This window comes from Lepidochelys kempii, chromosome 10 (genome assembly GCF_965140265.1).
Source record: "Lepidochelys kempii isolate rLepKem1 chromosome 10, rLepKem1.hap2, whole genome shotgun sequence".
NCBI lineage: Eukaryota > Metazoa > Chordata > Testudines > Cheloniidae > Lepidochelys > Lepidochelys kempii.
The window spans coordinates 83,317,949-83,434,684 of record NC_133265.1 but is presented as its reverse complement, the minus strand read 5'-3'; the positions used below and the strand labels follow the sequence as shown (position 1 = coordinate 83,434,684).

Below are 116,736 nucleotides of genomic sequence, written 5' to 3'. Positions count from 1 at the left end.
TAAGCCAAAGTACACATTTCATTTTATACATGTATCTGTGTCATGATTTCAGATCACTGAGGAAAATTAGAATGTGAGATATTGCAATCTGGTTTCTAGGAAATGTAGGGATAATTGGTGATTTGGTGCTACCTAGATGCACAACAAAAATAATCTGTATAGACTGCTCCATAATACATATTAAATACTTGAATGTTAACATGCTGCTAATCTGATTTTTATAATTATAATCCTGCTTTGCTGAGAGAATGTCTTTTTTAAAAAAAATTAAGCTTATAAAAATGTCAAACACTTCTGATCTACATTATCTTTCCATCTTGTGTTCTTAGATGTAATCAGATTTTTTCCCCTGTTTTTCATTTTATTGGATTCTATGATGGGGTGGAATGACAAGAATTAAATACTACTCTGATCTTAGAATATCATACACAGCTAATTACAACCCATAATTATTGCTGATAACTGGGTGGGTTTTGGGTGTACAAGGTATTCAGGCTTTGGCCCTTTTTGAGTTACCTCACTAGTATGCAATTAATCTTGTAACTGTATCACTTACTCTGATTTTCTTGTTTTTAGAGAATTTATCAGAAGCATAGCATAACATCCTCTTTCTACAGTAAATTCTTGGTGATTTTATTTGCCGTCTTTCACTACAGCCTGCTGTTTGTATAGTACTTTTACGTGTTCTGCACATGTTCCAGTCTAGCTTTGATCATTTTTACTTGACTTTAGCAAAGCTTTTGACACGGTCTTCCACAGTATTCTTGTCAGCAAGTTAAAGAAGTATGGGCTGGATGATTGCACTATAAGGTGGGTAGAAAGTTGTCTAGATTGTTGGGCTCAACGGGTAGTGATCAATGGCTCCATGTCTAGTTGGCAGCCGGTGTCAAGTGGAGTGCCCCAGGGGTCGGTCCTGGGGCCGGTTTTGTTCAATATCTTCATAAATGATCTGGAGGATGGTGTGGATTGCACTCTCAGCAAATTTGCGGATGATACTAAACTAGGAGGAGTGGTAGATACGCTGGAGGGCAGGGATAGGATACAGAGGGACCTAGACAAATTGGAGGATTGGGCCAAAAGAAATCTGATGAGGTTCAATAAGGATAAGTGCAGGGTCCTGCACTTAGGACGGAAGAACCCAATGCACAGCTACAGACTAGGGACCGAATGGCTAGGCAGCAGTTCTGCGAAAAAGGACCTAGGGGTGACAGTGGACGAGAAGCTGGATATGAGTCAGCAGTGTGCCCTTGTTGCCAAGAAGGCCAATGGCATTTTGGGATGTATAAGTAGGGGCATAGCGAGCAGATCGAGGGACGTGATCGTTCCCCTCTATTCGACATTGGTGAGGCCTCATTTGGAGTACTGTGTCCAGTTTTGGGCCCCAGACGACAAGAAGGATGTGGATAAATTGGAGAGAGTCCAGCAAAGGGCAATAAAAATGATTAGGGGTCTGGAACACATGACTTATGAGGAGAGGCTGAGGGAACTGGGATTGTTTAGTCTGCAGAAGAGAAGAATGAGGGGGAATTTGATAGCTGCTTTCAACTACCTGAGAGGTGGTTCCAGAGAGGATGGTTTTAGGCTATTCTCAGTGGTAGAAGAGGACAGGACAAGGAGTAATGGTCTCAAGTTGCAGTGGGGGAGGTTTAGGTTGGATATTAGGAAAAACTTTTTCACTAAGAGGGTGGTGAAACACTGGAATGTGTTACCTAGGGAGGTGGTAGAATCTCCTTCCTTAGAAGTTTTTAAGGTCAGGCTTGACAAAGCCATGGCTGGGATGATTTAATTGGGGATTGGTCCTGCTTTGAGCAGGGGGTTGGACTAGATGACCTCCTGAGGTCCCTTCCAACACTGATAGTCTATGATTCTGTGATACTTCTGACAGCAGAACTATGCTCGGGTGAAAGATTATTACAGTGTCTTAGGATTTTGCAACATGCAATATATGTGGAAGCTTTTTTTTTTAAATTTAACTGTTTATGTAGAAGGGTAACTGTCTCGATTTTATTGTTTTGTTTGTTCACATTCAATTATTTCACCTTCCATTTACATAGTAAAATATCTTTCATTATTACTCAGAAACTTTTAAAAGTCTGAATTTTTTGAGGCCTGATCAAATATTGATCAAAGGCATCCTTCTGTTGGCAGTTCTTTGTCAACCAAGTGTAAACTAAGGACACTGTGTCAACTTCCCTAAGACCCCGATTCAAGCATTTAAACACTTGATAAAAGTTAATTATGTGTTTAAGTGCTTTATTGAATCACGCTTTCATTCACAGAGCTTGTTTTGGATATTTGACAAACATTGTACAAGAAAGTAAACAGTCATGTGTGCATCCATTTTCCTTTGCTTTCTCTTCTGGCCCTAGCTTCCTTGGAGTGTTCGAATTGCTCATCACATTCCTTTATTATTCTTTGTCTAAACATCTAGCTCCATTCTGTTATCATATTACAATTGATTCTAAGTATTACAGGTCATTTGGCAATTTAACTTCAAATTCCTAAGTCATCATCTGATGCTACTTGATCAGAATTGACAAGAATATGTTTTCTTTATTTCTGACATTGAAACCGACAGATAAGAATTCATTTCACTTTCCCATCACCTTGTGGGTTCTGGAGGGCAAATGGGAGTAGTATAAACTTATTGTTGTCACTAAAGTCAGCAGCTATGAGCCAGAATTAATGAGCCATTGTCATTTTAGCATAATTTTTCTAATTCCTTTAAGTTTTTAAGAGCTAAAGTGGCCCCAATTTGGGGCAGCACACAATCTATTTTGCACCACTCCATTGGTGCAAAGCACTCCTAAATCCAGTGGATCCAATCAATAGAGAGTCTTCCCTTCACAGGATTCTTGGGTTGCAGAGCCATAGTGAGTCTCTGTGGTCAAGTTATGGGGTGTGGCTATAACCTCCATCTGCCCTGGTGATCTGTGACTAAGGTACTATCCTTCCCCTATGATTGGGGACGACTAGCACAGAATGGAATTGGGGGAATGGAATAGGTGACTTTGCACGCTCCTTCCATCCCACAGCACCGCCAAGTACTCCTTGATGGCAGCTGTGTGGCTCAACTGGTAAACCCTATTATAGAAGCCTTTGTTAAACTAATAAACTTCAAAATTATTGAAATATAAAATTCTAGATTTAGATAAAAGATGCTTAACAGGATAACACTACCCATAGCATGTATGTAGATATTAAACCTGCTACCAATTAAAAAACAAAAAGTGACCAAGTCTGACTACTTGTCTTCCTGTACAAATTCAGACTGACAAGTTGCGTTTCTACATTCGCAGCAGGTGCAGAGAGAAACCAATCTCAATGCTTTTTTTTTTATTCCATTGATAGTGAGACTTCAAAAGCTGCAGCATTTTTCTAGTGTGGAAATTATGTATATATACGTGGCAGGGGAAAGCATGCCATCCAACTAGTCAATAATCGTTCCGGTTATATAAAAGCAAATAACCCCTTCAAGATTTTTTAAAACTACTTAAAGACTGACACAGAGGTAGATTAATGCAAGAGCTTTGGATCTAGGCCCTGGTCAAAAAGGACCCAGATGGAGCAATGAGGTAGGGCAGTGGTTCTCAACCAGGGGTACCACATATCCCTGCGGGTACACCGAGGTCTTCCAAGGGATACATCAACTCATCTAGATCTTTGCCTCATTTTACAGCAGGTTACATAAAAGCCACTAGTGAAGTCAGTACAGACTAAAATTTCATACAATGATTTGTTTCTACTGCTCGATATACTATACACTGAAATGTAAGTACTGTATTTATATTCCAATTGATCTATTTTATAATTCTATGGTAAAAATGAGAAAGTCTGCACTTTTTCAGTTAGAGAGTGCTGTGATGCTTTTGTATTTTTATGTCTGATTTTGGAAGCAAATAGTTTTTAAGTGAGGTGAAACTTGGGGGTACGCAGGACAAATCAGCCTCCTGAAAGGGGTACAGTAGTCTGGAAAGGTCGAGAGCCACAGAGGTAGGGTACTAGACAGCCATGCACAGCTGATTGATGTTGGCCAGCTGCCTTGTGAGGTAGACTAAACTTCCTCTTTTGGGAGAAAGACAACTATTTGTCTGGGGGAGGGAGAGGTGCCTCAAAGTTGTTTTTTCCCCCTTTTTTTTAGGAGGGGTGGGGAAGTGATTTTAATGGATTAGCATCCCTTTACCATTAATCTATCCCTGACGATACAAGTGTGTATAGGATTGTAAGTGTTAATGGTGTTTTCCAGGCTAGAAGAAAGATGAGGGCTTACAATCTACGTAAATATGTAAGGAAAAGTATTTCTTCTGAAGTCATTCACCTGAGGTTAGGTTTCAATAGTACAGCCTTTCTAGGAGAAACTAAAGGGATGCACTCAAGGATTGCTTAGTCTAACCATGTGTCACTCTAGATTTACACCATTGTTCCTGATACTGAATATTTAAAAAAACCAAAAACTTTAAATGAACCAGTGTGTATCTGATAGGAAGTAGCATACCTGTACCATTTTGTGTACTATAAATTAAATATCTCATTATGCTGTTGATATTTTTCAGCACAGGCTGCAATCTTTTTCTCTCTTCTTGTGTGGGGAGCAGGCAAGGACAGATGGATGAAGGTGAAGATTTATTCACTTGGTCCACTGTTGAGGCACATAAAATTTTAGCTTGGTAACCCTGGATGGTAACATGAAACAATTTGTTTTGTTCTGATTGATCCTTGTGTCAATTCAGGTACTGAATAGTGCTGAATGCCGAGTAGGTATTTTTATAGAGAACGGATCTACCAATTTGTGCTGCTTCTGACAAAACTGCTAATACTAAGAATCACAAGATTTGTATTAAATATTTGTTTTAGCTACTGTATTGGGATTTTTAGCCTATGTTAATTCTTTCATCTGGCATTTATCAGCAAATGCCCTTCTTGCCTACACTCCCTGCAGAAACAGTTTTCTTCAGAATATGAATTTTATGTAACTTTTAGGCTCTAAAATTGGAGGAAAAATAAACTTGTTCTTTTTTTAAAGTCAGTAATGGAGATCAAACAAGAAAAAAAAACAAATACATGTACTTTATCTGATAAAATTGTTATAGCTGGTTCATTTTGATTAGTCTTGATTTGATTCTGATGTTATATATTGTACACGGTCCAATGCATATCTTTTGTATAACTATCATAGGGCTTTAGGTGAGCAATTCTGACCTATATTATCTTCTAAGCAGGAACCTTTAGATATGGAAAGCATTTATATTAAATGAGAGTGTGTGGCCTAGGAGATAGGAGGGAATTGAAGTCCGAGACTCATAATTCTGCCACTGATGCAGCAGGTGATGTTTGGCAGATTATTTTGTTTATCTGTACTGTAGCTTGCCCTTCTGTAAAATGGGAATAATACTTGGATGTTTTAAAGCAATATAAGGTCCTGGGTGAAATGTGCTATAGAAGTGCATAGTATTTTTATAATTAACAATGCCCTCTTCTCCCCCACCCCATATTTCATGGTGGTCTCATAAAGATGACTCCTACCGTGGAGCTTATGAAAATGTGTTTGAACTTGATGGTTTTAACATTTAGTTGTGTCTGTGCTTCTATTACTTCTGCTCCTATGCCAGGTAAATGGGCAACGGAAGAGGAAACCATATATTTTGAAGTCTTTTTTTCTCCAACTGATTAAAATAGATCTTCAGAGCATCTTCCAGTTGTTAAAAGCCAGACTGATATTTTGTCTTCAGAGGAAGAAGAAATTTCCCATTATCTAATTTTCCAATCTCTCACTTCAAGCGAAGCCACAGAGAAAGAGCTAGTGAAAGAGCACGTTCATCGTCTTTCCAGGAAGTCAAAAAGCCAGTATCCTTTTAAAAAGCATAGCAAGGAAAATTAATTCAAACATGATGTTTTCCAAAAGCTCACACATCTATATTCAAAGAGATTCAACCACTTTGTATAACTACAGAAAATATTTAAATGCTAATAATGTATTCAGTGCTATACAAGATGTAGTTTCACAGTCGAGGAGCGTACACTTTACAAGACAGATACAGATAAAAAGATACATTCATGTAGGAAAATGAAAGGTTATACTACTAGGAACAAACAATGTTAGTCACACTCATAGGTTGTAGGACTGTGTCCTGTAAATGTGACTTACATTCTTTGTTCTTAGATATATAACTTGTGATTCCTGAAAAAGGATGTGGGGTGACAGTGAATAAACAGAGGTTTTTTACCTTGTGCAGTAACTGAAGTTCTGCGAGATGTGTTCCCCTATAGGTGCTCCACTCTTGATTGGAGATTTTCATTAGCAGTGTCCGTTTGGCCCACGCAAGTGCTGTTGGTATCCTCATGCCCTGCACCGAGGCTATGTCAGACTGCACAGGCAAACCACCCCCTCAGTTCCTTCTCCACCACTGAGTCTCAGAAGAAACTACGAAGCAGAGGGGAAGGAGGGTGGGTAGTTGAGCACTCATAGGGGGATACATCTTGAAGAACTACAGTTACTGCACAGGGTGAGTAACTTCTCTTTCATCTTTGAGTAGGGTCCCTATGGGTGCTCCATTCTTGGTGACTCCCAAGGAGTATTCCCAGAAGGAGGGGAAGGGGCCTTCAGAATGGAGTCCATCACAGAGGCGAGAACTGCATTGCCAAATGTAGTGTCAGATCTGGAGGCATCAACCAGGATATTGTGTCTAGAGAGAAGGCATGCACCGAAAACCATGTGGAGGCTCTGCAGATCTCTGAAATAGAAAATTTTTTAAGGAGAGCCATAGAGGTAGATTGTGATCTGTCAAGTGCGCCGGTAGAGGTGGAATGTCGATACTATAGTAGCATACTACAATACACTTGGAAATCCATTTAGAGAGTCTCTGGGTAGAAATGGCAGACCTGTCTGCAACCAAAACAAAGAGTCTAGTGGATTTACGAAATGGTTTAGTTCTATCCAGACAGAAGGATAAACGCCCTCGTGACATCTAGAATTGGAAGTATATGATTTTGGAAGGTTGGAAGTATGTGGTTTGGGAAAGAAAACTGGTAGGTATATGATCTGATTCAGATGAAATTCAGAAGTTAGTTTAGGTAGAAACCTGATTCTTGTAGAATATTGTGACGTGCGGGAGGAGGTCTGCCATTAAGGCCCCAATCTCTCTGACTCTGCAGTCTGAGGTAACAGTCACTAGGAAGGCTGTTTTACTAGACAAATCCAATAAGGAGCAGGTGAACGTCAGTTCAACAGGGTTTTTGGAGGCTTTTGAGAAACAAGTTCAGGTCCTAGGCAGGGATAGGAACCTTTATCTATAGGAAGACATTCCCCAGGCCTTTTATAAATCCTGCAGTTGTGAGGTTAGCAAACAGAGAGAACCCCTCAATAGTAGTATGAAAGGCTGTTAGGGCCACCAGGTGAACCTGGAGGGAATTATGAGACATGCTGATTTCTTAAGATGTAGCAGGTGCTTGAGGATGAGCGAAGTGGGGCAGATTCAGGAGCAGCATCGTGGAGTTCACATCAGTGGCCAAATCATGTCTCCTTTTGAAGGTAAGACGTTCTGGTGGAAACTTTTCTACTATTTAATAGTATGTGTTATATCTCACAGAGCAGGATGACTCTAGCCCTGTGAACCTGTAAAGGAAAGACGCCTTCAGGCAAAGAATGCCCAAGTTGGGATGCATCAGAGGACCAGAGTCCTGGGAGAGGAAATTAGCAGCTGGGAGATTTATCGGATAGAGAGCAAGATGAAACAGGTAAGGGAACCATGCTTGCTTTTACCATATCAGGGCTATCAGAATGAGTCAGGCCTTGTCCTGTTTGATCTTATTGCCTTGAGGATGAGAGGCACTGGAGGGAAGGTATAAACAGCCCCTTCATCCATGGCAGGAGGGAAGGCCTCCTCCAGCGAATTGTGATCTAACCCACTCCACTGGACAAAATAGGTGGCATTTTTTGTTTGTAGTTGTGGCAAAAAGGTCTACTTGTGGAAACTCCCAAGCCCAAAAGAGTCCAACCAGAACCTGGGATCTAACTCACATTTGTAGTCTTGGAAGAAGCACCTGCTGAGCATGTCAGCTGTGACATTCTGTATGCTGGGCAGCTGTGTTGCTAAGATTCTTATGTGATACTTCATGGACCAATTCCACTCATTTTATTGCCTTTGCCCAGAAGGAAGGTGATCTTGCCTTTTCTTGCCGCTTGATATAAAACATGCAAGCCATGTTGTCTGTCATGACTTTGATGGATCTGTGTCTGATGAGAGGAAGGGAATGAAGACAGGAATTTCTGACTGACAATTGCAGACCAATTTCTAAAAGCAACACTTTACACTTCTATAACACTCAAAGATCTCCACGTACTTCACAAATATTAGTCTCTCAACAGCACTGCAAGGTAGATATTATTCCCATTTTTCAGATGCGGAAACTGAAGGATAGAGAAATGAAATTACTTGCTCAAGGTAGCATATCATTTTTGGCTAGCCAGAAACAGAAAGAATTGTCTCTGTACTACTTCTGTGTTTTAACCACACATGTAGAGCATGCATTCTCTACAGGAATATAACAACTTCTGATTCTATGTCAGATAAAAGAAAAGGAAAAACACACTAGGAACTGGAAAGATGCCAAAACATGGTAAATTGAGATACTCTTCCCTAACCTATGTAAGAATTTAAGTTCCCTTTCCTCTCTCCTCATAAAATCTGATTTCTTCAAGAAGAGGATTTTCTACAATCAAAATAGTGATCCCTTGGCAGCAAATCCAATGAGGCCCAGTTTGGTTAATGTTTGTTTTTAATCCCCTTCTCTCTCCTGTCTCCTACAAAGACAGATATGTAAGTGAGAAATACATAATAGTTTATCTCCCTTGATGTTTGACTGTTCTATATATGACCCAGCAGATAGGTAAGATCTGTGCTTAAACTTGTGTAAAAATTGCAGCAGCGTGTGCAGTGGGAGGAGGAGATAGGATGTGAGCCAGTTTGGCTGAAGCTAAGGACTGCATGCACATAGCCTGATATTCCCCTCAGGACTGCAAGAACACAGCCAAGCCTAAATCTGGCATGGACCAGACAAGAACAGTAGCAGCACCATGGGGGATGCAGAAGACCATATGAGGCTACGCTTCCCTCCCAATCCCCCTGGAACCAGAACATGTCCCATTGGGGCACCAGGACCCATATGGCCTCACCAGTGTCCCAGCCATGGGAACTCGGTGAAATAAAAAAAAATGACAAGGGTGAAGCCAGCTTGAAGGCAGAGACTCAACTGGCAGGAGAAGAGACCTTCCAACACTGATTGTCATCTTGTTAACTTCCTACAGTTTTTATTCTGACCATTCCTTCCATCAGTTGGCTGCTGGAGCAAAGCTTTCCCTTGCATGCCCATATCTCACATTCTCTCAGAAATTCTACTGCCCTCCATCCTCCTCTCCTCCCTTCTCTCAACATCCTTGCTCCTTTCCTTTGTCTTTTCTTGTAGCTAATCCTCTCCTAACACAACCCCACACAATAGTTTTAAAAGAAAAACCTAAACAACACAAGCAGTAACAAAAATAGTGGAACTAACTTGGTGTTTGCAAATCATCACATTGTTCATTTTGTTTGAATGTTGTTTCCCCTCCTCCCCACACTTTGTCTTGTCTGTTAAGCATGTAAAATCTTTGGGGTATGGACTGTCACCAACTCTGTTTGTACAGGGTCCAGCACAGTGGGGATCCCAGTCTCAGTTGGGATCTCCAGGCATTACCTAATACAAACAATAACTGAATGCTAGTAAAGGAACTCCTACCCACACGTATTTTTATAGGACAGAACCTTACATGAGGATAGCATGCATGTGGATGGTGAATAAAACAAACAGTAAATCGTTCAAACCCTGCAGATTGTTTCTCTGTCTTTGACCAAGATGTTATCTTGACCCCATTCTAGACCCATACAAATCTGTTTAAATGAATGCTTTACAGTGTAAACTCTTCTATTCTATACCTATCACAGTGTTTCTAATCAGTGTCTTCCTCTAGCCCCTTTCTCGTCATCGAGTGTATGCCTGTGATAAATGAAAGGGGGTGTGTGTGTGTGAGTGTGTGGTGGTGGTGGTGGGGTAGCTCCCTTTTATGGACAACCAGCCAGTTAGCTATAAAATCCCTCTTAGTAGTTGTTTTTTACTTGCTTTACCTGTAAAGGGTTAAAAAAATGTCCCTGCATAGGTAAAAGGAAGGCAATGGACACCTGACCAAACGAGCTAGAAGTTTTTAAAATTGGGAAAAAACTTCCCCTTTGTCTGTCTGTTGTTCTCAGGGAGAAGCAGAGACAGGGCTGGAACTATGCTGTAAGAAGCTTGGGGCCAGGTATGAAAAATCATCTGACTCATACCTAGAAACTACTCACTTGAAACCCCCAGATACGTAAGGAGATCAGGAAATGTCCAGGAAGACGCAATTAGGTTTATCTCTGTTTGTTTCTTTATGGTTTGTGGACTCCTCTGTGCTAACCGAAAATGCTTTTGTTTTGCTTGTAACCTTTAAGCTGGACCTCAAGAGGGTTATTCTTGATGCTTAATTCTTGTAAGTGGGTTTTTAAATCTAGCAATAGCCTGAATTTTCAAATGTATTTTCTTTCTTTTTGTTTTTAATAAAATTTACCTTTTTTAAGAACAGGATTGGATTTTGTGTCCTAAGAGGTTTGTGTACATGTTGTTTAATTAGCTGGTGGCAACAGCTGAGTTCCTTTGCTTTCTTTCTCAGCCCTTCCCTGGAGTGGGGGGAAAAGGGTTTAAGGTTACCCCATCATAGGAAGGAATTCCCAAGTGCACCTTCCTGGGTTCCAAAAAGGGGGGTTTTGCACTTGGGTGGTGGCAGCATCTACCCATCCAAGGTCAGAGAAAAGCTGTAATCTTGGAAGTTTAATACAAGCCTGGAGTGGCCAGTATTAATTTTTAGAATCCTTGTGGGCCACCACCTTCTGCATTCAAACTGCCAGAGTAGGGAATCAGCCTTGACAATGCCTAAACTACAGTTGCCAGTGGGACAAAGTCAGGCCGGATGGCTGCAAGAGGGTCCTGGAAGGCCAATATCTTAGCCGCAGAATGTTAAGGGCCCTGTTTCTGACAAGCTGAGAAGGGGTTACCTCAGGTCACTTAGGGACACCTGAATCCAATTAAGGGCTGCCTGAGGCCTTTAAAAACCCCTCTGAGGGAGAGCAAGGGGAAGAGAGAGACAAGCTACTGCCAGGCTAGTGGCATCAGGGAAACCAGCTCTTCCAGGTTGAGAGGCCGTGTTCTTTCCCATAGGGGAATGGCCAAACTCAAGGGCCTGCGAGGGGAAGCACTGACACCCCAAGGCAAGCACCAGGATGACACCCTGCCTCAGTGAGAAAGCAGGGAAAGGAATCCCCTTTTTGGTTCTGGGTTTACAAGACGCTCTTTCCTTTTTCCTTTGGGTAAGGATCACCCCTTAGGCTGACCCTGGGGCCTACCCTGAAAACACAGCCAAAAGAGCACAGAAGAGGGAAGGCACACTGCCCAGAGTGGGGCTAATTTACCCCAGGCCCACCATTGCCAGAGAGGGAAGTGCTAACTCTGGCGAGACAACGGAGGTGCCTTGCCACACCAGAAAGCAAGGAAAGGTGTACTTCCTTTCTTCCCTCCAACACAGTAGCTTCAAGCAGCATTGTCCCTTGGCACTTCATGGAGCTGTCTGCAATGGAAAGCCTTTGGCATTCTGCAGTTACCACCGCAGAGGTAGTCAGTAGGGATGGCTAGTTTTTATTGAGTTGAACCTTAAATTATATGCTATGTTTATAAAAGTTGGATTTGTTTTTAAAGAATGGCATAAATTGTTCTTTCTGGGCTAGCTTTGGCCTCTTTTTACTCTGCACATGAAAAGTACATACACCGGACCCTCGCTAGAACACAGGATTTGGGATCCATGCGCGGTACCGTGTTAATGTGGGGACCGCGTTAAAATGAATTGCAATTAAAGTGATTAAATTTGGGATCCATGGCCGCAACTGCGTTATATGCGAATTCGCACTATATAGATGCATGTTCTAGCGAGGGTCTGGTGTATATGGTGATCACAGTGCCTCAGCCAAAAGTACTCTGCTAAAGACTCTCAAATGACAAATCAAGCAGTATAAACTACCAACTGCAATTACACACTCCTGTATAAGCTGATTTCCAGATGCCTCTGGTAGGGTGACCAGATGTCCTGATTTTATAGGGACAGTCCCAATATTTGAGGCTTTTTCTTATACAGAAGCCTATTACCTCCCCACCCCCTGTCCTGATTTTTCACAAGTGCTGTCTGGTCATCCTACTCCGGACACTACTTCTAGGAGGACTTGAGGGGAAAAAATGGTTAATTTCTTGCTAGTTTCAAAGGATGATCCTCATGCTGGGTGGTTTACTTCAAATTTATATCTAGTTTAAAAATTTGTTCAATTTAGTATCAAAAGCATGTCTCACAGCACACTTGAAATTAGAGCTCAACCAGTCAGAGCTTACAAACAGCACTTCAGTGCTTCTAAGAAGACATATATGAGCCACTCACCTTTAGAAAGTAAAAGATGTCACTGTCAAGACAAAAATTGCATTAAAAATTCATTACCTGTCAATAATACTTTAGATTATTAAATCATATTTTAGATTTAAAGATCCCCTTGCATCCTGAAGGATCTCAGTGTGCTTTAAAAATAATCAAATGCAACATATTACATAAAATACAACCAATTCTAGACTGAAATGTAACAATTGTTTAACTACATGCATCAATGCTGCAAACAGTCTAAGGCAGGAAGTGAAGAATATGAAATCCAATTTAAACTCATAGAATTTCAGAAGAAAGATGTAAATGCTCAGTTTGCAAGACAAGGGGGTTAACCCTCATGTCTTGGCTGAATTCAAAGTGCCATGAGATCTTTAGAGAGACAAGGTGGGTGAGGGAGTAGCTTTTATTGGACCAACTTCTGTTGGTGAAAGAGACAAGCTTTCGGCATGCATCCGATGAAGTGAGCTGTAGCTCATGAAAGCTCATGCTCAAATAAATTTGTTAGTTTCTAAGGTGCCACAAGTCCTCCTTTTCTTTTTGCAGATACAGACTAACAGGGCTGCTACTCTGAAACCTGACATCTGTGCGAGCTGCTCAAAAGCTTCTCTCCTTCACCAACAGAAGTTGGTGCAATAAAAGATATTACCTCACCCATCCTGTCTTTCTAATATCCTGGGACCAACCCAGCTGCAACACTGCAAACGAGATCTTCAAGCACTAGTCAAGACCTTCCTGCAAATGACAGTACCCACAGAAGCACAGTAGGTGGCATTCTTCCCACTGAGTCAGTACTGAATTCGTGCTCTCAGAAGGTTCCCTTTACTAAAGCACCAACTCCACTCACCACAGCACCTGTGGGTTTCTTGCGTCTCTCCCATCCTAGTACTCACTCAGACACTGCTCAGCCCTGATGAGTTGTTTTAGAATTGACTGCATCACAGCACAGGATGGTAAGTCTAAAAGAACTGTAGCAGTCTTAATTTATTTTCATCATTCATGTTGTTTATTGTTTGCATTTTCCTCTGCTTGAGTAGTGTATAAATATGTTTAATAAAGGAAAGCATTTTCAAAACACTGTGGATTGCATTTAAATGTTTCTTTTTTAGAAAAAGAGAGAGAAATCTGGTGTAAGTGGGTGCAACTCCTAGACAAGTTGATAGACGTTGCAGCTGTTTCCAATAGGGATAAAAGAAAAGGAGGACTTGTGGCACCTTAGAGACTAACCAATTTATTTGAGCATGAGCTTTCATGAGCTACAGCTCACTTGGCTGTAGCTCACGAAAGCTTATGCTCAAATAAATTGGTTAGTCTCTAAGGTGCCACAAGTCCTCCTTTTCTTTTCGCGGATACAGACTAACACAGCTGCTACTCTGAAACCAATAGGGATGAATTTCTCCAGTATGTATTTTAATATGTTAACTTATCTACTCTTTTAATGGCTTTAAGATTTTTTTCATAATTTGCTCAAGCTTTTAGACCCCTGAGATGGGGTCTAAATTAGCTGTTACCACTCAAGAAAGAGATCTTAGAGTCAGTGTGGATCATTCTCTGAAAACATCCACTCTATGTGCAGCGGCAGGCAAAAAAGCAAACAGAATGTTGGGAATCATTAAGAAAGGGATCGATAATAAGACAGAAAATATCATATTGCTTCTATATAAATCCATGGTACGCCCACAGCTTGAATACTGCGTGCAGATGTGGTCGGCCCATCTCAAAAAAGATATATTGGAATTGGAAAAGGTTCAGAAAAAGGCAACAAAAATAATTAGGGGTGCAGAACAGCTTCCCTAGGAGGAGAGTTTAATAAAACACGGACTTTTCACCTTGGAAAAGAGACGACAAAGGGGGGATATGATTGAGGTCTATAAAATCCAGACCGGGGTGGAGAAAGTAAATAAGGACGTATTATTTACTCCTCCTCCTAGCACAAGAACTAAGGGGGGGGGTCACCACATGAAATTAAGGGGCAGCAGGTTTAAAACAAACCCAAGGAAGTATTTCTTCACACAGCGCACAGTCAACCTGTGGAACTCCTTGCCAGTGGATGTTGTGACAGCCAAGACTATGACAGGGTTCAAAAAAGAACGAGATCCGTTCAGGGAGGACAGGTCCGTCAGGGGCGGGTAGCCAGGATGGGCAGGGAGGGGGTCCCCCAGCCTCTGTTTGCCAGCAGCTGGGAATGGGCGACGGGGGAGGGACCACGGGGTGACCCCCGGGTCTCACTGCCTCTGGGGCACCTGGCCGTGGTCCCGGGGCTCGCTGGACCCTTGGCCCGGCCCCCCGTCAACGCCCGGCCGCTCTGAGGGGACCCCCCTCAACGCCCGGCCGCGCGAGCCCCGGCCAGAGGCGGCGGGGCCGCGCCTCGCTCTCCCGCGCGCCCTCGCGATCCGGCCCCAGGCGGGCCTTGCCGGCCCCGTGTCCAACCGCCGCCCCCCTGCCGGGATTTCAAGGCGGCCGCTGCGCCACGTCAGCGCGTCCCCGCCCCGCCCCCTCGCCAGTCCCCGCCCCCTCCCCCTGTGCGTCCGCCGCTATCCCGGCGTGCCCCGCGCTCGGAGCTGGCCGGGACGCTCTTGGCGCGGCTGGGGCTGACTCACGCCGCCGCGCTCTGGCTGTGCCTGCGGGAGGCGCCTGTTCCGCGGGGGCAAGATGGCGGCGGAGGCGGATTCGTGGGGTAGGTGCTGGCCGCGGCCTCGGTTCCCCGCCCGGCTCCCCTCCCCTCCCCCGCCCGCCCGCCTGCCTAACCCGCTCTCGTCTCCCCCACAGATGCCGACAGCTTCGAGGTGGCGGAGCCGGTCGCGAAGCGCCTGGTGCCCACGCCGGGGGCCGGCGGGGACCGCTGGGCCGGGGAGGATGAAGAGGACGAAGTGAAGGTGGGGGCCCGGGCGGGGGCGGCGAGGGGGCGGGGGCGGAGGAGCGAGCTCCGGGCGGGGGCGCCCCGCGCGCGGAGAGCGGGGGCTGGGGAGCGCGAGGGGGGCGGCCCGGCCCCGCCCCCCCCCCGGGTGTCTGTCCGGAGCCGGCCCCGGCCATGCAGGCTGCCATGTGTCCGCGCCCGGCTGCCGGGGGTGGGGCGCATCGCTCCCCGCCAGATGGTGCGGCGGGGCTCCGGCGCCCTTATCGCCCTGCTTACGCTCCCGCTCCGGGCGAGCCCGCCAACCCGTCGCTTAAAAGCGGCTGGGGCGGAGGGTGCTTGGCGGGTGGTGGCCCGGGGCAGCCGGGGCGGAGAGCGAGGGGCTGTCGAAACGTGGGCCCCCTTGGCTCAATGGCGTGCCAGCGTCTCGCTGACACCGTCAGCAAAATCTTTTCGGAAAGGGGAGGAGAGACTTAAAAACGGCCTAATTAAGACGGAGACTCAAGGAGTCTCCTAGCAGATGAGTAAAACTTGTCAGGTGAGCTTGTGGGGACGGATTAGATTCGCCCTTCTTTGTGCGCTGAGAGGTGGCAGAATAATGCTGGCAAAGTTATGCTAACACTAGGCGCCTGAGTGATAGGTGTAATGGTGGACAGTGATGTGGCAGGTTTTTGGTCGCTTGAAGTCTTTAAGATAGTATGTTCTTTTAAAAAATATGCTCTAGTTCCATCAGCAATTGAGCTCGATGTAGGCGTTATTAGGTGAAGTTCTGTAGTCAGTATTATGCAGTTTCATATGCATTGAAACCTGCCTGAATTGGTGCAATGGGTGGTCAAAAGTTGGAAGGTCAAATAACAGGACTAGAAAACCTCTGGAATGTATTTCTGTAAATGGGCCGCTTAACCCCCAACTGAGACCTGTACCTGTTCTTAGGTTTCTGAGTTGAATAAACATGGTTTCCCTTCTGTAACTTCCTTCCCAGCAACCAGTCCTCTTTCCCAGCTCCACAGCAAAACCCCTGTCAGTTGAGTCTCAAAAGGTGTCTGTTGTCCCATTGAATGGAGGGTCATGGTTTGTTTTTTTTCCCCCACCTGCTGTCTCTAAGCTGCTGGCAGGTCTCTCAGTACAGAACTGCTCTGGTATCTGCCAGATGGTATTCAACTATTGGCCTCTCCTCTGGAGAGGCTCTTTATTCCATGCCCCCTTGCAGGCTCTTAGCCTGAGGGAGCATCTGGGGAAGAGGTGGGTACAGAGGGATGACAGGCTGAGGGAGGCTTGAATATCTGAACTTCTTCCAAATAGTCCCATCTTGGCACTATCTCCTACAGGCCAGAAACTTTCCTCCATCCTAGTGTTGTCTCTTCTGACTTCCTCTCAATCTTGTGAAACTAGGCATTCCTTCATGGTTTCTTTAGGATTTAGGTAGTGTTCAGATGGTTAAAATGGGGTTTATCTACTAGAGAATCATGGAGCTGGTTTCACTGTATTTCAGTGTTAGTCTTTTGCATTAGAGTTTGAACTAAATGTCAAACTGTAAATCTGCTCTATTAAATCAGAAACATTTAAAATGTCTAAATCCCATGCAGTGTAGTTCCCATATGTTCCTTAACCAGAAAGATCAGTTGAGTGATAGATACCTCAACAATTCCAGATCTTTTTATTACAGCTTGGACAGATCATGAGTGCAGATATCAGCAACTGGAGCTACATACTACATCTGGAATATAGGACTCTTCAAAAGGGTATCTGGTTCTGTGGAAGTATTTACCAAAAAAATTGGTAAATTTAGTGTCCAAAGTTAAACATTGAATCATGCTTTTGTTTCAAATCAAGACACTGAGAGATTGCTATAGACAATCTTAGTACTGATCACTAGATAACTGAAAAAGGTTAATATTTTATCATTTGTTCAGACATGGGCAGGAAGAGGAAAGCAGTTCAGATTAGAGTAATTGATTCTTGCTAATTGAAGACTCTGGCACTGATTGTTCATGTTGCACCAAGGTAGTGCTATCTGTAATAACTGACCGTTTGTGCATGCACTGTATTTCTGAGCATCAGTGGTGACGGGGGCTTGGGCTCTTCTATGTAGTATAAATCTAAATAGATAAAATGTATTACTTGTGTTGTGAAGACTTCTTTTGAGAACCTGAGAACAGCCTTACTGAGTCAGACAAATGATTCATCTAGCCCAGTATCCTGTCTTCCGACAGTGGCCAATGCCAGGTTCTTCAGAACAATGAACAGAACAGGTAATCATCGAATGATCCATCCCGTCGCCCATTCCAAGCTTCTGGCAAACAGAGGCTAGGGACGCTTCAGAGCATGGTTTTGAATCCCTATCCATCCTGGTTAATAGCCCCTGATGGACCTATTCTCCATGAACTTATCTTGTTCTTTTATAAACCCTGTTATAGTCTTGGCCTTTACATCATCCTCTGACAAAGAGTTCCACAGGTTGACTGTGTTGTGTGTGAAGAAATACTTCCTTTTGTTTGTTTCAAATCTGCTGCCTATTAATTACATTTGTTAACCCTTAGCTCTTTTGTTAGGAGTAAATAACACTTCCTTATTTACGTCACACAGTCATGATTTTATAGACCTCTATCATATACACCCCCCCCTCCCCTTAGTCACCTCTTTTCCAAGCTGAAAAGTCCCAGTCTTACTAATCTCTCCTCATATGGAAGCTGTTTCATACCCCTAATAATTTTTGTTGCCCTTCTCTGTACCTTTTCCAGTTCCAATATATCTTTTTTTTTTTTGAGATGGGGCGACCAGATCTGCCCGCAGTATTCAAGATGTGGGTGTACCATGGAATTATATAGAGGCAATATGATATTTTCTGTCGTCTTAGCTAGCCTTTTCTTAATGATTCCCAACACTGTTAGCTTTTTTGACTGTTGCTGCATTTTGAGTGGATGTTTTCAGAGAACTATGCACAATGACTACAAGATCTCTTCCTTGAGTAGTAACAGCTAATTTAGACCCCATAATTTTGTATGTGTAGTTGGGATTGTTTTTTCCAATGTGTATTACTTGCATTTATCAACACTGAATTTCGTCTGCCATTTTCTTGCTCAGTCACCCAGTTTTCTAAGATCCTTTTGTAACTCTTCTCAGTCAACTTTAGACTTAACAGTCTTGAGTAATTTTGTATCATCTACAAACCTTGCCACCTCACTGTTTACCCCTTTTTCCAGATCATTTATGAATATGTTGTAGAGCGCTAGTCCCAGTACAGATACTTGGAGGACCCTCTCTCCAACTGTGAAAACTGACTTACTTATTCCTACCCTTTGTTTCCTATCTTTCAACCAGCTACTGATGCATGAGAGGACCTTCCCTCTAATCCGATGACTGCTTACTTTTCTTAAGAGCCTTTGGTGAGGGACGTTGTCAAAGGCTTTCTGAAAGTTTAAGGTTGGATGGTGTTCATGCTAGCGTAATGTCGCCTATTCTGCAAGGTGAAGCTTAATAAATGTGATAGAACAAATTGACACTGGACGCTCTATAGCTTTTAAATATGCTCTTTCTTCCACACACATGACCCTGCTGGGCAAAATTGTTAAAGATATCTCAGGGCACAGTATTTACACCAATCTTTAAAAAGAGTATTGACAACCTGGATTGGAGCTTCACAGCCCCAAAAACTTTTGGCAAAAGAGGCTTTACTTTTCACATTTTCCCTGAAACTCAAGCGTTTACTATCTGTAATTGAACATCTTTCTAATAACAGCTACTTAAGTGTGCTTTCCAGCTGTCTACTTCTTGAAGGACAGTAAACAATAACTGGACAAAATCGTAGTCCTTCCAAAAATATGAAGACTCCTGCTTTACGTGGCTATTTTAGCATAAGACATTTTATTTCCTCTACTAGTACTCCTCTGAATGCCTATGGCTTTAAAATTAAAAAGTTTAGGGTGTATTTGGAGGGAGTGGGGAAAAGGAATACTACAATTAATGATCTTGTTTGTTGTACTCTGATCTGTGTTCATGTAGTAGATGCAGAAGTTGGGAAGAATCTACAGCAAGCTAGGTGTTTGCCTGGGCTCTAGATATTTTTTCCTTCCAAAATTGGCGAGTAAAAAGGAAAACTACAGCACAGTAAGCAAAAGCAAAGTGACCTAAATATAGGCCCTTAGTGTTTTCCAACTAGTGGTTTCTCTTTAGGGTGTTTCATTATTCTTTAGAGTTTCTTATTGCCAATTTAGGAGTTGGGATCTTGTTTTTTTCCCTGAAAATACTTGGATTACAAGATTTATTGTAACTAGTGAGTTGGAGAAACTTTAGATGCTGCAGAAGTTACAACTAAGATATCCTTTTAAAGTAAAAGGAAATTATTCTAAAATGTTACCTGGAATACAGAAATTACCAGGAAAACAGACCTGCTGCCAAGAAATTTCTGTGTATTTGCTCTTCGGCAGTCCTGTCGCTAAAGGAGCCAGAACTAGGAAACACATTCAGGGAAACAGTCTAGAGATTTCCTTGATCAATATTTCTGATAGTTCTGTTTAAAATAGAAGTCATCAGGGACTCAGACACTGCAGTATCCTGTCACTTTCCAAGAACGCTTTGTTTTTAGAACTTGAATTGTCATGCATTAAAGCTACAAATGATACCACATATAAATGTATAGCACTCAGCTGATTACTTCTGTTTGGTATGGGGTTCATTTATGTGGAAAGGGGGACATTTTCACTAACCATATGTTATAGCTGGATTATTACTCATTTAGTCATTTGAAACTCTTTCAAACTTAATCAAATATGTTTATAATGATTTAAACTACATTGTAATAGTGTCACATTGGAATGAAGAAAACTAAGGATGTGTTGTCACTGGACTTCTCAGTTCGCATAACAATGAACAGACGGTGAAACTTGTTTTCTCCGAATGAAATGTATTTAGATTTCTAGAATGTAATTGTAGGTGCACATCCTGAGCCCTGGACACCTATCCCATAAATAAAAAATCACAAAGGACTGCCCATAAATATATATACCTCAATTGAGTGCTCCCCAGCAGTTTAGAGAAGTGCAGGAGGCAGGGGAAGGGGATAGGATAGGTTTGGCAGACCAAGGTGGGGCAGTGAGTCCTGAAACAGGATCTCTCACAGAAAATGCCCTGCTAGCAGATCTGCCTCATTCATCTAGAAAGAAGTGCAGCTGGAGTGCCTCTACTAATCTCAACTGTGGCAGCATGTCACTGGGGGAGAGATGCTCAGTCATACAGTCAGGTCTATTTTAAAACCATTTTAAAATCAACACGTTGAATTCCCACCAGATGTTCACTGGAACCCAATACAGATGATGAAGCATTGGTCTAATATGCTCCCAGTGTTCAACTAAACTTAATAAGTGAGTTGCAGTATTCTATGCTAGCTTCACCTTCCAAATGAGGTCAAGGGGAAGCTCCATGTAGCGTGCATCACAGCAATATAATCTTGAGATGACAAGACATGGATAATTGTGGCATGGTCTGCACTGGAGAGGAAAGGTCACACTCTTCTTGGGAGGCACAGGTGGGAAGAAAGCACTCTTGGCTGCAGCGCTTCATGGACCAGGAGCAGCCCAGGGTCTAACACCCCCAAGTTGTTTACCTGTCTTACAACTGATTGTGATCCTTCTGTAAGGGGTGCGGATACAAATTCTGCAAATCCTTCCAGCTGCTTTTCCCAGCCTGTGAAGATTCTTAGTCTTGTCTGGATTAAATCTCAGCTTGCTCTCATCTAGGCACCATGTGGTTTGTCCTAGCTGGGTCAGATGTGATAGAGATGTAGTGCTGGGGGTCATCAGCCTGCTAAATGCACTGCAGCCCATGTGTCCTCACTAAACCTCTCAGCAGCAGCATATGCACACTGAGTGGGAGGTGACCATGTAGGCTCCTGTGGCATACCATGAGAGAGTCCTTGGGGCAGAGGAACAATTGCCCACAACTCCCCTTAGAGAGGGTTCCTCAGGAAGATACCAAGCAGCTTGAACCAGACCCATTATTGTCTGCAAATGAGTTTGCAAAATCTCATGATCACAGCACCCCACTTCTACATGAGGATTTCACTCCAACCACACACTCTTAGAAAGGGTGTATCTGTGAAGGATGGGATCAGATGAGGAAGCAATCTGTAAACTGTACTTTGCAACAGTTGTGAAAGTAGCTGTTTATGAAATAAGTGTAGTTGACAGATGCAGGGTTGTAGTCATGTTGGTCCCAGGATATTAGAGAGGTGAGTGAGGTAATACCTTGTATTGGATCAACTTCTCTTGGTGAGAGAGACAAGCTTTCGAGCTTACACAGAACTCTTCTTCAGGTTTGTGTACGCTTGAAAGCTTCTCTCTCACCAACAGAAGTTGGTCCAATAAAAGATATTTTTTTCACACAGTGCACAGTTAATCTGTGGAACTCTTTGCCAGAGGATGTTGTGAAGGCCAAGACTATAACACAGTTCAAAAAAGAATTAAATAAATTCATGTAGGATAGGTCCATCAATGGCTATTAGCCAGGATGGGCAAGGATGGTGCCTCTAGCCTCTTTTTGCCAGAAGCTGGGAATGGGTGAGAAGGGATGGATCACTTGATGATTGCCTGTTCTGTTCATTCCCTCTGGGGCACCTGGCCTTGGCCACGGTCAGAAGACAGGATACTGGGCTAGAGGGACCATTGGTCTGACCCAGTCTGGCCACTCTTACGTAGTCAGACTTGCATTAGCTCAGCACAAGCTAGCACGCTGACAATAGCAGTATGGACGTTGCAGCTCCGGCTGAGACTTGGGTAACCTCTCCGACTCGGGGAGTTGGGTGGGCTGGCGAGCCCAAGCTGCCAGCGAGTCACAACATCCACTCTGCTATACTCGAGATGAGCTAGCGCAAGTCTGTCTACTCAGGCCGGGAGGCTCCCTCGAAGCTGCAACGTAGACGTTACCTTACTGGCTGCATCCTGCATCAGCCTTTTCATAATTTTGCCTGGGGTCAACGTCAAGCTAACTGATCTATAGTTACCCATTAAGGTAAGCTTAGCGATTGCAAAATTCAAGGTTTACATTCTTATTGCTGTGCTACAGTGTTTATCTGATGCCCTGACAATAATGGAACTAAGCATCAATACCTCACTTTAACCACTAGTATGAGACAGCAGACCTCAGTTTTTAACTGTGATTTGATGAGCCAAGTACCAGGACATCCAAGTTCATCTACATATTAATTTAAGACTATTTGGCATTTGTAAGACTGATTCTAGCTTCCCCTCCAGTACACTTCAACTAGTTGACATGAATTTCCAGTAACAGTAGTCATATTTTTGGGGTCATAGTGGACCACAAGCTAAATATGAGTCAACAGTGTAACACCGTTTCAAAAAAACGAACATTATTCTGGGATGTATTAGCAGGAGTGTTGTAAGCAAGACTGGAAGTAATTCTTCTGCTCTACTCCGCTCTGATTAGGCCTCATCTGGAATATTGTGTCCAGTTCTGGGCACCACATTTCAGGAAAGATGTGGATAAATTGGAGAACATCCAGAGAAGAGCAGCAAAAATGATTAAAGGTCTAGAAAACATGACCTATGAGGGAAGATTGCGGGGGAAAAATGGGTGTGTTTAGTCTGGAAAAGAGAAGACTGAGAGGGGACACAACAGTTTTCAAGTCCATAAAAGGTTGATACAAGGAGCAGGGAGAAAAATTGTTCTCCTTAACCTCTGAGGATAGGACAAGAAGCAATGGGCTTAAATTGCAGCAAGGGCAGTTTAGATTGGACATTAGGAAAAACTTCCTGTCAGAGTGGTTAAGCACTGGGATAAATTGCCTTAGGAGGTTGTGGAATCTCCATGTTGGAGGTTTTTAAGAGCAGGTTGGACAAACCCCTGTCAGGGATGGTCAAGATCAGAGGTGGGCAAACTACCGCCTGCGGGACATATCCGTCCTGTGGGACCGTCCTGCCCTGCCTTTGAGCTCCCAGCCAGGGAGGCTAGGCCCTGACCCCTCTCCCCCGTAGTTATGGCGCCGCACGGACAGTGCGGCTTGCACCCACCCACCGCCCAGGCTTTCCAATAAGCCAGTCCTGCCACTCTAAGTGGCATGGTAAGGGGGCGGGCAGCGGGGTTGGATAAGGGGCAGGGAGTCCCAGGGGGCTGTCAGGGAGTGTTGGATGGGGCAGTGGTTTGTGAGGTGGTGGTCAGGGAATGGGGGGGTTGGATAGATGTGGGAGTCCCAGGATGTGTGGATAGGGGTCAGGGGACATGGAGTGGGGGGGTTGGATAGAGGGGAGGGGGTGGTCAGGGGCCAAGGAGCAGAGGGTAGGGGAGATTGGATGGGTCAGGAGTTCTGATAGGGGCAGGAAGTGGAAGGGGGCGGAGAGGGGGCAGGGGCCAGGCTGTTTGGGAAGGCACAGCCTTCCCTACCCGGCCCTCCATACAGTTTTGCAACCCCAGTGTGGCCTTCGGGCCAAAAAGTTTGCCGACCCCTGGTCTAGATAATACTTAGCCCTGCCACGAGTGCAGGGGAGTGGACTAGATGACCTCTCAAGGTCCCGTCCAGTCCTATGATTACCTTGGCTTATAGTAATCTCTCAATTCCAAGGACAAGGTAGGTGAGGTAATACTTCATTTTGTTTGTTTTACACCTGGTAATCTGGTATGGTAACACACTGACTATTAACATGATTTGAAGGAAAACAGGTCTTGTGAAACTTGATATTATTTGTTGAGGTTAAGTGTAGGTGAGAATATAATTGTGTTAACATACTTAGATTTTTGTAAGGAGGCTGACTTAGTACTCCCTAACATTCTGACTACATTACCCTTTACAAAATCAAAGCAGCACAGATTAAATGCATTTAAACTGATCTGAAAATAATTTTAAATGGGAATCCACATCCAGTGGGGATGTTCTGAGCAGAGTCCTGCAGGGATCTATTCCTGGCCTAATCTATTCAATATCTTATGATCTGGAAGGAACCACTGCTGGCAAAGTTTGTAGCGGATGCAAATTGGTGAAGTATTGAATAATTGAAGAGTTAGTTCTATAGAGCAATGTGTCTCTCTTGGTAAGCAGGGTTTACTTGAACAACGTGCATTTTAATGCATGAGTCATACACCTAGGAATAGAATTTTGATCACAGTTATAGAATGGGGAACCATGTTTTGGAAAGCAGTGACTCTGAAAGAAATGTTGGGGTCAACTGAACGTGAGCTGATGTAGTGCACTGGCTAAGAATTAACATGATCTTTTGATGTATAAGCAGGTGAATGCTGACTAGAGATAGGTAGGTGTTTGTACCACTCTGTATAGCTTTAGTGAGACCATTAAGAGACATTTTAAACTGATGGAAAAAATTGGAAAGAGTTCAGAAAAAGTACATGAATTATTTGAGATTGGGAAAATACGCTTTTTGATGAGAGTTAATATCAATCTATTCAGTTTATCCAAGAGACCGCTAAGCGGTGACTTAATTATAGAAAAGAGATATGACAGTAAACAGCTCGTTAATCACATGGAGAAAAGTGTAACAAAATCCAGTGGCTGGAAGTTGAAGCTGAAAAAATTCAGACTAGGCAAAGTGCAAATTTTAAAGTGAGAATAATCTACCATTGGAACAACATTTACCTAGGGACATGGTGGATTCTCCATCATTTGGAGTCCTTAAATCAGGATTGAGTGATGTTCTAAAGGATAAGCTGTAACAGCTCAACCAGTAGCTATGGGTTCAATGCTGGAATTACTGGACAAAATTCTGTCTTTGTGGTACGCAGGAAGTCAGTGTGACATGTCAGAACTGGAAGTGTAAGGAATTCAAAGGACTATTGAATGTACTAGATAGGCAGGGACTTTAAGGACAATAAGTGTTGTTAACTAGCAAATACTCACCAACAACCACATACCACACAACAGAACCACTAACCCAGGAACTTATCCTTGCAACAAAGCCCGTTGCCAATTGTGCCCACATATCTATTCAGGGGACACCATCACAGGGCCTAATAACATCAGCCACACTATCAGAGGCTCGTTCACCTGCACATCCACCAATGTGATCTATGCCATCATGTGCCAGCAATGCCCCTCTGCCATGTACATTGGTCAAACTGGACAGTCTCTACGTAAAAGAATAAATGGACACAAATCAGATGTCAAGAATTATAACATTCATAAACCAGTCGGAGAACACTTCAATCTCTCTGGTCACGCAATCACAGACATGAAGGTCGCTATCTTAAAACAAAAAAACTTCAAATCCAGACTCCAGCGAGAAACTGCTGAATTGGAATTCATTTGCAAATTGGATACTATTAATTTAGGCTTAAATAGAGACTGGGAGTGGCTAAGTCATTATGCAAGGTAGCCTGTGTCCTCTTGTTTTTTCCTACCCCCCCCCCCCCAGATGTTCTGGTTTAACTTGGATTTAAACCTGGAGAATGGTCAGTTTAGATGAGCTATTACCAGCAGGAGAGTGAGTTTGTGTGTGTATGGGGGTGGGGGGGATGTGAGAAAACCTTGATCTATGCAGGAAATAGCCCGACTTGATTATGTAAAGAGTTGTCACTTTGGATGGGCTAGCACCAGCAGGAGAGTGAATTTGTGGGGGGGGGTGGAGGGTGAGAAAACCTGGATTTGTGCTGGAAATGGCCCACCTGTTGATCACTTTAGATAAGCTATTACCAGCAGGACAGTGGGGTGGGAGGAGGTATTGTTTCATGATTTCTGTGTGTATATAAAGTCTGCTGCAGTTTCCACGGTAAACATCTGATGAAGTGAGCTGTAGCTCACGAAAGCTCATGCTCAAATAAATTGGTTAGTCTCTAAGGTGCCACAAGTACTCCTTTTCTTTTTGCGAATACAGACTAACACGGCTGTTCCTCTGAAACCTGTTAACTAGGGAGTGGTTAATGCAAATTATGCAACTCAGGTTATGTAAACCCCCCTCCTTTGAAGCTACTCCTGAGGAGAAGGCCATTGACTAGTAAAATTCCCTGAGACTGGAGATCAAAGGCCCGAGCTGTGTAAAGAAATAGTTGAACTATCCAGTTGGGGTCTGGTTCCTGATCCCAAAAATTATGTGAACATGTAACCAAGGGTGCAAACCCAGTTGTGGAGTTTGAGAGACAGGCACAGCAGAGCCCCATGATGGGGCTGGAAGTGACCTCTGGTAGGCTTTTAGCATGCATGTAGATTTTTTTTTTCTGTCATGCTTTTGCCCCAAGAATAAATGTCGTTTGCTTTGTGAAGGCTGGTTGGTACCTGGTGTACAATGTTATAGCCCCTGGAGAAAGAGTTAACCACAGGTGCTGGATCCTGGGCAGACTTGCTGGAAAATCGCAGTGAGGTGCAGAGGGAACCTAAACCTCTAGTCTGAAAGAAGAGAGACGCAGGTCTCCGCTGTGAGAGCGGTGATGGCTGGGAAGCCTAAAATCTTAAGTGGGTGCCCTCGAGGAAGACCAGGAAGGGGATCAAAGGTGTAGTTAACCCTGAAACTGACAGATTAGTTGATCATAATTGTTCCTTCTGCCTTAACTCTATGAATCTAACAGTGCTCCTGTCACAGATACTGATAGTTTGTCATCCCCCTGGTGCATTAAGTGGTATGCCTGTCATGGCAGCTTTTGACATTTTTAAACCCTGATGGGAACTAAGTGGCTTATGTTCAGATTTAATCACCAAATAACACTGCTGCTGCTACCAGGGCTCTCCGCCCTGATTCTGTAATGCTTAATTTATGGCACAAAATCAGTCCCCTCTATATGCTGTTAAGCCTGTTTTGTTTCTGGTGACGGATGTGCTATAGAGAAGAATCAAGTCATTCTATCAGATATCTACTCATAATTAATTTTTTTTCTTATAATAATTTTTGCCCAGCAAATGGACTGTGGCATTTTTTTGTCTTGCTTCTGTAACTGTGGTGAACATGAGTTTGCCTGTTACTGCGATATACGTTAAGGCCATGTCTACGCTGTGCATCTTATAATGGTGCGGCTTTGCCTCTGCAGCCACACCATTGCAAGGTGCGCAGTGTAGCCACTCTTTGTCACCGGAAGAGAGCTCTCCCAGAGACAAAATAAAACTACTCCGAATGAGGAGCGGTAGTTTCATTGATGGGAGAGCGGCTCCTGCTGAGAAAGCGCTGTCCACACCAGCACTTTTTGCTGTTAAAATTTGTCTTTCAGGGTTGTTGGTTTTTTTCACACCCCTGAGCGACAAAAGTTTTAATGATGAAAGTGCAGTGTAGACAGTTCTTTTTGCACAGATACCTTTAGTGGTTCAGAAGTAAGATATAAATACTGATAACTCATACTCCTTCCTGTTTGGTAGGATAACTGGGATGATGAAGAGGAGGAGGAAGAAGAAAAAGAGACAGAGATAAAAGCAGGTGAGGACTGTGGGAGGAGCACACTTCATTGTATACAGAACAAAGAAGAACATTGGCTTCTGTGTTCCAAGTTTATGAACTGTATTTATGGGACATAATAGACCAAGGGTTGTGCATGTGTGGATGACAGTGCATGCTTTTCACATTAGTCACCTCTGGTTTCTGAATTGGATCGTAGCTCTAGGTGCTTTTTTCCCCACATTGTGACAATGTTCTTTATGCACTAGATTTCTTTAAAAGGGCTTTGTTCACTGTTTTACAGAATCAAAAGTTTCAGAAAAGAAGAAAATAGCAGAAAAAATAAAAGAGAGAGAAAAGCAGCTGAAGAAAAAGCAAGAGGAGATTAAAAAAAGAGTAAGATGTCACTGTCAGGATTTTAGCTTTTTATGGGAAGAGGGAGATCTGCTTATTGTTCAGTCTAGAAAAACAAATGTAGTCTGAGAATTAAAGGACTGATACTTACAACGTGGCCCTACAGTGAGTTATCTAGGAAAGAATAGTCCTGATGTAGTCTGTATAAGAACTTGAACATCTAAGAGTTTGAAATAGTACTTATCCTATTTCCATCCTTCTTCTAAGTGTGTACATTAAGTTTATAATACTCACCATTGTGTGAAATTACTTTTGTTGAGGGTTTTGGTATTTTTATGCCTGTAGCATGCTTGTGGTTTATCAGCATTTCAGCTTGGAATGTTTAAACACAGGTTAGGCTTGCTGTTAAGAACAGAACGCCTGCACTTCAGGAATAATTACTTCAAGCAGAAGCATGTTGTTCAGTTAGCTTGTTGAAATGACCACACCTGCAACTGCTCCATTCCTGGGCAAGAAATGTAATTCACTTGCCACCAATGTAAGCTGACATTATTTGAAGACTTTTAGTTAAGTAGATTGCTTAGGCTTGGTTAGCAATAATGACCAAAATGGAAGACTTGCCATGGGTCAATCATGCTACTTTTTATACTTTTTTTTAGTTAGAGGCACCAGAGGAAGCTAAAGAACTTACACCAGAAGAACAGTTAGCAGACAAACTACGGCTAAAGAAATTACAAGAGGAGTCAGATCTTGAGTTAGCGAAAGAAACGTTTGGTAAGTGTGGATACACCTAATCCAAGCAAGTAGTTGGTGGTGGTACAGTATGGGAGAAGTAATTTAGAAAGTTAACTGCAATCAATTCTAAATCTAGTTTTCAAGTAAAGCAGTATATTGATCAAAAAAAGTAGGACTGCTGTGATATTACTCTTACTGGTATAAAAATATCAGGCTGAAACTTGGCATCCAGCTAAAGCTATTTCATAACTGTCTAGACAGTCGTAGGTAAGAATCAGTGCCTTTTGGTGTTGAGAACTTTTAAGACACAGTATGTTTGGGGAAACATCTGTGATGTGTGTTGTATAACTAGCACAATTACTTTCGATAGTTTGGAGTCCGACATTACAAACGTCACAGTGGATGTGAGTTACGCTGATATCAGCCAGAAGTTTGTGTTCAAATGACATGTCTATTTATATCTGGAAGTATAGATCATAATGACTCTCTCATTTCAAGCACCACACAATGTCTTTAGAAACTAAAAGAACAGGAGGACTTGTGGCACCTTAGAGACTAACCAATTTATTTGAGCATGAGCTTTCGTGAGCTACAGCTCACTTCATCAGATCCGATGAAGTGGGCTGTAGCTCACGAAAGCTTATGCTCAAATAAATTGGTTAGTCTCTAAGGTGCCACAAGTCCTCCTTTTCCTTTTTGCGAATACAGACTAACACGGCTGCTACTCTGAAACCTGACAAAAGAAATAGTATTTTTCAATTCACCTCATACAAGTACTATAGTGCAATATCTTTATCATTAAAGTACAACTTACAAATGTAGGGTTTTTTGTTACATAACAGCACTCAAAAACAAAACAATGTAAAACTTTAGAGCCTACAAGTCCACTAAGTTTTACTTCTTGTTCAGACAATTGCTAACAGAAACAAGTTTGTTTTATGTGATACAGCATGGCCAGAGGGCAGCAGGAGAGTGTTAAAAGGGAGCCTTATTCCCTGTAGAGGAGAGAAAGTTTGCTATAGATTAATTAAAGCACCTGAAGCCAGTCACCTGATAAAACCCCCCTGCTTCAATCAGACAAGGGAAGTAGTTGAAGCAGAGTGGATTGGTGTTGGAGCAGAGAGCAGTTTGGAGGGAAGCAGAGGAGAGTTTGGAGAAGTGCTGCGGTGGGCTAAGAAGTCTAAGACCCTAGGTAAAAAGACACCTGGTTTGTGCAGAGGGAGGGCAGGAAGCCCCACAAGCTGAAGGGCAGGAGAGGGAAGTAGCCCAGGGGAAGGAACCGCTAGTTCAAGTGGTTTACCGCTATCCATAGGGCTCCTGGGCTGGGACCCGGAGTAGAGGGTGGGCCTGGGTCCCTCCCTCTCCACTCCCCTCCTCTAGGACACTAGTGAGGCAGTTAATACCCCAGTTCAGGGGCGAGAAATGGTGCCCTGAACCCTCCCCAAGAAGAGAGAGCGCGAGACCCATCAAAGTAGTGCCAGCAATTTGCCACATTACATTTATGGGAGATAATGCTCCCCGCTTCTTAATTAGTGTCACCTGAAAGTGAGAACAGGCATTTACATGGCACTGTTGTAGCTGGTGTCGCAAGATATTTACGTGCCAGATGCGCTAAAGATCTATACGCCCCTTGATGCTTTGGCCATCGTGCCAGAGGACACGAATCCACGCTGATGATGCTTGTTAAAAAATAAGGGGTAAATTACATGTGACTGACCCCTGGGGGAGAACTGTGCGTCTCCTGCTCTGATTTACCCGCGTTCTGCCGTAGATCTCATGTTCGAGCAGTCTGGGATGGTGACTCAGCACATGCTGTTCATTTTAAGAACACTTTCACTGCAGATTTAACAAAACACAAAGAAGGTACCAATATGAAATTTCTAAAGATAGCTACAGCACTGGAACCAAGGTTTAAGAATCTGAAGTGCCTTCCAAAATCTGAGCGGGACAAGGTGTGGAGCATGCTTTCAGAAGTCTTAAAAGAGCAACGCTCCGATGCGGACACTACAGAACCCGAACCACCAAAAAAGAAAATCAATCCTCTGCTGGTGGCAGCTGACTCAGATGATGAAAATGAACATGCGTTGGTCTGCATTGCTTTGGATCGTTATCAAGCAGAACCTGTCATCAGCATGGATGCATGTCCTCTGGAATGGTGGTTGAAGCATCAAGCGACGTATGAATCTTTAGCACATCTGGCATGTAAATATCTTGCGATGCTGGCTACAACAGTGACATGCGACTGCCTGTTCTCACTTTCAGGTGACACTAAGAAGTGGGCAACATTATCTCTTGTAAATGTAAACAAACTTATTTGTCTGAGCAATTGGCTGAACAAGTCAGACTCAGTGGACTTGTAGGTTCTGAAGTTTTTACGTTGTTTTGTTTTTGAATGCAGGGTTTTTTGTACATAATTCTGTTTAGTTTGTAAGTTCAACTTTTATGATAGAGATTGCACAACAGTACCCGTATTAAGTGAACTGAAAAGTACTATTTTTATTTTTTACAGTGCAAATATTTGTAATAAATATAAAGTGAGCACTGTACACTTTGTATTGTGTTGCAATTGAAATCAATAATGGAAAATGTATAAAACATCCACAAATATTTAAATAAATGGTATTCTATTAACAGTGTGATTAATTGCGATTCATTTTTTTTAATCGCTTGACAGCCTGAGAAAAGTCACAATCCTAATAGTCAATTTAAAAAATCCCAACTAAACCTAGTACTGCAGGCTTGAGGCCTAGAATTTATGTAAGGAGAAAATACTGTCTCCAGTACTATTCCAGAGTAGGTGGTTCAGTACAACTCATGGGATATGTAGCCTTTCACTTAAATCACTAGTTCAAATCCAGCATGAATTGTTAGTAACTGAAGTTGTTTGGGCTCTTGCTGCCTTGTTGGTCATTTCAGCTGAGGTAAGGAACTGAAGGGGAGTAGAGATAAATTACCTGCTCTGTGGCTAGAGGGCTTACGTTGTGTGGTCAGTCTCACCTCCCACACAAACTACAGTTAAATGCACCAATATTTTCTCTGATACTATGTTTTTCACTGCAGGTGTAAATAATACTTGTGGAATAGATGCCATGAATCCATCTTCAAAAGATGACTTTACGGAGTTTGGCAAATTATTAAAAGAAAAAATTACACAGTATGAAAAATCTCTACATTATGCCAGTTTTTTGGAAGCATTAGTTCGAGACGTATGTATTTCATGTAAGTCTTTATTTCAAGTGTGAGATTTCCTAGCACATTCCGTGGAGGGCTAAAGTAGTAAACATATTAATCAAGTAAAACTGAATTGGGATTTATGCAGTCCTACATTAAATGATGCACTGATACCCCTCCCAGAGACTATTTTTGACTACTACCTGACTGAGAATCAGTACTTGCATGCTGTTAATCTTTTAATGAAGGTGGTGTTTCCTCTGTGATTGATCTTCTCTGAATGGTGCTGTCAGGTCAGGATAGCCCACTTAAACATATAGGCAAATTTTGTACTGATCTAAGTCTTACACAGCCTTGCAGAACCTCTATTCAAGAAGAGGAAAAGGCTCCCCGATCCATTTAATTCTAAATAGCTCAGTAGGGGAATGAGATCCTATAACACTGGAAATTTAGAGCAGTTTAATTCCAAAACGTAACTGTCTGTTGAAATAAAACTACAGGTGACTTGTTTTGACTGCTTTGGATGGCTGAGATATTTGGTGCGTAATTCTGTTTTGAGACTTCCCTTTTTCCTGTGCTTGTACATCCTGTCCTTCAGTGTAGTGGCAATTTGATATTGTGGCGTGTGTCATATAAATACATTGTGGGTGGTTGGCCTACTGCAACAGATGCTGAACTGTTAGATTGGGGTCCAAATCCTCTAACATGAAGGAGTGTCAAACTGAGCATTAAGTGCATGTAACATCCCTCTCCACCTGGATGCTTCTCTCTCTCTCTGAGCCTTCAAACTTATTTTAGGCAAAACATTTACCTTCAGGCACAAACAGTTGACCATATTACAAATCTAGCAGCATAATGTGCTGCTCATAGAGTTTAAGGCCAGAATGGACCACCACATAACCTCGTCTTACCTCCTGTATATCATGGGCCTCCAACGTCCCCCAGCACCTGCAAGCTATACTGAACAATCCAATTGAGACCAGGTATTACAGCCTACAGGAGACTAGATTTATGTGCCACAGATAGAGAATAGGAGGGACTGAAGTGCACCAGGGCTTGAGGCCCCCATAATGGCAGGAAAATGAAACATACCCAGATAATCCTGGCAAGAGACCAGTACCCCCACACAGGAGAGGAAGCTGAAAACCCCCGAAGGTCACTGCCAGTCTGACATGGAGGAAAATTCCTTCCTGACCCCACATATGGTGATCAGTTAGACCCTGAGCATGTGAGCAAGAACCAGCCAGCCATGCACCTGAGAGAGAATTCTCAGTGGCATCTCAGAGGCCTAACCCCCCTTGCCCAATGTCCCATCCCCAGCCATTGCCATTCCTGATCCAGAAGAAGAAGATTTAAAAACTAACATGGATTTGGGGGAGGGGGAATCACTTGCTGACCCCTACCAATGGCAGACTGAAACCTTGAAGCATAAGCTTTAGAAACATAAGATGTAACTGTGTTCAAATGTTGGCCTCCTAAATGTATTGATTATTATGTTGGCCATCTTATGCTGCCCATTACACAAGTTATCAAGGGGATGTGAGATCCTCGACTGTGATGCCAAGAATCAACATTGCCCTAGTGTTAACAATGAGATTTTGACTCCAGTTAAAGGGGTAAACTACCAGATATAAATCTCCACTTAATGGATTTTAGAGGATTCAATGATTATTTGAAGGCTTTCTGAAAACTACATTGGTAGAAGTCTAATTTTCTTCCTCTTTGTAGTGGAAGTTGATGATTTGAAAAAGATCACAAATGCTTTGACAGTGCTATGCAGTGAAAAACAAAAACAAGAGAAGGTAAGACTTCTGCATCTTTCTATACTGTCTTTCCATAACTTGCATAATCCCAGTATGCACTAAGATGTGCACCTTCTATAAATCTAAGGGGTTCTAGGTTTTGAATTCAAATGTGCTTTTGACTTAACACTGTTAATGAGAAGACGGTTGAAATTGAAATTCTGATTTGGGATATCGTCCTAGAGCTAAACTTGAGAATGTCTCAAACGTAAGTACACTCATGTAAAGTAAGCACCGTTCTGCCAGTAATCTTTAACTTTACCTCCTTGCATATTTGCACTGATTCTGTTCAATTTTTTGGCCTCTGTGCTGGAGTGGAAGTGTCCAGTTGTCCTGGAAAGGTGGGAGAAGCGTATATTTTAGTTAAAACCAGAAAACTAGAATCAGTTAAACGTGTTTATGGAAGTAATTTGAATCTTTATCCTCAACCTTTAATAAAACTAAGATCAATGTGATCAGAGTGACTTAACAGCAGATAACAGAACTAGCTAGCATGTCAGTATGCCTCTCTGGTGTGCCATACAACTTAAGTGGAAAAAGCATTAAGTGAGTGATAACACTGTATCAGATTATAGGATAATTGGTGCTTTGTGATTATACAGATTGTGTAAAATGTTTCTTGTGCAAAAGTTATAACATTAAAGTTGTGAGGGAATTGCATAGCTAAAGGTCAATGAGACCAGAATTTTAAAAAATAGTTAACTGAACATTAACTGGCAAATCCAAGCCATGCTGCCTAGCAGATAACTGAAATGAGACTGGTTTCAAAACTTATACTAGAGAGTTCTTTGAAGGAAGCAACCTGCTTCTGGGCCTTCAATGTGAATAATAAATGCTCCATAAATGCACAACTCTGCTACTTTCTACCCAAAATTGGTGGGTGATTGGAAACATTTTCTAGGCATGTGCTCCAAACTGCTCTCGTGGCAATGTACAATAAATGGTTTAGTTCAAAAGAAGAGTAACAGTGTAAACTTGGCTATAAAAATCATCTGTAGAGTGATATTGAACTAATTCTGCATTTCTAATAGAACTAGACTTTTAGTGAGATGAACTTCCCTGTCTATTTACAAAGCTAAGAGAAGGGCAGGTGCAGTTGTGGCTGAACGTAGTTATGCTGTTTGTGCTTCACTGCTGATTTTGGTAGCTGAGTTTCATCAGGATGCTAAACTTGGTGCTTTTTTTTTTAAATCAAATCTCAGATTTGGAGGTCAGGTATTTATTTCTTTGGTCTAGCTAACTTTTCTATTAATCCTTCTGTGCCTGGCACCTTTGCCCCATCCATTTACGAAGAATTTACCAAAGTGGTTAATGTTAGCATACAGGAAATAGCTTGCCCCTCAACTCAGTAACTCACAATATTGTAGCTCTTTGGAGTATTAATGTACAATATTGGAAGAAGCTCACAACGTACCACTTGTAAGTGATCTTGGCTGAATCATGTTTCGTTTTTTTTTAAATCAGCCAACCAAAAAGACCAGACCTGAGCAAAGTTTTTACCTTAAAACAGAAGAACCAGACACTCCATCAATTCACTCGGGATTTTGCTCCTGACTTTACGTGCTCTGATACTATGGTGATGGGAAGCCATATAAAACTCTACAATAAAGATTCCCACCAACTAAATCAGTAACCGTATAAACCTGAACATCTGTAATTTTGCATTTGGGAAGTGTCTCCCCTCCTTCAGGAAAATAAGCTTATGCTGCAGATAGTGTAATAAGTTCGGTGAAGGGTGTTCCAGTGTACCATAGAGTACATGCTGCTATTCTGATTATGGTGAGGCGAGTCTGCTAGACATAGTGTGTTTGCCATGAATAAGAGTTGAACTTAAATTCAGTTGCCTCTGGGGTAAAATTCAACAGCAGTAGTGCACACGCCTTACGTGGTAGGAAGTGAACACTTTTGCCAGCTAACAGATCAGAAGTACAGGGGAATTGAAGTGTGCTGTATTTAGTTCCCAGATAGGAAACTGTCAGGATGCTCGGGTTAATATTCTTCATATTTTTTACCAGCACTTCAGGGAAATTAGCATGTTACATTTAATACTGACTCTAAAATAAACCAAAGCTTTTTTGGTCTTTCCTCAGCAAAGTAAAGCCAAAAAGAAGAAAAAAGGGGTTGTGCCTGGAGGTGGTTTAAAGGCCACTATGAAAGATGATCTGGCAGATTATGGAGGATATGACGGAGGATATGTACAAGATTTTGAAGACTTCATGTGACATCTTTCCTTGTGTTGTCTTTCTTTTGCCCTTAAACATGTAGCACAACTTCTTTTCCTTTAAATTCTGCCAAATGCTACAATTGGAAGTGCAGTATCTTTGTGCTGGTTATTTAACTCTTTGACAGGGTGGTGCTAAAGCATTGGGATACCTGTGTCGTCAAGGGGTTGAAATGATGAAACTCCATTCCTATATAAATCACAGAAAAAACAAAATTCTAATAATGTTTTTAATTGTTGCTATCTGGTTTCATAGTAACAAAACCACTAAGTTGGACATGAATTTCAACACAGCAAAAGTTGTATTATTACCAGCACAGTTTAGTAATGCAGCCTTAACTGTACCTCCTTGAATGATTTACCTTGTGAACAAAAGCAGTTTGCAGCAAAGGCATGGTGTGCACTTAGTATTAAAATTGCTTTGTCTAAGTTAGAGCTTGGGTTTTTTAAAAATAGATTGTGAAGGGGACTGCTAACTTCAAAGTAAGGATACTGCACCTGAAAATTAATCACTTGATACGCACCCATTCTTTCAAAGCATGACATTTTAAAATAAAACTTATTTTGGTCAAAACAAGAAAATAGTTCCTTGTTGCATTTGAAAAATGATTTGTGGTATCTTGAGTATAAGCAGTTTACATTTATCTGAATATTTCTACTAATGCAGCTGTATGGGTTGGTTATTCTAACAGTTAACTGCCTGGTTTAAGTGTCTATCTGAGAACCAAATTTCCTTTGTTCTCATGGGCTGCGATAGAACTCTCACAGGACTTTACCATTTTCTTTCATTTACAAAAACCTGCTTAGCAAACTGCAACAGTTACTACAGTTGGGCAAATTGTTATGTTAACAATTATGACATCTGCAATGTTTTATAAAGCAACTAATTTAATAAAATCACTATTGTGAGGACTTCAGAGCCTGTGTATTGGGAGTACTTATTTTAGTGTTAACTAAGCTCTAGAACAGTGTTTCTGGGCCACATAGCTAAGCTGACAAGAGGAAAGAGGAGTCTCTTCAATATGAAGTGGCTGCTTGCTTCAGTGAGTGACCACCAGACAGCTTGTCCCTATAGTCTAGTATGCATGTCCCGTTTCTTGGTGTGGCTTACTTCACTGTTCCAAATGAATGAACCTTGAAATTGGCAGTATAATGAAACAGAACTGGGGCATGGGATTGCAGTGTATTCAGCACTGCGATCCTTTATTTGAAATCTGTTTCCACACCTTAGTTGAATCTAAAGCAGCAATTTAAAACAAGACATACTATTACACCCCACCTTACTAAAAACAATGGCAAGGAAAGGTTACAAAACCACTTGGGACATCATCCTTAACACTGAATTCAGATACATGTGCACAAAATTTTGTTTAGTTTTTAACCTTCATGTCAGGAATGTTAAGCCTGGGCTTAGTGGACCTTTGGAGATTTCCATATGGTGGGAGTTCATATCACTTGCCCCTTAACTAAAGGGCGAAAGAATGTTAGATGTGACATCTCTGCTCAGTCTGTAGTCTCAGGTCTTTCTATTTCTGCATTACACAGAGCTCCAGCTTAAACAAAACTGGAATTTTGTTAAGGGCCAGAATTGTAGTTTAAAACTATTTATTTAATGGAATGTCTGAAGGGCATGGGCCTGAATACTGTATGTAACCTGGGGATAGTTTATGGCTATATTAGAATATTTAATAGCAGGGATGTATGCAAAACCCCAGAGGGAGAGGATACAATGTCTCCCAATAAGCCATCTCTTGGGAAACATGGTGGGGGGTCATTGCTGGATAATGCCCAAGCTATGAGTTGGGGGGGTGATAATTCCAGGCTCCAGCCAAAGTTACAAGACTTGTTTTGCCAACCAAAGCTGGAAGCCTGAAGATCAAAGGACACTAAACAGTCATTACTGAGAGAGGGAGATGCAGCTGGCAGAGCTGTTCCTGGCAAACATGCTCTCTTGCATCTCTGCTGGAGGATCAGAAGCAAAGCCTGCCTTGTGCACTGCCGCAGGGCTAGAGCTTAGTCAGATGTGGATGCATCTAGAGACAAGTGGTGGTCAGAGGTGCAGCTAGCTCTACAGCCTTCATCCTTTTTATCTCAAGTGTATTTCTACATGCTCTGAAAGGCATTAGCATCATTCTAGCTTTGTGATCAGTCTTTATTTTCTTGACTTTTTCCCCAGTATTACAACTCATGGGGACTAACTGTAGATGCTCCACTACCTCCAAGCACAGTTGACAGGTATGTATCTACCTCTTGGGTGTCACTAGAATTTACTTTTGTGTCTCAAATTATACCAATTAAGATGGGTCATAATGCTACCTTTTTCTTGCTTAACCTTAAGGGTCTTGCTCTTGTTTTTTGGGCAGCCAATTTCTAATGTATGGGGGGGTGGTTTTGTTTACCTCATGTGACTTTAGTGTCACTTTAAAGATGTAGCCTGGATCTGACAGGACCTTCTTTAAAACATGGTTTGGCTAATAGGCATGAAAAATCCTCACTGTGTTGCTTTTTCTATGAAAAAATATTTTACCTGGCAGAGGCTGGCTGGCTGCTTCCTCATTCTACCTGTGGTACTCCCAAGTAACAATACTGCTTTCAGTTGCTCAGAAAAAATCTTTCAGAGATGTATGTGTGAACTGAAATTCAGCTGCCTCTGGGGTAGAATTGAAGAATGGTGCTTTAGGAATCAATGTTCAAGTTATTTTGTAGCCTTTATCATTAAAATAAACTTGAAAATGTGAACCAAGTGCAGACTAATAGCCCAAAATGAAAAGCAGTCACTCACCCCACTTAACTAAATTTCATCTTTAAGAAACATCCCACTTAGATGTCAACTGTTAAGATCGCTTTAGCAGAAATAGCCAGGTGTGCTTTTTCCAAACACAACTGCACCATGTCAAACAAGCCTCAATGCTGCAAACAGTTGTAGATGTACATACTTAATGTTAAGTATGTGATTAGTCCTCCTGACTTCAATAGAGTTAGCACATTGGGTTCTAGAGTAAATTCAGTTTTTATAGCCTACACAGTGCAGCTGTAGCATGTATTCTTTATATGTATTAAACCTCCATTTTTTAAATTTAAGAATGGAATGGAAGCAGCTGCACAACACACAGGACCTTCAAGATAATCTTATTATCCAATTAAATGCAAGAGCTACTAATCAATGGACTCACTGGATAAAGAATCTTCAGCTGGCTATTAATTACCAAGAAATATGGAACTCCAATAGTCAGTGTATCTGGTAGGACAGTCAAGGAGCAAATTACCAGAATCTTAATCATACAAAAATGCATTATCCTAGCAACTAAGACAAAATTGTCTGAAGCCTGCAGTGTGTAGGTGAATGGGAACACTGCTGAATAGGATTAGGCTACTGGATACTCTTGGCAGCTTGAGGAAAAGCTGTTTGCTACAGTTGGACAATTCTTCCTGTTTATGAAATGTGTGTACTCTGGGTTATGGAACAGAAAACTTCCAACCAAGACACCCAGCTCCAGAAATAGGTCTTTGCTTTTAAAATACACTGGTACAGCCAAAGGTAAATAGCATTTGAGTCTTACTGAACATTTAACTTAACCATATCTGAAGCCCTTCCTGTGCTCAAAGTACTTCTGGGAGTTAAAAAGCTACTCAAACGAAGACATTCTTAGCCCAGGGCGAGGAAGCAAATCCTGAGACTCTAGCCCTTCATTTCCCCTGAGGAGCTGCTCTGTCACAATGGAACTAGTGCAACTCAATGTGGGGGTGAATACTGAGACAAAACAGCCTACGGCAATAGAAATACTTGGTCCCTTCCACTAGAGCAGACTCAGCTCCCCTACAAACCAGTGTCATCAGGATCAGCGATGAGGCTTTTCCTGATGGAAGGATCATTCTTAAACAGCCTGTTGAAAGACATCCAAGCCCAGTTGTTATGTTTGATATTCCTACTACAGTGATAGGCCACCACCTGGGAATGCTGCAGACAGAACGTGTCAGAACACTCCAGGGAAAAGTTTATGAACAATAATGTCTAGATATTTTGGAACTATTCAGAAAACTGGAAACAGATTTCCCCCCTTTTTCCAAACACTTCTGGATAAGTTTGCCTTGAACAGTTAACTAGTGCACATGACTCCACCCCAAAGCACTCAGTGGTGATTTACTTTTGCATGTAAGACACAAAGACTAGGAACTAGTATTTAAGCAAGAGTTTCCAAAATGCATACAGCTGTAAAGAGGTTTATTCCTAGCCAGTCAATACCAATGCTAGAGGCTTTAAAGAATACAAATATAGCAGCAAACAAAACAACTGTATATGGTGAATTTGTGATAATGTGTGCACACACAACACCCGTAGCAAATTCTCCTTTGTTTCACTGGTAAAAGAAGAGTGTACTCTAAAAGCACATAACATCTTAACTCTCTGTGAACACAGAGGTAGTCCATTCTTGTCACTGACTATTATGGTATTCCTATAAATCTTACAGTGGGCAGGTAAAAATAATCTCATTTGCATAAAGCACTAGAGAGGAGTATCCTAGGCAAATTGCTTCCTCTGAAGATTTTGGAAAAATAGGCAAGAGACTTTTTAATATGAATGTTTCAAGTATTGTACTTGCACTAATGAACTTGTAAGGTCAGCAGAACATCTATTAGCCCATTTTAAACAGATAAATATTTGATCTGATGTTCCGTTTAAGTTACTGTAAGTACCACACATTAATTTTGCAGCAGTAAGATCCTCAGCATTCGGCAGTTTTTTGTTTTTAAGAAGGCTTGCATGCAATTCCTGCTAAAGCCAGTAATCCATGCCTCTAAATTAGCCAAAGTCATTTTAGAATAAAGTCTGGCTGAAATCCCAGCTGGCCAGAGCACCATCTTCTAGGCCCACCAAGCAGGCTTTTACAAAACATTTTGTTCAAGTCTGATTTAAATATTAAGAATTGTTTATTGTCCAAAACAACTTTAGGTTAATAGTGTCTGTGTTTCAGGGACGTTCAAAACAGTGCTAGGATTTTATAGTAAATTTCACATACTGAAGCAAATTTTTTTTAAGGCACCTAGCAGCAAGTGACCAGGAGCTGGACAGTGCAAGCCATGGTACTCCTGCTTGTCTGGGCTAGAATCTTCATGTCACTTAGGCTGGAATCTAATTTGCCAGCATATCCTTTAGACAGCAGCCAGTCTGCGCATCCTTCAAAAGCATATTTACCACATCATAGAACTTGTTATCATACGCCAATTTGTAGTACAGGTAGATGTCTTCACAGTAGGTCAGTAACGTCTTCAGATTTTTCTGAGCAGTCTCAGTTGGCTGGTGCTGTTTGACCCTGAGACAGAATTTTGTGTTATATTAAAAGGGAAGAAAGGGCAAGCTTACAAATAAGATTGACAAAGCTGAAGAACATCACATGAGATGGGAAGAAGTTCTGATATCTAAAGAAAAATGCAGGCTGGGGGTGGGGAGGGGGGGCAGAGGAACTTGTAGAGATGGTTCTTGGAAAGGATTTGTGTTTTGCTTCTCCATACTCTTCTGCAAAGATTATTTTAAAGCTAGACATTTGTTAAAGACAAAAAGCTGACTAGGTTATAAAGAGTTCTGAGCCCTGCAGGAAGTTCTCTCCACCACACTAAATGGCTGATAGTATCTGACAGCACCTAAGTGTGCGAAGTGCCTCACAATATAGTAAATAGCACATGGACTCTGCCACCAGGAGCAGTGAATCTCATTCTGTATATGATGCAACAAAGGGCCAACAGAACAAGGTTTAGGGAACCCAACAGAGGTGGCAACAATAACATAGGGTAGTTACTCAGCCAACGTGCTTTCACAGCATTATCTATGGCAGAGATGGCAATAGAATCCAAATGTCCTGACTCCCTGTGCTAGCCACACAATCCTCCTTCCCCTTCACAGCAATCAGAGTGATTGACATGCACAAAATGCCACACAAAGCAATTCTCACACCACCTCTGGATAGTTATTTTACAGATTGGGCTGGAGTCTGCCAACCTGCACGTGAGGTCAATGAGAAGGTACAAAAATGAAGATCTGAACTGGGTATGTGAGAGATGATTGAAACATATTTAATTTCATGGCATATCAGTAACTTCTCCTTATGACTATGCAATGGAAGAATTAGCTGCTAATTTCTTACACGTTGTTTGTGAGATCAATTAAAGAAAGAACACCACTGTTACTAGTTTCATTCAGGAAATAACTTTTTAGCTCAACAAAAACTAGTTTTGTACGTATAAAAACAAGTGATCTATGTTATGAACTGTCTTTAAGCACTGATGAATTAATAAATTAAACCTGTTTTCACACTAGCCTACAAGAGCACAATTATTGAAACAGTGTATCTACTGCCTTGAGAGAAGGTCATGAGAGAGAACAACAAAACTCAACTACAACTAGCATTCAGGGGATCTCCATGCCACTCACTTCGGGATCACCATTTTACCCCTCAGTGTTCCTAGATCTGAGGAGTTACCTCAGAGGCCAAGCTAGCACAGCTGCTCTTAGAAAGGAGGGGCAGGCTACTTTACAGTGCTGCTCCCTCCGGAGGGCCAACTGCATGGTTGCCGCAACACAACATGCTTAAGATTGGGAATAAGGGGCAAGAATCCCTCCTGAACTTTGCTCTCCCCAAGCAGTGTACTGGGCTGACACCACGCCAGATGACTTGTATTCTATAAGCGAATACAAATAAAACCACTCTCTTTGAAGTCAATTGCCAGAAAGACAAAAGGCATAGCCATGCAGGGTTGCAGAAATACTTACTTCTTCGCAATCTCCTCAAATACATTGGATTTGAGTAACCTTTGTTGCTTAAATTCTTCCAGGTAATTGAAGTCGCCCTTTATAATCACTTGTTGATACAGAACTTCAGCCCAGTCTGGAACAAAGTCATAAGCCTCAGACACAATAGCAACCTAAAAGGAGAACATGCCAGAATTACTGACTAGGATGGGCCACAAGCTGGTTTAACTGATGAAGCTTTCCAGCCATGTGGTTTTGCCTGCTTTTGTTTGCACTTTGGCAGTACTCAAGCATTTCAGGTGCAGACTGCCATGGCCTCTCTGGCTCAGTTCTTTACACTGTTGTCTCAAGGCCATTCTTTTAAGGAGGAACGCAAGGGTCACTGTGGAACTATAGATAAACAGAGGGATGTGGAGTGGGGAGTAGGTATGATGGAGAGGGAAGAAGAAACTTGAAAATAGGATGGAAATTCAAGGCTAGAAGATACGGTTCTTACTGAAGTTAAAGGGAATTTGAAGCAGTTTGGGGCCTTAAGAGTTGGGAGAAGAGAGAAAGGAGAAGATAGGATTTTGTAATAGACCCAGAAGATTAACATATAAACACATTCAAACATTAATATAAGAATGGCCATACTGGGTCAGACCAACGGTCCATCAAGCCAATTATCCTGTCTTCTGATAGTGGCCAATGCCAGGTGCCCCAGAAGGAACAAACAGAACAGGTAATCGCCAAGTGATCCATCCCGTCTCCCATTCCCAGCTTCTGGCAAACAGAGGCTAAGGGACACCATCTCTGCCGCTCCGGCTAATAGCCATTGATGGACCTATCCTCCATGAACTTACCTAGTTCTTTTTTGAACCCTGTTATAGTCTTGGCCTTCACAACATCCTCTGACAAGGAGTTCCACAGGTTGGCTGTGTGTTGTGTGAAAAAATACTTCCTTTTGTTTGCTTTAAACCTGCTGCCTATTAATTTCATTTGGCGACCCCTAGTTCTTGTGTTATGAGAAGGAGTAAATAACACTTCCTTTCTCTACACAAGTCATGATTTTATAGACCTCTATCAGATCCCCCCCAGTTGTCTCTTTTCCAGACTGAAAAGTCCCAGTTTTATTAATCTCTCCTCATACTTCAGCCGTTCCATACACCTAATCATTTTTGTTGGCCTTTTCTGAACCTTCTCCAATTCCAATATATCTTTTCTGAGATGGAGCGACCACATTTGCACACAGCATTCAAGATGTGGACGTACCATGAATTTATACAGAGGCAATATGATATTTTCTGCCTTATCTATCCCTTTCTTAATGATTCCCAACATTCTGTTCACTTTTTTGACTGCCACTGCACACTGAGTGGATGATTTCAGAGAACTATCCCAATGACTCCAAGATCTTTCTTGAGTGGTAACAGCCAATTTAGATCCCATCATTTAATATGTATAGCTGGGATTATGTTTTCCAATGTGCATTACCTTGCATTTATCAACACTAAATTTCATCTGCCATTTTGTTGCCCAGTCACCCAGTTCTGAGAGATCCTTTTGTAGCTAACATATAAACACAGAGTAGCAGGTCCCCTTGACATTTCTTTAAGAACATGGCAAGAGGGGGAAAGAAAGGACAAGACATGGCAAAATAGGGGTCACTGAACAGCCAGTGAAAAGGTCCAAAGGCCACACAACTGGGAAACATATTTTGTCTGGAGAATTCATCTCCTTTAACTTTGAAAACCAAAGAGGCCAGAATATTCTCACTTCGACGTGCTGTTGGAGGGAGGGTCCATCTCTGGTGTTGAAGTGCTATTGGTTCTCTTTAAAAAGTCTTTGTTTCTGTCTGAGGTCCTTCTTGCCTTAAGTGAATTCCAGAAGCTGAGAAGGAAAATGCCTTTTCCCATTGGCTTCCCACACTGCTGGGGCTACAGGTGCTGTCACCTGCCTGTAACATGGCCACTGCCACCAGCTGTCTTTATTCTCAAACATATTTTCTATTATAAACCTGGGGAGCAGCATTTCACCTTGTGAGCCTTTATAGTGCTGTGGTGAGTGAAATGGATGCAGCATCCCTTACTCAGTCACTTTACCTGGTAGAATCTGGGCAGGGACATGATGCAATCCATCAGGTTCTGTCTGTTCAGGTTAATCAACATCGTGCTCTGATTCGTGTTCAGAAAATGAAGCTGGAGGGTTATCAGCTTTGTCAACCGGTTGCAGCGCAAGGACTGGCGGATACAGGAATCCTAATTCAAGAGTCAAAACAGAAAAGCAAAACCAAGCTCCTGGCGTAACGTTTCTATCGGAAAGCTGGGGTGCATGTTCCCAAGCACAGCTCCGGGGGCTTCAGACCTATCTTAGTATTTTGTCTTGTAAATCACTGCAGTTGCTTTGATTAATCACTTTTAATGCACCTATATATGAAGCCCCACTCAGCAACTCAATTTTATTGTAATACGTGGAGGCCAGTCTTTAATCACACCTTTAATACTGTTCTATTTTCCCTCACCCCAGATTAAAACGGTTAGCTCAGCACCAAAGCCAACTGATTCTCTCCTTCCCATGAGATGAAAGCTTCTAAATTTAATCCCAGATACTAAATGCTGAGCAGGGAGCAACAAGTTACTCTTTGATTCAGTGGTCATGTGGATAAGCAGGCTCAGGTATTAGGCTCTGTCAGAGGGATCTCTTTTGCCCCTGCCCTGCAATGTGGCACATCATGGGTGGCTGCTTCAAAAGCTCCTTTTCCTCTCCAACCAGGATGGGTCTCTGAGCATCACTCCCAGGGAAGCTCTGCCTACTATTCAGCCTTAATCCATCTCTCAGCCTTCCTTGGCCAATGCTGATAATTAATACTTTACAAAGTTCCAATTCCATCTCAATTTACCTTAGAATAACTTTCGGCTGCATCAATAAAGAGTGTCAGAGCTTTCATCAACAGTTTCTTTAAGTTAGGCACATCTCTGAGAGACTCTTCTGAAACAGAAAAAGAACTTTAAAACAAGCACCCAAGGCTTTTACAGCTGCAGCAGCAGACAATATGCAACAAACACTTTTGTAACTCACATTTGAAAATTTCTGTCTAACGACATTTCAGAAGGCAGCAACATGCCAAAATACCTTAGAAAGCATCTCATGCGCTAACTCTGCACAAAGCATAAGAAATGCTGCTCTGCTGTGTACAGAATAAAATTCCAAGCAATTACAATAATCCAATCAGGAGTTTTAAAGGCAATTTGAAAACAAATACAAAATATCCATTTGCTTTTGTCATGTGTGTCGACTGCCCTCAACAAACCAGGTTAAGGAAAGCATTCAACAGAACTCAAGTGTTTTAGATCCCTTTACACCCCCACTGGGTCTTGTTCCACAGTGACACTCCTGCATGCTCCATTCATTATGACATCAGACATGCATGACATGCATGCAACCACTGGAAGTTTAGGCTGATTAAAGTATCTATTATACCTACAAAGGTAGAAAATACTTTGAAAATGGAATAATGTCCTAACACACTAGGACGCACCTGGTTAGTGGTGCTAATGGGGTTTTCCACCAGCACAAAACCCAGGACCACCACAACTTTCTGGAAAGGAAGAGCAACAAAATAATACCTCTGAGCCTGGCTAGTTGGGCCACTCAGTGCATCCTGCTGATGGAAATGGATTTTTCCATTTTTACGTGCAGGTCAGCAGGAAAGGCAACTGGAACTGTGTTTACTAGCCATATCTCACTTAAACAACAATGCATCTGACAGAAAAAATGCCCTTAATTTACAAAGTATTTTAAATTAAGCCAATTTTTTATTATGTACAGCGATGCAATATGCTTATACGAGAAGCTATATTCAAACACACTTAGTCTTGGTTCCGTAATTCCTACTCACCCCATGGTTGAGATTCAATGAGCTTAAGCTGTATACAAGCAGCTGCCTCATGATTCTCTCCAATTTCTCGACACATGCTAAAGCACAGGGCTATCATATTGTGCTTTTCACTGTCCCCTGGCCGACAGCGCTTTATGTAATCCAGCAGAGCTGTCTTCAGCGTTCCACTCTGGTTAGGAGAAAGGGCATCAGAACAGGCATTCAAAAGAGTTGTGGTTTTGGTTTTTATTAAAAAACTTGCAAGGAAAATCAAATCCAGAACAATTTTCAAAAAAAGTGGTCAGCACGCCACCTTAAGTTTCCCCTCAAACATTTCAACACATAATGGGAATATGATTAAAGTATCACTGAGAATAGCAGACTCCTAATTATACTTAACAGAATTGCTAAAATCTGGCAGCCTCCAAATTTCTGTATGTTTAATTGTAAGTCAGCACTCTGTAACAGAGTATCTATCATGTAAAACACAAAGAGGGTCCAACCTAGCACAAAATATATAGGGTCCTCCAAATTTCTATTACTGAAGTTGAGAGAAATAGCTGTTTTCCTTCCCTCCTGCACTGATTTTTACTGTGTCTAGGACATCATGAGACAATCTAAGCTGTTAAAGTAACCACGTGAGTCTCTTTATAACTATATGCAAGAAAGAAGAAAATATGGTAAAGTATTTCATTTAAAATTGTGATTTGTATTCATCAACCATCTAAAGACATTCGCTTTGTAGAGTGAGATTTTAATCCCAATACTCAAATTATTAAACTCCCCAGATAATGTACTGGCAGTGAAGGTATCCATTTTTTCACTCACTCTCACTCACACACGTTACTGGGTTTTTTGGTTTTGTTTTTTGCACCTACCGGGTCCAACTTTTTTCTCATAAGCACTTCAAAGTAATGTTTCTCATGCAGCAGATCGAATATGTACGTCATTTCATTATATCTTCCAATACCAGTAAGGAGTCGGACCTTTAGAGAGAACGGCATAAAGATCAGTGGATGATGGAAAATCTTATCTCACAAAGGAGCAGCCGTGTATATTAGGGTTAGTTTGTTCCCTTTTAAAAATTTTTTAAATTTTTTTGTTTGTTTTAAAAGGCAAAATGATCAACAGCCCAAATAACCACCCCCCAAAAAGTAAAGCTTTCCATCACGTGCAATCCATGCAGTGAGCTTTCCAGTCCCCTCCAGTAATTCCAACTTGGAATGATATCTCATGTCACTAAGCTGGTATGTTTCAAGTCAGGTGCGGCCTTTATTAAGCAGCAATAGAGGATGCAGGTTAGCTTGGTAATGTGGATCATTGCATTTCACAAAACAATGTCTGACAAACCTTGAAACTCCAAAACCAAGACATTGCATGCTCCCCACCCCTCCATTCTGCCACAGCCTCATCCATTTTTCTAACAAACTATTATGGTGGTCCCTTTGTGATGTGGAAACCTGGCCAGTAGTAGCTGTGATCATCAGGCCACAAAACACACATCACAAAGGTAACAACCTTTGGGCTCTATAGATGTAGGCTGGACAAAGACCAGTGACCTAGAGATGAAAGCTTTGTATTCCAATTCCATGAGCCATCTAGTCCACATGCTCACGTGGTTTGCTACCATTTGCATGGAGAGCTGTGTACAGAGTGTGGTTAGCACAGTATGGTGATGGATACATACCACAAGGCCGAACTCCTCATTGGGGGCCAAGTGTGCCTCAGTGAGAAGTCGAGCAGTTTGCAGGACTCTAATAATTCCTTCCATGTGACATGTCAGACTAAAGCAATTATGGGCCAAAATCAGCAGCTCTGTAGCTAGAGAATGAGAAAATGTGGGTGGTTCAGTTAACAAGCTGAGGAAGTTAGTCATTGCATCTCTGTTGAAATCGCTGCTAACTCGGCAGATGATTTACCATTTTTCAAGTTACAAGCACTAGAAGTGAATCAGAGGCATCTACTAGCCCTTTACAGCTTCTGTAACTGGACACATTCAGTCTGATTCAGTTGCTGCTAGAATCTGACCCTTTGGATTATTCTCTGCAATGTGAATATAATCCTTACAAGGAAAGGAGACTGCTTGACAAATGCACAGCGTATAGACCAGCCACCATCATACCAGGTCAGTTCTCAATTTAAAAAGGTAAGTGTGATGGGATCTACCCCACACAGGCGATGAGAGGGCTAATGTGGGCCTGAGAGGCCAATTAACACCACATGGTTACACCTGGAGGGTGGCCAAGGCCCAATTAAAGATGAGTTCCAGCTGGGGGAAGCCGAATAGTTTCTATAAAGACAGGATACTCAGAGTAGGAGGTGGCTACAGTGAGAGAAGGAAATAACTGCAGTCCTTCTCGGAGCAGTACAGAATGGACCTGAAGAGAAACAGAAACCACCAGGGTGAAGCAGGTTTGAGTGATAAGCTCTGACAAAAGGGCAGGACCTGGGCCTACAGAGAAAAAACCCAGGGAGGCATTCAACTGAAGAGGAGCTTCAGGAGGGTGTTTACACCCTTGGACAGGCCCTGATGGGAGAGGGCATCAGGGTGAAGGAGACTCCTGGAGTTGGCCTGAGAAGAGGCCACCTGACAGGCAGACAGCCTTGGGATAGACAGGAACGAAGGATCCAGAGTAGAGACAAGACTCCCACGAGGTAACTCTTGAGAGTCAGCATTCTGCAGAAGAATAGAGAGTTGCGGGAGGGACACAGGATGGATTAAAAATGTAAGCACAAGGGAGGGGGAAGAAGTTGCTTCCACTGTAGTTTGTGTTTTGCTTTTGAGTTTGGTAAGAAGTCTCCAGAGGAGCCGTGGGGCCACTACTCTGCGTGGAACAGAAGAGGAGCCCTAGGGGAACGAAAGACATTATATCAATGTCTGTCAAGTGGGACACTGCCCATGTGGGACACTGACACTGCAGAAGACGAGAGACTGTGAAGTGACCTGGCCAGAGGTCCAAGTCATGAGAAGAGAGACCACAGAAGGACCGGAGTGGCAGGGGGTGGTAAATAAAGACCTGCTACATCATGTCCAGCCATGAGACGGCGCTGAAGCAATAAGTCCATTTTTCCACACTAAGATCCAAAGTTTTGCATCTTGGTTTGAAAAGACCATTCATATATTTGATATACCAGGTGGGATTTGAGATGGAACAAGTTCACTCATCCACAATTTAAAATGGATTAAATGTATCCATTTGCAGATAAACCATTTTACTAGAACACAGATGAAAGATTCACATTTGGCTGATTAATGGGGCAGGGTCTGGAAGCAGGAAACTTGGTGTTTTACTTTATGAAACATTGTGGGGTGGAGGAGGGGAGGAGATACGATTTTATGTATGTATCCAGGCTTGTGTGACAGTGTCCTTCACTGTCGCACCTGAAACTAGCCAGCAGGGAAAAGGGTTAACCATGGACTCAGAGCAGGGATATAAACAGGTGGCAGGGGAAGAGGATGCTCTCCCCAGGGAAGAGAAGAGCTAAGAAGGCTCCCAGGCACAGACAGAAAAGGAAATGGGAAGCTATTTTACTTATCCATAATCATTACACTGGAATTACTCTGGTGACCCAAACTTAACACCCCCAAGGTGTGCAAAAATGTGTTCAAAAAGTTAATAAATGACTAGCCTATTATGAAATTCTTTTTCCTATAGAGAATCGGTTTTACTATACCATAACAGCATCATAACAATGGGATCCTGCTCCATGACAGCTCCTAGGCACCACCACGATACAAACACACACACGCTACTTTGTCACTCATTATAAATGTTAGCTATTACACCACATAAATGACAAATACATGCAAGGTGCATCATAATTTAAAACCTTCACCAGCATGTAATCAACACATTTCAGAACAAACTAATCGCTCATTCCCATTCCATTCATAAAAATGTTGTTCTACTCCAATACCTAGACATTACACTTGGAAAAGCTATAGAACTCTGGCATAATTGAATGTTCCCTGGGACTTCTTTTAAAGTCTGTACCCCACATTTAACAGTCAGTATATGAAAACAGCATTTGTCCTACATCGTATCTCCAAAATAAGGGGGCAAAGTTAAGGTTGGGTGACAGTGCAAGCCCCCTGGGATAAAAGCGACTGATGAAAGATAATATCGAAGTGGAAAACTGTCTGGATCTTTTAATTGTTCATTCTTTTAAAAAAATCTAAAAAAAAGTGTTGGGGGGGAGGAGGTGTAATTAGCTGGATTCTATTGTAACACACTTTCAACCTTAACTTTAACCAAGATTTTGTTTCTGAATAAAGCTCTTTTCAGGCTGTAGATTACCCCAACGTACTAGAGAGGCTATGAATGGAGATCTTCCAGTTGCACCTGTGTTAATTTTAGTAATCTTTGGGACAGAGAACTTTCACTAAAATCCTTTTTCTCAGAGGTACATTTTCAGTATTATAAAGGATCTTACTTAGCCACTGCTGGCTGGCTGCTAAAAGTATCTTGGCTACATTTTGTAAGCGTAATTACACCATGCCCATGAATGGACAGCTATACAACGGGAGTGAAGTTTTAGCCAAAGACAACCTATAAATATTTAGCAAAGAAATATGTAAAATACCAGGCTGCTAAATCACTTTCCTAAGAATTTGGCCAGAAGACTTTTCTAAATCCATCCACAAAACTTTAAATAACTTATTGACTTGAAATTTCCAAGCTATTAGTTCAAGAACTCCTCTTCAGTCTTAGAGAGGATAGTGAATTCATGTATGGATGCCCTAGGCACTTATGCTTTGATCTATTTCTTATGAATACATTTTGAAATCTCTCTTTAATAATTTTTAGCAAAAAATCAGCAATGAATATTCCCCTCACCAGTGCTCCAAATACTTCATGATGTAATACAGAGCCCAAAATAGCCAATGTTATTATAATGCTAGTTACATATAGTATTATTTGCTATTTACTTACTGCAAGATAGTTCCCCACAGGGTACAGATGAAATTTTATCCAATAACTTCATGCCAACCAGTGTATGATCCTTGCACAATTTGGCCAACTCTAGGAATGCTTGAGTCTCATCTGCTGGGTTCACAATCTGCTTTTGCCCTGTGCATATGTGAAAGACACAGACAGACAGTTATGTTACAAACACTAATTGTTCTTGGAGGAAAGGTGAGCTACTTTTATGGAAAACAGCGTATCCTCTTCCTGCCTGATGCAGGGGCTGGAACTAAATAATCCAACAGGGCCCTTTTAGTCCAGTCATTTATGTCTAAAAGTCACACATCTTTTCTTTGCCAGATCAACCCAATACAAACCCACTGCATGTCTATATTGTTTGTTACAACTAAGACTGGTTGTTTCTTATTCAAAAATACATTGACTTTGTCACAGCTAAAAAAAGCCTCCCCATTTATAGAAAATAATTCAAACAGATTCACATCATTTTGAGCAAAATATCATTTATTTTGCCAGGAAAAAAAAAATCTTTAAAATACCAGGCCACTCTCCCATTCTTGCCTTTGTAAGAAATTAATGGAGGAGTCTTGTCCACCAGTTGGATGGCTGGAGTTACAAAGGCCATGACTTGTTATTTAAAAAAATTCAGATAGCACATTTTTTGCTATTAAAAGTCTTGTTTGTAAGAGCCTTAATTAAAGCAACAAAGCACTGGATACAACAAGGTAAACAGTGAACAACACTTAATACATTAATAGAGCTTTACAATTTCAAAGTATTGCCTAAATGCTGAATACTATAGTTACCACATATACACAGTCAGCAAGTGTTTTTCAAACACACACACACACACACAAAATTTACAAACTAAAAGTTTTTCTAAAAGGACTTTAGGTGCATGCAGAGGTGAAACACACAACAAACCACCATCATCACCTTTTCTTTCAGAAGATACCAGTAACTCCTGCATGATTTCTTCAGCCACAAGTTCTGCCACAGTTTCAGACTGGAGACCCTGTGTTTTGATGAACATCTGGGCTTTCTTGCATCTGTCAGGCTGCTGCGATGAAAGGATCGCTCGAAGCACCTTTTCAGAATCATGGGCTGATATTTCACCGTAGGAGCAATTCAGTTCCTAAGAAGAATACAGCACATTTAAAAAATGCTACATAGAATATCAGGGTTGGAAGGTACCTCAGGAGGTCATCTAGTGCAACCCCCTGCTCAAAGCAGGACCAATCCCCAATTTTTGCCCCAGATCCCAAAGTGGCCCCCTCAAGGATTGAACTCAGAACCGTGAGTTTAGCAGGACAATGCTCAAACCACTGAGCCCTAGAGGAAAATGCGCATGATGGAGTAGGTATTCACCAACAAAGCTCTATCATATTGAAAACTCAATGCAAGGTTATTCAAAATCGTGTGTGAAAAAGCAGATGTAGGTCTAACTCATCTTTGCACCAATCAATATTGCATTGATTTGTGTATGTTAACTACTAAGGGTTTGATACAAGAAAGCATTTTAACGTTTAACTTTTTGCTTGAAGTAAATGTGTGCTGAACAGCTGTCCTGTTTCTTAATTGTGGACTGTATCAAAACAGATAAAACATGCTTTCATGAGCTAGAATTTTCTTGTTTTACTAAAGATCATTCCACAGTGTTCACTGATGAGATTTACCTTCTCACCGCCAAATAATCCCAAAGCCTCAATACAAAAGATGCAAATTCCAGCTTAAAAAGAATACTACATGTAAAGATAGATAGCCCCTCAGAAAGAAGAAGTAGACACTGATGTGTCCAGGATTCTAGACTAGATACACTGCTGGTTTGATCCAGCAGCGCAAATGCTATGTTCCAAAACTAAGGGGCAAATCTTGGGGAAGGGACAAAGAACGTGTTTAGTGGTTTTGCTCCATGAGAAAACGTCTGGAGCAGGATCCTCTGCCCCAACCTGTACAGCTGGGCTACAGCCACACATGAAGGCCACAAAGAAGAGGAGCAGCAGCAGATGTAGCCCACTACTTTTGCCACCCCTGGGGTTAGCCCGGTGGATCTGCATAATCTTACGGGCCTACCTGCAAACGTCCCTGTAGTAGAGAGCTGCCATAGAACAGAGGGTTTTAAATCCACTCAGGTTTTAAATTGATGTTAGGCCTTCTGAAGGCAACATAATTTTTAGACTTAAAGTACCAAAATGACTAATAAATAATTTATTTTTAGCACATGATAAAATAGGTCAATTAAAGAGACATAGATAGAAATTTGGCTTAATGAAGTAAGATGACAGATCGGAAGGGTTTTGTTCATTTCAATACTTGATCATATCTAGGATTTGTCTGAGTAGTGGGCCATGTTACCATTTGATAAATATCCCCCTTATTTTTCGTTTCAGCACTCAAAAGTGTTCAGGAATGAATACCTCGTACATTATTGTGTGACCTCACAATAGCTTTAGTCTCCATAACTCTGTGGGTTGGCTTGAGACAAGCAACATTATAGTTTTGGTAAATGTTGCCAGACACATACCTTCGAAAGCTCATACAAACAGACGACTTGTCTGCAGTAGTTTCTCCCATGAACACACTCATCTATTAGAGTCGTCAGACTGGTCATTACCAGATCATCTGGAGATGGAGCCAGGACATGTGACCAATTTTCTATGCTTGAGGCTGGAAGCAAAGTGAATACTGAAAATGCACATCTCAAAGGAAAAAGCACACGGGTAGGGCTTGTCAAAACAAAGGCTCACACCCAGAATAAAACTTTAGGAATCAGGGCAAATATTATGTGCTAAACTTTTTCAATCTTTAAAAACGGAACTCACAGTATCTGTGAAGAATGGGAGAGGTACCCTAATGAGGTTTTAGGAGATAAGCATCATTAAATAAACACCACACAACACAGTATTATCAAATACAACATTCTTAAAGCCATCTGAATACAAGTGTATAAAGCAGCCCAGACAATGTTCAGCTATCTTTCTGCAGCCTCAAAATGGGAATAATACATTTTGTTCTAGCAAGAAACATTCTAGTTCTAGCTAACAGATTACAGATTTACTAAGATTGTGTGCCCATACACTCACATACAGATGACATATAAGATGTTATCACTATTTTTTCCACTATTAATAGAAAACAACGTTCCCTTATAACATGCAAATATTGGGAAAAAATGTACTAATAAAAAAATCTTCCCCACACTGCAGCACTAGAAACTACAATCAAGCTTATCTAAAATTTGTATTCCAAAAGCAGGAATGTAGATTAGCATTGTGCTGTCCTGTAGCACTTTGGCTGAAGAGAACTGCAAATCTATTAAGAATGGATATTCAAAGGATGACATGAGATTGTTTATAGAATAATCTTGCCTGAAGTATATAAATTCAGTGTGGGATGATGTTAGAAATTCCCCAGAGATTTCTGGGGAAATTAATTTTGTTACACAAAGGAGGAACCTATAGAAATCTGACAACTTGTCACATGTCTGCAGCTGACTGCTAGGATTACTTACTGCTTTGTAATCTTCTGGGCTGCGTGTCTCTCTCATCTGCTGTATCTCCCACCAGAAGAATAGCTCGAATATCTGGGTGTAAGCTGTTTAGATCAGCCTCCCCTGAGGCCAGTGCTCTGCAGTGCAATACCAAAGAAACATCTCTGCTATAAAAGTGAAAATACCGGCAAACACGGCTGGCTTCGTGTATGCTTCCTTCATCTAGAAGACGTCCAATCAGAAAGCGAAGTGATTCTACCTCAGCTTTATCCAGAATGTTTTCAGACATATCTTGGAATGCAAGGCCATCAAGTTGTAAATATTTTGATGTATTCAGAGCAGTTAGCTTTGAAAAGGAAAACTCCTTAGCTAAGCTATCAAAGGAAAGTTCACCACTCGCTGAAACCTGGTGAGAAAATCTTGACTTGACCAACACATCGTCTCTATTTAAGGTTTGTTGTGCAATGCAACAAAGCCAGATCTGTTTCTCTATTTCTTCCAATTTGTCCAGGGTCACAGAGTCACTCTGTGCTAGCCAGTGGCCAGCCAAGGTAAGCAGCAGGTGTTTCTCCATAATGCTGTTTACCTTCTCATCAGCTGAAGGTTCAGACACTGCGTTTGCCTCCGCTAAGAAAAAGGCAGATGCTGCTTTGCTGGAGACGGAATTTCTCATAAAACGGTCATGACATTTTTTCCAGAAGTTAATTCTAGTTTGTTTTTGATGCCACGGTCCAATGTGCTCTAAGAGATGTAAATCTTGAAGTACCTGCACAATTCATAAACGCCTTAAAGGACTTATCCTACAGAAACAATTCTCACTTCTTGAATAAACATGTACCAATATTAGAACACCACAATACTGAATTACCATCCCAGGCTGTAAAGTACTCGGCACACCTGTTTTTCTGGAGAAATAAAAGTAACAGAATGCAGCAAGTAACAAAATGCCACCATTTTACTCAGCACAGGATTCTAAAAGTTTAGATGACTAGCAGATAAACTGAATAATATTTCAAATTAGTTTCAGAGTAGCAGCCGTGTTAGTCTGTATTTGCAAAAAGAAAAGGAGGACTAGTGGCACCTTAGAGAGTAACCAATTTATTTGAGCATAAGCTTTCGTGAGCCACAGCTCACTTCATCGGATGCATTCGATGAAGTGAGCTGTCGCTCACGAAAGCTTATGCTCAAATAAATTGGTTACTCTCTAAGGTGCCACTAGTCCTCCTTTTCTTATTTCAAATTAGGCAATTTATGCATGCCATTTCTAGGTCCTTCTGGATGGCATCCTCATGTTGGTGAAAAGTTAACACTTTTGATACCATCAGACATATGGGAGCTTAACAACCAGAAAAGAAACTTGACTGTGCAAACATTTTACTTTAAGTAAAAAACAGCATTAGATAACTATACTATACCTCTTGGATAACCACACTGTCCACAGGCAGTTCAGCTAATTCTGCAACCTTCCTCGCCAGTGAGAACAATCCTCTCTCTTGCAGCTGCTCTAGAACTGATCTGCATTCATTCTGAAAATATTCTGTGTCATAACTGGTCAGGATAGAGCGATTAATAGATATAGATGAATCCTTCAAAATCTGACTGAGTGCACACAGTTTCTTCACATCTGGGCCTGTTTCAAAAGAGACAGTACAAATATTAAGGCAACTATTCTTTAACTGAAGAAGTCACTGATATACATTTTCAACAACATGTAAGCCTGTGGGGAACGGAGTATATGTATAATATGTTTAACATACTAAAGTTTCATATCATCACAATGAATTTTCAGTTTAAAACTGGAACATTTCTGTTCATTTTCCATACATTTTTCACTAGTTTCACACCGGCTCCAAAAGAAGCCTATATTTTCTTCCACATCTTTCTGTAAAAAAATAAATCTGGCTTCAGAAATTCCTTCACATTATACTACAATACTACCTGCAGATTTACAATAAAAGTTTATCACGTTTTCCTTTTTCCATAAAAATAGTAACATACTCCAAGCTACAGTATAAAATTAGTGAAGAACATGTAATTTTTAAAGTATACTTCTCATAGGGTTAGATTTTTTAAATCATTCTTATACACTTCAAAGTTGAGAAAGCAACCAGACCATGTAATAGAAAAAATTGTCCTTACCATCAGGTAGAAGTTTATCTATATCTGCAAAGAGCTGTAACAGTTTTCCTAATTCATACTGTGTTCTACATTGCTGCATCATCAATTCAAGAAGAAAGAATGCCTGTGACTCCAGCCATGGTACTGATATTATTGATGGTGTTGGTTTATCTGCAATTTTAAGCTGTTTAAATAAAAAGGATTAATACATTTCTTACAACATATTCTGCAGTGAATATAAATACAACTTGTTTCTAGTTAGATCAGGTCACACTGAAAACCGAATAATACCAATTCTAATATACAATATGTGGCTCCAAAAAGTTTTGATGCTCCATCACCAATATCTTGATTTTAATCTGGAAATAGTTCACTTTCTGTGCGTATAGACAAGATTTCTGGCAATTTCCCCTGAAAATCTGTATTAACTGCATAGATAGAATGTCAAAAAGATCATGGATCGGTAGGAAAAAAAAACTTCATTAGAAACTAGCAGCCCTGACATATCTCATCTGCTTTATACACATACCCACTACATGGGGTCAGAGCATGATGCGCTGAGTAGGAAAACCAACCTGCCCAACCTTGATTTGAGTCACAAGAAGGAAAACAACCAACACTAAGGACATGAAATGTTAGTTACTAGGAAACCAAGAAAACTGGAAGAACGAAGAGATATAGAGGGGAGAACAGGAGTAATTGTTGTATGTCTAGCTCTGACAATGTAAAGAAAAAGAGTAAAGACATGATTCCAAATATTCCCTCTATGAACTTGAGTCTCAGCAACTTGTGGGCCAAATTCTGTCCCCGGGTAGTTTCTGATCTAGCAAAGCACTTGAGCATGTGCTCAACATTACACATGTGCTTCAGTCCCACTGACACCAATTGCTGAATCAGGGCCTTAATGGGTTGCTTAGGTGTAACTCGGGCCAACTGTTTTCAAAGAATAAGTCAACGTGGTCTTTGAGACTGCTGGCACCAAGGTGATCTTGATGCTTTTTTCAAAAACTTCCATTTTTCAGAAAGCCACCAATATATTCAAGAGCAACTGTTTAGCCTAAGAAGATTTTCTCTGAAAGTTACCACCTTATTAGCACCATCATTTTCACTTTATTTTTAGAATTAATGCTATTTACTAAGGCCCGGAGAATGAGATACCATTACTCACCATAAATAGTACCTTACACCAGAAGGAATTAGTGACTCTAAGAACCCTTCAATGACCACTAGCAAGGGGGGTTACAAGAATATCCTGATGTGTACATTCTAGTTCACCAAAGAATTTCAAGTGAGGTCTTAAATAAAAGCCAGAATCATGCTGGTCATTAGTATCATTGTGAAAACAAATACCATGTAAGGAGTCATACCATGTATGTAAAAAAAGTACGTTCCTAACACCAGAGAATAAACTGCAAGGGGGTAGAGGTCATCCTGACTCTGAAGTACAGACCATGAACTTTGGGGAATATTGGGGGGAAGACCAGGAAGACACCCCTTTATCCTGCACCTAGGAAGTAATTGGGCAGTGCAATTACATTAAGGAAAATAGGATCTCAACCAGGCTTGGTTGAAACGCTCTTAAAGATATTTTGGTTCAGACAAACTTATTTAGACTAAAGGTTAGCCTGTTAAGTTTAGCTTCCAGGAATCATAATATGATTTTGTTTTATACATAACCCTTCTGTTTCCGTTATTCTTATTCATTATCTCTAAAATTTTGATCTTTGATAATAAACTTCTGATTGTTTTCACTATAAATTTGTCTCAGTGTCGTGTTATTTTACAATGAGCCAATCCTGAGCTGAATCACTGAAGCAGGTGTATCCACTGTTCACTTGGGGACAGCAGACCTGGTATTACTGTGAGTGCACCTACTGTCCACCTGGAAGGCAAAGTAAGGCCTGGCATAATCACCCAAGCAAGCTGGACGGAGTTAACAGACTGGAGGTATCAGCGAGGTGACAACCAGTTAAGCACAAGCAGGTCTCCCTCTTACTGGAGACAGGCGGGTAACAAGATGACTCTCAGTTCTGGGCACCCTAAGAACCATCATATAATCCCACTGAAGTCAACAGGATTGCTCATGGAGTAAGATACTACTTCCTGTGAATTAGGGTATCACAATCTGGCCCTAAATAAATCAGATGTACTGATTTAAAATTGCATGTAGTTTATTCAAGCAACCTGCTCCTTTTTACTCCAAAATTCAGGTTTTCCACAAAGTGGAAATGATGAAGGAGTTGTTGGACACCTATTACTCCAAAACCATCTCATGAATTATGTTAAGCAGACTCCTTTTCTTTGTTTTAGCCTATGGCATTAGAAAAGATCAAACTGTAATATGACGACATCTAAGTAAAGACATTTACAAAACATCTGCTTACATTTGCAAGACTTGTCTGGAAGTTGTGGAGTTTGGTTTTGGCTTCATTATATTTTTTGTAGTCCATGCACAGTTCATACATCTCCAGTATATGTAATAAAGGGGAATCCTTTAAAGATAAGCAAAAAGGTTACAAAAGTCCACTGAAAGTACATTTGTCTAATAAATGGAAAGTTTGTATCAATTGGTGTAAGAACAATGCTTGTCTTGGTTTGTTGTCTACAAAAAGGTATATAAACCTGACAAATTATTTGCAAGTTTGTAACTGTTTATTTTCCAAGTCTAATATTTTCTCATAGGGCTATGTAGCACAGTGGATTATCTTGCAAATAATTTGAAAGACAAGGTGGAAAGCCTCCTCTATGCAAATAAGAGAATCTCTAGTATAGGAGATCTAAATACACAGAAAAAAATATAGGCTAAAAATACCTAAGTAAATCATTACCTTGAGAAAGAGCCGGAAACCATTCATGAGAGTTTTATTTTTTTGTCTTCTTAAAAACATCTTCCAGATGGTGGAAAGGTCATGAAGATCCCATTCATGATTTTCTACTGAGCCTTGAATATGGTTTGTTGCTTCAGCAGCAGTAACATTATCCACAGAGGTAATTATCCAAACACAGAGACAGTGAATAATGTTGGGATCCTGCCAAATGGACAAAAAAATCAGACATTCTTTTATTACTTAGTAATCTAGCTAGAGAGCTGTAAAACATCACATGAAATGTGTCATACTAATCAAATTATTTTGATAATTGGGGAATACTTGGTGTATACAATGTATATATTTCCGCTCTGACATAAGTATGTGAAATAATTTTCTGAATGGTCTCCAGATGTGTAGATTTTTCCTTGTATTGCACCACACCTCTAAAAGAGAAATACTTTTGAATAGTTCTTACCTGAAAACAGGCTGCTAAGACACTCAAGAAGGGAGCATGATGCCTCACTCCTTCAGCCAAAAGGTAGCACCCAGGGTTAGGACTTTCTTGACAGCACAACAGAATTTGAAAGAGGTCACTTGTATGTTCACTCTGCCTGTGCTCAGTCTTGAGTGGACTGGTGTTGTTGTTGTGATGACTCCCTGTATCAGAGCGAGAGCGCTGCAAGTTCTCAAAGGCCAGCATCAAATGTTCTTGCAAAATGGGAGTGAAATCTTGAAGAATGGAAATGACCTAGAAAAGATAATCAAAGGCATCTTCATACAGAAAACTTGCAGAGAGCAACTGGGGGAGGGGAGAGCTATTGTGTACATGAAATAAAAGTAAACACAGAAGACATTTTATCAAACCGATTTTACAAGGTATACTTCTGGAGATCTGCAGATGAAAGTGTTTTAGAAATGCACAGTATCACAATAAAATATTGAAATTCCTCCCTTTACATAAAACATACACTCATTTTCAGCCCCAATGACATCCCTGGCATAGACGGTATATCATTGAAAGGAATTTTTCAGTAAGTTGCTACCTGAGGTTTATTTGCAGGTGACTGCACACTTAATTATATTTTTCTATTTTGAAAACATTCAGGGTAGGATTTTCAAAGAAGCCTAAATTAAGCTCCCCACTGACAACAGGATTTGAGATCCTAGCTCTCTTAGGCTTCTTTGAAAATTCCAACCTAGAATTGTTTGTATAAGAGACAATATGCTAGTATTTGTGAAAAGATACCTTAGGAGCCGATTGTGCCAGGTATGTGTGTTCAAATCTTACCAATTTCATGGGAGTTACCTACAATGGTTCTTATTATATATGCGGGCTGCCAAAGATTATCATAGCAACGCTGTATAATGTACATAGTGTAACAAGACTGAAAAATTCTACAGTAAGTATGTGTCTTCTACATACAGTAAACATTGCAAATATATTTATGAACATTTCAGAAATTCTGGCTATATCAATTTAATCTTACCAGTTACTATGCTGATTATACAACAGATAGTGAAATTGGGTGTGTGAATGTATTTTAAAACCTTGATTTTATTTTAAACTAGTCCATATTTGAAGCATATTTGCAGTTCACAGCTGTTTCTTAGAAGGGAGACTCTTATCTTCTGGAGAAGCTTTTTAGCTTAATAAAAACAATTAAGCCGGACTTTTTTTAGGTCCCATTTAATGAATGATCACCGACTTGTACAAGACTTTACCTAGATCAGAACATATTTTTAAAGATTATGTTGCACAGCAAAAGTGGAAGACTTTTGAAACTCTTCCAAAACACACAATATAATTACAGCATAAATATTTGCATCCCGACAATACCATTAACTAATCATTCTATATGTGAAACAAAATACCTATTTTATTAATACAAATGAGACTGCTGCAAAATATTAACATATCTCCAATACTGAAATAGTAACTGAAACATTTAATTTTTAAAAATGAACTAAACCTAAATATCCAGGATGAACATACCATAGCCGTAAGTATAATTAAAACAGAATTAAGTCCCATTTGGGCAGGTATTTATGTATCCAGCTCACCTCGAAGAACACTCAAAAAAAGTCACTTCTGTCTGAAAATGTTATACAGTAGAACCTCAAAGTTCCCTTGGAAATGGAGGTTGTTTGAACTTTGAAATGTTCAAAACTCTGAACAAAACATTATGTGGTTGTTCTTTCAAAAGTTTACAACTGAACGTTGACTTAATACAGCTCTGAAACTTTGCTATGCAGAAGAAAAATGCTTCTTTTAACCATCCTAATTTAAATGAAACAAGCACAGAAACAGTTTCCTTACCTTGTCATATCTTTTTTTTTTTAAACTTTCCCTTTATTTTTTTTTTTAGTAGTTTACATTTAACACAGCACTGTACTGTATTTGCTTTTTTGGGGGGTCTCGGCTGCTGCCTGATTGTGTACTTCTGATTCCAAATGAGGTATGTGGTTGACTGGTCAGTTCATAACTCTGGTGTTCCTGAGGTTCAGCTGTACCTACTACTGATAGAAATTAACTCCTCATCTTAATATAATTAAAAGACTAGAATAAAAACTTCTATTTTACCAATTTATTCATGTGCATTTGACAGCACTCTGTGTATAGTCCTTACTGATTCTGCTGTAGACCCTGCTGCTCTTTTTGGTGTCAGCTTTTCACACAGCAACAGAGAAAAATACTATGCAAAAAACAAGAAAATGTGACGGTAAAAAAAAGAAATGATAGGGAGATTTATGGGCAATTTAAGAGCCTGAAACAATTTCTAACTTATCATTAAGCTGACTAGATTTAAATCTGATGTTGTTTCTTTAAAGAGACATCTATTTTAAAAACAAAGACTACACTATTAACAATGCTTGTTGTTTAAAATGTCTCTGGTAATTTTTAAATTAAACACAGTAGCTCACCTCATCTATTTGGTAGCTGTACATCTGGGTCTGGATGAGAAACTGCAGCCAGTCATTGGATCTAACACATTCCTTTAGGTAAGATGTACTCAGTTTGATATCATGGAGCTTACAGAACTGCATCACCAAAGACCACTGTCTTCTAGAGTCACTGGATGTTCTGTATAGCAACGAAAGAATTTTAACTAAAAAAAATCTGTCCACTTTTAATTATTTAAGTAGTAATTGTCCCTTCATCTTCCCGTATTTAACGGCTACAGATGCAGACAGGTCTTCCAATTGTAAAGAATCAAGATTTCCTTCCTGAGACTTCAGCAGGGACTGGGATCAGATTCGATCTTGGGGGCCTAACCCTACATTTTTTGCCCATCCAAATTCTCAATTTTCACAACAGTTTTGCCTTTGCGAGGAATTCCAGATCACTCTTTGCTCCTAATTCAGGAAGTCCCAGCAGTGCAGTAAAGGTAGCACAGTCAACATTATGCATTAGCTTCCCTTCCTTATTACGAGTGCTGAGGAGGCATATTGCCTATGGTATCTGATATACAAAGAGGACTCATTTCTTACCCCCAACATGTGGAAACACTTGTTGCTCATAGGTTTTGTTTACTGCACTTGCCATGCAGAGTAGCTGTGTCTATGACACATGGTAATGCCTGACCACATAAAGGGTAAAATTCAGTGCTTTATATCAGTTGGCCAGTATAAAGAGCATTAAAAGTGTAGTTCGCTCACTTCTTTATTTCTTGATGTTCGATTTTATCCCAAAAAGCTTCTTCCAAGGAGATTAGCACTTCTGCTGCTGCTGTTTTTTCACCATCCGCCAATTTTGTTAGATTTCCAACTATTTAAAAAAATTAAAATAAATATTACTGGGGCTCTGTTTTCACATTATAGTAAGGAAATTTTTCAAAAGTGCTTAGGTAAATTCTCCTAAGTGCCTACATCACTTTTGAAAATGAGAGTTAGGCTCCTAACTCAGGCACTTTTGAAAAAATTGTCCTATATTTAAATAAACATACTTTAAAGAGCTTTATCACATAAAAGCTAAACAAATGAGAAAACCCGTTAGGTTTCCTAACTGGAGAAAAAAGCTACATCACATGGAACACTAGCTAAAAATGTAATTTTCTTAATTTAAGTTCTTCCTAGAAAAATTCTCATGGTCAAATTCAAATATCTAATTTCTACGTAGTTTACAGAATGAATGCAGCAAGGGCAGAGGAATTTGGCATTTTTCTTCTAATCATCTTATGTTACAATATTAAACAAAAACTGACTACCATTTTTGAAAGAGCTATTACTCTATGCCTATGGGTAGCAGACTGACACCAATGTGTTGCATATGAGACATGTACAATTATTCCAGTTCCAGCTGTCCCTTTGGCATACAGACCCTTTGCTATTTTATCAGTAGGCCGAGTCTGGATTAACCATGGGATTACCCCTTCACAGATTAGTGAAAAATGGGTATGTAAGAATGGCAAAGCTCTTAACTCCTTAAAGAAAGGGTGCTCCTCCTACATTCCCTGGACATTATTCGGGCTGGGCACCATAACCCCCTTCATCCTCTGATAGCTGTTTTATACTGCTCAATAATTATAAAATATGCAAAAGTGTACTCTACCCAAGGCTTCTCTTATTAAATTGTGTTGAGAGTCTTCATTTCTAGACTTGAAGCTCCAAATTATATCTGCAACTTTAATATCAACCCGAAGTTTAAGGCTGTCAAGACCAAGTAACTCTAGAAAACAAATGCATGCTGCTCCTATTGAAGGTATATAAAAGAAAGAAAGAGCTAGAGCGTAGGCTTCATTCCCTGCTTGCTGAATCCTAAAATAAAGGAAATGTTAAAGTTAATTCAATAGAAATTATGACTGAAATCTCAAAACACAATAATTCACAACATAAGCTAATACCTACAATTGCTGAAAAATATAATCAAGTGAATTTGGAATAAGTTTAATTGTGCTGAAAATATGTTAACTGCCTAGGGCAAATGTGGACCTGAATATAGGAAAGAAAATAAACATCCCACAAGAAAAATGTTAAAAAGGACATACCTTAAAATTGCAATTTGTTTCAATAAGCTTTTATAAAACCTTGAAGCCAAAGAAAATGATTCCGTAATTTAGAAAAATTATTCTGATATGCAGGCAATGTTATTAGTGACAATGCAACCAGGGCATGTTCAGAATTGCACCTGAATACTCCCACTGAATATTTGAAATGTACTTTATTTCAAATAGAGCGAGAAAAGTTTCATTTGTTACCTACAGAGTGTGGGTGGGTAGACAGATGGGGGCAAGATTTTTCTTGTAGTCCTGTAGCCTACAAGTATTGTATGTTCTTATGGTCATTACTATGGCAATATATATGCACGTATCTACATACAGAAACTCACGTATGTATTTATGTGCATATACATTATATTACCATAGTAATTAGCATAATAATGTAGGATACTTGGAGGCTATAGGACTATAAGAAATATCTCACCCTCTATTTAAAAACCCCACAGTAATGCCTCTTTGGCCTTGCCCATGTGAAATGTGACAACATAATTACGCTGATGTTCTAATCTAGCAAATGGAGTGTCTGCAATACTTTCCAGCAGTAAACAGGGAGTCATACGCTATAGTCCAGGGATCGGCAACCTTTGGCACGTGGCCCGTCAGGGAGATCTGCTGGCAGGCTCGGACGGTTTGTTTACCTGCAGCGTCCGCAGGTGAGGCTGATCACAGCTCCCACTGGCCGTGGTTCACCGTCCCCGGCCAATGGGGGCTGCGGGAAGCAGCGCGGGCCGAGGGATGTGCTGGCTGAGGGATGTGCTGGCCGCCGCTTCTTTCAAGAAGAAGGGTTTTCTTCTTGAAAAATGACCTGAACTCCAGCATAAAAGTACAGTCTCTCTCTAGAGAAAAGATGCCGCTTCTCTGAACAGTCTCCCAGTGACGTTGCTCTTTCAGTTCAGGCACTAGGAGAAAAAGGATCTAGCCCCTGGTACCATAAAAAGTGAGTGAACAAATGAATGTTTCTATAGTATCAAACCCCCACCCATACTAAAAGTGACAGTTAAATTAGACACACTTCTGCCTGAAGATGTGTAATAACCTACTAATCTTAGAAACAACATCGAAAATTACTATACTAAAGAGATATATAGAGAAGAAATAATGATCTTTTCCCCAGTGTGTTTAGTTTGTACAGTTGGCAGCAATTCCCCATAGACATTTTCACTGTTTCCCTCATATAGTCAGTGAAGTTACCTTTTTGCTTATGTTTCACACAGCAACAGAAGAGACAAAACATTAAAAATAGGAAAAGATTATTTTAAGACAACACAATGTAGCACGGAGACACAAAGGCAGGTGTACTAAGTAACTACTTTTAACTTTTTGAAGTGTATTAGATTTCAGATTGATGGTGTCATTTTCACACTAATTAATACAAATAAAATGCCACATATATACACTGAAGATGAAAAAAAGCAACCTGTCCTATTGTTTTGGTTAATGTACTTTAAGACTGATTTCTTATTTGTGTGTCAGATTCTGGGATTGCGTTTTATATTTTGCTAAATAACTTATATAAATTAAATTATGTTTTCTTTAGTTTAAACAGGGAAATTAATACCGTTAGTGAAGGAACCGATAAGGAAAGAAAAAATAAACAGGCATTTTCCCTTTATCTAATGTTAGTTTTCAAGTCTAGGTCCAATCCTGAAATCATTATTAACGTGAATACTCCACTCAGGTAAAACAGATTTGGCATGGGTATGAAGAAACTGGATGACCTTTGTTTCTAAGAGCAGACTGTATATATTAACCACACCCCCAACAACCTATTAACCAAATCTATATTCCGCCCCTCATATACTAACTCATATAAACACTCTATATCCCATTTTACTTACATAAAGCTATTTTCAAAAATCAACTTCCTTGGGCCTAAAACTCCACCACAACCACTTAATCTATACTTTTCATTTTCACCGTTTTTCACTTTTTTTGTCCTTAAAATGTTTTTTGTAGTGAACATCTATATGTGATGCACAATAAATGACATTTCAAAATAGAATGCTGGGGGTATTTCTAGCAGGACATTCCTGCTTCTCATTTTAATTTTTTCCTAGCATGCCGCTATATATTCACATGGCAACTATTATTTTTTAAAATACTCACAGCTGCTTTGGGGATTTGCTCTTTACTAATTGCTGGACCAAAAAGGTACCAAAAGCAAATGATGGGCGTCCATGGTGCAAGTAGTAGGAAAAATCCAGTCGTTCCATTATGGCATATTTGTTTACCAAATCAGGGGACGAGAAATGAGGGAGGTCACTTGAGATGTCTGGAAAGAATGTCACAGTGTTTCTTAATTGCATAAATGTTTGATTTAAAAATTGGGAGATATCTTTCTGCTACTCAACAACTTCTATGGAAGAGGAAACCAAATACCACACTAGCTCTGCTTTAAATTATTAAACTTTCCAGTACCACTCAAATTCTAATTCTGGTTCCCGTACAACTGGAACTCTGGCACTGACTTTTGTTTAAATTGCCATGGGCAGGTCACTTAAGTAAACTGAGGCAAGGATGCTCTCACTGTCAGAGGGAACATATTACTTATCTAATTCACAGTAGGTTTGTAAAGATTATTGTTTTATACAACATTTCTTGTGGAAAAAGCTCCACTAACATTCAGATATTCCCCATTCTATCATGAGGAAACTAAGTGCTGTAGCCAGACCCAATAACACCTTTGTAAACAACCATTTTAAAACAAAACCTTTAGAAAAATATAAGAAATATTTTTATACAGAGGAATACCTACTGAAAAGAGTAATTTACTGCGCAATTCTACTGTGGAGAAAGGAATATGTTAACTTGAAATGGTATATGAGATGTTGTTGTAGGGTAAATGTTGTCAACCAAAATTGTTAAGTGTTTTTATAGGGGTATGTCGTTGAAGACCAAAAGAGCACGTGTCACTGGTGCACAGAGACACAAAGTCTCAAACTCCTGAATGGAAGCTTCACCTGAACTACATGTTCAGAACTTCAGGGTGTTTTGAGTGTTAAGGGTCATCACTTGGCTCCTGAGTAGAGAGGGAGGGAGCAGGATCACACAGGGGGTTGAATAGCTAGACTGTGTTCGGGGAGGGAAGCACTGCTGGGCTCTTATAAGTCTAGGCATTCCCTTTGGGAATAAGTAGAAGGTCATAGGTGCTGGAAGTAGGGGAACTGGGGATGTTGCAGCACCCCCGGGCTTGAAGTGGTTTCCATCACATCACAGGGTTTACAGTTTGGTTCAATGACTCTCAGCACTCCCACTATCCATATTATTCTAGCAGCCCTGTAGAAGGTTGCTGAAAGCTATTGTTATGATTATGTTTACTCTGGTCAAATAAAAGTTTAGTGGTTTTTCAAACCCAGGGTCAGAGGTGTAGTCAACTGGTGGGTTCTGAAGAGATCTGGAAGACTTTCAGAATAGAATTAGGGAAAGCAGCCAGGATATTCACAGGCTGTCAAGTGTCCCGAGAGGAAAGTTAGAGGAGTAAAAGGCCTGTACCAGTACCTCAGAGAACCGGGGTTGAACAATGTCTGTGCCCAGCAAGGGGCAAATTGTGATATCCACTGAAAAGTACTTCATTCAAAGTTCGTAGCCTAAACACAAGTATTTTACATTTTAAAATTAATTACCTGCTATGGCAAGAGTATTTGACGACTGCCAGCCAAATAATTTAGTGGGATCAAAAGGCGCTAATGACTGAAAAATTAAAAACAAAATATATGCAGATAAACTGTTCAAAGCATCATGATTTTAAAGCCAATTAGAACCAAAAAAAACACTTCAGGAATCTCTAGCAGTTGATAGTAAAGCTCTTGCTCCTGCTGCAGTAACAAATGTCTCAGGCAGCTCTTTCTGGGAAGCACATATTTTCAACTCATACAAGACCCGGTTGTGACTGCAACTTTAAGCACATACTTAAGTGGGACAGCATGTGCGTAAGTGCTTTGCTGAATGGTGGTCTTAGTGCGGCTACTGCTGTTCTAGTAGTTATGAGTCCAGTAGACTATTCCCAGCTATTAGGAGGTCATCTCATCACCCACCTAACTTAAGCCAAGGAGATCTACCAACAAGGAGCTTTCATGTGACTGTCTGTATGGTGTCCCTCCATTTTCACCCATCCTTTCATTCTAGGTCTCACTCTCCTTCCTCCTCCACTTAATTAAAAAAATAACTCTAATTTTCAGTGACAGTTGATAACCTGCCTATTGAAAATACTAACAACATAATCCTAGAGCTGCCAGCTTTCACTGGAGCCTGGGATTGCCGCATATGTGAAAAATCAGGCCACTTATTTAGGTGCCTAAATATGGATTTAGGAGCTTAACTTCAGCCACCCACTGTCTAAAATCTTGGCCTGAAGCCTTAGTGTCAGTCCCAAATCCCAGGATTTGCAGAGTAAAATATAACAGTATATTATTCTACGTTCAGTTGTGAAATCAAGTCAGCCTAGGAGCGTAGTCCAGACTTTTTCCATAAATGATCGGGTTTGAGCCTTAACAAACAACATTTAAAAATTATCTATCAAATTACAATATAGATGCTGTAGTGGGGAGGCTGCCCCACTCCCCTAGAACAGAGGTTAAAAGCAGCCCTGGAGAGGGCTGCGGCTGGGAAAAGAAGTGAGAGCAGCTGAGGGAGTAGCTGACCACAGGCGTAGCCAGCTCAATCAGGGCCCAACTGGCCCTGATAAGAGAGCTGGGGGCCAGGAGCTGCAGGAGTCTCACTCTAGCTCTGGACTGGGAAGGGCCTGGCTGCCTGAGAGGAAGGCACCTGAAGCAGAGCCATGTTGGGGAAGGGAAGAGGAGCTGGGGAGCTCCAGCCTAGTAAACCCCCGGACTGCAGGCCTTGGTGAAGGCCTACAAAGGTACTGGGGCTACAGAGGTGCAGCCTGGGGAATAGGCAGAGCAGCTGGTCTTACCCGCTTGCCAATGACGAGTGGTCATTACAGACTGCAGTCTGTCCCAGTGAGAGGGGGCTAGATGATGACTGGCTGTAGCCACTGCAGCAAGGTGGGTTTAGAGGACTGGGGTTCCCCTGGAAGGGGAACCCAGAGTAAGGGGGTACTGCTGGGGGCAGAATCCCAGGGTCTGGGAGGGACATGGGGCCTGAGGCAGGCAAGACACCGGCCAGCAGAGGGTGCTCTGGAGCTGGAGTTGAGCTAATTCCCAAGTCAACCAGCAGGAGGTACTGCACTGGTAAGTCTCAACCTTGTTACAGTTGCTTTAATACAAGTTTCATAATTTTTGGTCTGATGAAGTATATACTCCATGCTGGCAGCAAAAGGGATAACAGGAGCCTGGGGGTTCAATTAACCCACTTGGTGGCACAAGAACCAATTCATTATCAGATGCAGCTGAGGAGGAACTAGGTGTTGTTCACACAGGGAGCAGCTCAGAGCAGTGAGAGGGGGCTGGGGGACAGGAAGCTGGGGGAGAGTAGGCCCTGGGATCCTCTCCTAAGGAGGGAACACTGACAAAGGGCTAGGAGAAGCGTTGGGAAACCACAGGGGTGGAGCAAAGTCCAGTAGTAAGCCTTGACAAAAGGGCAGATGCCAGGGAGAGGAAAGAGAGAGAGAGAGACACACACACACAGCCTTGGAAGAGGCAGACAGGAGCTGGGCCTCCAGGGTGAAAGTCCTAGGAGGTATCACTCAGTACAAGAGCCAGAAAGGGCTCTGCAGAGTCTGGGAAGGGGCAAATAATCTGTGGAGGAGTGATCCCAGGAAGGGGCTGAGGAAAAGGGCCTAGAGACAGGCTCAGTAGTTCAGGGAGTCGCCATGGAGTATGAGGAAGCAAATATTAGCTGAGCCTGGAACCTAAAGTAAAGGGAAGGCCTGGGTTACTTTATCGACCACTGAAAAAGGTGGTGAAAGCCCCTGGAGATAAAAAGTGTAAGGACCACTGAGCCCAGAGCTGGGCTGAAGACATGGTGTACAGTCACTGGACTACTGTTTTGTGGGAGGGACTCTGTTACCCAGATGGGATAGGACTGGACCAGTCTGGAAGGGTGAGTCACAAGAAGAAGCAGACCACTGCAGAAATGGAGCACCCATCAGCAGGGGGCCTGAGAGAAGCACCTGCTATGCCACACCTAGCCACGAAGGGGTGCACCAGCCAGCAAGTCACTCCTTCACACTTGTGCTAAATCGAGATGGGAACACATACTTTCAAAGTGTCTGTAGCTCAAAACGGAACTTCTCTGAAATTCTTGCATTCACTTTGATATGCAGCTTCATTTACAATGCATTATATATACCTGCATAAGATGGTAGAGTGAGATATCAGGTGGCAAAATTCCATGAGAAGTGCTCTGCGGAAAGAGAGCAGCTTTGAGTTTGGGGTAAGGCGTCAATGCCATTTTTAACAGCTGTGGATCCACCTTCTTCAGGGGCTTTTCAGTATCTTCATTCTGAAGAACCTAGATTGAAAGGAAATAAGAACAGAACATTTCACTCATAAAAAAAAAAAGTAACTGTACATGAGCATGATCCTGCATTCCTTGTACACCCAAAACTGAAGATCCCAAACTACCTACCTACCTCAAACCAATAGAAATACATTGGGTGTTCAAGAAATGCAAGACAGAGCACTAGATGTTGAATTTGTTACAAAACTTTCATGATTTACAGTCCAGAAAAATATCCAAGGATATCCCTGAGAATTATTCTAAAAACACCTCTTTCAGCAGTCACTGCACTATTATACACAAGCAAACAACTAAACTGTTTGTGTTAAATGAAGTCACATCTGAAACATGAAGCAGTATATTTAATAAAAAGATATTAAACATGCTTATATTTTAAGTCTTTACAAAACAATAAACCAATAAGCACATTTTCTGTTATGTGCCATGATTCATAACTTGACAAACAGTTGAAAAGTGGAAGCTGAATCCCACCTATTCAGAGCAAAATAGCACACCAGCTAAGTCACACATTCCCACTAACTGTTTAATCAGAGCACAGACTTTGTGGTTCAAAATCAGAGGTTTTGAGTAAGTGAAACAAAGGGCACCTACTTTGACACTTACAAGAAACTTTTCTATGATATAAAATATAAGCGTGGAAAATAACCCTGTTAATATCTATTAACTACAGCTACTTTTAAAAAAAAGTATAGGAAAAGTTTAGAAACACATTCTACCACCTTAACAGCCAATCCTAATGGCTTCTGTACTTCATTGTTATCTACACCTAAAACATAACCACTTTAAGAAGGTATTGTACTCATCAGTAGCATTATTTTGAAACTAAAAGTAACCTTTAATCAATTTTTCATTATGTATTGAAACATACTACTCCAAAGGAACACTCCCATCTCTGTGAAAGGAAGTTATGTGGTTGCATTTGTGTATTTCTTTGTATTGAGTTGAGACAACATCTCATTTTGTTTTCATAATCTATGTAGAAAGAGACCAAGATTATCACTCCTGTGTCACTCTGAAGCCTAAATGTCTGAGTCAATGGGATAAAACAGAAGCAGTTACAAGCATGGTTGAAACCTCTCTGTTCAGAATATCACCAAGTTCAGTCATCACTTGGATTTGTGTTCTGTTACTGTCCAAATGAAGTTCTCATTTTGACTTTACAAATTATACCCGCACGCTGTACAGCTACAGTAAGGCATGTATCTATGCCATGTCAGGAGTCCTACACCATTGTGATATCAGAGATAATTCAACCAATTACCTTACTCTACATCTAATTTGCATGCAACAATTTCATTGGTTGTGAGGGAGACTGTACAGATAGTGGATTACTCAGCTCATCTATGTGCCCAACTGCCACCCACACAAACCAAGAGATCTAGCACAACCACCCACACAACATAGCAGCATGTGCAATAACCCCCGCATGGCCCCTTACCACAGCATACATCCCTGATTTGCCACCCACACAGCTGTCCCAGCACAACTCAAATCAACAACTACCCACACAACACAGCCAGCACACACAACAACCCCAATCATCACTCTGAAGCCGATGGAAATGAAGCATGGAGTGAAGCAATGGAAACAGCTACAAGCCTGGTTGAGAGCTCTATGTTTAGAACATTACCTGTTCAATCATCACTGGGATTTGCAGTCTGTTACCATCCAACCTTTAAGTTCTCAACCATTTTCAGCCCCCCCCCCCACTTTTTTTTTTTTAAAAACACACGTGACTTTACGAATTACACCCATGTGACAGCACGGGCTTTCAGCTTCTAGTGATAGGAGTAAGTTTCCAGAAATAGCTGACATATTAAGTACCTGATCTATACCGCCAGGTGCATACATTGTGGTTGCAAGTGCTAAAAGTGTATGTCCTTCCAACAGCATGCTGCTCACACTAGCTTGATTACTAGGAATCAAGATCTGAGCATTTGCAAGACTAGCCTGAAATATCATCTTTGGATCTGGAAAAAGAGAAAAAAAGTGAGATTTTTCTTCTCTGAAAAAACAATTATATTATTAAATTATTCATATTTTAAATTTGATTCAGGATTAAGAAAAATTACTTTATTAAACTCATGCAGATGGCACACTATATAGATGGGCAGACATGATCCTAAAACTCCTCCAATGTATTGACAATGTTCCTATTGAGCTTAAATAGGAATTCAGCCTATAGGAAGAGGATGGGAATCTGGTCCCATATTTTTACAGTGCATTACAGAGCAATTCTTTATCTTATGTACATATTTTCTGAAATAATAAATGCAAGCTTCATTCAAGAGTTATTTATTTGTTAAGCAATGATGAAATGGTTGGCCCCATTAAAGATTAATGAGATTTCCAAAGTATCTAAATGAGTTAAGAGCACAAGTCCTTTTGACTTTCAGTGCCATTGATTAAAAACCAACCTAGCCAGGGGAACATATAATCTAAGACACTGATAAGCCAGCACATGCCAGAAGACCCAGAGGAGGCATTAGCTGTAAATGTAGTGCTGTGTGCACTGTTTCTGTTTAGATTTTTACTAACTAAGGCAATCATCACTGCCGCCAGTTGATGTTTCTTTGGATGAACTCATCATGTGTATGTGAAATGAATGAAAGCTGGGATCCTACCTCTTGGGTTACTGGCAACCCCTCGACACTGCACTAGAAATTCAAACCAGGGGTGAGCCTCATGCAATTCCTTTTTATCCAAAACAGGACAATTCGAAGGAGTTAAACTGAAAACAAGGCAAGAACAGTAGCATAATAAAAATATAAAATGCATTAATAAAAAGCAACAATGTACAATCACCATTCTCTTCTCTAAACAGTTACTATGTTGCACTCTTTGGGTCAGGCATTTCTAAAAGAACTAAATCTACGGACTCTCTCACTTGTTTAACAACCATTCCCTCTATGGGTACATCTAGATTCCGAGCAGAGGAGACATAGCTACTGAGGGCTCTTTGAGCTGGCACACTGAAAAAAAAGACTGTAGCCACAGTGGCATGAGCAGCAGAAAGGGCTCGCTGCCCCAAGACATGCCCGTCCGAGGCACTTGGTGCTTATCTGGAGCAGCTCTCACTGCTCGTGTCACCACGACTACACTATTTTTAGCGCACTAGGCAGAAGAGAGTTACACCTCCCAGCTCAAAGAGTCGACGTACCCTAACAATGACTGCTGGGGAATTTTCATTCTGCTAGAACAGGATAGAACAGTAATCTCGATGACTATGATCTACTTCAAACTACTGTTTACTCCTTAGCCAGAAGGGCTGGGAGGAGAGGGGGGAATTGTTCTTAAAGCAAATACATTTTCTCTTCTCCCAGAGTCTTAACTAGTTCTGATTTAGAGGTAATCTTGCAATGAATTTAGCAGTCAACGTGTGTCAAGAGTTTGGCCATACCGGAGCCTGATTCAGACAGGTTGTTTATAATAAAATTAATTAATTAACTCACTATTAAGATCAAATTATTTAAATCAGTGCTCTGTTTCAAATGGTCACAATTGTAATGCTTTCCCTTAAATCCGAAATGGTATGAAAGCAGTTGCCATCAAGGATGACACAAAGGAAACTAACATCAGATGGCAAGAGGAAATCAAGAAGTGATGGTCTGAGCTCAGTGTTAAACTCTGGATTACATTTGAGAGCCAAAACTGCAACTACAACGTCAAGCCATTACAGTGCTAGTTATGGGAAAAAGCTACACCTGAAAGCTCAGTATCTCTCTCTCCCCAATCTTTTCATGGAGTCAGTACTGTACTGACTCTAACCACCTTTAAACAGTCCTTCTTCCCAAACAGTGATCCAGGTAACTACAGGCCTGGTAGTTTGACATCTGTAGTATGCAAGGTCTTGGAAAAATTTATGAAGGAGAAAGTAGTTAAGGACATTGAGGTCAGTGGTAATATGGGACAAAATACAACATGGCTTCACAAAAGGTAGATCGTGTCAAACCAACCTGATCTCCTTCTTTGAGAAGGTAACTGATATTTTAGACAAAAGAAACACAGTGGATCTAATTTATCTCGATTTCAGTAAGGCATTTGATACAGTTCCACATGAAGAATTATTAGCTAAATTGGAAAAGATGGGGATCAATATGAAAAGTGAAAGTAGGATAAGAAACTGGTTCAAGGGGAGACTACAGCGGGTCACACTGAAAAGTGAACTATCAGGCTGGAAGGAGGTTACTAGTGGAGTTCCTCAGGGATTAGTTTTGGGACCAATCTTATTTATTCTTTTTATTACTGACCTTGGCACAAAAAGCGGGAATGTGCTATTAAAGTTTGCGGATGACACAAAGCTGGGAGGTATTGCTAATACAGAGAAGGACCGGGATATCATACAGGAAGATCTGGATGACCTTGTTAACTGGAGTAATAGTAATAGGATGAAATTTAATAGCAAAAAGTGGAAGGTCATGCATTTAGGGATTAATAACAAGAATTTCTGTTATAAACTAGGGACGCATCACTTGGAAGTAACAGAGGAGGAGAAGGACCTCGGAGAACTGGTTGATCACAGGATGGCTATGAGCCGCCAATGTGATATGGTCATGAAAAAAAGCTAACGCTGGAACAGGTACAGAGAAGGGCTACTAGGATGATCCAAAGAATGGAAAACCTGTCTTATGAAAGGAGACTCAAAGAGCTTGGTTTGTTTAGCCTAACCAAAAGAAGGCTGAGAGGAGATATGATAGCTATCTATAAATATATGAGAGGGATAAATACCAAGGAGGGAGAAGAATTATTTAAGCTCCGTACCAATGTGGACACAAGAACAAATGGATATAAACTGGACATCAGGAAGTTTAGACTTGAAATTAGATGAAGGTTTCTAACCATCAAAGGAGTGAAGTTCTGGAACAGCCTTCCATGGGAAGCAGTGGATGGAAAAGACACATCTGGCTTCAAGACTAAGCTTGATAAGTTTATGGAGGGGATGATATGATGGGATAGCCTAATTTTGGCAATTAATTGATCTTCGACTATTAGCAGTAGATATGACCAATGACCTGTGATGGGATGGGATCTGAGTTACTACAGAGAATTCTTTCCTGGGTGGCTGGCTGGCGAGTCTTCCCCACATGCTCAGGGTTTAGCCAATCACCATATTTGGGGTCAGGAAGGAATTTTCCTCCAGGGCAGATTGGCAGAGGCCATGTGGTTTTTTTGCCTTCCTCTGCAGCATGGGGCACGGGTAACTTGCTGGAGGAGTCTCTGTACCTTGAAGTCTTTAAACCACGATTTGAGGACTTCAATAGCTCAGACATAAGTTAGGGGTTTGATACAGGAGTGGGTGGGTGAGATTCTGTGGCCTCTGTTGAGCAGGAGGTCAGACTAGACTATCATAATAGTCCCTTCTAACCTTAAAGTCTATGATTCTGTGATTGATTCTATGACCTAAGTTGCACTGGAAAATTCTCATCACCGACTATTTAAGTTGTATTTTACCAGCTTCCAGTTTTATAAAGATCTGCATATAAAACACTTTTTTTATACTGATGAATAAATCCAAGTAGTTGTACCTGTAATAGTCTAAATATGTGTATAGCAGATGCTGCAGACTACGTTCTAAACAATAGAGGATGAAATGGGTGTGGAAATCCAAACCACTCGCAGAACTGTATTTTGGAACAGGATGTGGATTTTGCATCACTCCTCCAATATGGCTCAATCTTAGGAGGAGGAGTTCAAAGTCGTCTTGTTCAGATGGGACAAAAATTCCATTTCTAGCAAGAAAAAGATAAACCACACGCTTTTAAATTGAGCAGTTGTCTCAGCTGAAGATATCTTCACTGAATGGCTAAATAAGAGATCTTCTGCCGACACTGAATTGTTTTACTGCATAACATGCAACAGTATATTTCCTTACGATGATCTCACAGCACTATATATTAGTTTTAACTGATGGAGTTCACTGTGAAAAAGTGGGAGAGAAAGAAACATTACATTTATGGCAACTAACATAGGTAATAAAATAAATATGGCATAAAATAGAATAAAATATGGCAGCTAAAATAGGTAGCAGAAACTGTTGTGCATGAGAACTAAGGGCTGATCGTGCATTTTCTTATGCCTGTAAGACTCTCATTACATTTAATGGGAGTTTTGGGTATGCAAAGAATCCTGGACTGAGCCCACACTTCGTAAATGGTTAAATCTATTTAAATCAAAATACCACATCATTACAATTAAATGTATATCTTAGATTTTACATGCATACACTTCTACATCAGATTCTGGTTCTCCTGAAAAGGTAAACTTAGTATTAACACAGTGAGGACACTTACCTAGCCAGCTTGTCTAATATTTCATTTCTCATATAGCTGCTGCAGAATGTATTTTGGTCAATAATATCTGGTGTCAGAGAAGGCCAGTTAGCTTGTTGAAATAAGGTATGACTATGTGGCTGGGATTCTTCAATCCATGAGCAAATGTTAAGCCAGTCATGCTGGGATGTCAGATACATCCAAAGAACCGCAGGATTACAGGACTTGAATTCTGTGTTTAAAATAAAACAAACACACACAAATAACATTAGGGTAACAGTGAGACCCTTTATAATCACATATGTACACCTGGTGAACGGATCCAAGGTTTCTTCTTTTGTTAATACAATGCAATTCTTTTGCTAATAAATTAAATACACTGTCATAACTAGTTAGAACTTTATGGTGGAAAAACAAAATGCTACAATATAAGCAGCTTTCTGGAACAACCACCATCATGCAAGTCATTCACAATATAAAATACTATTTGAGAAGTCCTTTTTAGCTAGCCTCTTTCCTCTCTTCCCCAAAGCATCAAAGGGTAGACTCATTTTCGTGCCCACATTCTGAAGGCTGATTCAGCCAAATTTCACAATTTATCTGAGTTTTTTCTCCCAAAACACAAGTTAACCTTTCCTCATACTGGAACTGTGAAAATAAACCAAACCTGACTCTATGAACCTCCCTTTTGCTCATCTTGAACTCACCACATCTATGCTCCACCAGCCCAAATACAACTCAATGCTACAAAGGCACCTTTAGTTTTCAATGTTTAATTTCTTCGACTCCTTAGTACTGGAATACTTGCCTTCATGTGATCTTTTGGGAAGAAGAATCATTTCCTGAATATCCTGATCCCACCACTGACCCCAGTTTAACATAATTCTGTGCTCCCTGTTGTAAATCTGAGGTTTGTCACAAGTCAAGAATGTATCCAAAACAGCTGTGTGACTGGACAGATCTTGTTCTTTTTTCCAATTCCTGAAACTGGCAGAAATATTTACCCATTAAGATGTTTTACTAAACTGTAGTTCACAGTATTGGAACATTTAACAAATTCATTAACGCTGTTATTTATAATTTTTAGTGGTGCTTTAAAAGGGATACCAACAAGCAGGGCTGGCTCCAGGTTTTTTGCCGCCCCAAGCTCCGAGAGCACAAAAGGATGGCCAGAATGCCGCCTCTGGAATTGTGCCGCCCCAAGCCCATGCTTGCTTTGCTGGTGCCTAGAGCTGGTCCTGCCAACAAGATCTGTATCTTCAAAAAAGATTTTTGGGAATGCTTATAATGTACTAGTATCTTCGGAACAAATGAATGTAATGCGGGAAAAAAGCTAGTTAATTGCTAGGCACAGTAGTAAATATTCAATGCTGTACAAACTGAACTGAGATAACATGTACTGTAATAAGTGTGTTTTATAATGAATATGATATTAATAAAGCCTCTTAGCATGTTCTCATTTCCAAGTTCTGTAGTTTGCAATATTATAGAACACTCATAGTGTTGAAACAAAAATGATTCACCTGAACAGCAACACTAATATTTAAGGAATGTGTGTTCCAACCGAACGTTAAGGAACTATCATAAGAGAAAATAAAAATTAAGGACCTGATTGTGAACCCCATAATGTTTTACTTTTTCATAAAATACTTGAATAGTCATTTCTGGGGTAGAATGAGGATGACTCTAAACCCAATGATCAGGGCTCTCACCTGAGATGGGGAGACCTGGTTTCAAGTCCCCGCTTCAGAGCAGGGATTCAAATCTGGGTTTCCCACATCCCAGGTAAATGCCTTAATCACTGGGCTAACAATTATACATGGGCACGAGCATTACCACCACCTCAGTTTTGTGAATCTAGCTCTTCATGGCCTTTACTGTGATTAAAAATGCTCAAAATATTTTGTTCAACCCAAAATGTAGGTTTCTTTCCCTTGACTCTTTCAATTTGCCAAAAATTTAGTTTTGGTTCATTCTGAACTGAACAGTTTAAAAAAAATTTTTTTTTCAGAACTGCCAGAAAACCGAAAAGTCAGTTATTCGTGCTGCACTAGCTCTAGTAAAGGGTTCACCATGTGACTCCAAAGTTGGAAGGGCACCTGTAATCTGTACTGGCTGGTGCCTCACCTATCCCATGTGTGCTGCAAACAGCAGTATTACAGGTAATTGCAGAAACACTGGTTTTAGTACAAGACAGATGGATAAATGTTTTGCAACACACAGACATTCACTGAATGTTACAGCTCACAGAATTCTCATTAGAGGTTAACAATGGAAGAGTCCTATTAAGTCACTGAGCTCCTCTGCCAGTGAAGGATTGTTCCACATGGTAGTTACCCACAGAAGTAAAGTAACCAAAAGCCAAAACACTTTTTTTAAATTAACTGCCATCTATTGTACCTCAAGCAATGAATAAAGAAATACCATAATGTAAGCAATACATCCAGTAGGTCTTAACATGTCATTAGCTTGGTTTTGTATACCTAGTTATTTTATCAATAGTATATGTCTCATAGATCCCAAGGCCAGAAGGGATCACCACAATCATCTAATTTGGCCTCCTGCATGAAATAGGCCACAGAACTTCCTCCAAAGGATTAATAGAGCAGATCTTTTAGGAAAACATCCAATTCTTAATTGAAAAATTGCCGGTGATGCAGAATCCTCTATGACCCTGGGTAAACTGTTCCAATGGTTAATTATCCTCATGGTTAAAAATGTACACCTTTTTTCTAGTCTGAATTTGTTTAGCTTCAACTTCTAGCCATTAGATCATGATATATCTTTATCTGCTGGACCTAAAAGTCCATTTTCAAATATTTTTTCTCCATGTAGGCGCTACTCATCCCTTAAACTGATCTTTAATCTAAACAGATAGACTCAAAGACCTTGATCATTATAAGACAGGTTTTCTAATTATTTAATTGTTCTCCTGGCTCCTCTCTGAATCCTCTTCAGTTTATCAACATCCTTCTTGAATTGCTGACACCAGAAATGGACTCAGCAGTGGTCGCACCAGTGCCAAACAGAGGTAAATTAATCTCTCTACTCCTACTTGAGATTCCCATTTATGCATCTAAGGATCACATTAGTCTTTTTTTTTTTAAGCCACTAGCAGCATAAGCCACTGTTTTATTTACAGTAGAGGTGACATAAAAAGGCCTCCACTAAAATTGACAGTAAGAAGTAGGCCTAGAAGAATTTTTTTTTAATAATTGACAGATAATATCAATGTTTATATATTTAAGGGGTTTTTTTTAGATTTTTATTAATTTAAATTTTTACAGTTGCCAAAAGCTATGGAGAAGCCAGACAATTATTTAATGACAGTAGATGCTGAGATTCAAAAAAAGCTTTATAAACCACTAAAAATACAAACTGTCAAAATATACACAGTAACTATCCTTAAATCAACAAAGCATACCTATTTTTACTATTCACTTGCTAGTCCATATGTCACAAGCCTAAGTCTAAATCACTGTATTTTGACTGGAATAAGTTCTCAGGCAAAGAAAAAAAAATGCTGCTTATCTGTAAATTTCTATTATGATCGATAGAAATATTTTTTGTTGGTTTGTATATACAGCTAAATCAACATTTACAGATATTTGCCCATTAAAAAATGGTATCCTTCTATGGCTAATGATCGACCAAGTGTAGTCTGCAAAGATTTTACACTAAGTTCATGATAACAAGTGTCCTGTCCATGAAGAAAATAATCATCTTCCAGAGCTCTTAAAAACATTTTACCCTACGTAACAGGAACCCCATGCCACTGTAGTTGGAGAATTACAAAAGTCCACATTTGTTAGCACAGAAAAACCTACAGAATACAAGTCTTAGATTGCCATAGTTCTTATGTTGTTCATTTAAGATAAAAAGGCAATTAAACCATGTTACCTGGAAAGAGGCTGAATCTCTTTATTGTCTTGGAAGGATCCCGAATAAAAGTTTTCAACCTGATGCACAAAGGCTATCACTCTCTTCTCTTTTTCAGAAAAATAGTTTTGTTCTTGCAACACTTTCACCTTTGAGTAAAATTAAAATACTACTTTTGATCACAAATATATTTCACAAATTATTGTCATGACATAAAAAAGAACTTAATCTTTTTGCTGACTTCTTTGATAATAAAAACATTAAGACAGAAGTGATCCGGGGGAAGGAACCTGGGGATCTGTGAGTGTGGTATAACAGACTGTGGTGAAATCCTGGCCCCACTGAAGTCAATAAGAGAGTCTGACAGTGACTTCAGTGGAGTCAGAATTTCATCCTGTGTATAAAGTCAGGCAAGAAATGCACCAGGGACAGGATAAACTGTCACTTCAACCAATTTTAACTTCAACTGCAGATGGGAAAAAAAAAGGGGGGGGGAGGCAACGACAAATCTAAGACCAGTGCATGGTTGCAGGGGGCACAATAGAATTTGTATAGGATGGGTTTTGAGAGGTTTTGAGATAGCGAAGAGTGTGTATTCTACATACAGATGTACAAAAAGTTAACTGTTCTGTGCAACTGATAATGTAAGTCAGAAAAGTCTTTTCTCCACTTACCAACAAGTTGCGTATGTTTTTATCAATAGTGTAGAAACATATCTTATGCAACTGCTCTTTCACATCAAAACCCTATAAAAAAAATCAGAATTTCCATTACAGATAACACAGCGTAATACAAATTCTATATGTAGAAGTAGTTTTCGTCACTCATGACAGAACACATATTATTCTCTTTCATAAGCTCAGCATCTTCAATATGTGTACCATAATATTTCCCTCCACAGATCAGAAGAGAGAGAATTCAGTACTTCCATTCCCCTAGTCTGCATATAGCCAACGGAAGTATTGCAAATGTCCTGGGGCCTGTTTGATCTCTTTAATCCCTTTGGATATAAAATGTATAGCCAGCTGTCAGTGTTCAAGTCCAGAAAATACACACCCCTATGTATACTAAGTATGGGTATACTGAACTCGAAGCATAAGGCAGTAAGTAAAGAAATGTTTTATGCCATAATATTCTGTTAGCAGTTTCTCTCACCAATCACTAATGGGTAACGCCCCCTCACCCCGCCCCCCCCCCCCATCTGTGGAATTTGGAGGGAGGCCACCATTGGTGCTGGAGTCATCAGGGCTAAACCCTACTCTTCAGCTCAGGCCACGAGAAAAGTTCTTCCAAAAAGTGGAGAAACCCTCCAGCAACCAATTATTATTATTATGACAAAACCTTGATCTATTAAACTTAAACCAATTACATGTCTAAATCTCCCTTTAGAGAAAAATTTTGATTGATTACAAATTGTATTCCAGTCATTTACCAGAATACAAGGGAGGGGAGGGTGACAAGTAGAATAAAGAGAAAAGTTGCTAACAAAGAAAATTATCCAGTAACAATTTTTATTCTGCTGCACAACTTCTATCCTCATTCATCACTAATGAGAAGTAGCAAGCAATGAATTGCAGAAGTAGGGGGGAAAGGATAAGCAGAGTTATAATTATTATAGTAGAATAATAGGTAGAAATAGAAGATCCTCCCATTTAAAGCAAGAGCATTATAATTTAAGGAATAATGTGGGAAACATTCTGTTGCAAAATGCCAATTTGTCTATCAACGACTTCTGCAGGAACATATTATTTTGACAAAATTTTACTTGGGGAGAAAAATATCTAAACAAAACTTTTCGATAAGGTTGAAACAGAATGTTTTAGTTTTCTGTTTTGAAACTACTTCATCTAGAAATTTGTATAATTTTTATTTTATCTGATATAAAATATAACTGTGGACCACTTCTGAATTCCACAGGTGGAGTGGCATTAAATGTTAGTCATGAATGAGAAGAGAAGCTGTGCAGCAGAAAGACAATGAATATACCTAGTTAATGTAAAGATGATAAAATTGCATTGGGACAAAGTCACTATGAGAACACTCTCTAATCACATTTCTAAAATGCTTTAGCTTGCTAAATGTCTGTCCCTCCAAAGAGTTCTTAGACTTTCTAGAGAAGTGAAATGCATTTTAGGGGCTCTAAGACTAACAACCTGTAAGGAAACCAGTAAGGGTTAAGAAAAAAATTAGGATAAACTGCTTCCTTTCCCTCTCCTGTGAAGAGAGTTCTACCCAGCTTCTTGATAGGACACCCAGATTGAAAAAAGTTATTATACTGCAACTTTCACTTCTCCTTCAATGTATTTTAGACTTGAAGGTCTAGAAGGTTTTTTTGTTTTGTTTTTTTTTACTCAGACAAAACAGACACTGAAAGAGCAAGGAAAAAATATGTAAAGAAAAATATTTTATTTCTCTTCTATATAAACCTGGTAGCAGCATACTGTATCTAAACACTGCAGGTAGACAGCTAGATTAACTGTATTTAACAAGCCATTAACAACTTCTGATTATTCAACTGAAAGAATTGTCTTTATGTTCTTTCCTAACCATTATATCTGTCACAACACATTCACAGCATATTACATAAAAGTTTTGAAGGAATGTTAGTGGACAATTTTTCCTACAAATAATGTTCATTTGACTATTTACTGTTCAAAATAAGTTTTGTGTATTCATAACAGCTGTGGGACGCTAACAAAAAACCCACTTCTAGTGTACATTTGTTTGTTTTTTAGCCATAAGGAAATTCTTTCAGATTTAGCAGTATTTTAATCACACATCACTCACCATATTCCTTATGAGTTCTGAGGCCTCTTTGACATTGCCCTTTAGAAGACTGTCATAAACAAGTTCAAAACCTATTTGAATCAGCTCTTGAAGACTCTGAGCAGGGTTCTGATTCACTCGGAAGAACGTCTGAGCCTCTGGTATTCTGTTGTTTAAAATGGCCTCAAAAATAACTTGCTAAAAGAAAAAAAAAACAAAACCAATTTCTACAGATCTGTTCTCCAGTAGAAATTGCAAGGTACGCTGCTTACAATCCTTGTGCTTTTTGTTTTGAGCAATTATTTGAATAGCAAATATAAACCAAGTTTATTTAATTTTTGCTTATTTTTTCAGTAGTTTGAACCTAACTCCATGCTGTTCATTTCCTTTAATACATTTCATGGGAATTTAATATCCCCAAACTAATTATTTGTTTTTACCTCCGGAGTGAGTGTTTCCCACATTTGGCTTTGTTCTGTTCTGGGAATGTCTTCATCAAAATCACATCTTATATTTATGAGATTTGTCTGCTTTCGAGGAAACTTTATCATAAATGTTCTAAGTTCGATAATGTAGGTGGTTAAAATATCCACACATTTCTGCAAGCACTCATCGAGTTCTGTGGGGGGCAATAATGGGCCACTTTAATAAAAATAAAATGAACACTACAGCACTAACCCTTAGAGCTCAATAAAGTTCAGCATTTATCTCTGATCTCAATGAACACAAAGCACAATGGTACAAACAGAGACCCCAATCTGTGTGGGCAAGCCCATGATAACAGTGGTGCTCCACACAGGCCCACCTGCACTGATTTCACTGCAGGATCAGAGCCCTAATTTTTGACATTAAATTTATATTCAACCAACTCTTATTTATACAAGTTACCTTTAAAATATACGAACATTTTAATATAATATTCCAAGTGCTACCTGAAGTTAAGGCTACGATTTAGTCATGGGTATTTTTAGTAAAAGTCATGGACAGGTCACAGGCAATAAATGAAAAGTCACGGCCCCTGACCTGTCCATGACTTGTACTATAAATACCCATAACTAAATCTTAGGTGCTGGGGAGCGGGGAGCTCCAGCAGACGATGCTGCTGCTCTGGGGTGGGGTGGGGCACTCTGGTGGACTTTGCTGTTCCTGGGGGGGAGACGGCCTGGGGCCCCGCTGCTACTCCTAGACCATTGCTCTAGAACAGCAGAGCCTGGGACAAGCTGCCTGGGACCGCCTGAGCAGCGGCTGGAGTGACTGGCCCCAGGGCTGCCCGAGCAGCTCCTGCAGCCCTAGGGTCAACCACACCGGCCGCTGCAGAAGTCACGGTGATTTCTGTGAAAGACTCACTGCCTTACTTATAGTGCATAACATGTTAAAATGACTGTCATGGTCTCCCAGCGGCTATGTGCACTACTGCATGAGATCAGAGTTCAGTTTCTAGGTTATGATCTCTTTTCCCCCTGGTTGGCATGGACTACTGAGCACTCCTGAGACAGGAGCTCAGCCTCAGGAGAAGGGAGAGTGAGCCAATGTGTTGGTCCAGGGTTCTTAACCTCTCTTTGAAGCTCTGCCAACATGCTATAAAGACTCCATGGCCCAGCTGTGCCACAACAACTGGTTTTCTGTATATCCACTAGATTAAAACCCAGGCCGGTGTTAAGGGGTAGCAAGCAGGGCAATTGCCTGGTGGTACACACAACAGGGGGCCCTGCGAAGCTACATTGCTTGAGTTTCGGCTTCAGACACATCCCCACATGGTGGGGCTTAAGCTTCGGCTTTCTTCCCTGGGCCCCAGCAACTCTAATGCTGGCCCTGCAAAACTCCTGTAGGTTTTGGCAAACCCCCTGAAACCTGATTGTGGCCCCGCAGGAAGCCTTAGACCGGGGCAGGCAAATTTTTTGGCCTGAGGACCGCATCGGGTTTCTGAAATTGTATGGAGGGCCGGTTAGGGGACGCTGTGCCTCCCCAAACAGGCAGGCATGGTCCAGCCCCTGCCCGCATCTGACCCCCCTGCTTCTCGGTCCCCTGACCACGCCCAGACCCCCCACCCCTAACTGCCCCCCACCGCCCCATCCAACCCCCCCTCCTTCCTGACTGCCCCCCCCCCGGGACCCCTGCCCCATCCAACCACCCCTTCTCCCTGATCGACCCTGGACCCCTCACCCCTAATTGCCCCCCACCCCATTCAACTCCCCCTCCTTCCTGACTGCCCCCCCCGGACCCCTGTCCCATCTACCCCCCCTGCTCCCTGTCCCCTGACAGCTCCCCTGCCACCCCATCCAACCCCTCCTCTCCTTCCTGACTGCCCCCCCGGGACCCCTGCCCCCATTCAACCCCCATTCCCCACCCTCTGACCGCCCCAACCTCTATCCATGCCCCTGACCACCCCCTGCCCTCTATCCAACTCCCCTCTGCCCCCTGCCCATGCTGCCTGGAGCGCTGGTGGCTGGCACCACAGCTTCACCAGGACAGGCAGCTGCGCCGCGCAGCACAGAGCACCGTGTCAGGCTGGGCTCTGCAGCCGTGCCGCCCAGAGCACTGCGCCACGCGGCTGCAGGGGAGGAGGGACAGCCTCCCGGGCCAGGAGCTCAGGGGCAGGACGGTCTCCCGGGCCGTAGTTTCCCTACCTCTGCCTTAGACCCCTGGTTGAGAACCACTGTGTTGGTCTACAACAACCCTTCCGGTTGATATGGGAGTAGCATTTACAGGTTTTAAAGAGTCCTATATTGTTCTCTTTGGCCAGAAAGATCATGACACAAGGCTTTGGAAGTAGGATTGTAACCTGGGGAGCAGGGAAAGGGAAAAGTCTTCCATAGAAGAAGAAAGGGGCAGGGGAAATAATACTTTGCTACTTTTTGAAATTCAGAATTAGGAGTTTACAGAGATATCAACTCTTATGTTACACATTGGCCCTTTTAGGGTCTGATCCTGCATCCTTATACATGCAAATCTCCCACTAAGTCCAATGGGGGTTACACATGAGTTAAGGCTGCATGATCAGACCCCTACTGGCCTCCCTGATACTCGAGCTTTATCAGTTATTTATCTTAGTTATTTCAGCTGATGTGCATTTTATTCAGCCTAACTTTTCATCTCCCCGTTCCCTGTAAATATGATCTCTGATTCAACGTAATCTCCAGCCTAAATTCATTTGTGAGAGCGAGAATCCTAAGAGAATAGTTTTGAAAAACTTAGAACCTGTGTACAGAGTTTGGGAATCTTAAAAATAAAGATGTGCTATTTAGTCCTTATTCATGGAAACAGGACCAGATATGAGCTACTACATGTTATCCATGTTAGTAATCTTACCTTTTGTGTGGATAAAAATCTCTCTGATTTGTTTGTTAAGAAAAGCCAAAGTAAGGTTTAGCAGCTGCTCAGAGAAGTGTTTACTCTGAGCTTCCAAATCATTTTCTCTGATTGCTGAGCAAAGTAAATCTAAAGCTGGCTTCAGTTCTTCCACACCTATAATCATATAGGAAATTAAAACCACACACACAATAAAAGATGATGGATCACATTACATAACAAGAATTAAACAAATAGGCCATAAAGGTAAGTCACCTAAATCTTTTACACTGTGTAATTAACCAAGTCACACCTTGCAAATACACTACTTTCTCTTCACATTAAAAATGTTTAGTGTAGCACAATATTGGAACACAGCCAAACAGCTTAAATATTGAAAGTCTTGTGCAAATTTTCTCTCATTCACTTGGAGGGGATAAACCTAGACAGAGTATTGCCATCCAAACATACACCTGAGTGTGAATAAATGAAGTGGCAATTTGACCTAACAAAAAATTAACTACTTACAAATAAAAAAGCAATTAAATTGAAATGTTAATGTTGCTTAAAATATTTGACTTACTTCTCAAGTAAAATTGGGGTGTGATATTGGTAGATTGCTCTGGTAAGGAACAGGCTGAAGTAAGATTGAAAAGATTCTCTTTGCTCTTTAAAAAGAAGTCTACTGTGTCTAGCTGACGGTTCTCCAAACCTGCCTAAAGAAAGATGCAACCATACTGTCACAAATATGTGAATCATAGGAAAGAGATAGTTGTAAACATGTTGATTTGGCAGATCAGTACAAATGTTTTCAGGACCAATATTTGTCCATGCACTCGTCCAGGGCTCTTGATCAGGAAAAAAAAAATCACTCTCTCTACAGTATGTTAACTTTTACTTTACATTTCCTTATTTTCTTGGATTTCTAATGCTTGTTTTTTTAATAACTACAATATTCTTGCACTTTTTTTTTTTTAACCCTTAAGTTACTGATACACTCTTAACCTTAACTCAACTTGTTGTGGGGCTTTGTTTGTTTGTTTGTTTTTTGGACTGGTAAAATCATTATTAATGATGAGAGACTAAAATAAGTTACACGCACTTCTTTAAGGACATATTCTCCTGATCTATAATAGATAAACTACATTTTATTTTACCTCTAATGCATGTATGGGAATCGAACATCTTCCCCACCCATTGAGATGACAAAGAGAATCTACAATGCCAGCACTTCCATGGATTATCAGTCTATTCAAGAATTCCTCTTGAGTTAAACCAAACAGAATCAAGGAGAGTCCATGTTCTAAATAGAAGAATGAAAATGACAGTCAATACATTGACAGGTTTCAGAGTAGCAGTCGTGTTAGTCTGTATCTGCAAAAAGAAAAGGAGTACTTGTGGCACCTTAGAGACTAACCAATTTATTTGAGCATAAGCTTTCGTGAGCTACAGCCCACTTCATCAGATGCATAGAATGGAACATATAGTAAGAAGATATGTATACATACAGAGAACATGAAAAGGTGGAAGTTGGTGTCCAAGAGAAGCTGAAGAAAACACAAGAATGTAGTTTGAGTCAGAGAATTAAGTGACACAGCAGAAGACCACTGTTTGGAAGGTATCTTGGAGCAGAGTGATCTACCTATGTAAATATCCATAGAATCTGTTTTTTCCTACCTAATATTTATGTTTGCAGTGTTGTTGTAGCAGTGTTGGTCCCAGGATATGACAGAGACAAGGTAGGCGAGGTAATATCTTTTATTGGAGCAACTTCTGTTGGTGGAAGGTACAAGCTTTCGAGCTACACAGAGCTCTTCTTCCTCCTTGTCACTTCCATCAACAGAAGTTGGTCCAGTAAAAGATAATACCTCACCTACCTTCTCTCTCCTGATACTAAGTCAGAGAGGTTCAGGGATTCACAAGAAAAACACAATAATTGGTTTAAGGTCAAATTCGGGTATTCAAAACATAAGATTCTCCAGCAGATAAAAAGAATGCATTTAGCAAACTAGTCAATATGGTGTATACCATACTAAGAATATCAGTCAGTATACAGATTCAGGTTTCCTAGTGAAGATCCATGGAGGCAAAAACCTCTCCAGCACATCATCAAAGATTTACAACCTATCCTGAAAAATGATCCATCTTGGGAGACAGACCTGTCCTCGCTTACAGACAGCCCCCCAACCTGAAGCAAATACTCTCCAGCAACCACACACCAAACACACTAACCCAGGAACCTACCCTTGCAACAAAGCCCGATGCCAACTCTGTCCACATATTTATTCAAGTGACACCATCATAGGACCTAATCACATTAGCCACGCCATCAGGGGCTCGTTCACCTGCACATCTACCAATGTAATCTATGCCATCATGTGCCAGCAATGCCCCTCTGCCAGGTACATTGGCCAAACCAGACAGTCTCTACGCAGAAGAATAAATGGACACAAATCTGACATCAGGAATCATAACATTCAAAAACCGGTAGGAGAACATTTCAACCTCTCTGGCCACTCAGTAAAAGATTTAAGGGTGGCAATTTTGCTACAGAAAAGCTTCAAAAACAGACTTCAGCGAGAAACTGCTGAGCTTGAATTAATATGCAAACTAGATCCCATTAACTTGGGTTTGAATAGAGACTGGGAGTGGCTGGGTCATTACACATATTGAACCTATTTCCCTGTGTTAAGTAACCTCACACCTTCTTGTCAACTGTCTAAATGGGCCAGCTTGATTATCACTACAAAAGTTTTTTTCTCCTGCTGATAATAGCTCATCTTAATTAACTAGCCTCTTACAGTTTGTATGGCAACTTCTACCTACTCTGTATGTGTATGTATATTGTCTTACTATATGTTCCATTCTATGCATCCGATGCACCGTAGGCTGTAGCCCACGAAAGCTTATGCTCTAATAAATCTGTTCATCTCTAAGGTGCCACAAGTCCTCCTGTTCTTTTTGCGGCTACAGACCAGCACGGCTGCTCCTCTGAACATGGAGGCAAGGAAACTAACTAGGCACTCCATGGAGCTTGCGTGTGTGACCCTATGAGGAAAGCATGAACTACCTGCCTGTGCAGGACCCACAAAAAGCCCCTTCCTAGATCAAGAGAGAGAGACTGCCACTTGCTCCCATCACCGCAAACATAAAACCATTCCCGCTGGGGGTGACATAAGGAGAAACGAAGGGGAAACAAAGCAGACAAAAAAGAAAAGAAAAATGCACTAAACAAAGAGACCCCAATCTGATTCAGATTCAGGGTCACAGGCCATCAGTAGGGTTGCCAAGGCTCCAGGATTGGCCTGGAGTCTCCCAGAATCGGCATCAATCTCCCAGAGACCATTGAAAGCAATCCAGGAGATTTTAATAGGATATTTTAAGAAAATGACATCGCCTCACGTTGGGGAAAAAAAATCTCCCGAAATAGCTTCAGTCAGAGTTGGCAACCCTAGCCATGAGGAAGGGCTCTCGCTTTATGGGCCAAACTCTGCCTTCAAATATAACACACACAACTCCCAGTGGAGTTTATATGAGGTGCAAATTTATAACTCAAAGCAGGATTTGGCATTAAACTTTTCATGAAGCTCTGACTTACAACAAGAAGTATGATGAATCACTGTCTTTGAAACTTAATGTTCTAAATGGCAGGGTTTAAAATAAAACATAGATTTAGCAAATATATCTATACTTCCTATCTAAACCTGAAAATAAAATTGGATGGTTATAGGTTTTTCTATACAATGTAATTATTCACTATGATTGGTGAATTCATACTAAATCAGTATATCAAAAAATTACAAACTATGCACCAATTTGTTTAATTTACACATACTGAATTTCTGTTAAAACAGGGCCACAAAGCTATTGTAGGGCCCTATATGACACTCACCCTCAGCAGAAAAGCATTATGAATTGGGGAGAATCATATTAGGTAGACGGGGGAAGCATATTGTTAGTACAGACCAAAATGTTTTCAACAGAAGTCTTCACCATATTAGTTAAAACCAAAAACCTCACCTGTCTGAATGACACACAACTGCTCCTCTCCACTGCAATCCACATAAATACAGTTTTTGCCAATGTGATAATATGTCACATCTTGCGTCTCTAAATCCCACAGAGCAACAGTCAATCCTTTGTCACCAGCTGATAATGCAAACAGTGCACTAAATCCTGTCACAGATTTACACTCAAGTTTCATCATTTCTTCTAGTCCTCCTGGATGGATTTTTTTCCATTGTCTTCCTATGTCATTGATATTTGCATAATCTTTCTTTGTTGATTCGGAAAGGATATAGACAATGTCTTGTGGAATGGAGGACAAGATCTTCTCAGATGTCTCACAGATTTTATAATCATAATGTTCAAGATGGGGAAGGTACTGGTACCAACGTAAGCAAATGTTAGATACCAAATTTGGAGAGTCAGCTCTCTTTGACGTGTTGCATAATGAGGACAAGTGTGCTTTCCATGACCTCGAGAAAGAGAGAAAAACGTACAACCAAAATCATAATGACAGTCATTTACAGGCTTCAATTTTAAAAGGTTACTTTGACCAAAAACAACAACATAAACTAAGATTTATGGACAACATCTAAAATCCTGCACTCCACCCTCAAAATACGGGCAAAGTAAACTAAAACTATTTTAATATGATGATTTACTTGGTGCAGCTGAGTTGTATGTTTACAGCCACATTAGCTCATAAATTTCACTAAGTTCAGTACTGATCTTTGTTTTTAATTTTCTCATAGAATTTCTCAAGGACTTTGTGAGGTTTTTTGGCAAATAAGACATTCATCAAATCAAGAGAACTATTTTGACTACATAAAGTTGTTACAGCTTTAGATTTAAGAAGTTAATATTAATGGTATATTGTTTATCTCTAAGACTATCCATACATCATAGTTAAAATACTAAAATTAAAATACTACATGTGAACAAAACATATTCAGACTATTTTTATTCTAATTTACTGAAGAAGTCAACAAGCAAGTGGACAACGGTGATCTAGTCGATATACTGTAGTATACTTGGACTTTCAGAAAGCCTTTGACAAGGTTTCTAACCAAAGGCTCTTAAGCAAAGTAAGCTGTCATGGGATAAGAGGGAAGGTCCTATCATGGATCAGTAACTGGCTAAAAGATAGGAAACAAAGGGTAGGAATAAATAGTCAGTTCTCATAATGGAGAGAGGTAAATAGCAGGGTCTTCCAAAAATTTGTACTGAGACCTGTGCTGTTCAGAATATTCATAAATGATCTGGAAAAGGGGGTGAACAGTGAAGAGGCAAAATTTGCAGATGATACAAAATTACTCAAGATAGCTAGGTCCAAAGTTGACAGTGAGGAATTACAAAGGGCTCTCACTAAACTGAGAGACAAAATGACAGATGAAATTCAACGTTGATAAATGCAACTAATGCACATTGGAAAACATCATCATGTAAAATGATGGGATCTAAATTAGCTATTACCAGTCAGTAATGATCTTGGCGTCATCATGAATAGTTCTCTGAAAACATCTGCTCAGTGTACAGTGGCAGTCAAAAAAAGCTAACAGAACGTTAGGAAGCATTAGGAAAAGGATAGATAAGACAAAATATCAAAATGCCATTATATAATGCCATGGTACGCTCACACCTTGAATACTGCATGCAGTTTTGGTTGCCCATCTCAAAAAAGATATATTACAATTGGAAAAGGTGCAGAGATGGGCAACAACAATGATGAGGGGGATGGAACAGCTTCCATCTGAGGAGAGACTAAAAAGACTGGGACTGTTCAGCATAGAAAAGAGATGACTACAGGGAGATATGACAGAGGTCTATAAAATCATGACTGGCATGGAGAATATGAATAGGGAAGTGTTATTTACTCCTTCACATAACGTAAGAACTAGGGATCACTTGATAGAATTAACAGGCAGCAGGTTTAAAACAAACAAAAGAAAGTACTTCTTCACACAATGCACAGTCAATCTGTGGAACTCTTTGCCATGGTATGTGGTGAAGGTCAAAAGTATAACTGGGTTCAAAAAAGAATTAGATAAGTTCCTGCAGAATAGGTCCATCAACGGCTATTAGCCAAGAGCAGGGATGCCACTCTATGCTCCAGGTGTTCCTAAGTCTCTGACTGCCATAAACTGGGACTGGACCAAAGGGAATAGATCACTCAATAATTGCCCTGTTCTGTTCACTCCCTCTGAAACATCTGGCACTGGTCACTGTCGGAAGACAGGATACTGATCTGACACAGTAGGGCCATTCTTATGGACAAGGATATGTATTCATCTGTGTCAAGCATAAAGAAGTTCTGGTGGGACTTGTAATAGGACACCATGTCTGTCAGTACTGGTTCAAATCTAAGTCATAGTAGTATGACAAGGACACTATTGTCTCAAGGTTGGTTAGTGGCCTATGGAAAATGGACAGAGACCATCTAATTAATTTCCTAGCAGTGGCCTAAGGACCACACCATTTTTAAACTAAGATGAGCTAACAAATTTGTGCACAGCTGATTTTAGAACTTGCAAAATTTGTAATTAAAATTAAGTAGTCTAGTAATATGTGAATCACCTAGATCAGTGACTCTCAAACTTATTTGATCGCACCCCCTTCTTCGTGTCTGTAGTTTACGCCCTTCCCGCCATGTACATACACTGATAAAAAAAAACTCACTAAATATTAAAAACAGTAAGACATTAATTCAAACAGAGCCAATGATCCACTGTAATAAGAGCAAACACAAAACTCCGACTGAGGTCAATGCTTACAATTAAACATACACACTGTGGTGTAGCAAATGGATTAACGTACAGATGACAACAACTTTGTATAATGCTATGGAATCTTAACAGAAATCCATCAAAATGCAGTGCTATCTAGAGTCAAATGCACAGTGCCATCTGAGGGAGGACCTGATATGTCTGGAGGAATCAGCTCTGCTAGTTATTCATTGTTGTGGATAAAATGTGTGAAGTTTTTTCCTAAAGCTTCTCACGCCCCCGCAGAATACATTCCATGTCTCCCCAGGGAGGTCTTCCCCCAAGTTTGAGAATCTCTGACCTAGATTATGATGTAGCAGGAACTGTAATAGCTCGTGTTAGAAGGTATTTATATTTACATACCTGTCTGTCCGGAAAGAAAACCTCATAAATTTCATGCTGTAGTCAGAGCTGGCAAGGTCATCCTCATCAATTTCTTCCAGTCGTGTCACAGGAAGATTCTGAAAAATTTTCTTACAAAATAAATGCCCAGGGAATTCTCTGCAAATAAAGATATTAAAAATAATTCAAGTTACACCGCCACCAAAACTTTTAATGACTATTTTTAAAATGCAAATTTTCATATTTATTCTATAAAGTCACAAAATTATTCTGATGAAAAACTGGAAGATAATATTGCAGAGAAGTGGTCCTCTCTCTAAACTCAACAGCATTCCATATAAATGCATTCACATAATATAAACCCAGAATATGATTCTGCAACCCTATTTCAGGGGAGCAATTCTTGCAGGGTCAAATCTCCAGTCAGCAGTTATCAAATAGAGGTGGTAAATTTAAATTGCTAAGCAGTTCCAATAGAATACCTGTAGATACTTCAAGGAGCTGCTACTACCCAGTGCTATCTGAAAAATCACAATATATCCCTCGCCTCCTACAGCAATCGTACACGAAGACTATTTTTCTGCTTGCTCGAGTGGAAGAACATATGTTAAAGGCACACTGATTTGCAAAATCTGAAGAAACATGATTTTTTAATACGCTTTTACTATATCTCGGGCCCAGTACTACCCAAATGGACGTTAATGGGAATTTGGCTTCTGACCTCAACAGGCGCAAGATTGGCAATAATTTAAAACTAGCTAGCCTCATAAAAATGTATGTTAAAATTGTGCAGCAAACATACCTGAAATACAAATTTAGATCAATAGAAATGGCACAATTAGAGGAATTAACGATCACAGCGACATTGAGATCGTGCGACACCTTTACCGAAGTGAGGGGAGATATGATGGTTGTATTCTTGTTCTCATCCTGCACGTTTGCTTGGAAGAGTGCAACATCAACATCTGCTAGATGCACACCATCTATTGTATCAAATATGTCTTTATGCCAAAGTCAAAGAAAGTGACAGGTTTCAAAACTCTCCAACAAGCAAAAAATACATAACAAAATATGACAGTGAATTTCTTGTACTTTGTTTCCCAAGGCAGGTGTATATGTATATAGTCTTCAAGTTCTTGCACAGCAAGGTATTTATAATTATTACCTTTTTATGTTTCACAGTAGCACTCAAAGGCCCATTCAGGATTAGAGCTCCATTGCGCTAGGTGCTGTACAAATGCAAAGTATGACATGTGCCCTGCTTCATAAAAAGGTGACAGTCCAATTTAACTAGAAACTCTCTGCCACTAGAGCACATATTGAACACTATTTCTACATCCACTCTCCCTGCTGCCCCGAACTTCACTCTTGGACAATATGTGTTTTTGATTATAAAAGAAAACTTCGAAAAGTACAGTTTTAATTAACAATGACTAGAGCAGAAGAGGTCTTTTTAAATTTTGGCAGTACAAATTGCAAGGTTGCTAGAATAACAGTTTTAGACTGAGTGGACTGAAGTTGAAGTAAAACAATCACTCTGAATAGTAATTAACGTAATGAATATTGGCCTATTGGTGAGAGACTGCTTGAAAAATGTTCACAAGCCTATTTTTGAGTTCTGGATAAGAACATGGAGTAGGAGCATTAACAAGAAGTCAGCCACCAAAACTGATGCAATGGACTCCAGTCTCATATTAGAAATTGTACCACTGCTATTTAGCAAGACAACAAGCTACAGAATTTGATCAAATTTGAACGACCTTATCTAGTTGTCTTGGAAAGTACAACCTATAAATTACTTTAAACAAATATTTTGAAGTTACTTGTATAAGTCTGTAAAACCATTAGAAATGTAATTAAAAATCAACTAAAATCTAAATACTATTAAAAAACCCTGGACCTCTCTAAACATGCCTTCACTTTTTTTGGCAATTGCTTATTGCCAGACGCAGTTGGAAGAACAAAATAATGGGATTATTACACAATGTAACAAAAATTAGCTGGGAATAGAGATAGCTGAACAGTTTGTGAAGCAAATGGCCACCATCCTGCCCACAAGAGACCAAAAAGTTAGCATCTACAGTGTAATAATGAAGCTCCACTGGCCTGATGAGACCATGTTGGTACCTGTACTTCAGCTTTTCACATTGAACTATGCTATCACATGGACTAGATGGATGAAATAACTTCAAAATAGCAAGGCTTGAATTTCCTTCACGAAACTTGTGTTTAGTCCTGAAAGGGTATCAAGAAATATTTTTTCCTATTATCTACATTCTTTTTCTTCATAGTATGACTTTACTTTGTTTGATCAATTATATTGGGAAACAGTCTCCCTCCCATTGCAAAGGATACATATCCAACCAGAGTTATCTAACAAAAATAGAACCCCTCTACAAAAGTTCACATCTGTTATTCTTTCCAAAGCTTGTGGAGACAAATCAAGGATAAAGCAGTCAAGTGCCTGTAATTCTGTATCTTCTCCAGGAAAATCAAGGTGCACAAGAATAAAATTATTCAACAGCAGCAAAGATGTGCTCTTTTTAAATGACAGAATCCTCACGGACGATATTGAAGAAAGACCTGTAAAATTATTTTTAAAGAATCAAGTTTTTTACATATCCAGATTGGTAGTTTTGATTGGAGAGACACTTTAAGATTATAGCTTAAATTCATTGTCTTAGCCTTTTGACCAATGTAGTGTGCCAAGATCACTGTGGTCAGAACCGTTCCAAGAATAGCACTAATTTATTTAACCAACTGCTACTACACAAAGCCAACGGGGGGAACACAAAACACCATTTTCTTAGACACTAAAAATACTAATTTTGAAAATAAAATATTTTAGCAAGGAGACTTTAGGGAGAGGGATCTTAAAGTTATTTAATGTATCAAGGCCCTGATCCTGCAAAGATTTACATATCTGCTTAACTTTATACAGTGACTTCAATAGGCTAGTCATTGTGTAAAGTTAAGTAATATGCTTAAGTCTCTGCAGGACCAGCGAGAATATTTTCAACTAAAGAAATTTCTTATTTTCATTTGATCAGGTGAAGTGCATGTCAGTCTGTAATATTTATATCATTGCCATGCAACAAACCCATTAGCATTATTGATGAGCAAGCACATGCCTCATCAACACAGGGAGTTCCAAACCCACAACATTAAAAATGACAGCATGAAAATATTTTACACCTTCCTAGGGCCCAATCCTGCAGCCCCTCCTCATGTTAATAGTTGTTGCAGGATTGGGCCCATAATCACCAAAATATTAAAAATATGGAATATACATTTAATATACTCACTAATATTTTTAATTTCCAGAAGTTTTTTAAGTCTCTCTTCATTCCAGCTGTACAAGGGAGCTGTGTCAGATTTTCCATCCTCTCTATTGAGCTCATAGACAAACAGTTCATTGTTTTTACTAAGAGCCAGGAGTTTTGACTTGTTTCCTTGTGGATCATTATTTTCTGCATCCTCCCACATGAAGCTATATTTAATAACAATATTTAATATGTTACATTTATTCACATTATTGTCTTCCAACTTCAGTCAACTCCACAGTTCAGAAAACATAACAAAGCAGTTAAAAAATATCCAGTGTGGTGTTTTATTCACACACACAAAATTAGGACACTGAAAGGAAAACAGTGAAATATATACACATAAAATGCTATCAAATGTCCAAACTAAACACTAAAAAGGAAAAATATTTTCTTGCTCTTTTATCTGTTTTAGTTATAGTGATCATAAGTGTTACTTATGTTGTAACAACAATAGGCACAATGCTTTCAAAACATAGTGAGAACATAATGAGATTTTTAAGCTGTCAGTGATGCTTCAGTTTTCAGGGAGGCTGTAACAGTTTGTCTGTGTTCCAAGACAGAGAATATTGCCACTCTTCAGAAAGATAAGGTGGGTGAAATAATACCTTGTATTGGACCAACTTATATTGGTGACAGAGAGACAAGCTTTCCAGCTGCTACACAGTGACAGAGCTCTTCTTCAGGTCTGGGAAAAGTTCTCCCAGGGTCACAGCAAAATGCAAGGTGGAACAGATGGCTTAGCAATCAGTAGTTAGCACAGGGGTAGGCAACCTATGGCCCGCATGCTGAAGATGGCACGCTGGCTGATTTTCAGTGGTACTCACACTGCCCGGGTCCTGGCCACCGGTCCGGGGGGGCTCTGCATTTTAATTTAATTTAAAATAAAGCTTCTTAAACATTTTAAAAACCTTATTTACTTTACATACAACAATAGTTTAGTTATAATATTAAAGATTTATAGAAATAGACCTTCTAAAAATGTTAAAATGTATTACTGGCACGCGAAACTTTAAATTAGAGTGACCAAATGAAGACTCGATACACCACTTCTGAAAGGTTGCCGACCCCTGAGTTAGCACATATTGGAAAAGCCACTCCAGGGAGAAAAGTATCAGGGGGTAGCCGTGTTAGTCTGTATCTACAAAGACGATGAGGAGTCCGGTGGCACTTTAAAGACGAACAGATTTATTTGGGCATAAGCTTTCATGAGTAAAAAATCCACTTCTTATCTGAAGAAGTGGATTTTTTACTCATGAAAGCTTATGCGCCAATAAATCTGTTCGTCTTTAAGGTGCCACCAGACTCCTCCTTGTTTTTACCCCCGGGAGAGTGGCCGGCTAACGCCTCTGCAGTCAGAAGACAAATAGAGGGGCTTAGTGGGTCACAGCAAGACCTTTGCAGTCTCCCCCAGTCCATTAAGTCTCCCCCATTCAGGGCCGTTAGGGCTTGAAGACGGCCCTGGAGAAGAAGCTTATGTGCACCCCTGTGGCGACGAGCAAAACAACCCCCAGCGCGTGGAGACACACGGGCACGCCAGGGCGCCGCCCGACAACCCGTGACAGGGTTAAAGGCCCGACAGCCGCCAGACAGCATCACCCCGCCTGAGGCGCGGCTCGGGTCCCCGCGCGCCAGCCCCGCCCGCCGCACAGCGCCTCCCCGGGGCTCGACGGGACCCGCCGCGCCGCGACCCGCCCCGCCCGCGGACCCGCCACTTACTCCGCCCACGGTCCAGGGATGGGGCTGCCGCGGGCCCGGCCGGCCCTGCCGCAGGCCAGGGACCTGAGGTGGAGCCCCCCCGAGACCAGCCGGCTTCCCAGAGCGTCCTGCGCCCTGTTGAGCTTGACCTGGGCTGTGTCGCCCGGGGGGCTCCGGGCCTCCCGGGCGAGGGGCACCAGCAGCACCCGCAGCTCCCCCTTCGCCCCCTCCATCCTCCGGGGGCCGCCAGCCAGCTTCCCCCAGACCGAACTTCCGGCTTCAGCCGGGCGCGACAAGGGCGCGGCCATCTTGCGCAGGGCACGACTTCCGGCCAGCTGGCGCGAGAGGGCGACGAGACCCCGAAATCGCTCTCTTCGCCTCACGAAGCGGGCATTCCACTGAGACTACAACTCCCAGAATGCCATGCGGCAAAGACGAGAGGCTCTTGTAACCAGAGGGAGTATTGCGTGGTGGGACTTGTAGTCTCCGGGCGTGCTGGCTGTGCAGTGCAACCAAGGAGAAGCATGTGAGTTGAAATTCGTAGTCTTATGGCAGGGGTGGCCAGCCTGAGCCTGAGAAGGAGCCAGAATTTACCAATATACATTGCCAAAGAGCCACAGTAATACATCAGCAGGTCCTCATGGCAGACTCAGGGGAGGGGCGGGAAGGGGTGGAGTGGGGGCAGGGCCTGTGGCAGAGCCAGGGGTTGAGCAGTGAGCACCCCCCCTCCCCCCGGCACATTGGAAAGTTGGCATCTGTAGCTCCAACCCTGGAGTCGGTGCCTATACAAGGAGCCACATATTAACTCCGGAGCCACAGGTTGGCCACGCCTGGTCCATGCCACACTGAGACTAGTCGTCTGCTCATATCAGGAGGGTCTCTGGATAGATTGCTTGCTAGCTAGTCCAGTTTAGATGGAGCATTATATGCTGTGACTTCTGTTTTCAATGGGCTCCTAACCTCAGATTCAATCTTAGACACTGAGTCTGGGGACACACACGTTTGAGCAAGCAGTTGGGACTCAAAGAGTGTAGGAGCGGCCTAGAACCTGTATCAAACTTAACCCGTAACTCCCATTGTCCAGCCAGCCATTTTCTGTTTATTTTGTAACTCCTAACTGGTTTGACCTTGACTAATCATTTTGTAATGGAAATTAAGTTTACCACTTTATCAGTTGCTCTCTGAAAATCTTACAGGGTACTAATATTTGAAAGTAGCATGATTTCTCAGAGCAGACTGCCAGAGACTTTTTATTCTGCTCCTGTGCATGTGTCAACGCTATCATTTGTTTGAGGGGAAACTCTCAAATACAATAGGTTCAAAATATTATATTAAAACATTTCCATGACTCCTTCCCTCACAGAGACATTCCAAAATAAAATTTCCTGGTGTAAAATACCCACTGGAAATAAAACAATAACACCTAGTAGTCCTCCAAAGAGGGTACTACAACAGTATTTAAATTACAACAGCTAGATTGTGCACCTCACAAACTATCAAGTCAGAGGCTCTCTTAACTGGGATTATAGATGTGTATGTATCTATGACAGAAGCCTGTTCTCCAATTAACCTTTTTCTTGCTCTCACTGCAGGAAAAGCAGAGGAGCAACAATCCCGACAAATGGTTTATATCTGTGATTGTACGGCTGTTGCAGCCTCTATTTTAGATGCTGGTCAGTTTTGTAATGTATTGTACAACATGGCCCCAGTTCGGCATTGAGCTCGGCAGCTGGAAGGAAGGGGACTGTGTCAGTAGAGCTTGTTGCAAGATCAGAGTCTATGTGCCACTCTTGCCCTGTGCTGGATGGAATTTCAGACCTGCTCAGATCTGGATGATTGTTTTATCCACCAGCCACTGAACTACAGTACAAATGAACGCACAGCACTGAGGGATTTCCCTAGACCCCCCCAACTGTCCCATCCTCCTCCAGTGGTCAACCAGTTACCCCTGCAGTGATGCCAATGTAGTCGTTTTCCAAAACCCCTCTTCCCCCCCGTAAATTCGAACACCCCCTCTAATTTCAAGCCCTGGGGAAGCCTCTGCTACTGACATCTCTAGAACGTGCTGTCACCCTGCAGGGGTTGCACCCCACACAGGACACAAACCCTGCACAAGTATGCCTGTTTTAGGGGCTGCTCTCCCCAACCCGGGAAAGGTGTTAACACACTGAATTGCTGCAAAGCTCAAGTCAGGCTTACACCCAAACGTGCCCATTACAAACACGCCCCTGGCACAGCTGCTCACCAGGGCCGGGCTGGGTGGAGCGGAGCATCCTCCAGGCTCCCCCGCCCCTACGAGCCCGGGCCCCGCCTAAACCCCTGTCACGTCCCTGGGCCCTGCAGGCTCCGCGCGCCTTGTATGCCCCGCCCCTCGTGATCTGGCCCCGCCCGCTCGCCGTCGCCTATCCGGAAGCTGCCAGGGAGGGCCGCAGGGACGGTGGCCGCGCGGGGCTGTTTCTCTCCGATGGCGGAGCGGAAGGATGTCGCTGGTGGCCGGGCTGCTGGGCCGGGTGCTGTGGCTCTCCGGGCTCCGTAGCGGGGACCATGCGCAGGGGAGCCAGGCCATGGAGCAGGACAAAGCGCTCGAGGTGTATGGTGACTATCTCAGCCGGTGCGGGGAGCGGGGGGGTCAGTGCCCCGGGCGCGGCGCTTCTCGGTCATTCGCCCCGCCCGAGAGCAGGGGACGGGGCTAGAGCAGCTCTCGGGGTCCCTTCCAGGCCTGTGAGGCGGGCGGGGAGTGGCTGCTCTGGAGGAAGGGGTGCCCCGGGCGGGCGGCTGCTCTGGAGGAAGGGGTGCCCCGGGCGGGCGGCTGCTCTGGAGGAAGGGGGGTGCCCCGGGCGGGCGGCTGCTCTGGAGGAAGGGGGGTGCCCTGGGGGGAGCGGCGCCCCGGGCGGGTGGGTGCCCTGGGGGGAGCGGGCGGGCGGCTGCTCTGGAGGAAGGGGGGTGCCCCGGGCGCGTGGGTGGGTGCCCTGGGGGGAGCGGGCGGGCGGGCGGCTGCTCTGGAGGAAGGGGGGTGCCCCGGGCGGGTGGGTGCCCTGGGGGGAGCGGGCGGGCGGGCGGCTGCTCTGGAGGAAGGGGGGTGCCCCGGGCGCGTGGGTGCCCTGGGGGGAGCGGGCGGGCGGGCGGCTGCTCTGGAGGAAGGGGGGTGCCCCGGGCGGGCGGCTGCTCTGGAGGAAGGGGGGTGCCCCGGGCGGGTGGGTGCCCTGGGGGGAGCGGGCGGGCGGGCGGGTGCTTTGGAGGAAGGGGGGTGCCCCGGGCGGGCGGGTGCTTTGGAGGAAGGGGGGTGCCCCGGGCGGGCGGGTGCTTTGGAGGAAGGGGGGCGCCCCGGGCGGGTGGGTGCCCTGGGGGGAGCGGCGCCCCGGGCGGGTGGGTGCCCTGGGGGGAGCGGGCGGGCGGCTGCTTTGGAGGAAGGGGGGTGCCCCGGGCGGGCGGGTGCTTTGGAGGAAGGGGGGCGCCCCGGGCGGGTGGGTGCCCTGGGGGGAGCGGCGCCCCGGGCGGGTGGGTGCCCTGGGGGGAGCGGCGCCCCGGGCGGGTGGGTGCCCTGGGGGGAGCGGGCGGGTGGGTGCCCTGGAGGAAGGGGCGCCCCGGGCGGGTGGGTGCCCTGGGGGGAGCGGCGCCCCGGGCGGGTGGGTGCCCTGGGGGGAGCGGGCGGGCGGCTGCTCTGGAGGAAGGGGGGTGCCCTGGGGAGGGAAGGGCGGGTGGCCGGCCGGCCCTGGCAGGTGGGTGAGTGCTTTGGTTACTGAGAGCTTTGGGGTGGGTTGTTGGTGCCCAGGTGCAGTGGGGCAGGGAGAGAGAGGTGCCTAGGGACCCCCCTGGCCCTGCGATCTCTGGAGGGTGGGAAGCTGTCTCCAAAGCCCAGGTGTGAGGTGAACCTCCCGCAGGGTCACTTCCACTGGGGAAGTTCCCTTGTTACTTCATCCCTCTGGCTAGGGCACAGGCCCCACGCCCTTGGCAGTTAATGTGAGGCGGGTAACTCCATAAAGGGCAGACAGGGCCGGATTAACCTTTTGTGGGCCCAGCGCCAAATAGATTTGTGGGCCGCCCCTGGAGGCAATGGAGCACGTTGCGGGGAGGTCAGCTCCCAGAGCGAGGGGCCAGCCAGAGGCAATGGGGCATGGCATGGCAAGGGCGGCCCGGCTGCCCCCAGCCCAGCCCAGCCCAGCGCGAGGGCACTATTTACAAACCGGCAGTTGCCAGATGCACAGTGGCCTGGCCGGCCCTGTGCTGTGAGCATGCCCTTTCCCCTCAGGGGCGGTCCCATGCAGTAAGAATACTGTGTTTGTAGTAGTATTTTCCTATAAACACTGGAGCAATTCCAAACCACAAGTCATCTAGTTTACAATCTAAATATTAAAACCAAATCTGGTGGCAAAAGCATTTCTTCCATACTTTATAAATCAAGTTTAGATTTAGTTTTTAGCCGGAAGGGCAAAAAATAGCAAATACTGAATTGGAGGCCAGATTGAAGACCTTGTGCACACTGTTCTAGAGCCACTCTGTTGTAATTACTGATGGAAAGAGGGAAGTTAGCAGACTTGAGTGGGTCATCAGTGGCACACTTTTCATTGGCATTAATTCGGATTATTAGCTGCACTTCAGATACTCAGTATTTGGATCCCATATGCTATCTGAAACATAGCCTTTTTAATATACTAAATAACTCTAAAATCTTAACACTGTTCAGAGATTAATTTTACTAGGAAGAAGGCACTCTGATTCTTGATTTTATTATGCAACAGATCATCCTGGACATACATTAATTCCACTGTGTAAACTGATGAGTCACTGTCTGTCAGTAAAATTTCCTGGCAGGAAAGTTCATTGGGTCAATTTCAGCCCTTGTGTAACTCCACTATAGTTAATGGCATTACAACAGGGCTGAATTTGGCCCATTTATATATAAACAAGTTTATGAAAAGGTCCAAAGGTATTTGATTCAATATTAGCTTTTATTGCCAGCATTAAATGCTATCGCACATGTAGGATGAATATTGTATTCACCAAAGGGCTTTGAGACATTACTTTTAGAAAATGACTTCTCATGCAGTCTATGGGTAGAAAATAAAGCCAGTTGAGAGGACCACACTGAGTACTCAAAGAATGTAATCAAAGTCCTTTTGCACACTCTGAGTTCATCCATTGCTGGAATGCTTTTCCACTGAAAGAGCTTGGGGTTGTTTTTCAGCAAACTGCATTTGCATGGCGTACCCCCTTTAAAAAAAAAAAAAGGATTAGGTTTGTAGTATGGGCTCCAGTCAGCCACATCTATAGTAGGTTGATTAAAAAAAATTTTTTTTCTTTTGTTAACAAGGTTGACTTAATCTGAAATTAATCAGATAATGATTTTTACGAATTTATTCTTTATTTGCAACTGTTGATGTTAGCTCATGCAAACAAATTTTATCCTGTCACTTGTTCATGAATTCCTCACTGTAAGTATTTGGTCACTGAAATCGTATTGTATTGTTTCTGTCCAGTGATTGGATGATCTAAACTTATAAACAGGAGGATACCTCTTTTTCAGTTTATGAATTATCCTTAAACAGTTGTAATAGTTTTGAATCCACAATGTAAGCACTTCATCCTGGAAAATGCTTAGTGTCTCCAACTTCTATTGATTTTTTTTGGGAGCAAGAGTGGCTTAGAACCTTGCAAAATTTGCCCATATACCAGAAGTTCTTCAAGTCAAGGATCTTATTTTCCTATTCTTTTGTGAAGTGCTAAGCATACCAATTTCAGTAAGAGAGAGGTGTCAACAACCACATTGCCTGTGTAAAGGGTGTGATGTAATAAGATAATACTATAAATTAAATCCATACTGTGTTCTGGGTAAGGTCTGTGTTTTGCCTGTCAAAACAGTGCAGAGCTGATGCACTCCATTTGTAGGTAGTAAAATGCTATGTTCTTTGACCATGAAAGGTAGAAATGTTTGCATTGTATGGAGAGGAGCAGACCTGGTGAGGTACAGGTGGTTTGGTTTCTGCTCCTCTTGGGTGAACTGAGTCAACAAGATGTTTGTATAACTGGGTCTCCCCCGGAGAGGAGGTGAAAAAACTAGGCTGGGAAGAGCAACTTGTTAAAAACCTGTGACTTTTCCCCTAACCCTCTAATGTATAAAAGGCATTTCATTTCTGGTGTATGCCCTTATGCTTTAGATATAATTCGAACTATCCGGGATCCAGAGAAGCCTAGCACTTTAGAAGAACTGGAAGTGGTAACGGAAAGTTGTGTTGAAGTGCACGAGATAGGAGAAGATGAATATCTCGTTATTATCAGGTTTACACCAACAGTACCTCATTGCTCTTTGGCAACTCTCATTGGTAAGATTCATATTCCCATAAATGGCCATGTAGTTTTCTTCTAAAATGTGCAACAGTAAACCAAATACAGTGGATGTTCATATGAGTAACACTAATAAAAATAAAGTATTTTTTCCCTTTTTTTTTTCTTTGCTTGGACTTGTATATTAGAAAGCATTATACAAAGCAGTCAAAAGAAATATTGCAATATTTCTTAAACTGACTAGCATTTTACGAAGCAAAAAGATCCTCTAGGCCTTGTTCAGGGATGATGGCTTTCAAAAAGCCTCTTCATGATTTGGTAGTTCCAAGACGCACGGAGTTAAGAGAGGAAGAAAAGGAATTGTGAGTTACGTGTACATGATTGCTGCTTATTAGGCCCTAGCCACACTAGTTTGAATAGTATTGGGCTTGACAACTGTCTTCAAATATGGCTGTCACGGACATGGACCTACCACTCTTTTACAGTTCAGTGTAGCCAGAGGTTTTCTACATATGGTAGTGCAAACAATGACACTGGACTAGTCCCTTTAAGGTAATCTATAGCACAACTTCTGAATACAGCTGCAATATGGTTTGGTGTGGAAGTAAACCATTTAACAGCTTATTGTTGCTGTAGGTGTTTCAAAATGTTTAACAAGCCACAGTACAGATAGGGCTTTAGTATTTGCTTTGTTGCTTCTTAGCTAAGGAGCCCAAGGTGGCCTTAGATAACTATGGTGGCCAGACTTTAGAAATAATGGGGAGAGAGGAAGCATTAGTGTTGAAATGAATGTAGAGCAGTGATTGTTAAGTAATACTGTGCCTTGGTAGTATATGATGAATAGGGAGTAAAGCAATATGGTTTATAGTGTAGTCTTGTCTTGAGAGATTAATCTTCACTGATTTAAGAGAAATAACATATTGGGCTCTCTTCAGCAGTTCTTACTCATGCAAAACTCCACTGAAGAAAATACTATGGGATTAGAGCTGTGATGGCTTCTGTGTCTAGGTCTGTTAAAAATTGAAGTTATGTTTTTAATTTTTATTTATTACAATCTAGGGATTGTACATTTACCCAGCTTGTATCCTCCTGAATACGAATAGCTGATAGGAGTTGATTTTTACTTACGCTAGAAGGGTACGTTCCAAAATGTTGTATGGTTCCAGCATTACTGCAGAAGTTTAAAGAAAAGCAGTTTGTCAGATCTTTAAAAATAAAACAAACCCTCTTATGTACTGTTAAAAGGTCACAAAGTAGAACAAGATTCTACTCTTGCGTATTTTCTTTGACTATGTGCTTAGTTGGGATGTTGTTTATCCTGTTTCCTTCCTGTGATGAAACCAGATTTCAGTTCTCTGCAACTATGCTGCTTAGTTATAACGTATCAAGATTAACAAGCTTTATAATTCTAAATTAACACAGACAAAGGATTCTCATTTTACATTTTAAATACTTTTTTTCCTTGAAGGAAAATAAATGTTTGAATTTAACCAAGAAGTAATTCATGCTGAAGTATCACTCCACTTCTTTGTATGGGAAAGTGAAGTACAAATGGTTAAGAATTAATCGGCCTAATTTAGGACTGGCAGCTACTTAATCATTTACTTAGGGCTTATCTACATAGGGAAGCTGTTCTGAAATAAGATAGGGTGTGAATTTGAAGCGCAGTAGTTGGTCATGCTATCTCCCTGTATAGACACTCTCCTGTTCCACACTTAGTGCCTTTGTGTAGAATAAGAGTGTTCATATTGGGAGCTAGTATGGAATAACTATTCCACAATAGCTATTCCAGACAATGTGCTGGGGTAGAAAAGCCCTTACAAAAAACAGATTCTGTGAGGTCCAAAGCACTCTCAACGTCAGTAGGATCAGGCTCATGTACAGTAGCTATTACTTACAGTATATGTATTTAAATAGTCTGAAGATTTTTACTCTGATTTTTAAGAAATAAAACAGCTGACTCTTTTAGAGTACTGTGAACTTGACTGCCACGGTTTGATTTCCACAGGCTTTGTATTCTTGTGTTCTGAGTGACCTCTGTTTTCTCCACAGTTCCTCATTCTGTAAAAGGAAAGGGCTACAGCAAGTATATTTAAGCAGCTAGGCAGCACATGTAAGAGTACAAGCAATAAGCAGTTTGCCAGAGTTCCTCTCGTGCATAGGCTACTTGATTTTAAATTGGTGTTTTATGTCTTTTTACCTACTAGGCCCTAAATAGCCTGGGACCAACCGATTGAGAGTTAGTCTGTGTGGTGGTGAATTTCTATCCTCCTTGATAGAACTGGGTTTGGCAGAACTGAATTTTTATTTATTTTTTTTAAATAATTTTGACAGATAATAGCAATGCTTATTTTAAAGCTTTTTAAAATGATCGTTTTTTAAATTTTCAGTTGTGGGAAATTATGGACTGGTCTGATAATGGGGGGGGAAGTCAGATAATTATTTAATGACATGTTGAGATTCAAAAAGTAAAAGCTTTATAACCATTAAAACGCACATTGTCAACATCACAGGTCAAAATATGCAAAATAAATATCCTTAAGCCAAACTCAAATAAGTTCTCAAGCATCATTTTTCTTACTGTACCTATTGGTAAGTTTTTATTATTATCAATGGAAATATATTTTTCATTGGTCGGTATGTGTACATTGAGATCGACATTTACTGACATTTACCAATTAAAAAGCTGACCCTTCCAAGCCTAGATATAATAGAGAGGGGAGTGGCTGCCAGGGTGTTCTCCATAAAGGCCCCAGGACTCTGGAATCCCCTCCTGCCCCTGCTCTGAAGTAGTCCAGATTTGTTGACTCTAAGGCATCTTGGGGGGCCTATTTCTTTCAAGTGATTTTTGAGGCATGGGCCAATGTACTAAGGTGTTGGTATTTCTGGGGCTGCTGCTTGATAGAAGGGTTGAGCTGATGGTATGGCGTTTTGTTCTAACTAATTGGCAGCACGCTCAGAACCTGTGCATGGGCACTCTTTACTATCTTTCAATTTAGAATAAACAAATACATTTTTAAGAAGTCTGTGACGGCCTGGATGTTTACTCTCTGAAAGGAGCTCGGAGAGTTATGGTGGTTATTACTGTAACTGAGAGTGGCTCCTGGTCAGTCCAGTGGCTAATCTCCAGGTCACTGAAAAATGAGTCACATACTTGTAGTGGTCTTCTGTCCCAAAGAATTGCAGGGTGCTTGCCTGATCTGTCATACTCTGTACTGGATTCAAGCATCCTCTTCATCTGTCTGCCCTGTGCTAATGATTACGAAGATGAACCCATTAGATTTCAGATGTTTCTCTCTAGGTTAGTTGCATGTCATCTCCTAATTTATCACTAAAAGCATATAGTGACTACAGTGATGAGTACAATAGAAAGGCCTAATTTAGATAACATTATGTTTGAATGTTACATGTAAGCAGTCAATACTTTTTTACTGATGTGTCACTTGCTGGGTTTTTAGATTAATCCAAGATTTAAATCATAAGGTCCTTAGGACAAGGACTGTTTCCTTTCTGTGGTTTGTATGATACTGAGCACGTGTTCAGAGTTTAACAAATAATTTAATGTACATTGAAAATTAAGCAAGGGGTAGATGATAAATTTGGGAGACAGAAGAATTCCCTGCTCCCCCAAGTTGTTCCAAGATTGTGTTCTTTTCAAACTGTTTGCTGAACTTCTAACAAAAGAGAAATCTTCCAAAAGAAATAGCTGCATTATGTCCTCAGCGGAAGTTAAGTGCGGCCACAGTAGTAGGAAAGAACCTCTAGTACAGGAATGTAGATGCGGAGAGGAGTGATCATTCTATAAAGTGCTTGGAGACTAAAGTCTCTCTCTCTCTCTCTCGGTACAAAGCAGGCAAAGAAAAAGCTTAGCCTGCCTTGTCCTAGATGATCTGGAAGAACCATATCTTGGGGTCAGAGGGTCTCCATTGTCATTCATTCATCCCGCCTCTTTCTGCTGAGAATGCTACAGTGGTGACAATTGCCAATTGTATAGATGGCTTTTGTGATGTAGATGTATGTCCACTGGGAATTAGGCAGACCAAAAAAATTGTTTAAATCATCTACAGAACTCCTTGAACTTGCGCATGAAAAAAATGTTTTTTATTGTTTGTTTTTAAACAGGGCTTTGTTTGCGAATAAAACTTCAGAGATGTTTGCCTTTTAAACACAAGGTAAAGTATTCATTTCTACCATTCTCACATCAGATTGTGCGTGGATGTATGCCCAATACCAAATGACAAACTTAAAAAACCAAACAAACTGCAAGGTTGCTCACTTAGTTTTAAAATTGTGGTCAAAAAGATCTGTTGGTGTTTTTAAATAGTGCATAGTAATTTGCATATGGAATAATAGGATATCTTGCTGCACTGTCCAGCATATAAAGGAACTTATGAGTAATAGTGATTATCTTGTTCCTCAAAGCATTTATAAAAAAAATCCTGTTTGTTCTTTCCACATAAATCGGGTTTTGCTAAACTCTGGAAAGGGGAACTGTGCTAAGGGCAACCTCCTGACTTTTCCACAACCCATGTCACTTGATTTTTGACATGTGGTCGGGATGGATTATGGAAAATACAGGACATCTTAAAACAAACAACCCCAAATATCTATCTAAGTCCTCCTAATGCCTTCAAGGGAAAGAATTATGGGCCACAGGAACATTTCAAAGCAGCCAGGCATTGTGAATTTTATTAATGTTTAACTGGTTACTGAGTTTTTGTACCCTTGGAATAACTGGTGGTGGTTGTCCCCAGTGATTCCTGAGTGAGTAAGCGAGACAAGGCGACCTGAAGGTAAGGTAGTGAGTAACGTGCCAGTTGGAATTCTGATGGTAAGGAATAAAGGTGCCCTCCACAGTTCATGTGAAGATTCTCTGCAAAACAAACAAAAGGGAAATGGGAGCTCATAGTGAGTTTGCTTGGAGAATTTGTAAGTACTGAAAAGGTAGGAAATGGAACCAGGATTTGAAATGAGATTTCTTATTCCTGTAACTTAAATAGGAACACAGGGATTGCCATATTGGACCAGGCCAGTGGCCTACCTAGTCCAATATATCATCTGACAGTGGCCAGCACCAACCACTACAGTGGAATATGCAGGAATCTAAGGAAATTTCCTAACCCCAGTAGTTAGAAGCTGGTTCATGACCTAAAGTGTGCGGGTTTATAGCTCTTCCAAAACTCACTTAAATACTTGTCTCTGGACTTAAATACATTTCAAATTTCTTAAGACTGTGGCTAACATCCAGCTTCTAAGGCTTTGTCTTCACTACCCAAAAGTGTGTGTTGATACTGCAAAATAACAAATGCATGTTGGTTATTTTGTTGTGAAGAAGCCCAGAGGCCTGTTTTGGCAGTGAAGACCTAGCCTGAGTGTTAGTGCCTTTCTGTTGCATAGGATACCAAATACCATAATATGTGATGTTAGATATATTTGCTGCAATACTTTGAGCTGATGGCCTGAATCATTCCCTTATACCAGAGTTTCAGCACTGGATTTTCTTACTTTTGTAGCTACTTGCCTGAGGCTTCATGCTTTTGGGAATAGTCTCACCACAAAAACTGTGACCCATGTTTCTAGAAAATTGTGTTAGTGACGCTGTGCGCTGCCAGCTATTTAATCATAACCAATCACTTAAGGGCCAAGGGTATGTAGTGAAAACAACTTAATTGCTTTAAGTGCTTTAAATTAATGAAAGGTATGTACAGTTCATTTCCTTAATTTATACAGCAGATAACTTCAGTAAATAAACAACTTCACTACAAATAGCCTTGAAGTTCAAATTTGTGGATACCATTAATATGCTGCCTGGGAACAGCCTTTTTTGAGAACTGTTATACTTTATAATATAAAGAAAAGGAGTACTTGTGGCACCTTAGAGACTAACCAATTTATTTGAGCATAAGCTTTCGTGAGCTGCAGCTCACTTCATCGGATGTATCCTGTGGAAAGTACAGAAGATTTTTTATACACACAAACCATGAAAAAATGGGTGTTGACCACTACAAAAGGTTTTCTCTCCCCCCACCCCACTCTCCTGCTGGTAATAGCTTATCTAAAGTGATCACTCTCCTTACAATGTGTGATCTCTATCAAGCATTCTTACAACTACAATACCCACCTGCGGAAGTGAAGAAACAGATTGATAGAGCCAGAAGAGTTCCCAGAAGTCACCTACTACAGGACAGGCCTAACAAAGAAAATAACAGAACGCCACTAGCCGTCACCTTCAGCCCCCAATTAAAACCCCTCCAATGCATTATTAAGGATCTACAACCTATCCTGAAGGATGACCCAACACTCTCACAAATCTTGGGAGAGAGGCCAATCCTTGCCTACAGACAGTCCCCCAACCTGAAGCAAATACTCACCAGCAACCACATACCACACAACAGAACCACTAACCCAGGAACCTATCCTTGCAACAAAGCCCGTTGCCAACTGTGCCCACATATCTATTCAGGGGACACCATCACAGGGCCTAATAACATCAGCCACACTATCAGAGGCTTGTTCACCTGCACATCCACCAATGTGATATATGCCATCATGTGCCAGCAATGCCCCTCTGCCATGTACATTGGTCAAACTGGACAGTCTCTACGTAAAAGAATAAATGGACACAAATCAGATGTCAAGAATGATAACATTCATAAACCAGTCGGAGAACACTTCAGTCTCTCTGGTCACACGATTACAGACATGAAAGTTGCGATATTACAACAGAAAAACTTCAAAACCAGACTCCAGCGAGAGACTAGTCTATTGAATTGGAATTCATTTGCAAATTGGATACTATTAACTTAGGCTTGAATAGAGACTGGGAGTGGCTAAGTCATTATGCAAGGTAACCTATTTCCCCTTGTTTTTTCCTACTGCCGAGCCCCCCCCCCCCCCCTTGTTAAACCCTGGATTTGTGCTGGAAATGGCCCACCTTCATTATCATACACATTGTAAGGAGAGTGATCACTTTAGATAAGCTATTACCAACAGGAGAGTGGGGTGGGGGGAGAGAAAACCTTTTGTAGTGGTAAACACCCGTTTTTTCATGGTTTGTGTGTATAAAAAGATCTTCTGTACTTTCCACAGGATGCATCCGATGAAGTGAGCTGTAGCTCACGAAAGCTTATGCTCATATAAATTGGTTAGTCTCTAAGGTGCCACAAGTATTCCTTTTCTTTTTGTGAATACAGACTAACATGGCTGTTACTCTGAAACCTATAATATAAAGGCTATCCAAGTTTGGAATTGTAATGTAATATACTTCCGTGCAGAGGATCTGTAATAGTATTTTGAGCTCAAACTCTTGCTACTTCAAGATACTAAGCCACGTGGAGGCAAAATGCACTTCCTGAAAGTAGAGAAACCCTTTTTGCTCTGTATGTGACAACTCTCACTGCTTCTTCACATCCCCTTCTCAGCCAAAAGATTGAACTGCATTGACACTTTCCACAGAAAGCCCCATTAGTAACCACTGGCAAAAGCTGAGTATGATGTGACAAAGAGCTTTAAAGAATGTGGGGTGGGGGTGGTAAATATCGCTTAGGATTTCCTCCCTGAAAGGGTCTTATTTTTCAAATGTGTTTAAATAAGCTGTTTATGAAAGTGACTGTTGCAGTTCCTGTAGCCTCTAGACAAACAGCTCCAAAATCAGGATCTACAGAACACTAGCTTGTGGTTTACAGAGAGCTGGCTGGAAAGATAGTGCTGGCTCTCCTCCCTATTTCCAGCTGCTTCATGGCATTAAAAGAAAACTTAACATACACTTAAGTACTTTCCCAGTATTACTTAGCCATGTAAGTAATTGATATGGTTACCTCAGTTTGACCACCAATAGGAGTGATCACCAATAGAGCTGTGAATTGGAGGGGAGATGTCCCGTAAGACATTCTCGTAAAATCTAGACGATGAAAAAGCTTGAGACCTGCCTATTGTGGACAACAGGATAGGATAGTTCACAAATGTTCATTGTTAAATCAGTGTGCATACTTTGTACAGCTATTTCTCTTTCCCAACAGTGTGCGGGAGTACCGCTATTCTAGTGTGTGGCTAACATTGTTTATTTCTTATCTAGTTGGAAATTTATATATCTGAAGGTGCCCATTCCACTGAGGAGGACAGTAAGTGGATTTTTATAAATTGAATGACTGTGGCTTCAGAATCTGTGTGTGGCCCACCACCCTGGGTATTAGTGCAGTGTCATAGTTGCAGGATGAACCATGCCATTGGGAAATCTCAAAATGTAAGTTGCTGCAATGAAATTCAAACTTGTTCATGTTGCACATCTAATATATCTTACTGTGATATTGAGGGTTACATTTTTAAAAGGGGGGAAATAAATAGGAAGTATTGCATATGTGCAGCTAAGTACATTTCTGGAATTTCTTTACTTTGAGTGGTTGATCTTGCAATCTTATATTAATGCTAGACTGTTTGTATTATGTTTTTTAAAATGTGGAGGAACTGGACTGGCAAGCATGTGCCATAGAAAATCTGAATTGTAAAAATTATTAAAATAAAACCAATTTTTTTTCCAAATAAAAAAGAGCCACAAAGGACTCCACCCATGCCAGGTTTTGACCTTTCACTTCTTTTGTTCTAAACCTGAATAGAATGGTTTTTTTAACATGGAAAATTTGGGGTGTGTTTGGGATTTTTTTTCCTTTCTCTCAGTCACATAACTAGAAACTGAAACTAGAGAAATTCAGACTGACACAATTTACCTAGGGATGCAGCGGATTCTCCATCACTTGGAGCCATTAAACATCCACTCTTGATTTTTACACTCTAGCTTAACCAGAAGTTGTGGACTTGATGCTGGAGTCACTTTGTGAAATTCTACGGCCTGTGTTCTGCAGGCAGTCAGACTAGGTGATCCTAATGGTACCTTCAGGGCTTAAAATCTATGCAACTTTACCAAACTTCAATGGGAACTAGTAGTTGAGGTCCCAAATGCAGGGATATTGGAGCCTAAGAAATTAAAAGCAAAATTTAGAGCTCATAAAATTTCAACTTTGACAATTCCTACCCAAGATCAGGATATAGATGCAAATGTAAGAAATGAGTATTAGTGCTATTATGTCTTAATGATGGCTTTTCTGTTACAAGGAAGCAAAATACAATGTTTGTTCCATATTAGCCAGTTGTCCAGATTGTCCTGTTGTTGTGAAGGGTTGAGAGGAATTTAGGGTCGGATGTGGCTCTACAAATGTTACATTACTTAAGGACTGCAGAATATCCAGCATGAACAGGGTGTTACGTATTCCTTTCCTGGACTAGAAATGCCATGAAAGTGATAGTGATTTCTAGTGGCTGTGTGTGACCTTTCTCCCACTTGCCTCTCTTTCCCTTATCTCCTTCTAATCTCTCTTTGTTCCATCCAAGATGCCCAGTTCAACACCACTTTCATGTCATTTCCCCCATTCCTGTGTGTTTTCGGTACGCCAGGAGCATCTCCTTCAATAGGTCTATCTTGCCATCTCCATTTCTACCTGCGCTGCACTCCTTTGGACAAATCTATTCTACAAATCCTAGTCCTCTTCTCCATAGAGCAAAGTGATTATAGTCCCTCCTATCAACATTTAAAATTAAAATTATAAAATAGAAGAAAGATGTCACAATCCATTTATTCCTTTTGTCTGTTGTCTTCCATTCCCATTGCTTGAGATTGCTAGTGTCTACAAAGATTTCAGGGACCTACTTCAGTGCAGGGTCAAGTATCTAGCACAATGTGATTACTGTACAAGAATTCCTCAGTAAAATGGCTCTGACTTACTTTTCATCTGATATTTTGCAGTCAACAAGCAAATAAATGATAAAGAGAGAGTAGCAGCTGCGATGGAGAATCCAAACTTGCGTGAAATTGTGGAGCAGTGTGTTACAGAACCGGACTAGCAGCTACAGTAACCACAGAGCTATGATTATTTTGATACATTGGTTTAATTATTTGTAAAACTTCAAGGCCTTGAGTTTAATACTTACATTGTTTGTACCTTCCACATGATTTTTAAAGGAAACCATTTATAAAGCGGATGTAAATTATAAGAAGGTGGGTAGCAGTATATACAATTATATGAAGTGTATAGTGTTCTAAAGAATTTGTAATATTCAGTGTTCAAAGAGAAATATTTTAACTAGTTATTATGATCCAGCTGTGTTGCCTTCTTCTGATGCACATTGTGATACAAAATCAATTTTTCAGGTTAAAGTTCCACTGTGCTCAAATGGAATATGTTTCAATCACTACACTGTAAAAAAACAACAAAAAATAAAAATTGATTCTTATAATGAAAAGCCACTTCCTGTTTTGAATGTTTGTGCTCTTAATTTTACTATCTCTCCTGGCATGGTAACTAACAGAGAAGTAAACATTTTGCTCAAGTGTTTTTGCTGTTGGTAAAATGTTTTCTCATAAAAATTGAAATTAAATTTAAAACATTAGCTGACGCTCTAAACTTGAATATATTTTATAAATGGTCAAAAGATCAATAGTAGTATACTCAAGAAGTGTTAAATGAATACTTCTGCATTTCAAATGCTCTTTAACCTTTAATCTTATGTCTGCAAGAAAAGCACTTCTTGTACTGCCATGATGTCCAAATGATATTAATAGAATTTTTCAGAAGATTTTAGCAGCAAATGCTAACTACTTCATTGCTGTTTTGTTTGTTTCTTTATGCAAATTGTTTGAGGCATGTTGATTTAAAATCTGATCAGAATTCAGTCATAGGACTAGCAGATTTGATACAGTAGAACTTCACTGATTCTCTCTATGCTAATCTTCG

General features: G+C 41.2%; 3 protein-coding genes across 9 annotated transcripts; 2 read left to right on the top strand and 1 right to left on the bottom strand.

Annotated features, from left to right (window-relative positions):
- Window positions 1-15,062: 15,062 nt before the first annotated feature.
- EIF3J (eukaryotic translation initiation factor 3 subunit J) lies at window positions 15,063-56,038 on the top strand. Of its 4 annotated transcripts, none has more exons than XM_073304532.1 (9): window positions 15,063-15,203; window positions 15,296-15,402; window positions 27,679-27,736; window positions 27,999-28,090; window positions 28,708-28,822; window positions 31,844-32,002; window positions 33,683-33,756; window positions 38,154-38,212; window positions 53,894-56,038. In XM_073304532.1, the coding sequence occupies exons 1-9, from the start codon at window positions 15,179-15,181 to the stop codon at window positions 53,937-53,939; spliced, it is 735 nt and encodes a 244-aa protein (XP_073160633.1). In that variant the 5' UTR covers window positions 15,063-15,178; the 3' UTR covers window positions 53,940-56,038. The 4 variants fall into 4 exon arrangements, with proteins under 4 accessions (XP_073160633.1, XP_073160631.1, XP_073160632.1 ...); XM_073304530.1 differs by having other exon boundaries at window positions 39,060-56,038; XM_073304531.1 differs by lacking the exons at window positions 38,154-38,212; window positions 53,894-56,038 and adding an exon at window positions 35,847-36,894 and having other exon boundaries at window positions 15,064-15,203.
- SPG11 (SPG11 vesicle trafficking associated, spatacsin) lies at window positions 34,140-99,993 on the bottom strand. 4 transcript variants are annotated; one of them, XM_073304528.1, is made up of 41 exons: window positions 99,692-99,993; window positions 97,955-98,139; window positions 97,005-97,232; window positions 95,452-95,650; window positions 94,671-94,808; window positions 91,561-92,018; window positions 88,698-88,843; window positions 88,124-88,256; window positions 87,562-87,717; window positions 84,693-84,871; window positions 84,274-84,450; window positions 82,161-82,232; window positions 81,508-81,635; window positions 78,416-78,594; window positions 77,629-77,839; window positions 76,864-77,067; window positions 73,963-74,069; window positions 73,163-73,308; window positions 71,168-71,329; window positions 68,542-68,608; window positions 67,025-67,190; window positions 64,471-64,676; window positions 63,579-63,687; window positions 62,844-63,003; window positions 60,397-60,669; window positions 59,940-60,140; window positions 59,496-59,603; window positions 57,133-57,295; window positions 56,409-56,623; window positions 55,015-55,759; window positions 54,028-54,170; window positions 52,440-52,638; window positions 51,513-51,650; window positions 48,266-48,399; window positions 47,457-47,564; window positions 46,600-46,768; window positions 45,601-45,689; window positions 44,804-44,959; window positions 42,744-42,895; window positions 41,172-41,289; window positions 34,140-36,167 (listed from the first exon to the last, which is right to left on the bottom strand). In XM_073304528.1, exons 1-41 carry the CDS (start codon window positions 99,976-99,978, stop codon window positions 36,138-36,140), a joined length of 7,344 nt encoding a protein of 2,447 aa, XP_073160629.1. In that variant the 5' UTR covers window positions 99,979-99,993; the 3' UTR covers window positions 34,140-36,137. The 4 variants fall into 4 exon arrangements, with proteins under 4 accessions (XP_073160629.1, XP_073160626.1, XP_073160628.1 ...); XM_073304525.1 differs by having other exon boundaries at window positions 34,140-41,289; XM_073304527.1 differs by having other exon boundaries at window positions 34,140-41,289; window positions 45,601-45,686.
- A 2,072-nt stretch (window positions 99,994-102,065) lies between these two features.
- Window positions 102,066-116,245, top strand: CIAO2A (cytosolic iron-sulfur assembly component 2A). The gene is made up of 5 exons (XM_073304534.1): window positions 102,066-102,265; window positions 105,826-105,990; window positions 110,075-110,124; window positions 114,027-114,072; window positions 115,749-116,245. The coding sequence occupies exons 1-5, from the start codon at window positions 102,151-102,153 to the stop codon at window positions 115,844-115,846; spliced, it is 474 nt and encodes a 157-aa protein (XP_073160635.1). The 5' UTR covers window positions 102,066-102,150; the 3' UTR covers window positions 115,847-116,245.
- Window positions 116,246-116,736: the final 491 nt, after the last annotated feature.

Bases quoted from the DNA above. Each gene is read 5' to 3' on its own strand.
- CIAO2A (XM_073304534.1), top strand. From the start codon at position 102,151: ATGTCGCTGGTGGCCGGGCTGCTGGGCCGGGTGCTGTGGCTCTCCGGG. The intron at 105,991-110,074 runs GTAAGATTCATA...GTTTTTAAACAG, and splicing joins CTCTTTGGCAACTCTCATTG to GGCTTTGTTTGCGAATAAAA. The intron at 114,073-115,748 runs GTAAGTGGATTT...GATATTTTGCAG, and splicing joins CCATTCCACTGAGGAGGACA to TCAACAAGCAAATAAATGAT.
- SPG11 (XM_073304525.1), bottom strand. From the start codon at position 99,978: ATGGCCGCGCCCTTGTCGCGCCCGGCTGAAGCCGGAAGTTCGGTCTGG. The intron at 88,844-91,560 runs GTGAGGTTTTTG...TCTTCTATTTAG, and splicing joins GTTGTGTGTCATTCAGACAG to AACATGGACTCTCCTTGATT. The intron at 63,688-64,470 runs GTAGAGTACACT...TTTTTTAAATAG, and splicing joins TTTAATAAGAGAAGCCTTGG to TTGGAAATCTAACAAAATTG.
- EIF3J (XM_073304530.1), top strand. From the start codon at position 15,179: ATGGCGGCGGAGGCGGATTCGTGGG. The intron at 28,091-28,707 runs GTAAGATGTCAC...ACTTTTTTTTAG, and splicing joins AAGAGGAGATTAAAAAAAGA to TTAGAGGCACCAGAGGAAGC. The intron at 28,823-31,843 runs GTAAGTGTGGAT...TTTTCACTGCAG, and splicing joins GTTAGCGAAAGAAACGTTTG to GTGTAAATAATACTTGTGGA.